Consider the following 121,896-nt stretch of genomic DNA (forward strand, 5'->3'; position numbering starts at 1 on the left):
CTAGAGCAGTGATGTTTTGGGGCTGTCGCTGGGCAACACGGACTTTCAACTCCCTCCAAAGATTTTCTATGGGGTTGAGATCTGGAGACTGGCTAGGCCACTCCAGGATCTTGAAATGCTTCTTACGAAGCCACTCCTTCGTTGCCCGGGCGGTGTGTTTGGGATCATTGTCATGCTGAAAGACCCAGCCACGTTTCATCTTCAATGCCCTTGCTGATGGAAGGAGGTTTTCACTCAAAATCTCACGATACATGGCCCCATTCATTCTTTCCTTTACACGGATCAGTCGTCCTGGTCCCTTTGCAGAAAAACAGCCCCAAAGCATGATGTTTCCACCCCCATGCTTCACAGTAGGTATGGTGTTCTTTGGATGTAACTCAGCATTCTTTGTCCTCCAAACACGACGAGTTGAGTTTTTACCAAAAAGTTATATTATGGTTTCATCTGACCATATGACATTCTCCCAATCCTCTTCTGGATCATCCAAATGCACTCTAGCAAACTTCAGACGGGCCTGGACATGTACTGGCTTAAGCAGGGGGACACGTCTTGCACTGCAGGATTTGAGTCCCTGGCGGCGTAGTGTGTTACTGATGGTAGGCTTTGTTACTTTGGTCCCAGCTCTCTGCAGGTCATTCACTAGGTCCCCCCATGTGGTTCTGGGATTTTTGCTCACCGTTCTTGTGATCATTTTGACCCCACGGGGTGAGATCTTGCGTGGAGCCCCAGATCGAGGGAGATTATCAGTGGTCTTGTATGTCTTCCATTTCCTAATAATTGCTCCCACAGTTGATTTCCTCAAACCAAGCTGCTTACCTATTGCAGATTCAGTCTTCCCAGCCTGGTGCAGGTTTACAATTTTGTTTCTGGTGTCCTTTGACAGCTCTTTGGTCTTGGCCATAGTGGAGTTTGGAGTGTGACTGTTTGAGGTTGTGGACAGGTGTCTTTTTATACTGATAACAAGTTCAAACAGGTGCCATTAATACAGGTAACGAGTGGAGGACAGAGGAGCCTCTTAAAGAAGAAGTTACAGGTCTGTGAGAGCCAGAAATCTTGCTTGTTTGTAGGTGACCAAATACTTATTTTCCACCATAATTTGCAAATAAATTCATAAAAAATCCTACAATGTGATTTTCTGGATCTTTTTTCTCAATTTGTCTGTCATAGTTGACGTGTACCTATGATGAAAATTACAGGCCTCTCTAATTTTTTTAAGTGGGAGAACTTGCACAATTGGTGGCTGACTAAATACTTTTTTCCCCCACTGTAGCTGCTAGGAGGATGTCATGTCATGGAAGAGTGGGTGAGTGACTGACTTTTCCCTCATATATCGTTTTTCGGTGGCTACACAGCTAAAGATGCATGTGTCATTTGGTTAACTAGCAAGAAATGTGAATCGCTGTTATCCAATTAGCATATCTTTGCGTTCGCAAATTCACTGTGGCTATCTACTACGATATCAGAGCACCCTCGTCTGAATGTGCCAGAGCGCAGAATAACTGATGAATTTACGAACATGCAACACCGCTGAATATGACTGGTGTCAGTAAACGTAGGCAAAAAAAAGTATGTTTGTCACAAACACGCTAGATAACATATAAACAGCCTAACCAGTAGCTAGCTAGCCAACTTTAGCCAGTTAGCTTGGGTGCTTGGTTGGGACAAGCATGCATTGGCAGGCAAGCTGCAGAAGGTCAAGCAGGCTACTTACGGCCAACTAGCTGAAAAGGTTTGAGAGGGTTTATCTAATGTTCCTTCGTTAGATTTTAGCTCTGCTTACTCTGGCTAGCATTAGTTGTTGATCTTCTTGATGTGTATATAGGGAAATATAGCCTACCTTTTTATGGTTGTTTGATCAATAGGACTGTAAAGTTCCCAAATGTAAGAGGACTCGACATATTTGTAGAAATCCATTCAGGTGTATTTTTTGGCTTTTGCCAAATGCGTTATAATGATCGAAAGTCGTGCTGGTGCTACTGCCTATAAACACACACAGTCCAGTTCAAAGTGAATGATGGCAGGCCTACTGTAGCTCTGATTGGCTATGGCGCACCGGTCTGTGTAGACTCTGGTCCTGGATGAGACAGATTTTTTTTATTCGTTTTTATTTACTGCAGTGTCTATTAATGGTCAAAACGCACAGCCACTTTTCCACTGTATATTGCTGTAGAATTTTCACAAATGCCTTAGTATACGTAATTCCCAAACATTCAAACAGATTTTAATAAGATTTCATGTTGCTAAAATGCTGTCAATTCCACTTTAAGGACATCTTTCTAATATTAAGTTGAACCCCCCACCCCTTTTGCCGTCAGAACAGCCTCAATTCGTTGAGGTATGGACTCTACAAGGTGTCGAAAGCGTTCCACAGGGATGCTGGCCCATGTTGACTCCAAATGCTTCCCACAGTTGTGTCAAGTTGTCTGGATATCCTTTGGGTGGTGGACCATTCTTGATACACATGGGAAACTGTTGAGTGTGAAAAACCCAGCAGCGTTGCAGTTCTTGACACAAACCTGTGTGCCTCGCACCTACTACCATACCCCGTTCAAAGTCACTTCAATCTTTTGTCTTGGCCATTCACCCTCTGAATGGCACACATACACAATCCATGTCTCAGTTGTCTCAAGGCTTAAAAATCATTATTTAACCTGTCTCCTCCCCTTCATCTACACGGATTGAAGTGGATTTAGCAAGTGACATCAATAAGGCATCATAACTTTCACCTGGATTCACCTGGTCAGTCTATGTCATGGAAAGAGCAGGTGTCCTTAATGTTTTGTACACTCGGTGTATGTTTTTATTTTATTAAAACAATTTTGCTTCCTCTTGGGCCCCCCACGGGCCTGGGCCCAGGGGTTTCAGCCCCGGTAAGCCCCTGCATTAATCCGGCCCTAACCATGGCAAAACACCAGTCACATTTCATGATTATATGACTAAATACCATGGTGCCATACAGATGTTAGTTACATACTGTATGAAAAGCTCAGAATTATGGTCAAGTTGTTGTCAGTTTTGGGGTGTATCAAATCAAATGGAATGGAAAGACTCTTAATGTTTCTCTGTATGAATTGAAAGCTCATTTCAGCTGAAGATGACAGGCCAGGTGGCCGACAGGGACCTGTCCCCTCATCGTCTCTCAGTGAAGACCACTGTGGAGGAGGAGCCAGAGAGGGAGAGAGCTGAGAGTACTCTCAGCAGGTGGGTTATACAGAGAGGCATGCATAGGGTTGTAGTTCTAGAATTATATTTCTTTGCTGCATGCATCCTTTATGCTTATATACAACTCTTCCTGTTATACACAATGTACCACCATGTACAGTATGTGACCCTGCCTCTCTTTTTCCACTGTTAATCAGAGACTCAAATTGTCATTGTTTGTCCATCCAAATGTATACCTAGCCCTGCTCAAGAGTGCATCTTCTCTACGTCTGCCTCTGTCTTCCCTTCTCCTAGAGTGCCATCAGAATGTGATCATGATAATGATGACACATCCTCAGAGCTGGCACGGGTGGCCGCTCTCGATGGGGGAAACATCTCAAGGAACTCTTTTCAAGGACGGGGAGCTCTGTCTAGGTAAATTCTGGCACCTCAGCAATGGTCGTTTCCAAAGCTCACAACTGATAGATAGTGTGATGGCGAAATTGCCTCACCCATATGCTAATCTGTCCCAATTTACTCTGCTTAATACAGTTATTTTATACAAACTCTGCCACACTTTACAGGTATCTCTGAATAGCTCTCTCTCCCTCCCTTCCTCTTTCCCTCTCTCTTTCTCTCTCTCTCTAATTCTCTTTCTTTCTCTCTCTCTCGCTCTCAGATTAGTGAATTTGGTGGTGACTCTGAGGGAGTGGGCACACAGGAGCCTTCTAGAGGAGGAGGAGCGGCCAGACTCTTTCTTGGAACGCTTCCGTGGCCCTGAGCTGAGGACTGCCCCTAGTCGCATCAGCAATACGCAGCCTGATGCCAATGGCAACAATACCAAAGGGAGATTTAGGTATGTCTGCCTCATCATAAAAGCTGATAAATGTGCCTCTGTTCAGTGGTTAGTCTTTCAGACACATGGCCCTTGAAGATCAGACCCACCCATGTCTACCTGCAGAAGCAAAAGAGTCTGTGTAACCTTATTTGACATTAACCATTCTCTTTTTTTTCTCAGGAAAATATGGGGTGTGGTCGTTGTGTCCCCATCAGACGACATGTACTACCGTTGGCTGTTTGTTATCGCTATAGCTGTGCTCTACAACTGGATCCTCATTGTGGCTAGGTAGTTGAGAACACATACTTTTTCTATTTGGTCCACAGTCCACACATAGCACAACATCAGAGGGGATGTTTATTCATCAGTAAAATTAAAGGATATAATGTTGGACTGATAGATGGAAGTTTGATGCTAGAGTTAAGTATTCTCTTTTTCTCTTCTATCTGTAGGGCATGCTTTGACAAACTGCAGACAAGCAATTACATCTGCTGGTTGGTGCTGGACTATCTTTCAGACACTGTGTACATCTTGGACACATGTGTCCGACTCCGCACAGGTACATCACCATCATATACACCCTTAAACCAGGTCCTAGCTTGAGACTATATTATGTATAGCTGTATTTCTTATTTACTGTACCAAACAAAGATATGTGAGACATGATTGATAACCTGGGTATATATTTTCCTGCTAATGGCAACACCTTTTTTATACCACAGGTTTTCTGGAGCAGGGTCTGCTGGTGAAGGACCTCTCCAAGCTGAGAGACAGCTACATCCGCACGTTTCAGTTCAAGCTGGATGTGGTGTCCATCCTACCCACTGATCTGGCCTACATATCCACAGGAATCCACACCCCAGAGCTCAGATTCAACCGCCTGCTGCGCTTCCCGCGCATGTTTGAGTTCTTCGACCGCACTGAGACACGCACAAACTACCCCAACATCTTCCGTATCTGCAACTTGGTGCTCTACATCCTGGTCATCATCCACTGGAACGCCTGCATCTACTTTGCTATTTCCAAATCCCTGGGGTTTGGCTCTGATACCTGGGTGTACCCCAACATCTCCAACCCTGAGTATGGCTCCCTAACCCGGGGCTATGTCTACTGCCTGTACTGGTCCACCCTCACCCTCACAACTATTGGAGAGATGCCCGCCCCTGTACGGGATGAGGAGTATCTTTTTGTGGTCTTTGACTTCCTTGTTGGGGTGCTGATCTTTGCCACGATTGTGGGTAATGTTGGCTCCATGATTTCCAACATGAATGCCACACGTGCAGAGTTTCAGGCCCGTATTGATGCCATCAAACACTACATGCACTTCCGCCGGGTCAGCAAGGAGCTGGAAGCACGCGTCATTAAGTGGTTTGACTACCTCTGGACTAATAAGAAAGCAGTGGATGAGCAGGAGGTGTTGAAGAACTTGCCTAACAAATTGCGGGCTGAGATCGCTATCAATGTGCACCTGGAGACCCTGAAGAAAGTACGTATCTTTCAGGACTGTGAGGCTGGACTGTTGGTGGAGCTGGTGCTGAAACTCCGGCCACAGGTCTATAGCCCAGGGGACTACATCTGCCGCAAAGGGGACATAGGGAAGGAGATGTACATCATCAAAGAGGGGAATCTGGCAGTGGTGGCAGATGACGGGGTCACACAGTACGCCCTCCTCACTGCCGGCAGCTGCTTTGGGGAGATAAGTATCCTCAACATCCAAGGCAGCAAAATGGGAAACCGCAGGACGGCCAATATCCGCAGCATCGGCTATTCTGACCTCTTCTGCCTCTCTAAGGACGACCTGATGGAGGCAGTGACCGAGTACCCTGATGCTAAGAAGGTGCTGGAGGAGAGGGGGAAAGAGATCCTTATTAAGGAGGGCCTCCTGGATGAGAATGCAGAGGCTGGCAGACTGGGTGGAGAGGACACTGAGGAGAAGGTGGAGAGGCTGGAGTCCTCTCTGGACACCCTGCAGACACGTTTCGCCCGCCTGCTCAGCGAGTACACGGCCACACAGCAGCGGCTGAAGCAGCGCATCACCAACCTGGAGCGCCAGCTGTGCCACACGGGCTGCGGGATCCTCTCAGACGGGGACCTCTCTGACGCAGACTCAACTGCTGAGGCTGAGGCGGACACTCTGGCTGCTGCCAATACCGTTGAGCAGGGTAACCATGGAAATGATGAGCCGACTGAACCCACTGTTCAAACTTGAAAGCTGCCTGTGACCGTGGCTCTAGGCATAGCACTTTTTTAGCACTTTCAAACTCATAAGGGTATGCACAAATGTACAATAAACTTCCTTCCTAATAAGAAAATCATTTTCATAATAACATTATGACTGTTGCATTAAGAGTACAGTGCCTTCAGAAAGTATTCACACCCCTTGACTTGTTCCATATTTTGTTGTTACAGCCTGAATTTTAAATGGATTAAATTGAGATTTTGTGTCACTGGCCTACACACAATACCCCATAATGTGGAGTTGTTTTTTGAAAGAAAATGAAAAGCTGAAATGCCTTGAGTCAGTAAGTATTCAACCCCTTTGTTATAGCAAGCCTAAATAAGTTCAGGAGTAAACATTTGCTTAACAAGTCACTTAATAAGTTGCATGGACTCCCTCTGTGTGCAATAATAGTGTTTAAAATTATTTTTGAATGACTACCTCATCTCTGTACCCCACACATGCAATTATCTGTAAGGTCCCTCAGTCGAGCAGTGAATTTCAAACTCAGATTCAACCATAAAGACCAGGGAGGTTTTCCAATGCCTCGAAAAGAAGGGCACCTATTGGTAGATAAATTAAATAAAAAACAGACATTGCATATCGCTTTGAGTATGGTGAAGTTATTAATTACACTTTGGATGGTGTATCAATACACCCAGTCACTACAAAGATACAGGCGTCCTTCCTAACTCAGTTGCCGGAGAGGAAGGAAACCTCTCAGGGATTTCACCATGAGGCTAATGATTACTTTAAAACTGTTACTGAGTTTTTAATGGCTGTGATAGGAGAAAACTGAGGATGGATCAACAACATTGTAGTTACGCCACAATACTAACCTAAATGACAGAGTGAAAAGAAGGAAACCTGTACAGAATAAAACAATTCCAAAACATGCATCCTGTTTGCAATAAGGCACTAATGTAAAACTGCAAAAGATGTGGCAAACAAATTAACTTTATGTCCTGAAAACAAAGCGTTATGTTCGGGACAAATCCAACTCAACACATCACTGAGTACCACTCTTCATATTTTCAAGAATGGTGGTGGCTGCATCATGTTATGCGTAATGCCAGTCATCAGCAAGGACTAGGGAGTTTTTTTAGGATAATGTTCTAAAAACATTTTTGCACTTTGCCATTATGGGGTATTGTGTGCAGATGGTTGAGAGAAAATATCTATTTAATCAATTTTGAATTCATCAGGCTGTAACACAACAAAATGTGAAATAAGTCAAGTGGTATGAATACTTTCTGAAGGCACTGTATGTACGAATACACACAAGTCACATGCAGTCATTTTCCACATCCTTAACCCCAAAGGTAGGCTACATGAGAACAGATAGCAGCACAGAGGGTAAGACTCAGACCCTGGAGAGTGCCCTCAACCAACCGCATAGAACTCTTACACATGATGAACTGTGCCAACAACAGAGCAGTCAGCAGCCCCTAGAACACACCTGTCAGTATCTGGTGGATTTCATGGTCTTGGAGATTTGTTGTATACCATGAAAACGTTAGGTATTTTGACAAAATTTGATTACCATACTGTGGCCTGTAATGTGTTTAGTAATCATGAAAATATTGGCTTGACAGGTAATGGTTGTATGACCTACCAAGTCTTTGACCACAGTTAACTAATACATGGCATACAGTGGGGAAAAAAGTATTTAGTCAGCCACCAATTGTGCAAGTTCTCCCACTTAAAAAGATGAGAGAGGCCTGTAATTTTCATCATAGGTACACGTCAACTATGACAGACAAAATGAGAAAAGAAAATCCAGAAAATCACATTGTAGGATTTTTAATGAATTTATTTGCAAATTATGGTGGAAAATAAGTATTTGGTCAATAACAAAAGTTTCTCAATACTTTGTTATATACCCTTTGTTGGCAATGACACAGGTCAAACGTTTTCTGTAAGTCTTCACAAGGTTTTCACACACTGTTGCTGGTATTTTGGCCCATTCCTCGATGCAGATCTCCTCTAGAGCAGTGATGTTTTGGGGCTGACGCTGGGCAACACGGACTTTCAACTCCCTCCAAAGATTTTCTATGGGGTTGAGATCTGGAGACTGGCTAGGCCACTCCAGGACCTTGAAATGCTTCTTACGAAGCCACTCCTTCGTTGCCCGGGCGGTGTGTTTGGGATCATTGTCATGCTGAAAGACCCAGCCACGTTTCATCTTCAATGCCCTTGCTGATGGAAGGAGGTTTTCACTCAAAATCTCACGATACATGGCCCCATTCATTCTTTCCTTTACACGGATCAGTCGTCCTGGTCCCTTTGCAGAAAAACAGCCCCAAAGCATGATGTTTCCACCCCCATGCTTCACAGTAGGTATGGTGTTCTTTGGATGCAACTCAGCATTCTTTGTCCTCCAAACACGACGAGTTGAGTTTTTACCAGAAAGTTCTATTTTGGTTTCATCTGACCATATGACATTCTCCCAATCCTCTTCTGGATCATCCAAATGCACTCTAGCAAACTTCAGACGGGCCTGGACATGTACTGGCTTAAGCAGGAGGACACGTCTGGCACTGCAGGATTTGAGTCCCTGGCGGCGTAGTGTGTTACTGATGGTAGGCTTTGTTACTTTGGTCCCAGCTCTCTGCAGGTCATTCACTAGGTCCCCCCGTGTGGTTCTGGGATTTTTGCTCACCGTTCTTGTGATCATTTTGACCCCACGGGGTGAGATCTTGCGTGGAGCCCCAGATCGAGGGAGATTATCAGTGGTCTTGTATGTCTTCCATTTCCTAATAATTGCTCCCACAGTTGATTTCCTCAAACCAAGCTGCTTACCTATTGCAGATTCAGTCTTCCCAGCCTGGTGCAGGTCTACAATTTTGTTTCTGGTGTCCTTTGACAGCTCTTTGGTCTTGGCCATAGTGGAGTTTGGAGTGTGACTGTTTGAGGTTGTGGACAGGTGTCTTTTATACTGATAACAAGTTCAAACAGGTGCCATTAATACAGGTAACGAGTGGAGGACAGAGGAGCCTCTTAAAGAAGAAGTTACAGGTCTGTGAGAGCCAGAAATCTTGCTTGTTTGTAGGTGACCAAATACTTATTTTCCACCATAATTTGCAAATAAATTCATTAAAAATCCTACAATGTGATTTTCTGGATTTTTTTCTTCTCAATTTGTCTGTCATAGTTGACGTGTACCTATGATGAAAATTACAGGCCTCTCTCATCTTTTTAAGTGGGAGAACTTGCACAATTGGTGGCTGACTAAATACTTTTTTTCCTCACTGTATGTGTTCTAATGTCAATTAAAATGTTTGTAGCCCAACGGGCTTACTTTAAGGTTACTCATAACCCATTGGGCACAATCTGGTTGAATCAACGTTGTTTCAACATCATTTGTCAACGTCTTGTGACGTTGAATCTATGTTTGAAACATTTGGATTTGCAAAAAGTAATCAACCAGTACTGTTTTCATATCATTTCAACCAGCATTGCAAACATTGAAATTAGGGTAAAACTTCAACTTAAATACAATGACTTAACCTGACTAACAGGTTGTTACATCAATTTAATTTCAATGTAATCATCAAAACTATCTATACTGAAATTGCGTTGAATATTCCATGTAGAATGGTAAAAAATCTGACATAGAATCTACTTGGAACTTGCAACAAAATTAATGTAATGTGGTGTTGTAAATTCATGTGAACATGCAACATCAGATCCACGTCACATTTTCATCATATTTTAGATTTTGACATTTTTGCATATTCTTACTGTTTAATCAACGTCTGTTTTTCATCCTATATTTAATTGGGTGGTTGAAATTATCATGAATTTCATATTTGATTAACTATTTATTTGACCTTGTTTCAATGTTGATAGTGATATGGTATGTTTGAATCAACATCATTGTTTCAATGTCATGCCATCAACCTAAATAAAGAGATGCCTATATTGAAATAAAATCTGAAGCCACAGTCCAACAATTCCTGCCTAAACAGTGACTCCTACTGGTATATGAGGGGTAATGTAATTCAGTGAGAGCGAGTATTGGTCAGAAGTCAGTGATATAGGGAAACTGGTTGACAATTACAGTGCCTTGCAAAAGTGTTTTTTGTTGCATTACAACCTGTAATTTAAATGGATTTTTATTTGGATTTCATGTAATGGACATACACAAAATAGTCCAAATTGGTGAAGTGAAATGAAAAAAATTACTTGTTTCAAAGAATTCTAAAAAATAAATAACGGAAAAGTGGTGCGTGCATATGTATTCACCCCCTTTGCTATGAAGCCCCTAAATAAGATCTGGTGCAACCAATTACCTTCAGAAGTCACATAATTAGTTAAATAAGGTCCACCTGTGTGCAATCTCCTGAGTGGCGCAGTGGTCTAAGGCACTGCATCCCAGTGCTAACTGTGCCACTAGAGATCCTGGTTCGAATCCAGGCTCTGTCGCAGCCGGCCGCGACCTGGAGAATCATTGGCGGCGCACAATTGGCCCAGCGTCGTCCAGGGTAGGGGAGGGAATGGCCGGCAGGGATGTAGCTCAGTTGATAGAGCATGACGTTTGCCCCACGGGGTTCAATTCCCACGGGGGGCCAGTATAAAAAAATATATATATGTATTCACTAACTGTAAGTCGCTCTGGATAAGAGCGTCTGCTAAATGACTTAAATGTGAATGTAAAATCTAAGTGTCACATGATGTCAGTATATATACACCTGTTCTCAAAGGCCCCAGAGTCTGCAACACCACTAAGCAAGGGGCACCACCAAGCAAGCGGCACGATGAAGACCAATGAGCTCTCCAAACAGGTCAGGGACAAGGTTGTGGAGAAGTACAGATCAGGGTTGGGTTATAAACAAATATCAGAAACTTTGAACATCCCACGGAGCACCATTAAATCCATTATTAAAAAATTGAAAGAATATGGCACCACAACAAACATGCCAAGAGAGGGCCGCCCACCAAAACTCACGGATCAGGCAAGGAGGGCATTAATCAGAGAGGCAACAAAGAGACCAAAGATAACCCTGAAGGAGCTGCAAAGCTCCACAGCGGAGATTGGAGTATCTGTCCATAGGACCACTTTAAACCATACACTCCACAGATCTGGGCTTTAAGGAAGAGTGGCCAGAAAAAAGCCATTGCTTAAAGAAAAAAATAAGCAAATACGTTTGGTGTTCACCAAAAGCCATGTGGGAGACTCCCCAAACATATGGAAGAAGGTACTCTGGTTTGATGAGACTAAAATTGAGCTTTTTGTCTATCAAGGAAAACGCTATGTCTGGCGCAAACCCAACACCTCTCATCACCCGAGAACACCATCCCCACAGTGAAGCATGGTGGTGGCAGCATCACGCTGTGGGGATGTTTTTCATCGGCAGGGACTGGGAAACTGGTCAGAATTGAAGGAATGATGGATGGCACTAAATAAAGGGAAATTCTTGAGGGAAACCTGTTTCAATCTTCCAGACATTTGGGACTGGGACAAAGGTTCACCTTCCAGCAGGACAATGACCCTAAGCATACTGCTAAAGCAACACTCGAGTGGTTTAAGGGTAAACATTTAAATGTCTTGGAATGGCCTAGTCAAAGCCCAGACCTCAATCCAATTGAGAATCTGTGGTATGACTTAAAGATTGCTGTACACCAGCGGAACCTATCCAACTTGAAGGAGCTGGAGCAGTTTTGCCTTGAAGAATGGGAAAAAATCCCAGTGGCTAGATGTGCCAAGCTTATAGAGACATACCCCAAGAGACTTGCAGCTGTAATTGCTGCAAATGGTGGCTCTACAAAGTATTGACTTTGGGGGGGTGAATAGTTATGCACGCTCAAGTTTTCAGTTTTTTTGTCTTATTTCTTGTTTGTTTCACAATAAAACATATTTTGAATCTTCAAAGTGGTAGGCATGTTGTGTAAATCAAATGATACAAACCCCCCAAAAATATATTTTAAATCCAGGTTGTAAGGCAACAAAATAGGAAAAATGCCAAGGGGGGTGAATACTTTCGCAAGCCACTTGGTATAAGTTTTTATGCTTTTTTACTGCTTTTCACAGATGGACCCAGATAGTGGGCGAACAGGAGCAGGCGTTTACATTCCTGAATTTGATGTGCAGATATGTAGAAGACTGTCAGTATACTCAGTTGAACTGTTGGCGATTATAGTTGACCTCCAGTGGGTGGAGGACGACCAACCTGTTAGAATTATAGTATGCTCAGATTCTCTGTCTGTATTAAATAGTTTATCATCTGGTACATCTAATAGGGGTGACCTACTATTGGAGGTATTAATGTTATTATGGAGAATTGAGAGAGTGGGTGTAGTAGTGAGATTCTGCTGGGTCCCAGCACATTCGGGTGTGGAAGGGAATGAAATTGTAGACCAGTTAGCCAAAAGAACTTTGAAACGAGATATAATTTATATTAATGTTCCACTGGGTAGAGGTGAGGCCAAATAAATGTAAGATCAGAACCATTTTGACAGATGTGTGGCAGAAGAGATGGGACTCTGAGCACAAGGGCCGGCATTTATATGCCCTCCAAATAAAGGTTGTGGCCAAGATTACGAAGGAAGAGGTGGCGTTTGCGCTTAGGACATTGTACTCGTCATTACATTTTAGTAATTTAGCAGACACTCTTATCCAGAGCGACTTACAGTTAGTGAGTGCATACATTTTTCATACTGGCCCCCCGTGGGAATCAAACCCACAACCCTGGCGTTGCAAGCGCCATGCTCTACCAACTGAGCTACAGAAGGCCGTTGGCAAGCATGTGAATGGTTTGTGTCTGGAGTGTATGGTCGATGGAGCATGTGTTGTTATATTGTTGTAAGTATGTTGAAGAGAGGGAAAGATTGAATTGTAGGGTCATTGAGGTTGGACGGGGTTGGGGGCTTTGGAAGGGATTTGGGGGATGGGGGAGGGTCTATTAGAAGTTAGTATGGCTCTTATTTATTTTCTCAGAAGTACTGAGTTAGGTAGGAGGATTTAGAAATGTTGTAAACTGTGATTGACCACACACTCCAGCACAGTAGGTGGCGCATGCACTTTTAACGTTGGTTTGTGGACCGCCATTATATCATGAAGAAGAAGAGTCTACCATCCATATGGCTACCTCTATGTACCCTTGCTTAGCTTTGGAAACAAGCCGTGTTCGTTTCTGCTGAGCTATCATGTCAACACATGTATTTTGATCCATACTCATTTGCATAGCTATGCTCTCTACCTTAATAACATTGAATAGTTGAAAGTAACTCCTCTAACTTGTTTTACACAAGCTATGCAAAAGAAAATCGGATTGAGGTTGAGTTTATGTAGGCTACATTCATTGTAGTACATTGACATCTGATTTGGCCAAAGGACACCATCATTTCAGCGTGTAGCTAGGTATACTATCAGTGGTACCCAAATGTCATACTTGAGTAAAAGTAAAGATATCTTAATAGAAAGTTACTCAAGTAAAAGTGAAAGTCAGCCAGTACAATACTACTTGAGTAAAACTCTAAAAGTATTTGGTTTTAAATATACTTACGTATCAAAAGTACAATATTTTCTTTAGGAATGTAGTGAAGTAAAGTACAGATACCCCCAAAAACTACTTAAGTAGTACTTTAAAGTATTTTTACTTAAGTACTTTACATCACTGTATACTATAATTCATTCATAATTCATCTTTAGAAGTGATTACCATTAGCCCTATAAATAGGATGCCAAATTCATGATATTAATATACTTTTACCGGAATATTGTATTTTATATATATGTTATTCATAATATATATGGATAGGACAATATCCAAATGTTTATTATATTAATGTCATGAATTTGGCATTCTAACAGTAGGGCTAAGTTGCCATATGATGTTTTGTGATTTAAATTGCATAAAGTGTTGCCATGCTATTGAAAAAGGTTTCTTGTCAACCTGTTTGCAATGTCATCTGACAGCTGCACCTAATTGACCTGATTGCTTTATAGTACGGTAAAGCCACGCGTGCGGTGTGGTCAGCATGTTCGACCGCTGCGCCACTCGGGAGGCCAAATGCCTAAAAAGTTGTCTAAAAAGCACTTTTGTTAATGTATTTTTTTACCCTTTAGTGTGTGTACTGTGAGGTTCTATTTTCTAATAATTGGATTGAAGTGATGAATAGCTTAGAAGGAATGCATTAATGATAAGCATAGGTTTGTACTATACTGATATAAATTGTTTCACATAACAGGCTGTGATTCATGTGAGGAACGTTAGGGGCTAGGATGAGATAAAACTTGTATTTCTTATAGATAAGACTTGTATTTCTCACAGATACGAACACTGCCTCTTTGTTGTCTGTGAACCGTCCTTGAACGTAGTACAGTGGAATGGTGTCTTTTGGGTGCTGACTCCACAGGTTGTTATGATAAACTTATGCCTGGCAACAGTGTGCAACAGGGATGCGCCGAGGGTTTGGGACCAACCCGTGCGCCAATGGATTGGCTGAGTAAGTCTAAACCACGCTCAGTCTACTCTGATTGGCCAACAGAGAGGTGGGAACTCTCTCTCTCTGTCAGAGTATTTGAGGAAGAACCTGTAACAATGGATCAGTTCTCTGTCTGCCCTGCGTGGTATTTCAGTGAGCCCGTATACGAACCATCATACTTATCATACATACATTTTGCATATAATAAATTTAGCTTGGATTGAATATCTATTGATTATGTTTTCTCTTATTCCAATACCAGATTTGAATTACGCAATTTCTAACAGTACTTTACTGTGTTTATAGTTGGGATTTCGCTTTTCAAAAGTAACATTTCAGACATCGCTGGAGGACGTCTTGCATTTGGAGGACGTTGCATTTGCCATTGTAACGAATATAAAGACAATAATTTTTTTAACAATAGTGCTTCACATGCTGACCACACCGCACGCGTTGTGTGCGCGAGCGTTGCAAAATAAAAATACACATACATGTTATTCAATCATTGCACCCACACCGCTCCCCGCGTCAACGAGCGTCTGCGTTGCCAGGCGCTAAAATAGAACTCAGTTCTATTTGTGACGCTCAACGCGCTGCAAATCCTGCCTCTCCCATCTCCTCATTGGTTTTTAGGAGCATCTACCCACGTGGGTGATTGAAAAATGAACTGCTGTCTACACTCCAGTCCAGTTGGTCGTGGTAAGGCACCATAAAGTCGGTTGCCAACTGCCATATAAAGTCCAAAGAAGAAAAAGAAGCCTGATGGAGGAGAGATTACTAGAAAACAAACTTTTACTGTTTTAAAACAACAACCCAATGTTTATACACTAAAAAGTTAAGGTTCCTGGAGGATCCTTTAGGGGATCCTTCTCCACCATCCATCTCTACCTTTCAGTCTCATCAATTTTTTTTGGTAACATACACATATTTAGTTGATGTTATTGTGGGTGTAGCGAAATGCTTGTGTTCCTAGCTTCAACAGTGCAGTAGTATCTAACATTCACAACAATACACACACATCTAAAAGAATGAAAATAAGAAATATATAAATATTAGGATGAGCAATGTCGGAGTGGCATTGACTAAAATACAGTATATACATATGAAATTAGTAAAACTATGTAAACATTATTAAAGTGACCAGTGATTCCATGTCTATGTACATAGGGCAGCAGCCTCTAAGGTGCAGGGTTGAGTAACCGGGTGGTAGCCGGCTCGTGACAGTGACAAAGTTCAGGGCAGGGTATTGGGTGGAGGCTGGCTATTGATGGCTATTTAACAGTCTGATGGCCTTGAGATAGAAGCTGTTTTTCAGTCTCTCGGTCCCAGCTTTGATGCACCTGTACTGACCTCGCCTTCTGCATGATAGCGGGGTGAACAGGCCGTGGCTCGGGTGGTTTTAGTCCTTAATGATCTTTTTGGTCTTCCTGTGACATCGGGTGCTGTAGGTGTCCTGGAGGGCAGCCAGTGTGTGGAGAGCCCTGCGGTTGCGATCGGTACTGCAAAGTTGCTTAGAAGCAGATCTGCCATGTTTGTCGGCTTCATCTTCATCATAAAAGGCAGACTGTTGGAGCTCCCGCCAATGCCCTGTGCCAGGTACAGGGAAAACACTTTGGCTAGGCAGTAGATATTTTCCTGCCACTCAAGGAAAGCCGGTAGGTGAGGGCTGTTTGGTCCTTGTTTCAGCGGCTGGTGGCAGAACCTGTACAGACTGCTCTAGGGATACTGCTCTGAGGATTTTCTCTTTCCTAAGTTCGCTGCTTCCTCACTGCCTCCCTCTGCTTCGAGGCCTCCAGCTCCCATTTGAAAGAAGGCAGCGGCAGCAAAATCCTCAAATGGCATCCTTGAATTTGTGAGGTTTTCTGCTGTGTAAGTGCGGGTGGCAGGGGACATGACTGGGACACTGACTATTTCACTCTCTGCAGTAACATAATGCCACAGATGTGGGTCTCTAGGAGCTTCTCTGGCTGGTGTTAAGAGCAAAGCAGGTCCATCAACTTCAGGAGCTCTTCCTCCCTGTGGTACATTACTGGCAGCTCTAATGGGCTCTGTCCATTGGCTGTGGTCCAAGATTAAGAGGCAACCTCATCTCTTGATGGGCCCAGTGGAGAAGCTGTCGAGGGCAGTGGTGGTGTGGCTGGCAGAGGTGTGCTTGGCAGATCTGAAAGGGGCACAATATTATTTTAAAGACAAAGCCTTTACTATACACTAACCTAAGTCAAGTGTGTGTGTGACAGAATGAGTTAGTGCCTGCACACAAGTATGTGAGTGATATCATTTGGATTACCTGTATCCAGCAGGAACTCTACAGAGGAATCCTCTTGTTGTGGCAGGAGCTGGTGCCAAAGGGGAGCGGAGCAGGACAGCCTGTAGGGAGGACCACTGTTACAGCTGGGCCTGCGCTGCTGGGACAGGATCGGTCTCGGCAGAGAGGAGAGCCAGGTCATGCATGTCGTTCCTCTCCTGAAATAAAGTCCCAATTACCTTAAATGAGAATAATCATAAAGCTAAACTATGTGAGTGTGTGATTGAGAGGCAGAGAGTGAACCGTGTGATCACGTTGCTGTGCCTTTTCATTTTTGTTGCATTCAGTCACTAAATGCACAATATGAGCTTTTCCCGACTGCTCAGTGTACTCACCCTGGCAATCCCTGGCGTGTGTGTTCATATGACACAGAAGTTTGTCAAGCTGACAGTCCATGTAGTAGAACATTCAATGATTAGCTTTGGCATCAACTACTATCAACAGTGTACAGTAGAAATGATCTAAAACATTCAGATCTGTATTGACATAGGCCTAATAATAATAATATAATATGCCATTTAGCAGACGCTTTTATCCAAAGAGACTTACAGTCATGTTTGCATACATTTTTACGTATGGTGGTCCCGGGGATCGAACCACTACCCTGGCGTTACAAGCGCCATGCTCTACCAATTGAGCTACAGAGGACCACATCATGTGAAGTTACAAAACCTCTAGGGCATAGTCATCACTCAAGTTTAACAACGGATGCAGGTTACATTGCAAGTGTGTACAGTCGTGGTCAAAGGTTTTGAGAATGACACAAGTATTGGTCTTCAGATGTTACTATGGTACAGTGGGGAAAAAAAGTATTTAGTCAGCCACCAATTGTGCAAGTTCTCCCACTTAAAAAGATGAGAGAGGCCTGTAATTTTCATCATAGGTACACGTCAACTATGACAGACAAATTGAGAGAAAAAAAATCCAGAAAATCACATTGTAGGATTTTTAATGAATTTATTTGCAAATGATGGTGGAAAATAAGTATTTGGTCACCTACAAACAAGCAAGATTTCTGGCTCTCACAGACCTGTAACTTCTTCTTTAAGAGGCTCCTCTGTCCTCCACTCATTACCAGTATTAATGGCACCTGTTTGAACTTGTTATCAGTATAAAAGACACCTGTCCACAACCTCAAACAGTCACACTCCAAACTCCACTATGGCCAAGACCAAAGAGCTGTCAAAGGACACCAGAAACAAAATTGTAGACCTGCACCAGGCTGGGAAGACTGAATCTGCAATAGGTAAGCAGCTTGGTTTGAAGAAATCAACTGTGGGAGCAATTATTAGGAAATGGAAGACATACAAGACCACTGATAATCTCCCTCGATCTGGGGCTCCACGCAAGATCTCACCCTGTGGGGTCAAAATGATCACAAGAGCGGTGAGCAAAAATCCCAGAACCACACGGGGGGACCTAGTGAATGACCTGCAGAGAGCTGGGACCAAAGTAACAAAGCCTACCATCAGTAACACACTACGCCGCCAGGGACTCAAATCCTGCAGTGCCAGACGTGTCCCCCTGCTTAACCCAGTACATATCCAGGCCCGTCTGAAGTTTGCTAGAGTGCATTTGGATGATCCAGAAGAGGATTGGGAGAATGTCATATGGTCAGATGAAACCAAAATAGAACTTTTTGGTAAAAACTCAACTCGTCGTGTTTGGAGGACAAAGAATGCTGAGATGCATCCAAAGAACACCATACCTACTGTGAAGCATGGGGGTGGAAACATCATGCTTTGGGGCTGTTTTTCTGCAAAGGGACCAGGACGACTGATCCGTGTAAAGGAAAGAATGAATGGGGCCATGTATCGTGAGATTTTGAGTGAAAATCTCCTTCCATCAGCAAGGGCATTGAAGATGAAACGTGGCTGGGTCTTTCAGCATGACAATGATCCCAAACACACCGCCCGGGCAACGAAGGAGTGGCTTCGTAAGAAGCATTTCAAGGTCCTGGAGTGGCCTAGCCAGTCTCCAGATCTCAACCCCATAGAAAATCTTTGGAGGGAGTTGAAAGTCCGTGTTGCCCAGCGACAACCCCAAAACATCACTGCTCTAGAGGAGATCTGCATGGAGGAATGGGCCATAGTACCAGCAACAGTGTGTGAAAACCTTGTGAAGACTTACAGAAAACGTTTGACCTGTGTCATTGCCAACAAAGGGTATATAACAAAGTATTGAGAAACTTTTGTTATTGACCAAATACTTATTTTCCACCATAATTTGCTAATATGTGATTTTCTGGAGAAAAAAATTCTCATTTTGTCTGTCATAGTTGACGTGTACCTATGATGAAAATTACAGGCCTCTCATCTTTTTAAGTGGGAGAACTTGCACAATTGGTGGCTGACTAAATACTTTTTTTCCCCACTGTATACTGAAGTATAATTACAAGCATTCCATAAGTGTCAAAGGCTTTTATTGACAATTACATTAAGTTTATGCAAAGAGTCAATATTTGCAGTGTTGACCCTTCTTTTTCAAGACCTCTGCAATCCGCCCTGGCATGCTGTCAATTAACTTCTGGGCCACATCCTGACTGATGGCAGCCCATTCTTGCATAATCAATGCTTGGAGTTTGTCGGAATTTGACCACAAGTTCTCAATGGGATTAAGGTCTGGGGAGTTTCCTGGCAATGGACCCAAAATGTTGATGTTTTGTTCCCCGAGACACTTAGTTATCACTTTTGCCTTATGGCAAGGTGCTCCATCATGCTGGAAAAGGCATTGTTCGTCACCAAATTGTTATTGGATGGTTGGGAGAAGTTGCTCTCGGAGGATGAGTTGGTACCATTCTTTATTCATGGGTGCGTTCTTAGGCAAAATTGTGAGTGAGCCCACTCCCTTGGCTGAGAAGCAACCCCACACATGAATGGTCTCAGGATGCTTTACTGTTGGCATGACACAGGACTGATGGTAGCTCTCACCTTGTCTTCGCCGGACAAGCTTTTTTCCGGATGCCCCAAACAATCAGAAAGGGGATTCATCAGAGAAAATGACTTTACCCCAGTCCTCAGCAGTCCAATCCCTGTACCTTTTGCAGAATATCAGTCTGTCCCTGATGTTTTTCCTGGAGAGAAGTGGCTTCCTCGCTGACCTTCTTGACACCAGGCCATCCTCCAAAAGTCTTCGCCTCACTGTGCGTGCAGATGTACTCACACCTGCCTGCTGCCATTCCTGAGCAAGCTCTGCACTGGTGGTGCCCCGATCCCGCAGCTGAATCAACTTTAGGAGACGGTCCTGGTGCTTGCTGGACTTTCTTGGGTGCCCTGAAGCCTTCTTCACAACAATTGAACCTCTCTCTTTGAAGTTCTTGATGATCCGATAAATGGTTGATTTAGGTGCAATCTTACTAGCAGCAATATCCTTGCCTGTGAAGCCCTTTTTGTGCAAAGCAATGATGACGGCACGTGTTTCCTTGCAGGTAACCATGGTTAACAGAGGAAGAACAATGATTTCAAGCACCACCCTCCTTTTAAAGCTTCCAGTCTGTTATTCTAACTCAATCAGCATGATAGAGTGATCTCCAGCCTTGTCCTCGTCAACACTCTCACCTGTGTTAACGAGAGAATCACTGACATGATGTCAGCTGGTCCTTTTGTGGCAGGGCTGAAATGCAGTGGAAATGCTTTTTTGGGATGAAGTTCATTTTCATGGTAAAGGGGGACTTTGCAATTAATTGCAATTCATCTGATCACTCTTCATAACATTCTGGAGTATATGCAAATTGCCATCATAAAAACTGAGGCAGCAGACTTTGTGAAAATTAATATTTGTGTCATTCTCAAAACTTTTGACCACGACTGTACACCTCTCAACCGTTGTGATATGCATTAATTGGCACAACCGTTGTTGACAAATGCATTACATATCCGTTGTTCCGAGTGTAGACTATGCCTGTTCATGCTCCAATTCATGTCAGTCACTCTAAATCTAAATATGAACTTGAGTGATCTCAATTTTACTCAATATGAATTCATAGCTTTAGCCAACACTTTTCTCTGGTCCTTCCTGCTAGGGCCAGGCGGCTTCACTTTTGAGAATGGAGAACTTAGGGTAATGGAATATTAACATGAAGTATGCATAACTTAAAGATATCCACACAAATTAAGTGGCCACGTGTCTACATGGCACCCACAATGGTGGAAGCTTTTTGTTTGCTGTGTGTTTAAAAACAACAGCACATAGTTACACCATGAGCAATAATAGATATGGAAATCATTCTCAATCTAAGTAACATCTATAAATTAATGAGACCAGGTGTGTCTCATCTGATTTGAGAACTGCTGATACTATCTTTGTCTATTTTATTTGAGAAAATCAGCCACTGAACAACACACACACACACACACACACTTAAATCTAGTGAGTGCACAGAACATTTGAGCTTTAATTACCTGGTTGTCCCACTGAAGTCAACATCACTTTTTCATGGGATACCTGCTGGTATGAATAAAGGCTTGTTGTATTTTCACTCTTTAAAGCAGGTAAATGGCTAAATAAGTGACACCACCACAGCTGCATGAGTTTGTGATCTCTCCATATGTTCATTTATCAATGTCTAAGGCCAACTATCAAGACAGAAGTGTTCAGGCTACATTGTAGTCATTCAGTAAAGGTGTAGATAGCCACTGTACTGTAACATTACTGTACTAGCCTACTGTAGCATACAATCAAGCTAGATGGCTAGCTACAAAGAAAACAATTAATTTCATCCAGTCTAAATATACATTACCAGTCAAAAGTTTGGACACACCTATCATTCAAGGGTTTTTATTTATTTTAACTATTTTCTACATTGTAGAATAATAGTGAAGACATTAAAACTATGAAATAACACATGGAATCATGTAGTAACCAAAAAAATTGTTAAACAAATCAAAATATATTTGAGATTCTTCAAAGTAGCCACCCTTTGCCTTGACGACAGCTTTGCACACTCTTGGCATTCTCTCAACCAGCTTCACCTGGAATGCTTTTCCAACAGTCTTGAAGGAGTTCCCACATATGCTGAGCACTTGTTTGCTGCTTTTCCTTCACTCTGTGGTCGAACTCATCCCAAACCATCTCAATTGGGTTGAGGTCGGGGGATTGTGGAGGCCAGGACATCTGATGCAGCACTCCATCACTCTCCTTCTTGGTCAAATAGCCCTTACACAGCCTGGAGGTGTGTTGGGTCATTGTCCTGTTGAAAAACAAATGATTGTCCCACTAAGTACAAACCAGATGGGATGGCGTATCGCTGCAGAATGCTGTGGTAGCCATGCTGGTTAAGTGTGCCTTGAATTCTAAATAAATCACAAACAGTGTCACCAGCAGGGGCGGCCTGTTCAATAGGGCGATATGGGCGACGCACTGCCAAACGGGAAAAGGAAGGGATTTTTTTTCTAATCAATTATATCACGGCAACAGTAGTTATCAGTGTTGTAATCTAGACGTCTGATCTGCCACAGTGCCACACTGCCACTAAATGTCCAATTGCTTCAAATGGCCACCCCCCCTTTTGGGGCGATTTCAGTCAGGTTGAAAATCGCCCAGAAGTCTGTCATAGACTCCCATGTAAAATCTATTTTTTTCAAATTTCAGAGCTTTCAATACAATTTCTATTGGTGTCTGAGGGCTTGCACTTACGCGCTTTCGTCATACGTAACGTAACCATGAACGTAACTAAGAAAAGAGCGGATTGTGTCTTTGAAAGAAGTTCCTTTTTGTCGGCGAACAAATGAAGATAAATTGGCAACGAAACAATTAGGACCTCCCAGACCAAATTTAATAATTCAACAGGTTTCTACTAAAGGCGGAAAGTCCTACACCCGAGGATTTTCCAAAAATTGGTACGAACGAAAAAATAACATTGCCACTCAACTGGATGAGGGATACAGGCTAGCTGTCCGCCGCCACAACGATGAGGTTAGTGTTGATAATCACAAGTTTACTGGAGAACTGAGACCAAGTAGAGACTTTGGACAGGGTGGATATGGTATAATAAAGGCAGTTTATTCAGAGGTAAAGATATCTGGAATCGCGTGCACGGACCCGTTCGTCAAACTCTTAGGGAGCTATACATTAAGCCCCATTACTTACCATATCAGATAAGAGAAATTGCTGCAGCTACATATATTTTACATCCTGGCCCTACATAGTTCACTATTTGCATCACTTACCAAAATATTACATGTGGTCATATATGCTTGGAAAGTGGAGATGCCATAGAACGTCAAAAAAGTAAACATTGCTGGAGACACATTGCCGTTTTGGAGAAGACATCGCGTTTGCTAGCGAAGAGATTTGTTGTGGCAAATGAACTTGGGCTGGGAATTGCCAGGAACCTCACGATAAGATATATGCATTGCGAGTCTCATGATTCTATACGTATTGCGATTCGATACTGTGATTTTATTGCGCACCATATGTCTGTTGCAGAGGGATCAGAAAGCCATGAGAACGAGTTTTGATCAGTCATGGAAATAAAAGTGCTGAAAACAAATTGGCTCCCAATGTGAAAAGATTGAGAACAAGCTATGAAGGAACAATAATGGTGTTTTGGTGCAGGTACAGCCAACTAGCGCTAAAATATTGCGATATTGTCAATACAGTATATCGTAAAGTATCACTATGTAACTCGATTTCTTTCACCCCAATCCCTCAAATTAACGGTAAATAACTGAATTGTTTGCCCCACATTTAGCTAAGATGATTAGCTAGCCAGCTAAAATGTTTTATTTAGTTAGCAGTCGCATCTACAATAGTTTACTGTCAATAACATGTCTCCAAAAATGACGTGGTGTCTCCAATTGTGTTGACATTTTACAATTGCGATGCGCATCCATGAGTATCCACTTTCTGTAGCTCAGCTGGTAGAGCACGGCGCTTGTAACGCCAAGGTAGTGGGTTCGATCCCCGGGACCACCCATACACAAAAATGTATGCACGCATGACTGTAAGTCGCTTTGGATAAAAGCGTCTGCTAAATGGCATATTATTATTATTATTATTATTATTATCTGAAGAGAGCCCCGAAACATTGTGTGCACTGTGCAGACATTTTATGCAATAAATGAAGTAGGTTGAATCTAGTAGTTCTGATCTTCTGATTGGTCCTGATGAGTTGGGCGAGGTCCCCTCCAGGCTACTGTCACTGTTGCATTGGCTCTGAGTCGGGTTCTCTGTCTTCAAATGTTCAGCCTAAGAGAGGGGATTTTTGTGTGTGTGTGTGTGTGTGTTTAACAGTGATGATGTGTGTGTGTGTGTGTGTGTGTGTGTGTGTGTGTGTTTAACAGTGATGATGTGTGTGTGTGTGTGTTTGTGTGTGTGTGTGTGTGTGTCCTCAGAGCAAGAACTCGTGAGTTGGAAGAACTGAGAGGCCTATGGCGTGGGTGTTGTCCTTGGCCACCTGCTGACAAGGCTGACAAGATAGGACCCTTTTGTCCATTGTTATTGGATAGGAACAGAACTTATAACCAGCTCCTGACCTAAATAGATCTTAGCACAACATTTTACTCAACATATCATATTCCATATTCACTATAACAAATATATTTACTACGACATTAGCAAGAACCGCCACATCCTCAGCCGGCTAATCCAGTGTGTGAAGTTTTGCGGAGTGTTTGAGTTAGCTTTGCGAGGCAAAGATGAAACTGAGGGCTCCACCAACCCTGGTAAGCCAACACTTTTGAGATCAGTCAATAAATGCTTCTGGTATTGACTTATATGCTGCCCCTGTCTTCATGTTGTTGCTGGACATATCTTTTTTAAAATGTGTGTAGGTCACCTAAATCATCAGAAAAATTGCCCCCCCTGAGAATTTTTTCAGGAGCCGCCACTGGTCACCAGCAAAGCACCATCACACCTCCTCCTCCATGCTTCACGTGGGAACTACACATGCAGAGATCATCCGTTCACCTACACTGCATCTCACAAAGACACAGCAGTTGGAACCAAAAATCTCCAATTTGGACTCCAGACCAAAGGACAGATTTCCACCGGTCTAATGTCCATAGCTCGTGTTTCTTGGCCCAAGAAAGTATCTTCTTCTTATTGGTGTCCTTTAGTAGTGGTTTCTTTGCAGCTATTCGACCATGAAGGCCTGATTCACGCAGTCTCCTCTGAACAGTTGATGTTGAGATGTGTCTGTTACTTGAACTCTGTGAAGCACTTATTTGGGCTGCAATTTCTGAGGCTGGTAACTCTAATGAACTTATCCTCTGCAGCAGAGGTAACTCTGGGTCTTCCTTTCCTATGGCGGTCCTCATGAGAGCCAGTTTCATCATAGCGCTTGATGGTTTTTGCGACTGCACAAATCCACAGTACCAGTCGATTTGGAAATTAAAGGTGCTCCGGAGTAGAATGGACCCCATTTTACTGCGACACAACGTACAGGGAACGACACAGCGTACAGGGAATTGTGTATGCTGCAATATGTATGACCAATATGAAAAAACGTAGTGCATGTAAACTGCTTGGTCACTCTTTACGGGCCGCAAAATGAGCAGCAACGCTCCTCTGGGTGTAAACTCTGGATTTGGAAACTACAAGTGCTCCTGAGTAGTATGGACCCCTTTTACTGCGACACAACGTACATAAAAGGGTGTGTGGTGCAATAAATGATAGGAGTACAAACACAAAAAACATTTGTAGTGTATTAAGATTATGACTTTGTTAATGGTTTTAAGTGGAACCTGAGAGGATGTTTATTTAGTGTCAGAGGGAATTGTTTTAGTGTGACGCCACATAGGACAGAGAAGTCTGTGTGTTGTAGACAGGGGATTGGACAGTAGAGGGAGCCACCCATATTTTGGGGAAGATTATATATACTGGGTAAAAACGAAGAAGAGCAGAGCAGACATTGCAATTTGGGAACCACTGCTCTCCGGATGCTATATACATCTGTACACTTATGCTGAAATCTTGTGATATGAATAAAACTTATGATCAAAGTTCAGTATAAGCGGACTCCTTTGTTTAACAGCAATAATTAGCAACATTGACTCGACACTACACATTGTTGACCATTTAGATAAGAAATAAACATATCACATATCTCATAGAAATACTTTAAATTTTTCTTTGTATGGTAAGTATTGTAAAATATATCGATAATTGTGCAAATTTGCCAACATTTTCGCCCTAATTCATTTACAAAGTATACAGGAAGGGACTCTTATTATGAAGGATTCCAAAAATCCTTTACCCGGAAGTTCTTAGTTACACAGCGATGTTGCCTCCGCAATTAAGAAAACCGCTCATTCATAGTGCGCGCATATAGCGTTCGTTTTTCAATTTCATCTCTTGTCGGAAGAAGAGGGGAGGTATGGTAATTGTACAGTTGTTTAGCTGGTAGTATTACAATATAATATTGCGTTTTGTTCACTACCTTGCTATCGCGTTCGTATTTTGGTAGCGAGCTAGCTAACGTTAGCTTGCTAGCTAGTTAGTCATTGAACGTTAACGTTAGTTAGCTAAGTACGCTAACTTGCTATAGTTTAGCTACAGTTCTCCCAGAATGGCTATTTATAAATATGGTCAGTGTAAAAATAGATTATCATATTGTAGTTAAACAGCTGAACTAGTCTAGTTAGCTTGCTGCCTATCTTAACTAGCTAAGTCAAAGAAGTCCCCTGTAGCTCAGTTGGTAGAGCATGGCGCTTGCAACGCCATCGGTACGATGTAATGACATTGTATTAATCTCTAATTTGTGTCCTCCTTCCTATATAGGACAATGAGTGGGGGATTCAACTTTGGACAAGCGTCCAATACTGGATTCAGCTTTGGAGCTCCCAAAACCACAGCTGCCCCAGTCACAGGCTTTGGGATTGCAAGTGCCGCACCTGCAGCTCCAGGTGGTGGCTTCTCTTTTGGACCCCCCAATCCTGCCCAGGCCCCAGCAGCTGCCCCCCCGAACACTACAAACTCAACTGGAGCATTCAGCTTTGGGAACCCTACACAGAGCAGTACTCCTGCAGGAGGAGGCTTCTCTTTTGGGTGGGTGCATTGGATTATGTAATTTACATGGATGTTTGGATAGTTATAGCACTGTTATATTAATCTTAGGTAGGTTGTTGCCTGTTTAGCTTTTAGTTAGCCTGACAACTCTCTCAATTATTCCGCTGCTCTGTCGTTTGCTACATACTTTAGTCTAAGACTGCAATCTTTGAAGTCGGTTTTGGTGATGAGGGGAACAAGGGGTGTTATACGAAACAGTTATCAGTGATTGGATCGTCGCTAACCAATCAAAGCCAATGATCAATATTCAAACTGCCGCCTTACCCACGTGTTTTCCGGATGTAGCCCAACCAATCAGTTTCTGGACCATTCAGACGGCCCTGAATGTGTTCGCATTCAATGAAGGGTCGGGGAGGTTCTCAGATCCAGACTCATTGCGGAGAAGAAACTAACGTCTGTGGGCGTGGCGTAGCGTTTGGCCTGAACAAGGAGTCTGGATAGCCAGGAAGCTTTTAATAGGATTGTAATGTAGATTTTCTAATGCATTATTTTCTCTTACTTTTATCTCAAGTACTCCCACTGCTAAACTCAATCTGGGCACACCAGCCTCTCAACCAGAACCGACTGGGCTAACTATGGGGATGGCAACCCCCACCTCTGGGGCAGGCTTTGGACATGGTGGGGGTTTTGCCACACAAACCACTGCTGTCCCCACAGGAGGGGGGTTCAGCTTCGGGAACGCAGGGGGGCTTGGAGCCCCTGTTGCGCAAACTCAGGCCCAACCAGCAGCAGCCGGTGGGCTCTCTTTAGGAACTCCTGCTGCATCCACCCAAATGATGGGAGGTGGGTTTAGTATTGGTGCAGCCAAGGTCCAGGCCACCCCAGCCCCTGCTGTAACCCCAGGAGGGGGCTTCTCATTTGGGAACAGCGCCCCTGCAACCCTCTCCCTGGGAAACCAACCCACAGGTGAGTTTTCTGCGCTTCTAGTCAGCTCAGTTGATCAGATCATGGGTAACGTACTGTAAATTACATGATTACTTTACATAAATGTGTTTTGTGCATCCTGAATGATTGTATTTTATTTTCCTCAGGTCTGAACTCTGTGGCCCCGGCCTCAACAGCTGCACCAACCACAACCCAGGGTGGAGGATTTGCGTTTGGCGTCAAACCTTCAGGTAAATGGGGGAGTCAGAGACATTTGGCATGTGTCATTAATCAAATGAATAGCTGACATTGGAGAACAAAAAATGTTTGAAAATGTGCTATCTTTGAATGGGCATATGTGTGCCTGTTTTTCAACTAATATCAAGTTGATCTAGTTTTCTTTCTCTAAAGCTACTCCAGCCCCCGCTGTAACTACCCCGGCTACCCAGACCTCATTAGGTTCTTCGCTCTTTGCTCTACCAGCAGCAGCAGTCACAGGTTTGGGAGTTTTATCCCCTAACTCTTGCCTGAAATATCTAGTGTCAGCAACTAACTCATAATAACTAAGGTGAAATGGTCTTTCTGACATTCTGTGGTGGCATTAATTTCCTTGTCTGTTACCCGTACTCTCTCCTGATCAGTGGGTGCTGCCCCCACCTCAGCCACCCCTACTGCCCCGGCTGCCACATCGACAGCAGGAAGTACCCTGGGCTTTATGCTCAAACCCCTGGGAGCAGTCACTGCCACCACCACCGCCCCAGCTGGCACAGGTACCGTACTGGTTCACTGTTACATCATACAGGGTTATTGGAATAACTAGAGCTTGATATTGTTGCTTGTTTATGCAAAATTCTGTAACTGGGCTTATTTGTCATTGATTAATTCTTGTCGTATTGAGGAATTCTTCACTGTAATGGTTTTAATGTTTTAGCTGCCCCTACCACTGGCACTACAACAGGTTTTTCACTGGGTATGAAACCTGCGGGCGCCACTGGCATCGGTGCAACGGCCCCCATCACTGGAGTAGCCACAACCATCACTACTGTTACAGCAAGGTACTGCAGGGTTCAGCCTAGCCCAGTTCATTACAACAACTCACTGCAATAGCTCACTGCATCTGTATCCTCAACCTTTGCATTTCTCTAAATACATCCTTATCTACTCGTAAACCTAGTCGTTTCAATGTGAAACTGTCCCCTTACTCCCCCTCTACAGTGCTCCTCCAGTGATGTCCTACGCCCAACTAGAGGGTCTCATCAACAAGTGGAGTCTAGAGCTAGAGGACCAGGAGAGGCACTTCTTACAGCAGGCTACCCAGGTCAACGCCTGGGACCGCATGCTGGTGGAGAACGGAGAGAAGGTAAACAGACATGGCACTTCTCGTGATCACTGCACCACTAGAATCTAGGCAATGCTATTTGTTTTAATCATGAAATGGCCTTCAATTGAACTTCGGGGTCTCTTCATGGCAGATTTTAAAAGAGGATGTTCATCTCGTTGTTACAGATCACATCACTGCACAGGGAGATGGAGAAGGTGAAACTGGACCAAAGAAGGTAGGAGTTAACCGGTTTATTTCTAATACAGTATTTGATACACCAGATTCGTCCCTCCTATAGCTCAGTTGGTAGAGCATGGCGCTTGCAATGCCAGGGTTGTGGGTTCGATTCCCATGGGGGGCCAGTATGAAAAATGTATGCACTCACTTAACTGTAAGTCGCTCTGGATAAGAGCGTCTGCTAAATGACAAAAATGTAAATTCCGAATTCTGTCCTTTATCTGTGATAAGTAGTCATTGTGTTACTATTGTGTCAAAGTTATTGGATGAACTTGTGTTTCTGCTCTCTAACCCATCCCAGGCTGGACCAGGAGCTGGACTTCATCCTGTCACAACAGAAGGAGCTGGAGGACCTGCTGTCCCCGCTGGAGGAGTCTGTCAAAGAACAGAGTGGAACAATCTACATGCAGAACGCAGACGAGGAACGCGAGAGAACGTAAGGTTTTACCAAAGGGCTTTGAGTGAGAACCAATGCACAGTGAGAACTGAGTCATGACTATATGGTTGTGATATTTCATCTTTATGCGTTCTCTTTCTGAAGGTACAAGCTTGCAGAGAACGTGGATGCCCAGCTGAAGAGGATGTCCCAAGATCTCAAGGAAATCATTGAACACCTGAACACATCTAGTGGGCCAGCTGATACCAGTGACCCGGTGAGAGAAAATATTTTATATATATTTCTACCGTTATTCTAAATAAAATGTTATGTCACATGCTTTGTAAACAACATGTGTGGAGTACTTACTTATGGGCCCTTCCCAACAATGCAGAGAAAGAAAATAGAGAAATAATAGAAAAGTAAACAAGTAATAATAGATACACAATAAGTAACGGTAACTTGACTATACAAGGGGTACCAGTACAATGTGCTCATTAATACAGAGTCTATGTGCAAGGGTATGAGGTAATTTAAGTGATGTGTACATACTGTATAACTAGGAATATACTTTTTTGAAAATACAGCACATTTCTGTAACTATTTTTACCTGTAATGAATACACCCTTGGTTGGTTAATTTAGCGAGGAGGAATTGAATAATTAGTTATGCTGTCACTTTTCCTCTTTAGCTTCAGCAGATCTGTAAAATTCTCAATGCCCACATGGACTCTCTGCAATGGATTGACCAGAACTCCGGTCAGTATTTAACCTATGGTCTGGAGAAGCTTGAGTAAACAACTTCCACAACTAACTTGACCCTTCAATCCATATTAACTCTGTAATATCTCCCTGTCTTTCCTCAGTGCTTCTACAGAGAAGGGTGGAGGATGTGTCCAAACTCTGCGACAACCGACGCAAAGAGCAGGAGAAGACTTTTCGTATAACATTTGATTGACTTGGAGAATTGTAATGTCTCAGAAAAGGATATTGTGAATATGTGCATTATGCTAGTTTATTTTTGAATGCAATGAAGATTTGAGGAGTTATGATAAAGATGTGCTTAATGCATCAATTGTGATTTTATAGAAAAATACTCCAAGCTAGGGTTTTAGATATGTACTTCCCAAATTTCCACACCGGTGATGGGCAAATAATACATTCTTTGAGTAAAGAATAATGCGTCACATATTGTGCTCTAATATGATTTAGGGGTCGATTCAGTCCAGTACACTAAAGATCAGCGCTGTAGAGCAATTTAAAGGTAATTTCCGATTGAGTCGACATATGCAGCATTTACCGTGAATGCAGGTCTTCAGTGCTATGGATTAAATCGAGCCTCAATTAACCAACACCACATTTATTTGGCCGTTCAAGAAAGTAATGAATGCACAATTCCAGATTTAAAGTCTGCACAACATGTTTTGTTCAGTGTGAGATACTGTATTTGTTGAGCGCACACTCATATCCCTCCCCCACCAGTTCCTATCACCTCAAAGCATTTATAGAATTCAGCATCAAAGCCTTGACTACAATAATTCATCACATCCACATAGGAACATACACTAGCCTCGACAACGGCAGATCATTGTAAAGATAGTCAAGTGACTATGCAAAGCAGAAAATAATTTATTTCCTAATAATACTGTGCATATCATTTTGTGACAAACCAAGCGTTGGTATCCCCTAACAGTAAAATTAGCATTTGATAGATTACTGGCCAATGAGAGGCTTTGAAGCCACCGGTCAGCCATATTGGCAGTCCTCCATAGGAATCAATGGAATTCCACAGTATTTCAATTAGATGTTTCAAAGATTACATGTAAAGTATTTGTTGTAGTGGGGACTACTTTTTTTAATGATACGTTATATTAAGGTATCTGTAATAGAATAAACGTGGCAAAAACAAATATAGCTTCCAAAATATTTTTTTGAAATGGTGGGGGAGTGCAAGATTGAGGAGCGGTGACTTAAAAACAGTGCCCCCTGTCAGTGTCTACACACACTGTGCATTCGGAAAGTATTCAGACTCCTTCCCTTTTTCCAAATTTTGTTACGTTACAGCCTTATTCTAAAATGGATGAAATTATTTTTCCCCCTCAATCTACACACAATACCCCATAATGACGAGCAAAATGTTTTTCCGATTTTTTTTAAAGCAAATGTATAAAAATTAAAAACATACCTTATTTACATAAGTATTCAGACCCTTTGCTATGAGACTCGAAATTGATCTCAGGTGCATCCTGTTTCCATTAATCATCCTTGATGTTTCTACAACTTGATTGGAGTCCACCTGTGGTAAGTTCAATTGATTGGACAAGATTTTGAAAGGAACACACCTGTCTTTATAAGGGCACACAGTTGACAGTGCATGTCAGAGCAAAAACCAATCCACGAGGTAGAATAATTATCCGTAGAGCTCTGAGACAGAATTGTGTCGAGGCACAGATCTGGGGAAGGGTACCAGAAAATGTCTGCAGCTTTGAAGGTCCCTAAGAACACAGTGGCCTTCATCATTCTTAAATAGAATAAGTTTGGAACCACCAAGACTCTTCCTAGAGCTGGCCGCCCAGCCAAACTGAGCAAACGGGAGAGAAAGGCCTTGGTCAGGGAGGTGACCAAGAACCCGATGGTCACTCTGACAGAGCTCCAGAGTTCCTCTGTGGAGATGGGAGAACCTTTCAGAAGGACAGCCATCTCTGCAGCACTCCACCAATCAGGCCTTTATGGTAGAGTGGCCAGACGGAAGCCACTCCTCAGTAAAAGGCACATAGCAGCCCGCTTGGAGTTTGCCAAAAGGCACCTTAAGACTCTCAGACCATGAGAAACAAGATTCTCTGGTCTGATGAAACCAAGATTGAACTCTTTGGCCTGAATGCCAAGCGTCACGTCTGGAGGAAACCTGGCACCATCCCAGCGGTGAAGCATGGTGGTGGCAGCATCACGCTGTGGGGACTGGAACACTAGTCAGGATCGAGGGGAAGATGAAAGGAGCAAAGTACAAAGAGATCCTTGATGAAAACCTGCTCCAGAGCACTCAGGACCTCAGACTGGGGCGAAGGTTCACCTTCCAACAGGACAACTACCCTAAGCAGACAGCCAAGACAACGTAGGAGTGGCTTTGGGACAAGTCTCTGAATGTTCTTGAGTGGCCCGGACTTGAACCCGATCGAACATCTCTGGAGAGACCTGAAAATAGCTGTGCAGCGACACGCCCCATCCAACCTGACAGAGCTTGAGAGGATCTGCAGAGAAAAATGGGAGAAACTCCCCAAATACAGGTGTGCCAATCTTGTAGCGTCATACCCAAGAAGACTCGAGGCTGTAATCGCTGTTGAAGGTGCTTCAACAAAGTACTGAGTAAAGGGTCTGAATACTTATGTAAATGTTATATTTTCATTTTTTCAACAACAAAAATCGGTTTTTGCTTTGTCATTATGTTACAGCCATTTTAGAAAAAGGCTATAACGTAACAAAATGTGGAAAAAGTAAAGGGGTCTGAATACTTTCCGAATGCACTGTATATATAACTAGTCTATATAAATCATTGGGCTGGACCACAGCCTGTAGTTTACTGTCTGTGGACTGATTGGTTCAGCAAGCACCCTCTGGGCCAGATGCAGTTCCTAGCGCATACGCATGTGCAGGCTGTGCTTGGGTCCATCCACACGCTCCAGCTTCTCTAAAGTGTTTCCTGGCGTTGCGGATGTTAATGAGCGTGGCTGGCTGCAGAGGCTATAAGTAGAGAGAGAACATTATACAGAGTGTCATGTATTTTCTCATGTACAAAAACAAGTCCTTGTCAAGGGGAATAATAATGGCTTTACTTACGTATGGAGGGGTCCGACATGATCACCATAACATATGTATTAGAGGTGAAAATGTCGATGAAGTGGAGTTCCTCACCTCCATACTCTGGAAGGAGGCTGCCAATTTACTGCAAACGACACAAAGTACTGCATTATGAAAACACCAAAGAGAGATACCAGGTCTAAACGCAGTAGGGTCGCCACAGAGACATGTTCCTTCTGGAGGATGACCTCACCAACAGTTGAAGTCGGAAGTTTAAATACACTTAGGTTGGAGTCATTAAAACTCATTTTTCAACCACTCCACACATTTCTTGTTAACAAACTATAGTTTTGGCAAGTCGGTTAGGACATCTACTTTGTGCATGACACAAGTAATTTTTCCAACAATTGTTTACAGACAGATTATTTCACTTATAATTCTCTGTATCACAATTCCAGTGGGTCAGAAGTTTACATACACTAAGTTGACTGTGCCTTTAAACAGCTTGGAAAATTCCAGAAAATGATGTCATGGCTTTAGAAGCTTCTGATAGGCTAATTGACATAATTTGAGTCAATTGGAGGTGTACCTGTGGATGTATTTCAAGGCCTACCTTCAACCTCAGTGCCTCTTTGCTTGACATCATGGGAAAATCAAAAGAAATCAGCCAAGACCTCAGACATTTTTTTGTAGACCTCCACAAATCTGGTTCATCCTTGGGAGCAATTTCCAAACGCCTGAAGGTATTACGTTCATCTGTACAAACAATAGTACGCAAGTATAAACACCATGGGACCACGCAGCCGTCATACCGCTCAGGAAAGAGACGCGTTCTGTCTCCTAGAGATGAACGTACTTTGGTGCGAAACGTGCAAATCAATCCCAGAACAACAGCAAAGGACCTTGTGAAGATGCTGGAGGAAACAGGTACAAAAGTATCTATATCCACAATCAAACGAGTCCTATATCAACATAACCTGAAAGGCTGCTCAGCAAGGAAGAAGCCACTGCTCCAAAAAAAACCATAAAAAAGCAAGACTACGGTTTGCAACTGCACATGGGGACAAAGATCATACTTTTTGGAGAAATGTCTTCTGGTCTGATGAAACAAAAATGTAAAGTTTTGGCCATAATGACCATTGTTATGTTTGGAGGAAAAAGGGGGATGCTTGCAAGCCGAAGAACACCACCCCAACTGTGAAGCACGGGGGTGGCAGCATCATGCTGTGGGGGTGCTTTGCTGCAGGAGGGACTGGTGCACTTCACAAAATAGATGGCATCATGAGGAAGGAAAATTATGTGGATATATTGAAGCAACATCTCAAGACATCAGTCAGGAAGTTAAAGCTTGGTCGCAAATGAGTCTTCCAAATGGACAATGACCCCAAGCATACTTCCAAAGTTGTGGCAAAATGGCTTAAGGACAACAAAGTCAAGGTATTGGAGTGGCCGTCACAAAGCTCTGACCTCAATCCTATAGAAAATGTGTGGGTAGAACTGAAAAAGCGTGTGCGAGCAAGGAGGCCTACAAACCTGACTCAGTAACACCAGCTCTGTCTGGAGGAATGGGCCAAAATTCACCCAACTTATTGTGGGAAGCTTGTGGAAGACTACCCGAAACGTTTGACCCAAGTTAAACAATTTAAAGGCAATGCTACCAAATACTAATCGAGTGTATGTGAACTTCTGACCCACTGGGAATGTGATGAAAGAAATAAAAGCTGAAAGAAATAATTCTCTCTACTATTATTCTGACATGTCACATTCTTAAAATAAAGTGGTGATCCTAACTGACCTAAAACAGGGAATTTTTACTAGGATTAAATGTCAGGAATTGTGAAAAACTGAGTTTAAATGTATTTGGCTAAGATCTAAACTTCCGACTTCAACTGTACAACTGAGCTTAAACTGTTTGATGTTGCTGATCTTCTCAAAGCGGTGAGCATCACGCTGCTCTTTGCACTGATAATGAGAGATTACCTGTAACACAAACATTACATGACCACAAGAAATAACACAATTTCCTACATTTCCAACCATCAGCTACTCAGCAAAGCTGTTTCAATAGCTAGTGGCCCTCACCAGAAAAGTGGCTCTCTCAATGAGGAACACATACAGCAAACACACACATCATTATCTGTTATGTGATGTAGTTACTACCCAGCAAACAATTCTAAGGAGAGAGAATGCTTTTATAATGTTATGCGTAATGTTCCCCTAATGTTTGGGTGTCCAGTTTTCTGTTAGATAGGGGAACGTTCTATTTATGTTAGCAAAAACCTTCTGAGAACCTTTTTAGTATGATTTGGCATTAGAGTTAGGAGAACATTTCCATAATGTCAAACAGAACATACCCAGAACGGGGTTACCATGTTCTCAGAATATCCAATATTAATGTTCTAGACACGTTTCATGGGAACGTTGCAAGAACATTAATGTGTCCAGTTTTCTGAGGGTTAGGACAATATTCCAGCAACGTTCCACAAAGAATACACAGAACATGGTTACCATGTTCTCAGAACGTAAGATAAACACGTTTCATGGGAACGTTGCGAGAACATTTCTGGGTATCAGCCAGGACGTCGCCAGATGGTCCCAAAGAAACGAAAGAAACGTTCCTCATTACACATCACGCCTTTCTACTGTTGCCAAGCCAATCGGGGCCCTGGTTGGTGAACCTCTGATCTATTCATAGCTCTTTGTCTGTTGGCAAGTTTAAGGATACTCACACATACAGTGCTTTCAACTTACATATTTCATAGAAATAGTAAAAATAAAGAAAAACCCTTGAATGAGTAGGCGTGTCCAAACTTTTGACTGTTACTGTACCAGTCAAAAGTTTGGACACACCTACTCATTCCAGAGTTTATCTTTATTTTTACTATTTTCTACATTGTAGAATAATAGTGAAGACATCAAAACTATGAAATAACAGATATGGAATCATGTATTAACCAAAAAAGGGTTAAACAAATATAAATGTATTTTATATTTGAGATTCTTCAAAGTAGCCACCCTTTGCATTGATGACAGCTTTGCACACTCTTCAAGGCATTCCTAGTTGATCACCAAACATTTCTGTAGAAAAGCCAAATAAAAAAGGCATAAAGGAGTGCACTCCTTTTTTTATATTTGTGTTGCACTGTTGGCGGTTGGTGCACTTGATTCAGAAGCCCTGCGCACCGGGTAGGCAAAGTGTTCCCATTTTGAACCATTTAATTTGTCTGAAAATACTAACTCTGCATATCCGGCAGACTGGGAGGTCTGTGGCTAAATGGAGTGTGCCTACTGCGCTGACCAATCGGTTAGCTCAAATCACAACCACAGCCACAGCAAAGTTTGATACTAGCCTATGTGAGATTTCATAACTTTCAAAACCATGACCAGAGAGACACTGTCAAAGAAAACAGCAAAGAGCTGCTGTTTTTATGAGTGAATTCACGTCAATGTTTTTATTCAGCACAGTCACTGTTTTTATTCAACACTATTACAAAACATAAAAACGCGCTTCTCCCTACTTCCACTTGCTCTGCAGCTGCAATGAATGAGTAGCCAAGTGTATTGATAGTGCGTTTTTATTATGATTAGCAGCTCGTCGCGTCTATTTAAATATCGAGGAATATTTCACTTTCTCTGGTCATAGGAGCAACATGAATATGTGCACGAGGCAGATGTGGTGCGACTCGAGTTTCGCCATCAGGTGGAAGACGTGTCGCCTCTCTCTGGTCAGTCTTACCGTAGGAAAATAAGGAAAGAGCCAATCCACAAAAGTTGAGACTAATTTGACCCCAAAAACTACCGTGGGATATGAGTCAACAGCGACTTTGGGAAAATCCTCTGCATTATAATTAACGGCAGACTCGTACATTTCCTCAGTGAAAACAATGTACTGAGCAAATGTCAAATTGGCTTTTTATGAAATTACCGTACGACATACCACATATTCACCCTGCACACCCTAGTTGACAGACAAAACAAAGGCAAAGTCTTCATGCTTTATTGATTTTAAAAAAGCTTTTTTTTCAATTTGGCATGAGGGTCTGCTATACAAATTGATGGAAAGCGGTGTTGAGGGAAAAACATACGACATTATAAAATCCATGTACACAAACAACAAGTGTGCGGTTAAAATTGGCAACAACAAAAAAAATATTTCCACAGGGCCGTGGGGTGGGACAGGGATGCAGCTTGAGCCCCACCCTCTTCAACATATATATATGTATATCAACGAATTGGCGAGGGCACTAGAACAGTCTGCAGCAGCCGGCCTCACCCTATTAGAGTCTGAAGTCAAACATCTACGGTTTGCTGATGATCTGGTGTGTCTGTCTCCAACCAAGGGCAGCACCTAGATCTTCTGCACAGATTCTGTCAGACCTGGGCCCTGACAGTGAATCTCAGTAAGACAAAAATAATGGTGTTCCAAAAAAGGTCCAGTTGCCAGGACCACAAATACAAATTCCATTTAGACACCATTGCCCTAGAGCACACAACAAAACTATACGTACCTCGGTCTAAACATCAGCGCCACAGGTAACTTCCACAAAGCTGTGAACAATCTGAGAGACAAGGCAAGAAGGGCCTTCTACGCCATCAAAAGGAACATAATATTCAACATACCAATTAGGATCTGGCTAAAAATACATTAATCAGTTATAGAACCCATTGCCCTTTATGGTTGTGAGGTCTGGGGTCCGCTCACCAACCAAGAATTCACAAAATGGGACATACACCAAATTGAGAATCTGCATGCAGAATTCTGCACACAAAAAAATCTGTGTACAACGTAAAACACCAAATAATGCATGCAGAGCAGAATTAGGCCGATACACGCTAATGATCAAAATCCAGAAAAGAGCTGTTAAATTCTACATCCACTTAAAAGGAAGCGATTCCCAAACCTTCCATAGCAAAGCCATCACCTACAGAGAGATTAACCTGGAGAAGAGTCCCCTAAGCAAGCTGGTCCTGGGGCTCTGTTCACTAACACAAACAGAGCCCCAGGACAGCAACACAATTAGACCCAACCAAATCATGAGAAAACAAAAAGATAATTACTTGACACATGGGAAAGAATTAACAAGAAAACAGAGCAAACTAGAATGCTATTTGGCCCTAAACAGAGAGTACACAGTGGCAGAATACCTGACCACTGTGACTGACCCAAAATTAAGGAAAGCTTTGACTATGTACAGACTCAGTGAACATAGCCTTGCTATTGAGAAAGGCCGCCGTAGGCAGACCTCACTATCAAGAGAAGACAGGCTATGTGCACACTGCCGACAAAATGAGGTGGAAACTGAGCTGCACTTCCTAACCTCCTGCCAAATGTATGACCATATTAGAGACACATATTTCCCTCGGATTACACAGACCCACAAAGAATATGAAAACAATTCCCATATCTATTGGGTGAAATACTACAGTGTGCCATCACAGCAGCAAGATTTGTGACCTGTTGCCACAAGAAAAGGGCAACCAGTGAAGAACACACACCATTGTAAATACAACCCATATTTATTTTCCCTTTTGTACTTTAACTACTTGCACACCATTACAACTCTGTACAGTATATAGAAATAATATGACATTTGAAATGTCTCTATTCCTTTGGAACTTTTGAGAGTGTAATGTTTACTGTACATTTGTTATTGTTTATTTCACTTTTGTTTATTATCTATTTCACTTGCTATGGCAATGTCAACATATGTTTCCCATGCCAATAAAGCCCTTTGAATTGAATTGAGAGCAGGGACCCTGAGAGGCAACTCGGAAATCTCTGACTAGCACAACTAGGACCTCGGAAAAAAACGAAAATTGGGAAAAATTATTTTGAACAGTCATCCAACTCGTAATTCCAAGTCGGAAACTCTGGCATCATTCTAGAGCGCCAACCTGAAGATCACGGATGTTTCTTCGTTTTTCCCCTTAGTTCCCAGTTGTCTTGAAAGCACCATGACCATCAGATGCAGGTGCCATCAGTCCAGTAAAATAAAAAAGCAAATTATTTGCAAATTATGCTCAGCTGTGCTTTGCAAGTGCTACATCAACTGACCTATTTCGTTATCAAAGCTCGAGTTTTGAAAAATAATATGGTCTGAGAAGAACAGTATTGGCAGTCCAGGCATACAGTGCATTCGGAAAGTATTCAGATCCCTTGACTTTTTCCACATTTTGTTAAGTTACAGCCTTATTCTAAAATGGATGAAATAGTTTTTTCCACCCTCATCAATAGATCCCGGCTTGCTTTTTGACTGCGAAAGTGATCTTGACTCAGAAAAGGTTGGTGACTAGGGTTGGGCGATTTTACGATATAATCGGAAATCAACGATGTTTGACAGACATCGTCGATGGCAACAACATCGTGATGTGACAGGCGATAGTTTTAATTTTTGACAGACGATAGTTTAACCTATTTGAACATGACTGGCACCGTCGGAGTCCGGCAGCGCACAACAGTGCTGCTCACAGCCGGGCGACACGCCAAATGATTATTCCTATTTGCCATAGCCTTTTTCAATAAATATGTAGGTAGACTTAGCCTACTAACTTAATGCAAGAGTAGGCCTACAATGAATGTAGACTGTAGACGGAGCAGAGAGTGCCAAAAGCTGCGCAAAATGTCAGACAATATCTCTCTCGCTCACCTCTCCAATGTCAGATGATAAATGGGCCTTTTGCTGTGGACACTCCATTGTCTGGTTTGTTTTCAAAGCTTAATTTCCCTTTTTGTCCCAATCCTCATTTTATTTGAATGTGACTTGTTGTTCTAAGCATATCTTTCATGATCAACTTTCAAATTAATATAGGAGGCCAGTAACAGAGCTCCATCTCAGAAAGTTAGGTTTGTGAATAGCCTAAATAAAATCATGATATTGTAATAATGAGAGAGAGAGAAAGAGAGAGAACCAACAATTGCAAGATAGAATAATTATCTATCTTGCAAGTTTAAACAAATCTTAAGTTTCTGGCCTCCACCTGACCAAAGCTTTAGGAAAAACAAAGTGTGCTCCCGGAAAATCCTTGCAAACCAAACAACCAATAATATAGGCCTACACTAAATAAAAATGTTACTTGTACAAGTTACACTTCTAAACACATATTTATATTATTGTGGAAGTGTTTATTCATATCCTTGAATTGCGCAACGGGCATTACATAAGCTCCCACAGTGGGAACAAAAAATAAATGTTGCATATAAAAAGAATGACCCACATTTGGATAGCCTACAAATTACAAAATAAATAAAGTAAACAAATAAGTACGAAATTAACCAAATAAACAACTGCAAAGAAATTTAAGTCACACAACAGAATATTCTAGCCTAGGCTACATTTATTTCGAATAAGACGGATCTGTGAATACAGGCTTTGAAAATTTAACAAATAAAAAGTGCAATGAAGAACCATTCTGACTATTTTTTTCCCATTATATATTAACCTACCTAATAGGTTTCTGTCAAGGAACACAAGCAAGTTCACCTTTTCTGGCTTTAATAGACTGCGGAGTGGGGTAACAATGTTGCCTGCTGTAGGCCTACTGAAAACACGTTCAGATGGAATGCTTTTTGCGCAGATGCAGAGGTACAGTGAGAGAAAAAAGTATTTGATCCCCTGCTGAAGTTATCGGTACCACATATCACCATATGATTGGTTTATATGTATTTATTTGCACACAAGAGAATACAATATTGGTAAGATGATTTCCACATTGTACTCTAATGATTAGACTTTAAATTGGTGGTTTGTGCATGACCAGTGGCAATTTTAGTATGTCAATCTTGGTGGGGCAAACTCAAAAAAAATGTGGGGGATGCATGCTAGCAAAGCCACTACACTACACAACACAACACTAAACAATACATTAATTGCACTATAACGGTGACCACAAACGGCCTACATAAAGCTGTCCCAACAGCAGAGCTATTCTTTTCAGCACCATGGAGTGAATCCTTACCACTGCCACTCCTGGCTATCAGCGGAGCCTTGTCTGGCAGCGAAACAGTTCATTCAGCGAAACAGACATTAATGAGCGAGCTAGGATGGACATAGTCAATATAACTATTTGTTCAGCACTTTTGAAATGTAGACTGACAGAATTCAGAACGTGGGCCGTTCTTACAGTATTCTCCCTGTACACCAAGTCAGAACCATAAGATAAATAAAGGGGGCATATAAGCATTTACATTTTAGTCATTTAGCAGACGCTCTTATCCAGAGCGACTTACAGTTAGTGAGTGCATAAATTATTTCATACTGGCCCCTTGTGGGAATCGAACCCACAACCCTGGCGTTGCAAGCGCCATGCTCTACCAATTGAGCTACACAGGACCGCAGACAATGAAAGCTCTAAAACAGGCTATAGGCTACATGTGCACCACCAACAGCTTACTACAGAACATACACTTAGTATTACTTTCTTAGCTACAGTATACATATCTCCCTGGCATACTACATCATTTATGCAGCAGCATACAATACATTTTTGGACTCACCTTGTTGTGGTGTGCTCACTTGAACAGGAAGGTGGCGCGGCGGTCCTTTGTGCACAAACTTTGTCGTCAAATTCTGGTATTCTCTGGATTTATAGTATTTTCAAGACAACAAGGTTGAATCATGACGTCAGTGATCTTCAGGTCGGAGCTCTAGAAAGAGGCCAGAGTTCCTGACTTGGAATTCCGAGTTGGATGACCGTTCAAAATGTTTTATCCCCTGTCGGAGCTCCCAGTTGTCTTGAACTCAGTGAAGTCTGAGATTTCCCAGTTCCGAGTTTCAAGTTGTTTTGAACATGGCAGAAGTCATGCTGGATTGACAGCATGGCCAATGTTGAATGTTTATCCTTTTAAGCTTGGAAAAGAGACCCTTACATCCAGACTTGGACCACACACCCACTTCACTGAATAGCAGGCTAGTGATTCTTTGTAACTCTGCCTAGGTCAGCATCCCGGAGTCGCCTCTTCACTGTTGACGTTTAGAATGGTGTTTTGAAGGTACTATTTAATGAAGCTGCCAGTTGAGGACCTGTGAGGCATCTGTTTCTCAAACTAGACACTCTAATGTAGATGTCCTCTTGCTCAGTTGTGCACCGGGGCCTCCCACTCCTCTTTCTGTTCTGGTTAGAGCCAGTTTGCGCTGTTCTGTGAAGGGAGTAGTACACAGCGTTGTACGAGATCTTCAGTTTCTTGGCAATTTCTCTCATGGAATAGCCTTCATTTCTCAGAACAAGAATAGACTGACGAGTTTCAGAAGAAAGTTATTTGTTTCTGGCCATTTTGATCCTGTAATCGAACCCACAATTGCTGATGCTCCAGATACTCAACTAGTCTCAAGAAGGCCAGTTGTATTGCTTCTTTAATCAGCACAACAGTTTTCAGCTGTGCTAACATAATTGCAAAAGGGTTTTCTAATGATCAATTAGCCTTTTAAAATTATAAACTTGGATTAGCAAACACAGGACTGATGGTTGCTGATAATGGGCCTCTGTACGCCTATGTAGATTTTCCATTAGAAATCAGCCATTTCCAGCTACAATAGCCATTTACAACATTAACAATGTCTACACTGTATTTCTGATCAATTTGATGTTATTTTAATGGACAAAAAAATTGCTTTTCTTTAGAAAACAAGGACATTTCTAAGTGACCCCAAACTTTTGAACGGTAGTGTATATATATATATATTTTGCTGAACGGGTGGGGCTGAAATGGGTCCCTGAATGACGGGTGGCCACTGTGCATGACATAGGCTACATTACAGATCGTTTACTTCTTGCTACGCACTCCCCCTGCCCCGGGTAAAAAAAAAAAGATGATACAATCGTATATCAACTATGTTTGGACAGGTCGATGGGACGGTGTGTCATTCCAGACATCGCCCAACCCTATTGGTGGCCACTGTTCTAGAACATTAATATCTTATATTCTGAGAACATGGCAACCATGTTATGTGTATGTTTAGTGTGACATTGATGGAATATTCTCCTAACCCACAGAAAACTGGACAAGAATGTTATTGCAACGTTCCCATGAAAGTGTCTAGGACATCAGTATCTTAAATTCTGAGAACATGGTAGTCACGGTCTGGGTAAGTTCTTTTTGACGTTAAGGGGATGATCTCTTAAAATATTCCTTGCACGTCACATGAACATTCCTAGGAAAACGTTAGTTAATGACCTAATGAGACTCTTAAAGGAACGTTCTCTAAAGTTGTGGGAGCGTTTGTTGTTAGCTGGGTAGCTAATAAGTATCAACCAAACAAAACATTAAGGTAGAAAACATATGATATTAGCTATATGATACCAGTCAGTTATCTACACTGAACAAAAATATAAATGCAACATGTAATGTTTTGGTCCCATGTTTCATGAGCTGAAATAAAAGATTCCAGAAATGTTCCATATGCACAAAAAGCTTATTTCTCTCACAGTTTGTGCACAAATTGGTTTACATCCCTGTTAGTGAGCATTTTATCCTTTGCAGTTTTGTCACACAACATAATGCCACAGATGTCTCAAGTTGAGGGAGCGTGCAAATGGCATGCTGACTGCAGGAATGTCCACCAGAGCTGTTACCAGATAATGAAATGTTAATTTCTCTACCATAAGGCCCCCATGGTGGCGGTGGGGTTATGTTATGGGCAGGCATAAGCTACGGACAACTTACACAATTGCATTTTATTGATGGCAATTTGAATGCACAGAGATACCGTGACGAAATCATGAGGCCCATTGTCGTGCCATTCATCTGCCGCTTTCACCTCATGTTTCAGCATGATAATGCATGGCCCAATGTCGCAAGGATCTGTACACAATTCCTGGAAGCTGAAAATGTCCCAGTTCTTCCATGGCCTGCACCCTCACCAGACATGTCACCCATTGAGCATGTTTGGGATGCTCTGAATCGACGTGTACGACAGCGTGTTCCCGTTTCCCGCCAATATCCAGCATAATTGCACAGCCATTGAAGAGGAGTGGGACAACATTCCACAGGCCACAAGCAACAGCCTGATCAACTCTATGTGAAGGAGATGTGTCGCGCTGCATGAGGAAACTGGTGGTCACACCAGATACTATAGATCATTTTCTAATACAAATGTTGTGAAATTAAAAAGGTAAAACATAGTAAACATGATTGATACTTTGTAATCCAGATGCATGCTTGAATAGTGAATATAGTCAATGCAGTTTGTAACTGTTCTGTAATGTGTGTATGAATATTATTTTTAAAGAAAGTGTCTGAGTCACGCCACCAATATAATAGGATAAAAGACAGAGGCCCCACCTAGAGAAGTGCACGTAGCCCTTGTAAGGAAACTATGTGTGGTACTTGGACTTTGGAAGATGGTGGTGGCGTGACACCGAAATATGTTAATCATGTACATATAAGGGAGTAACTGTGTAGGTTGTATAAACATGACTATGCATTGATTCTGTGTAAAAGGAGAGCTCAGAGTCAGGGAAGACAGTTGCTCCATGGACCAGCTTGGCTTTGTTGCGCTATAATAAAGTATATTTTTGAATTCACAATGGCCGTTTTTTTGACAGATAATTTTCAGTTAAATATTTCTACCACATAAATGGCGAGCTTGCCAGGAGTGACAAACAGGGATCAGAGACGGTGAACACCTGCGACTGTGGACGGCTTGGACGGACTACACAAACAAGTGGCCACTGAAAAAAGGTAAGCAAAGTTCTTACTTAATAGTATAACGTTTGTGTGGTTCGCTCCGGGGCCAGACCTCAGCTGCAGTACACCAAGTAGGTCTCTCCAAATTTAAGAACTAGAAAACCAGAAACTGGGAGCTTTTGAAAATCGAAATGCATGCTAAATGAAAAAGGGATAAAAAGCCTTGAGGGTTGCAATACATAGAAAATAGTTTAAGTAAGAGTAGATCTGCTCAGTCCGGGCAGGTGGGTGGTTTGCTTGGGTCATTGTGGTTCATTCAGTTGTGGTCGGGTTGGGTGTCTTATCTGTCTCGTTCGGGTTGCCCATCTGGTCGGTTTGATCAATCCGCTTGATTCGATTGTTTTGTCTGACTCGTTTTGTACTCATCGAGGTCACTCGGTTGTTCGTCTGAACCGTTTGTTCAAATCGTTTGATTCATTTGTTCATCCTGCTGGTCATTCTGTCTGATTCATTATGAATCATTCAGTTGTGATCGAGTTGGATGGTTCATCTGTCTCATTCAGGTTGCTCATCTGGACAGTCTGATCAATCTGTTTGATTCGATTATTCAATTTGTGCATTCAATCATCGAGGTCGCTCGGTTGTTCATCTGAGGCATTTGTTCAATTCGATCGATTCATTTGATTCATCCTGCTGATCATTCTATCTGGGTCGCTTCAGCGCGAGCGGCTGTCCATCGGTTTGGGCGATCAGAAAATAAATAAGAAGTCCCCAGAATACCGCTCTAAGTGGAAAGTGTATCACTAAGAGGACTGCATAGGTAGGCATCAGAAGTCCTGCGAATACCGATCTAGGCGTGTCGAGGAAGTGAATCGCTTAGAGGGCTGCATAGGTGGGCAAAAACCCTGTATAATACTGATTTTCTTGTGTTGAGGAAGTGAATCAGAAAAGGGGCTGAATTTACAGGTCGCTTTGGAAAGCGTATGGTATATCACTAGAATAACTACATAGGTAGGCAGAAGTCCTGCGAATACCGCTCTAAATGTGTTGAGGAAGTGAATCATTTAGAGGGCTGCATAGGTAGGCAAAAATCCTGTATAATACCGCTTTTCTTGTGTCGAGGAAGTGAATCAGGAAAGGGGCTGAATTTACAGGTCGCTTTGGAAAGCGTATGGAAGGGTGAGAGTGCAAGTGAGTGTGAAAATAATTCTGCTCTGGTGGGGAAAGGTTGGCGCACCTCTTCTGGGCCGTTGCTTAAGTGTAACCTGGTAGAGAGGATGCACCCGGTCTGCACCAGGGGGAAAAGTGTGAATGCATGTGTGATTGAAATACCCCAACAACAAAAAAATAGGAATGTTTCTGTCTTTGGTGGGGAAAGGTTGGCGCACCTCTTCTGGATCGTTGCTTAAGTGTAACCTGGTAGATAGGACACACCCGGTCTCATACTGAGAGAGGAAGAGTGATCGGTGTGTGAAAGCCCATTAAAGTACTAGGGGTAGAAACACACATACAGTTAAGTGGTTTGAAGTTAAGAAAAACACGCAAAGGAAAGATTCATGAGGTGTTCCACACAAAAGAAAGGTGGACATCAGGAAAGATAAGAGAAAAACTGAACATATATTTATGATAACTAGATATTCAGTGGTTGGGAAATAGGAGAAATATGCAAGGGGAAGATTCATGAGGTGTTCCACACAAGAGAAAAGTGGACATCAGGAGATATAAGAAATAACCAAACACACATTTATGATAAATAAGTTCTGGCTAAAATAATCAAAGGCATGAACAGATTAACAATAAGAGAAAAGCAAGTACCAATATAAAAAGGAATTAGGGAACAAAGAATAGGACGAATATTAAAATAGATTTTTTTTTAAAGGGTTGAACTTGGGACTGGCATTGGGGAATTAAAAAATACAGGCCAAAAATATGAATAAACGGCGGTAGAAATCCTGAGTGCTAGGTATCCCCTAAACAAGTTAGGAATAATAAAAACATCTAAAAAATGGGAACAACGCACCAGGAAGATGGGCACCAAATGGCCAGAAGCAGGAACGTTTGACGTCTCAGTGTGTGAGGAAATGGAAACACTAATAAAAAACTATAAAACAAAAGACACAGGAAAGAAGAGGAAGGCCAAAAGAGAAAGAGAAAAAGAAGTACTCAACATGTTTAAAATAAAGGGAGAAGGACTGCTAAAAAACCTACAAGAAACCAGAAACATGTTGAGAAAGGATGATGAGAAAACAAACAGAAAGAAAGTGGACTGGTCCACGGGACCTCCGCCATACACTGGTGGACAATATCCACAGGTGTCCGGAGTAGTATCAATAAAAGGAGAAATAGAAATGGAAGAAGAACTCCTTTTACATCTTCCCGAAGGAGAGAAAAGGACCCGAAAGAAGCAGGAAGAATCAAACAAAGGGCAGAAACAAAGCCAAACAGATTGGACTGCTATGGAGGGTTAAGGGAGGCTTTAGAAAAAATGAAGATGACAAAAGAAGATGATGGGGAATCTCCGGATGAAGACATGACAACTATCGAAGCAACAAACGAACTAATAGGAAGAGACATAGACAAAATAACGAGAGAATTGATGAAAAAGGAAGAAAGGGAGAGAGAACAGAGCTGGGTTAGACAACAGACTGACAGGGAACTAGAGGAGGAGGAAGAAAGCGCAACGGCTGAAATATGGGGGGGAGTCTGCAACCAAGAAGTAAGGGAGGAAAGAGTGCGGAATAGGAGAACACTGAAAAAACCTGAAAAATATGAGGGGCAATATCCAATCTTAATAAAAGGTACCCAGGCACATTATGTTCCATGGGGATCGCAGGACCTGGAAGGATTGGTTGCCCACCTGCCATATTTGCATGATGGGGCAGGAAAATGGATAAGAACCTTTGAGGAGCAAACCATGGGGAAACTGCTGGCTGTGGGGGATCTGAAGGCACTGTTGGCAAGGGTGGTAGGAAAGACAAAAATGGAGGATGTACTGAGGAACAGTGACCTGGGGAGAGAAGTGAGTGACCCGCAAGGAGACGGGATGGACTTTGACTCACATCGCCCTGAAGTCTGGCGAGCACTGAGACTGGAATATCCGGCGAGAATTGATCCCAAGTCACTAAAAGGGGGAACACTGGGGGAAACGGAGAATCCAGCTGCCTACCTACACGAACAGATGAAACGATGGAGACTGGAAACAGAACGAGATCCAGAAGGGGACCCACTAATGACAACTCTGTTCCGAAACTCAGTATAGAGGCCATGCCCCAGCCAGTGAAAAGCAGGCTGGAGGATGTAGTAGGACTAACCTCAAAGTCACACAAAGTATTCTGTGACCATGTGATACATGCAGTAGAAAAACACAGAAAGGATGAACAGAGACTTACAGAACAGGGGAGAGACATTCAGAGAAAGCTGACTCAACTCCAACTGGAAGAACTGACAAGCAGAGAGAAGAAGAAAATCCAGGCTCCAGTAACAGCACCTATGACTGAGACAGGAATGGTGGCTGCAGTCTCCTCCGGAGGGCCACAACTGCTTCCCGCGCCACAGGCCCAAGTGCAATCCACACCACCAGTAGTGAATGTGTATGCACAACAACCCCAGCAATGGAATAATAACAATAGACAACAAAAACCTCTGCAAAACAATCAAAAAGGAGGAAACCGGGGCCTACAAGGGCCACCTGGAACCTGTTGGGGATGCCAACAGCCAGGGCATACCAGATGAAACTGCCCCACAAACCCCTGGCAACAACAGGGGAACAGAAACCAAAGTAATTGGAAACAAACTGGCGACTGGCAACACAATCAGAAACAATTCCAAGGTCCTGTGAACCCATGGGCAGGGCCTAATCAGGGGTACTAAGGGTGCCCAGAGAATCCTACAGGGGAGGGTCAGTTTCCAGTGTTAACTACGCGAGCTGATCAAGAACCTATGCTGCAGGTTCAAATAGAAAATAGAGGCACACCCATGATGATAGATACTGGAGCCACTTACACTTGTGTAAGTCCAAATTATGCCTCTCACCTCCCCATGTCTGGCAAATACGCCAAAACTATAGGATTCTCGGGACAAACACAGTTAATTCCAATGACAGCGGATGACAAATCCGCAACCCTCCCTATACTCGTATCAGAACACACCCCTGTCAACTTATTAGGAAGAGATGGCCTATGCAAAATGGATATACAAATTCGGTGTTCCCCTGAAGCGGTAGTTATAGATAAAGCAGGGTTAAACTTACAAATGGTAATGACACAGGGCACAGCAAATGTATATTGGTTAGGGGGCATTGAGACAGAAGTAGATAAGACAGTCAAGAAGTGGGGTAGGTTTATTTAGGCTCAGATACCAGAAGCAGATAGAGGAAAATCAGAATATCATTGCACAATGCAATACGATCCCTATCGTGATGATCTTTTAGAACAGCTGTGGTTGTTAAACACAAATGGGAAATCAGTACCAATTATGTCTCAGTACATAGTCATAGGAAAACAGGGAGCAGCAATGGAGGTAACAGACAGGGACGGCTCAGACTTTGTGGCAAAATTGTATAATGTTTCTGGTGCTGCCCCACACATTACTTTACTAGTAAACAAGGGAATGGAGGCCAAGGATTTGGGCCCCATGATGAAGCGAGCAAAAACAAGGCAATGGAACAAAACAGAAAACCCGCTGATTTATCAATCAAAAGATGAAGCTCTCATTAAGATATTAACTACCACAGTAATGACTGGAGACCCAAGGGAGGTGGAAGTTACAGCCCAACAGCTAATACAGCTAGGGGAAGTAACAGAACCAGAGAACCAGCAAAAACAGGAAATGGAGAGAAACATACCACATGAGGTATGGTCACAACATGATAAAAGCAGGAGTGCTGATAGAAACACAAAGTTGTTGTAACACACCTCTGTTGCCGGTTCTTAATGCAGATGGGAAGAAGTGGAGGCTAGTCCATGATTTAAGGGCCATAAATGACATAGTACAAGACTGGCCTGCTGAAATTCCAAACCATCACACGTTCCCCCAGAAGCCAAGTGCTTTACAGTAATTGTCACGCCCTGGCTCTAGGGACTCTTATATGTTGAGCCAGGGTGTTAGTTTCGATGTGTAGTTCTATGTTTCGTTTTCTATGTTCTTGTTCTAGTTTATGTGTTTCTATGTTGGCCGGGGTGGTTCCCAATTAGAGACAGCTGTGTCTCGTTGTCTCTGATTGGGAACCATACTTAGGCAGCCTTTTGTGCACTTGTCATTTGTGGGATCTTGTTCCGGAGAGGTTTGTGTTTTGTTAACCTTAGGACTTCACGTATCGTTTTGTTGTTTTGTTGTAGTGTATAAGTACTCATTAAAAGATGTACGCATATCACGCTGCGCCTTGGTCCGGTTCTTACGACGATCTTGACAGAAGATCCCACCAAATAAGGACCAAGCAGCGTGTCCAGGAGCAAACGCCGGAGGTAACGCTAGTGGATGTCCTCCTCGGTTGGGGGAAGATCACCGAGGAGGAGGCCGTCCGCTACCGGAAGGCGATGAGGGAGGATGCCCAGGCAGGAGAGGAGAAGCGGCGCCAACCGGGCCGTCGTCGGACATGCGAGAGGCAACCCCAATAATTTTTTTTGGGGGGGGCACACGGCATGGACGACAGGGCTACTGGAGGCAGCTACAGGGCGAGTTTGTGGATTAGGAGAGGAGGCCACCAGGTTTGGGGGGCTGGAAGGGAGGTTGGCGGAGCCTAGAGGTAGAGCAGAGCCAACTCCCCGTACTCAGGCTAGGCAGCGTGAGACTGGGCAGGTTCCGAGGTATGCGGAGCTGCATACTGTGCCGCGAGTGGTCCGGCACAGTCCTGTACGTCCTGTGCTAGCACCACGCACGTGTCGTGCTAAGGTGGGCATGCAGCCAGGACGGAGTGTGCCGGCTCAACGCTCGTGGCCTCCAGTACCCCTCCTCGGTCCCGGATATCCTGCGCCAGTGCCACGTGCTGTAGTGCCAGTACGAGTGCACAGCCCTGTACGTCCTGTGCTGATGCCTCACACAGAGTGTGTAAAAATAGGCATTCAGCCAGGACGGGTTGTGTCAGCTCTTCGCTCCAGACCTCCAGTCCGTCTCCACAGCCCGGTCCGGCCTGTTCCTGCTCCCCGCACCAAGCCTGTGGTGCGCGTTGCCAGCCCGGTCCGGCCCGTTCCTGCTCCCCCCACCAAGCCTGTGGTGCGCGTCGCCAGCCCGGCCCGGCCTGTTCCTGCCCCTCGCACCAAGCCTGTGGTGCGCGTCGCCAGCCCGGCCCGGCCTGTTCCTGCCCCTCGCACCAAGCCTGTGGTGCGGGTCGCCAGCCCGGCCCGGCCTGTTCCTGCCCCTCGCACCAAGCCTGTGGTGCGCGTCGCCAGCCCGGCCCGGCCTGTTCCTGCCCCTCGCACCAAGCCTGTGGTGCGCGTCGCCAGCCCGGCCCGGCCTGTTCCTGCCCCTCGCACCAAGCCAGTGGTGCGCGTCGCCAGCCCGGTCCGGCCTGTTCCTGCTCCCCGCACCAAGCCAGTGGTGCGCGTCGCCAGCCCGGTCCGGCCTGTTCCTGCTCCCCGCACCAAGCCAGTGGTGCGCGTCGCCAGCCCGGTCCGGCCTGTTCCTGCTCCCCGCACCAAGCCAGTGGTGCGCGTCGTCAGCCCGGTCCGGCCCGTTCCTGCTCCCCGCACCAAGCCAGTGGTGCGCGTCGTCAGTCCGGCACAGCCCGTGCCTGTTCCACCGGTCAGCTGCTCCACACCGCAATCCGCTCCACCGATGTCCAGTCCAGCTCCAGCCAGCGGGACCAGACCAGGGGCGCTACGGGGGGGTAGCTAGAGAGTGGTGGTCACGCCCGGAGCCAGATCCGCCTCCGAGGCGGAATGCCCACCCGGCCCCTCCCCTGTTGGGTTTAGTTGGCGCGGTCACAGTCCGCGCCTTTGGGGGGGGGGGGGTACTGTCACGCCCTGGCTCTGGGGACTCTTATATGTTGAGCCAGGGTGTTAGATTCTATGTTTTGTGTTTCTATGTTGGCCGGGGTGGTTCCCAATCAGAGGCAGCTGTGGCTTGTTGTCTCTGATTGGGAACCATACTTAGGCAGCCTGTTGGCACTTTTGTTTTGTGGGATCTTGTTCCGGAGAGGTTTGTGTTTTGTTAACCTTAGGACTTCACGTATCGTTTTGTTGTTTTGTATTTTGTGTATAGTACTCATTAAAAGATGTACGCATATCACGCTGCGCCTTGGTCCGTTGCTTACGACGATCGTGACAGTAATTGATCTATGTGCATTTTTTTGTGTTCCCCTGGCGGAAGAATGCAGACATTTGTTTGCATTTACGTACAAAGGTAAACAGTAGACATATACCTGAACTCCACAGGGATTTAAGCATTCTCCTCATGTGTTCAATCAGGTGCTGAGAGCAGAACTGGAAGATCTGATACTTGAAGGAACATTGATTCAGTGTGTGGATGATCTGTTGATCTGTGCCCCCTCCTTGGAACAATGCCATGCTGATTCTATTAAGGTTTTAAAGCGATTGGCAGAAGGAGGACACAAGGTGTCAAAAACAAAACTTCAGTACTGCCAATCCCAAGTTGAATACCTAGGACGAACAATTGCTCATGGAACAAAGGCAATAGCGCCAGGACAACTAGAAGGAATTAGAAAAGCGCTGCTTCCTCAAACAGTTGCTCAGATGATGACGTTCTTAGGGATGACTGGATTCAGCTCAGACTGGATAGTGGAGTATGCTGTTAAAACAGCTCCTCTGCGAGAAATCATGAAAGAAGCAGGACAGCTAGACCTTAGAGCAAGTCTTGAATGGAACAGTGATGCCCTAACTGCATTTGAAACAATGAAAAAAGAGATGCAGTCTGCTCCGGCTCTAGCAGCCCCAGATTATACAAAACCATTCTTGTTGTATGTGGCAAACAGATGGGATAGGTATGCGACGGCGGTACTTATGCAAGAAACATGCAGTGGAAGATGAAAACAGCCCATTGCGTATTATAGTACTAAATTGGACTCTGTTGCCCAGGGATACCCACCCTGCTATCAAGGCTTAGCTGCGTTACAATATGCATATGAGAAGGCATCCACCATTACCATGGGATATCCAGTAACAATACACACACACCATAAAATAGTGGAGCTGATAGAGAAAGGAAAGTTTGTTCCTACCAATGCCAGAACTTTAGAATACATGACTCTGCTGACCTATCCAGATGTTTCCATTAAACGGTGCAGTACAGTAAATCCAGCTGAGAGAATTCCTTTGGAATTTGAGGGACAGGCACATGACTGTGTAGCAGACTCCTTGACGTTTACCAGACTTAGACCAGACCTAGAGTCAACCCCGTTGCTTAATATGGGGGATGGGTCCTGTTATAAAGATCATATGGGAAATCATGCAGGCTATGCAGTAGTACAAAAACAAGGAAAGGAGTTTAAAGAAGTGACAGCAGAATACTGTCCGCAGCCATGCTCAGCCCAGTTAGCCGAACTAAAAGCACTCACCGCGGCCTGCATCCTAGGAAACAGAAAGACATTTAACATTTATACTGATTCGGCATATGCACATGGGGTATGTCATTTATTTGGGGCAGTCTGGAAACAACAAGGGTTTAGGAAAAGTGATGGTACACCCATACAACACCACGAGCAGATTGTAAGATTAATGACGGCGTTAATGTACCCCACAAACCTGCCGATAATAAAGAGTCAGGCGCATAAGAAAGGAAATGGGCAGGTAATCAAAGGAAACAATGCGGCTGATGAAGCTGCCAAAAAGGCATCTAAATACACCATCCCAGTGTTAACGGCACCAATGGTCATTATTGAATCTATACCACAACCAGACGACATAATTAGGATGCAGGAAAGGGCAGGACCTTATGAACAAACAATGTGGCACCAAAGAGGGGCCACCAAAGATGTGACAGGACTATTGAGGTCTCATGAAGGAACCATAGTAGCACCCATTATGTTGCTCAATCTACTGATAACTGATGCGCATGGTTTTGACCATTGCACAAGGGAGGAAGTGATAAGGAAAATAAATAAAAAAGGGATACTGGTCACCATATCTACAGGCAACGGTAGATGAGGCATTAACAAAATGTGAGGTGTGTGCACAAAACAATATACGAAAAGGAATAACTACGCCTATAGGTCACATATCAGTCCCAGAGGGACCATTTCGACATCTAGTAATGGACTATGTAGATATGATAAAAAAGGTGAATGGCAAAAGATACATGCTAGTGATCATAGATAGATTTAGCAGATGGGTAGAGGCGGTACCATCAGCAGATCTAGGATCAGGGACAGTAATCAAATTTCTAACCAGAGAAGTAATACCCAGATTTGGAATACCGACAGAAATCAGTTCAGACAATGGATCAGCATTTATTCCGAAAACGGTGAAGCAAGTACTACAGCAGTTAAAGATTAAGCAGAGACTGGGGTGTGTATATCAACCGCAGTCGCAAGGAATGGTTGAGAGAATAAATGGAACCCTCAAGGCTAAACTGAATAAAATCTGCACCAGTGCAAAGCTCAATTGGTTGGATGCACTACCACTAGCTTTGATGAGCTATCGCATGCAAACTAACAGAAATACGCACCTAACCCCGCATGAAATGCTTACGGGTCGACCCATGCCAGTGCCAGTTCTGAGAGGGCCCTACAAATGACCCTCATTGGAACAATTAGAGATTGCGTTTAAAGCATATGTAAGACAACTAACTGCTATACATAAAGTGATCTATCTCCAGGAAAAAAGGAGAGAACCGGAACCCAGACCAGAGGAGCCAGGACCGGTGATCCCAGGAGACCAAGTCTACATCCGAGTGTTCCGCAGAAAGTGGAACGAGCCCAGGAGAGAAGGACCATACACGGTGATCCGAGCGACGCCCACAGCGATACAGGTGGAAGGAAGTACAACGTGGTACCATCTGAATCACTGCACAAGGGTTTCGAAGGGAACCGGCCTGCCACGAGGAAGCTGAGGATGTCGAGGCACCAGGCGGAGTCCAAGAAGAAGAAGAAGCACGAGCCTCAGCACCAACATCGAAGGCCAGCAGGCACTCCTTCCTGAAAATCCGGAGAGTCAGGAGATGGTGCCTGATGATGTGGGGATTAAAGCAGGATTTGAATCAATATTCATCTGGATATCACCCAACAAAAACCTAGAATGGATCAATTATATTTACTATAATCAACAAAGGTTTATTAATTACACAGACTCTGCGTTAACAGCTATGGGAGAGCAAGTACAGGCTCCAAGTAGAATGACATGGCAGAATAGGCAGGCTTTAAACTGGCTGTTGGCAGAAAAAGGTGGAGTTTGTGTTATGTTTGGGGATGAATGTTGTACCTTCATTCCCAATAATACTGCCCCGGATGGTTCATTCACTGAAGCAATGACTAAGCTCAAAGGATTACGAATAGAAATGAAGGACAATGCTGGGTATGACGCTCACACTTGGGATTGGATGGACTTAACTTTGGGAAAGTGGGGAGCAATGTTTACAAAAATGGCGATCATGATAGGCATAGCACTTGTAGTAATGGGAATGGTCTTTTGTTGTGTACTGCCTTTGTTGAAATCACTTTTGATCCAAACCACAGTAAAGCAAATTACTGTACAGACAATTGTTAATAATTCAACCAAAGAAATACACCCTGTTCAGGGAGCTCCAGGACAGTATGTTAATGAATATGGAAAGCCCTGTAATATTAAAGGAGGACCAATGGACTGCCCATTTGGGAATGTCTGTATGGTGTTGTCCCTGGGGGTGGATGGGCCTGTCATGGTTACAAAGCTCAACAGCAACAATTGGAGGTTAGCTTAGAGGGAAACCTTCCGGATTTGTACCCAGTACCTGACTGGGCTCCTCGTCCTCATAGTGATGGGTCAGACAATGAGGAAGATACATTGGTCTGAATATATATTCTTATAAAATGTAACCACAGATGGCAAGGCTAAGAATAAGTACAGTGGGGAGAACAAGTATTTGATACACTGCCGATTTTGCAGGTTTTCCTACTTACAAAGCATGTAGAGGTCTGTCATTTTTATCATAGGTACACTTCAACTGTGAGAGACGGAATCTAAAACAAAAATCCAGAAAATCACATTGTATGATTTTTAAGTAATTAATTTGCATGTTATTGCATGACATAAGTATTTGATCACCTACCAACCAGTAAGAATTCCAGCTCTCACAGACCTGTTAGTTTTTCTTTAAGAAGCCCTCCTGTTCTCCACTCATTACCTGTATTAACTGCACCTGTTTGAACTCGTTACCTCTATAAAAGACACCTGTCCACACACTCAATCAAACAGACTCCAACCTCTCCACAATGGCCAAGACCAGAGAGCTGTGTAAGGATATCAGGGATAAAATTGTAGACCTGCACAAGGCTGGGATGGGCTACAGGACAATAGGCAAGCAGCTTGGTGAGAAGGCAACAACTGTTGGTGCAATTATTAGAAAATGGAAGAAGTTCAAGATGACGGTCAATCACCCTCGGTCTGGGGCTCCATGCAAGATCTCACCTCGTGGGATCAGCCCAGAACTACACGGCAGGACCTGGTCAATGACCTGAAGAGAGCTGGGACCACAGTCTCAAAGAAAACCATCAGTAACACACTACCCCTTCATGGATTAAAATCCTTGAATCCTTGATCCAGAGGAGGAATGGGAGAAGGTCATGTGGTCTGATGAGACAAAAATAGAGCTTTTTGGTCTAAACTCCACTCGCCGTGTTTGGAGGAAGAAGAAGGATGAGTACAACCCCAAGAACACCATCCCAACCGTGAAGCATGGAGGTGGAAACATCATTCTTTGGGGATGCTTTTCTGCAAAGGGGACAGGACGACTGCACCGTATTGAGGGGAGGATGGATGGGGCCATGTATCGCGAGATCTTGGCCAACAACCTCCTTCCCTCAGTAAGAGCATTGAAGATGGGTCGTGGCTGGGTCTTCCAGCATGACAACGACCCGAAACACACAGCCAGGGCAACTGAGGAGTGGCTCCATAAGAAGCATCTCAAGGTCCTGGAGTGGCCTAGCCAGTCTCCAGACCTGAACCCAATAGAAAATCTTTGGAGGGAGCTGAAAGTCCGTATTGCCCAGCGACAGCCCCGAAACCTGAAGGATCTGGAGAAGGTCTGTATGGAGGAGTGGGCCAAAATCCCTGCTGCAGTGTGTGCAAACCTGGTCAAGACCTACAGTAAACGTATGATCTCTGTAATTGCAAACAAAGGTTTCTGTACCAAATATTAAGTTCTGCTTTTCTAATGTATCAAATACTTATGTCATGCAATAAAATGCAAATTAACTACTTAAAAATCATACAATGTGATTTTCTGGATTTTTGTTTTAGATTCCGTCTCTCACAGTTGAAGTGTACCTATGATAAAAATTACAGACCTCTACATGCTTTGTAAGTAGGAAAACCTGCAAAATCGGCAATGTATCAAATACTTGTTCTCCCCACTGTATATACACATGTTAACTTTAGTTTTATTGATTGGGACTTTGAAAGTCCCAAAGGGGGGAATATATAGATACTTTTATAATACAAATGTTGTGAAATGATAAAGGTAAAACATACAGTCGTGGTCAAAAGTTTTGAGAATGACACAAATATTAATTTTCACAAAGTTTGCTGCCTAAATTTTTATGATGGCAATTTGCATATACTCCAGAATGTTATGAAGTGTCAGTGGGTGCTGTAGGTGGGTGTGGTGCAGGAATCAGATGCAGGACGCAGAAAGATAAGTCCAATAGACTTTAGTGAACAGCACACTCAAATTCACGAGTCAAACGCCCGGAGGCGAGAAAGTCCGCACACAGGCGAAAACCAAAAGGCGCACAAAACAGTGCGTAAATAACCTCCTAACACAGAGGAGGAAAATACGAAATGCACAAGGCAAACAGTAGCGCACAAAACATGACAGCGAAACAATAACACACAAACACAGACACACACAACGAGAACTAAATAGAACACTAACGAGGACTAACTAGACACAGGTGTACAACATCAAGACCAAACCAAACGAACATGAAACATAGATCGGTGGCAGCTAGTACTCCGGAGACGACGACCGCCGAAGCCTGCCCGAACCAGGAGGAGGAGCAGCCTCGGCCGAAACCGTGACAGTACCCCCCCCCTTGACGCGCGGATCCAGCCGTGCGCCGACCCCGGCCTCGGGGACGACCAGGAGGACGCGGAGCAGGGCGCGCGGGATGGTCCCGGTGGAACTCCGACAGGAGAGATGGGTCTAGGATGTCCCTCCGCGGCACCCAGCACCGCTCCTCCGGGCCGTACCCCTCCCACTCCACGAGATACTGGAGACCCCCCATCCGGCGTCTGGAGTCCAAGATGGACCGAACAGTGTACGCCGGAGCCCCCTCGATGTCCAATGGGGGCGGAGGAGTCTCTCATATCTCATTGTCCTGGAGTGGACCAGCTACCACCGGCCTGAGAAGAGACACATGGAACGAGGGGTTAATATTCTTATATTCAACAGGTAGATGTAACCTATAACACACCTCGTTCAATCTTCTCAGGACTTTAAAGGGCCCCACAAACCGCCGACCCAGCTTCCGGCAGGGCAGGCGGAGGGGCAGGTTTCTGGTAGAGAGCCAGACTCGATCTCCGGGTGCGTACACCGGCCCCTCACTGCGGTGGAGATCGGCGCTCGCCTTGTGACGAAGGACGGCCCGCTGCAGGTGGACGTGGACAGCGTTCCACGTCTCTTCCGAGCGCCTCATCCAATCATCCACCGCAGGGGCCTCGATCTGGCTCTGCTGCCACGGTGCCAGAACCGGCTGGTAACCTAATACACATTGAAAAGGGGTTAGGTTAGTAGAGGAGTGGCGGAGAGAGTTCTGGGCCATCTCGGCCCAGGGAATGTAACGCGCCCACTCCTCAGGCCGGTCCTGGCAATACGACCTCAGAAACCTACCCACATCCTGGTTGACACGTTCCACCTGCCCGTTACTCTCCGGGTGGTACCCCGAGGTAAGGCTAACCGAGACCCCCAAACGCTCCATAAACGCTCTCCACACACGGGAGGTAAACTGGGGGCCTCGATCAGACACTATATCCTCGGGGACCCCGTAATGCCGGAAGACGTGGGTAAATAGGGCCTCAGCGGTCTGTAGGGCAGTAGGAAGACCCGACATAGGGAGAAGACGACAGGCCTTAGAGAACCGGTCCACAACGACCAGGATGGTGGTATTCCCCTGAGAGAGGGGAAGGTCTGTTACAAAATCCACCGAGAGGTGGGACCATGGTCGTTGTGGAACGGGTAGGGGCTGTAACTTACCCCTGGGCAGATGTCGGGGCGCCTTACACTGGGCGCACACCGAGCAGGAGGAGACGTAAACCCTCACATCCCTAGCCAAAGTAGGCCACCAGTATTTAGTGCTAAGGCAATGCACTGTCCGGCCAATACCCGGATGTCCTGAGGAGGGTGACGTGTGAGCCCAGTAGATGAGTCGATCCCGAATCTCGAGCGGAACGTACCTCCGACCCTCAGGACATTGTGGAGGGCTGGGGTCAGTACGCAACGCTCGCTCGATCTCGGCATCGACCTCCCACACCACCGGTGCCACAAGGCAAGACTCCGGTAGTATGGGAGTAGGCTCAACGGACCTCTCCTCCGTGTCATACCGCCGGGACAGTGCATCTGCCTTGCCATTCTGGGACCCAGGGATGTACGTGATTTTAAATACGAACCTGGTGAGAAACATACTCCATCGAGCCTGGCGAGGGTTCAGTCTCCTCGCTGCCCGGATGTACTCCAGGTTCCGATGGTCAGTCAAAATGAGGAAAGGGTGTTGAGCCCCCTCAAGCCAATGCCTCCACACCTTAAGGGCCTGAACTACAGCTAACAGCTCCCTGTCCCCAACGTCATAGTTACGCTCCGCCGGGCTGAGCTTTTTGGAGTAAAAAGCACAGGGGCGGAGTTTAGGTGGCGAGCCGGACCGTTGAGAGAGCACGGCCCCTATACCAGCCTCAGACGCGTCCACCTCAACCTGAAAGGGAATTGTGGGATCCGGATGCGCCAGCACCGGAGCCGACGTAAACAGGTCCTTCAGTCTCCCAAAGGCCCTGTCCGCATCAGCTGACCACTGCAGGCGCACCGGACCCCCTTTCAGAAGGGACGTGATGGGAGCTGCCACCTGTCCAAAACCCCGGATAAACCTCCGGTAGTAATTCGCAAATCCCAAGAACTGCTGCACCTCTTTTACAGTGGTTGGAGTTTGCCAATTACGCACAGCGGACACACGATCCACCTCCATACTCACGCCTGACGCGGACAACCGATAACCCAAAAAGGAGACCGATTCCTGGAAAAACAGACATTTCTCTGCCTTGACATATAGGTCGTGCTCCAACAGCCTCCTCAATACACGTCGCACCAGGGTTACATGCTCGGCTCGGGTAGACGAGTACACCAGAATATCATCAATGTACACGACCACCCCTTGTCCCTGCATATCCCGGAAAATGTCATCTACGAAGGATTGAAAGACTGATGGAGCATTCATCAACCCATATGGCATGACAAGATATTCGAAATGACCTGACGTGGTACTAAACGCTGTTTTCCATTCATCGCCCTCCCTAATGCACACCAAGTTATACGCGCTCCTGAGATCCAATTTTGTGAAAAACCGCGCCCCATGCAATGACTCCGTCATGGTCGCAATCAGAGGGAGTGGATAACTGTATTTCACAGTAATCTGATTGAGACCACGGTAATCAATGCACGGGCGCAACCCTCCATCTTTCTTTTTCACAAAAAAGAAACTCGAAGAGGCGGGGGAAGTGGAAGGCCGAATGTATCCCTGTCTCAAAGATTCGGCTATGTAGGTCTCCATAGCTTTTCTCTCCTCTTGAGACAAAGGATACACATGGCTCCGTGGGAGCGCTGCTCCTGCCTGGAGATCAATCGCACAATCCCCCTGTCTATGGGGAGGCAACTGCGTCGCCCTAGTTTTGCTAAACACAAGAGCTAAATCCCCATATTCAGGCGGAATGTGCAATGCGGGCACTTGGTTTGGACTTCCCACCGAAGTCGCCCCCACGGAAACACCCAGACATCGCCCCTCACACTGAGCAGACCACCCATCGAGAGCCCTCTGTTGCCACGAAATAGCAGGGTTATGGGTGCTTAACCAGGGAATCCCCAGCACCACTGGGTACGCAGGAGAGTCGATCAGATACAGCTGTATAGTCTCTTCATGACCCCCCTGCGCACACATCCTAAGTGGCGCTGTGACTTCCCTGATCAACCCCGACCCCAACGGACGGCTATCTAAGGCATGAACGGGAAAAGGTTTGTCAACGGGTAGGAGAGGGATCCCTAACTCTAAACAAAACTTTCGATCAACAAAATTCCCAGCTGCGCCTGAATCTACTAGCGCCTTATGCTGGGAATGAGGTGCAACCTGTGGAAAACCAACAGGTATACAAAAGTGCGCAACAGAAAGCTCTGGGTAGGTGGGGCGTCTACTCACCTGGGAGGCCCCCCCAGTGCGTGGCCTGTTGTCTTCTCCCCCGGAGAACCCTCCCCAGCACCTGGCCGCAGTGTGCCCTCCACGACCGCACTTGGTGCAGGAGACAGGCCCCCTCGGGCTCCTCCTACTCCGTTCTCTAGCGCCGGCACCCCCGAGCTCCATAGGGCTCGGCTCGGAGGTGCCGGAGGGCGGAATGGACGGACCCCCCTCGGGACGTCCACGGGTGGCCAGCAGGGTGTCTAAACGGATGGACATATCAACCAACTGGTCGAAAGTCAGATGGGTATCCCTGCAGGCCAACTCTCGTTGAACGTCCTCCCGGAGGCTACACCGAAAATGGTCAATGAGAGCCCGTTCATTCCACCCTGCATCCGCCGCTAGAGTCCGGTACTCTAAAGCAAACGCCTGTGCGCTCCTCCTCCCCTGTCTCAAGTGGACTAGCCGCTCCCCCGCTGCTTTGCCCTCAGGTGGATGGTCAAATACGGCCTTGAAGCGGCGGGAGAACTCGGCGTAGGAGATGGTGTTGGCGTCCATCTTCCTCCACTCAGCGTTAGCCCACTCCAACGCCTTTCCCGAGAGACAGGAGATGAGGGCGGAAACGCTCTCGTGTCCCGAGGGCACCGGGTGTACAGTGGCCAGGTAGAGCTCCACCTGCAGGAGGAACCCCTGACACCCGGCAGCTGTTCCGTCATACGCCCTCGGGAGCGAGAGCCGAATCCTCCTGGGTTCCGGACCTGGGGCTGGTGGACCGGCCGATGGGGTGGACAGGGTAGGTGGAGGTGTGGGTACCCCATCGGTGCAGGGTGTTGATCACGTCCTGTAGAGCGGTCTCCAGTTGTCTTATCTGGCCCTCCTGCCAATGGATATGCTCCTCGAGCGACACAGGTGTCACAGCCGATCCTGCTGATTCCATAATGGTGTGTTATTCTGTCAGTGGGTGCTGTAGGTGGGTGTGGTGCAGGAATCAGATGCAGGACGCAGAAAGATAAGTCCAATAGACTTTAGTGAACAGCACACTCAAATTCACGAGTCAAACGCCCGGAGGCGAGAAAGTCCGCACACAGGCAAAAACCAAAAGGCGCACAAAACAGTGCGTAAATAACCTCCTAACACAGAGGAGGAAAATACGAAATGCACAAGGCAAACAGTAGCGCACAAAACACGACAGCGAAACAATAACACACAAACACAGACACACACAACGAGAACTAAATAGAACACTAACGAGGACTAACTAGACACAGGTGTACAACATCAAGACCAAACCAAACGAACATGAAACATAGATCGGTGGCAGCTAGTACTCCGGAGACGACGACCGCCGAAGCCTGCCCGAACCAGGAGGAGGAGCAGCCTCGGCCGAAACCGTGACATGAAGAGTGATCAGATGAATTGCAATTAATTGCAAAGTCCCTCTTTGCCATGAAAATGAACTTAATCCCCCAAAAACATTTCCACTGCATTTCAGCACTGCCACAAAAGGACCAGCTGACATCATGTCAGTGATTCTCTCGTTAACACAGGTGAGAGTGTTGACGAGGACAAGGCTGGAGATCACTCTGTCATGCTGATTGAGTTAGAATAACAGACCGGAATCTTTAAAAGGAGGGTGGTGCTTGAATTCACTGTTCTTCCTCTGTTAACCATGGTTACCTGCAAGGAAACACGTGCCGTCATCATTGCACAAAAAGGGCTTCACAGGCAAGGATATTGCTGCTAGTAAGTTTGCACCTAAATCAACCATTTATCGGATCATCAAGAACTTCAAGGAGAGAGATTCAATTGTTGTGAAGAAGGCTTCAGGACGCCCAAGAAAGTTCAGCAAGCACCAGGACCGTCTCCTAAAGTTGATTCAGCTGCGGGATCAGGGCACCACAAGCTTGCTCAGGAATGGCAGCAGGCAGGTGTGAGTGCATCTGCACACACAGTGAGGCGAATACTTTTGGAGGATGGCCTGGTGTCAAGAAGGGCAGCGAGGAAGCCACTTCTCTCCAGGAAAAACATCAGGGACAGACTGATATTGTGCAAAAGGTACAGGGATTGGACTGCTGAGGACTGGGGTAAAGTCATTTTCTCTGATGAATCCCCTTTCCGATTGTTTGGGGCATCCGGAAAAAAGCTTGTCCGGAGAAGACAAGGTGAGCGCTACCATCAGTCCTGTGTCATGTCAACAGTAAAGCATCCTGAGACCATTCATGTGTGGGGTTGCTTCTCAGCCAAGGGAGTGGGCTCACTCACAATTTTGCCTAAGAACACAGCCATGAATAAAGAATGGTACCAACACATCCTCCGAGAGCAACTTCTCCCAACCATCCAAGAACAGTTTGGTGACGAACAATGCCTTTTCCAACATGATGGAGCACCTTGCCATAAGGCAAAAGTGATAACTAAGTGGCTCGGGGAACAAAACATCGAAATGTTGTGTCCATGGCCAGGAAACTTCCCAGACCTTAATCCCATTGAGAACTTGTGGTCAATCCTCAAGAGGCGGGTGGACAAACAAAAACCCACAAATTCTGACAAACTCCAAGCATTGATTATGCAAGAATGGGCTGCCATCAGTCAGGATGTGGCCCAGAAGTTAATTGACAGCATGCCAGTGCATATTGCAAAGGTCTTGAAAAAGAAGGGTCAACACTGCAAATATTGACTCTTTGCATAAACTTAATGTAATTGTCAATAAAAGCCTTTGACACTTATAGAATGCTTGTAATTATACTTCAGTATACCATAGTAACATCTGACAAAAATATCTAAAAACACTGAAGCAGCAAACTTTGTGAAGACCAATACTTGTGTCATTCCTAAAACGTTTGACCACGACTGTAGTAAACATGATTGATACTTTGTAATCCAGATGCATGCTTGAATAGTGAATATAGTCAATGCAGTATGTAACTGTTCTGTAATGTGTGTAAAAATATTATTTTTTAAGAAAGTGTCTGAGTCACGCCACCAATATAATAGGATAAAAGACAGAGGCCCCACCTAGAGAAGCGCACGTAGCCCTTGTAAGGAAACTATGTGTGGTACTTGGACTTTGGAAGATGGTGGTGGCGTGACACCGAAATATGTTAATCATGTACATATAAGGGAGTAACTGTGTAGGTTGTATAAACATGACTATGCATTGATTCTGTGTAAAAGGAGAGCTCAGAGTCAGGGAAAACAGTTGCTCCATGGACCAGCTCGGCTTTGTTGCACTATAATAAAGTATATTTTTGAATTCACAAGCGCCGTTTTTTTTAGATACTTTTGAGTTAAATATTTCTACCACAATACTGACTGGTTTTCTGATCCAGGCCCCTCCTTTTTTTTTTAACAGATGCATATCTGTATTCCCAGTCATGTGAAATCCATAGATTTGGGCCTAATTAATATATTTCAATTGACTGATTTCCTATATGAACTGTAGCTCAATAAAATATTTGAAATTGTTGCATGTTGCCTTTATATTTTTGTTCAGTATAGATAGACAGATTATATGACAAGCGGGCCAGATATATCTGGGCTATGTGAAAAATGTAAATGAAAGCATTTGCACCACCAGTGCTAGATTGCACCAATTAGCTTGCTAGCTAGCTAGTACTATAAGAGGGGATACCAGAGATACAGTGGCTTGCGAAAGTATTCACCCCCCTTGGCATTTTTCCTATTTTGTTGCCTTACAACCTGGAATTAAAATGGATTTTTGGGGGGTTTGAATCATTTGATTTACACAACATGCCTACCACTTTGAAGATGCAAAATATTTTTTTGTGTGAAACAAATATTTGAGCGTGCATAACTATTCACCCCCCCCCCCCCCCCACACACACACACACTTTGTAGCACCACCTTTAGCAGCAATTACAGCTGCAAGTCTCTTGGGGTATGTCTCTATAAGCTTGGCACATCTAGCCACTGGGATTTTTGTCCATTCTTCAAGGCAAAACTGCTCCAGCTCCTTCAAGTTGGATGGGTTCCGCTGGTGTACAGCAATCTTTAAGTCATACAGATTCTCAATTGGATTGAGGTCTGGGCTTTGCCTAGGCCATTCCAAGACATTTAAATGTTTCCCCATAAACCACTCGACTGTTGCTTTAGCAGTATGCTTAGGGTCATTGTCCTGCTGGAAGGTGAACCTCCGTCCCAGTCTCAAATCTCTGGAAGACTGAAACAGGTTTCCCTCAAGAATTTCTCTGTATTTAGTGCCATCCATCATTCCTTCAATTCTGACCAGTTTCCCAGTCCCTGCCGATGAAAAACATCCCCACAGCATGATGCTGCCACCACCATGCTTCCCTGTGGGGATGGTGTTCTCGGGGTGATGAGAGGTGTTGGGTTTGTGCCAGACATAGCGTTTTCCTTGATGGCCAAAAAGCTCAATTGTAGTCTCATCTGACCAGAGTACCTTCTTCCATATGTTTGGGGAGTCTCCCACATGCCTTTTGTCACACACAAAACGTGTTTGCTAATTTTTTTCTTTAAGCAATGGCTTTTTTCTGGCCACTGTTCTGTAAAGCCCAGCTCTGTGGAGTGTACGGCTTAAAGTGGTCATATGGACAGATACTCCAATCTCTGCTGTGGAGCTTGCAGCTCCTTCAGGGTTATCTTTGGTCTCTTTGTTGCCTCTCTGATTAATGCCCTCCTTGCCTGGTCCGTGAGTTTTGGTGGGCTACCCTCTCTTGGCAGGTTTGTTGTGGTGCCATATTCTTTCAATTTTTTAAATAATGGATTTAATGGTGTTCCGTGTGATGTTCAAAGTTTCTGATATTTTTTTATAACCCAACCCTGATCTGTACTTCTCCACAACTTTGTCCCTGACCTGTTTGGAGAGCTCCTTGGTCTTCATGGTGCCGCTTGCTTGGTGGTGCCCCTTGCTTAGTGGTGTTGCAGACTCTGGGGCCTTTCAGAACAGGTGTATATATACTGAGATCATGTGAAAGATCATGTGACACTTAGATTGCACACAGGTGGACTTTATTAACTAATTATGTGACTTCTGAAGGTAATTGGTTGCACCAGATCTTATTTAGGGGCTTCATAGCAAAGGGGGTGAATACATATGCACGCACCACTTTTCCGTTATTAATTTTGTAGAACTATTTTTAACAAGTAATTATTTTCATTTCACTTCACCAATTTGGACTATTTTGTGTATGTCCATTACATAAAATCCAAATAAATATCCATTGAAATTACAGGTTGTAATGCAACAAAATAGGAAAAACGCCAAGGGGGAGGAATACTTTTGCAAGGCACTGTATACAGTAGAGTACCACAGTATGAGTCATAATACCCATAAAACCTTGCGGTAAAACAAGGAAATGGTTCCAATTGTTTTTCCATCAATCATTTTCCCCATAAGGGATTTTAGAAACACTTAAAATAAGGTCTGTGTTTCATGTAGGCTTACCCTGGCGTGACGTTTCGATAACCATGTAAATCTCTCTAGGACAATGTGACTTATCAATATATTTGCCTGTATTTACCCTCCCACCCCCAACACAAATTAAATCCTAATTAGCTGCTAATGTAACTATCATAAAGAACTACAAATGCCATTATCTGGACGAGACAGCCGTATTGAGGCAAAGGTAAGAATCTCTGGATTAACTATCTAATGTTAGCTAAATTTAGTCAGCTACATTTCTTTAAATTGACAATTCTGTGAACTGTCTGGTGAAAAGTTTTAAATTGACACAATACCTGTTAGCAAAGGTGTCAGCTAGATATGACGTGCAGGAGCTGACTGGGATTTGTAGTCTTGCATGATGTCTACTTTGATGCTAATTAGCATTTTTGAATCTGAGAGTAAATAGAGCCAAATATATTGATAAGTCACCTTGTCCAAAAGAGATTTACATGGTTATCAAAACGTCACATCAGGGTAAGCCTACATGAAACACAGCCCTTATTTCAAGGGTTTCTAAAATCCCCTATGGGAAAAATGAATGGTGGAAAAACTATCGGAACCATTTCCCTGTTTAACCGCTAGCGCAGCTCCCCTCTGACTGCTGTGCAGAATAAATATCAAGCCGCACAGAGAAGCAGGAGATTGAACTTCACTCAACTTTCTAGAATTTTCCCCTTTAGTTAACACTATCAACATTTCACTCTACTGGGGGAATTGTGCTCGAATCAATGCAATATTAGTTATTTTCAATGTAACATACCGAAACAAAAGGAACTATGCAAGACTTTAGTAAGCAAAACTAACTGTGCAAGAGATGTTCTTGTAGGCAGAGCACATTGGAGTAGGATTCTATTGCATTGACAGGCACGACACAGGCCCGTACTCTACACAGACCGGGGTGCTATAACCAATCAAACTGCAGTAGGCCTATATGCAAATAGCCATATACGGATCTGTGCCATTCACTTTGAACTGGACTTTGTTTACAGCATGAGTGGTCATGAGTAGATGCGCTTGTTTTGAGATCAAAGCGAGAGCTGCATGTAGGCACCTGTGCACATTTGTTCATATTCTTTGCTAGTTAGTGAGTTATTATCACAGTTATAGCTCATTTCTAGCCAACAATGGGGGAGTGGTTGCTTCCTACAAGATCAAAAAATTTGTGCATTTCTGGCCATCTTTGAAAAGCGAGTCAGGTAATGAGCTTTTTTTATGTCTTAAAGGGGCAATGTTGTATTTTGAGACAGTCTTGAATAAGCTAAGCAGACAATAGGCAGAGGGTAGCATAATTTGTCAGATTCTCTGTAATAATGGTATGGGAATAATAATGAATTTGATTTTGTAAAGTGGTTTCTTGCATCAAACAACACAAAATGTTCAGTCACCTTGTCTGAAGGACAAGTGGATAAACAAGTTAATGTCAAGCGCTGCATGTTTTTTTTCAAAAGTCTATAGGCCTACATTGAACATCACACGTGCTGCTACTGTAGGCTGAATGATAGAACAGCTATTTCCATGTTAAAATGTTATGGGATGCATTTTTGTCCGTTGTTTTTGACGGTAGGCCACTCTGGTAGGCCTACATTATGATCAAATAGCCACAGTAGCCTACTTGGCCACTTAAAACTGTAACTTAGGGCAAGTACAGCCTCAGTGTTCACAGCAAACACACGCCAGAAGTTGCACAGAATTTTCACAACGTTCAAGTTCACACTCAGCAGACCTGAAATTTCCTCAGTGCCAAAAAATTGTTTTGGGAACATTGCTAAAAGGTATTGTGTCAATTCAAACTTGGAATTCCAACTCCGGCCTCTTTCTAGAGCTCTGACTTTCCCACCTGAAGATCACCGACGTCATGATTTGACCTCATATTTTTCAGAAAAATCATGATGTCAGTGTCCTTCAGGTCGGAAAGTCGGAGCTCTATAAAGATGCCAGAGTTTCCGACTTGGAATTCCGAGTTGGATGACCGTTGAAACGATTTTTCCCAGTCAGAGCTAGTTTCCAGTTGTCTCGACTCTTGAACGCACTGAAGTCTGAGATTTCCCAGTTGTTTTAAAAGTGGTATGTGTCAAGAAACCTGCCTATTTTCCTCAAAAGTACGTAATGTCACGATTCCAAAGCTATACCATATTTCAGAGAACAAGTTAATTATCTCACAGCTCTTGTTGTTGTTGTTGTACTTCTTGTTGACGAAATTCATGCTAATGTTTTTGTTGTTGTTCACGCCCAATTGACTCCCATTCCCTCCTTGAAGTAGAGGTCTCTATTTGTCCCGCAATCACCCAGAATGCACCGCGTGGCCCATTGCCATCGCATGGGCAACGTACACAATGGGTGTTAATACGAGTTTCCCAAACTGCGGTATAATAAGGTTTCCCATCTCCTCAAAAGTATCTCTCGGGATACTAGCCTCGTACGAACCATTCTGTTTCACTACAGAATAAAAGTTTAAATGAATAAAGGGGATATGAACTTTAGCTTACGTAATTTAAGTGTAGCCACTAGCCAGAGATGCTTTATAATGTGTCGCTAGTTAGCTACGTTTTAACAGCTATCAAATGAACTAGCTAGCTAATTACTTAATAACTAGGTACAACCAAACAAAGCCATGTAAATGTAGATAAACACATGCCATGGCTCTGAATGAGTACAACAAGTGAGCTAGCTGAACAACATTCAGCAGGGGTTTAGGTAAGTCGCAAGCTCGAAAAATGACTATATTCTTGAAAACATTCAGTTGGCTAACTACTACAGTTATGTCAGTATTTTTTAACTTAAATTACCTTATACATTACTTGATTTTGATAGCTAGCCGAGCAGACAGGTCAATTGTTTGCCATGTTTATGCCTTCACAAACATGCTGATGCTACCTAGCTATGTTAGCTGGCAGGCCCAATATCATTTGATTAGGATTATACAACCGACAGGTCATCTGATGCTTTATCACCTGAAAGGACTGGTCGAGGCCCGTAAAATAAAACTGATAAATAAAATGGTAAATATTTGGTTAGTTGAGTAGCTAGGTACAGAAACGAACTAGCTAGCTACAGCAACAGTTTGTAAACATCGCAAAACTTCCGGGATCGCTTGCGAAGCAGGCCAGGGGTTTGAGAAGTCAAAGAGAGAAGGAACCCATTTTTTAAAGGCACAACCTAGATTCGCGCCAATGTCTTAAGTAGTTGAACATGTTATTACTCCAACCTCGTGAGTGACAAATTGACACTTTCATTTCGTCAAAAACAACTTTATATCGAAGGAGTGCCTTTGTTTTAACGGCCTGCACGTGTTCAGTTTGGCACGAGACACCCGTTAGACCCAATGACGTTTATGCACATGCATTTAGCTAGCCAACGTCACCTACAAGCGTAATCTGGGATTTCTATTGGAGAAGCAGTTTATGCCTATCTTCATACTGTACTGTCTTTGCTAAAGCTTCTTCGACATATTTCACGTGACTACCCGCGGGGAGGGGCCACTTCACGTGACCCAAGAATAGCTGCGGTAAAGAGGTCAATGGAATTCAACCCAAACAATGGAAATGCGTGGGTGAAAGATGCCATGGGGGAAAAGTGGGTGTGTTCCAGACGGTTCCAGAGTATAAAATATAAGGGATGGTTTTTGTAATGTGGCAAATGACATCAGACTTTGTATGCAATGTTGACATGTCAGACATGCATTCAATATTTTCATCTTTAACCCCTATTATTTTCAACATTGGTTGCACACACACATAGGGTGAGACACATGGAAATTAGGCTAAAAAAGATAAATGGTACAAGAGGTTAAAAGTGTTATAAAATTGTATTATTATCTAATAACCTAATCAGTGTGGACAAAAAAAATTACACCCCAAGACTCAGAATTATCAATCAAATGTAAGAATCAACCAAACTCTCCATAAAACAATGCTGGTTTGATACATACACATGTGAATAAAATATTGTATGAGAAAATGTCTAAAAGGAGGGACACCAGAAAGAAACTAATATAACATTGCAGTTGCATCTTAAGAGGTCTGCCAAACTACAACACAAGAAGAAATGGACATACAAAAAGCATCAGTTGCAGATGCAACCATCCCAGTTATAATATATATTATTTCAAATATGGCATTCATTTTCCATTACCAAATAGTCTTTATTTTAGTGTTTGTAGGTGGGTGGCTTATATTCCTGTAACTTGATACTCTCTATTTACAATGGTAAATTAAGAACACCAATAAGGACCCAAGGGCAAGCCTCTCAAACAGGATACAGTAGGATCTTCAAAGAGAAAAACTAAAGGAGTGAGACAAAGACATTATGAAAAGAACAGAGCAGGTCTTGGATTCTTATCCAGTTCAGGCCATGTAACCTGAAGCTCTGCACTTGAGGTCTCAGACGGAGTTCTTCCTTTACATTTGGTCTCGGAGTTTGGCAAGCCTTGAAGACAGTTCATCCTGAGAAGAAAAGATAACAGGCATTAAATGTTGCAGATGCAGTAAGTAAGTAATCTCTAAAAACTAAACCTTTTCAATCTTGTGTGAGAAGGGGCAGGGGGTGGGCCTAAGGACATTTTTATGCAAGCCTGAGACACAGCTACTATAATCATATCAGCATTGTTATCATTGCTCTATTATCCCAATCATTTACTTTAAAGATCCTGTTTAGTAGACAATTGAAAGTGTGGTAGGGTATATAATAGCTCTTGTTCGGGGCCTGTTCCTGTACCTGCTCTGCTGACGCAACACTGGTGCCCACTGATCCAGTCTGACCCTGTGGGAGCTCCATGTTCAGGTCCAACCTAAACACAAAGAAACCGACATACAAATTGATATGCATTAATTTTCTCTCTTTTACAGACAACATTTTTTCAAGAATAGAGAATGACAAAATGAGGAATTCTTACCCTGCTTCATCAGCCAATTCGTGCATCAGTGAATCCACTTGATTCTGAAACACACGTCGCTGACTGTTAATCTCCATTGATTGTGAACACAGCAGAATAAATGAATCACAATAAATGTATCTCGTCATGATCTGCACTTGTATGTATTTACTGTTACATACTTGAAGAGACCAGAGGTCTGTCTAGCAGGAACCCAGAAAAGCATGATTACCTGTGGGGTGGTTAGTGTGGTTGTGCTACTCATGGTGTCCTCCATTTGAGCGGTCTGTACATCCAACGTCTCAAATTGATGCTCAAACTTGTCCATAAGGCCGGAGATCTAGAGAGATGAGACATTCATTACCAAATTTGCCTCTCAGATGGTAAAGAACATAACATATATATACCGTCATAAGAGGGACAACTATCAAATTGCTGTATTTGACTAGGAGCATGCACACACACGTTACCTTCTCCAGGTTCATACTCTTCAATGTGGCATCCATGCCTTTCACCACTCCAGCCATAGATTTTGTGACCTGTAGAATGAACCAATATTACTAAAATAGAAAGGTACCTTGCTGTGTGGTTGGACACAGCAATTGTTGCCGTAGTAACCTAGCACTCTTTTACAGATATTGCACCAAATTTTCCCTCCAAAGTAAAAGTGGGCCCGTCTTAAGCAGAATCAGTGTCTCAAACCAAGAATGTCGTTGCGTGAAGTCTCGTAGGGCGTAGGTATGTAAAACAACTGCACCTTGTTCATTGTGACTGCTGTTTGGACCCTGGCGGCCACTGCATCAATCCTAGCACTCATCCTAAGGAAGTTGACCGACTGGTTCTTCTGTCTGATGGCGTTTTCCGCATGGATCCGTGCCACTTCCACATTTCCTTTTTGGATAGCCTACGATGAGGATAAAGGTTCAGTATCACTACATTCTCTGTTGATACGTTCATAGTTATGGTGAGGTGATTGGAGGATTGCCTAATGAGGTAAAAGGCCTACTTACTTTTTTGACTTTGGCCTTCTCTGCCTTTTCCTCTTTGTCACATTTTTTAGAGCTTCGTTGCAGTTCTTTGGCTGCAAACTTGAGATTGAAGAGATGCTCTGGGATGGGAAGTTAAAGGGCCAATCAGCAGTTCAAAGATAACAAAGCATTGTCTCCGCCACTGTTTCGGTAAAAAGCTGAGGGATGGGGCTGGAGAAATGTAACCACACTAAAATGTATAGACATAGCTTTGGATGCTAGGACTGACCATCCATATCAAAACCATAGTTTTAATCATGTTTTGAGGCTTTACAGTGTTTGTTTACATTTAATTTGTTTACAATCATTGGAGTAAAACAAGGGTATATTTTGGGTTCTGATGGGGTACAAAAGTTGAACTAAGCTCATGAGGCATTTATAAGTTATATTCTTCAAGAATCAATGGGTACATATCATTAATTTATAAGTCCACAAATGGATGTAGCAACTGCTGATTGCCCATTTAAAGACCGTTTTTAAAATGTCATAGCTACATAACTGAAGCTTCCAGTATTTGTGCCCCTTTGTTGGCACCCTCTTTACAAACCTTAATCGATGGTGTGCTCCCATTACAGAACTAAACTAAATTACCTGTGATGTAATCATGTGAATAAAATGGAAACGCCAGCCACGCTCCCAGGAAATGGGTGTCTTCAGACTGAAGTAAAATAGTTTACTAAACTTGTTGTACTGACTGTTATGCCCATGGCAGATGTACAATACCAATAACAGCAAACAAGCGTTTATCTTTGTCACCAAGCCATCCAAGTATAGACTATACGCTTAAATACGAATCGAAACCTGATAAATGGCTTTTGAAGATCATATTCAGACGAGGCACGGACTAAACAACAGGCCTTCCACTTTGTCTAAATTTCCTGGTGGCAATGTAATGCCTCTCGTAGCAAGCTAACATTTTCGAAAGGATACTCTCCATATTCGACATGCTGGTAGGGTCCTTGATGGTCCGAGGATGAATATCTTCTTATTGTTGTTTTTCTTCTCGATTTAGACGTAATGCAAAAGCTTTACTTCCGGCTACACTACCCAAATAGAATACGTCACCATCACATGTACAAGGGTGCGTTCGGTGCGTTCCAATTGACGTCACTGACAACCTAAAAAAAATCGAGTTTATTTTTGTCAGTGAATGAGTGAATGGACGTGTAAAGTTCTGGCATTGAATACTAAGGTGGATTGTTACATTTTCTACAATATTGCGATCTATTACGTGTACAGCCTACATAGGAATATTCCTCCCTCTATCCCTTATCACTGGTGGTATGTCAGTGCAGAGACAATCCAATCAGGTTAGGGGCTGGGGGCTCTCCTCAGACGGGGGGGGGGGGGGGGGGGGAGCTTGCGGTGGCGTAACTTTGGAGTGGGCGGTGAGCGAGCTTGATTGATGTTTAGGTTTGCGTCTATGATGTAGAGGATGACTCACCCTCTGTCTGATATGATATTCACCCTCTTTGCAGCAGCTCAGCCAGTGCATACCTCCCAAGCTCCTCCTGCTCTATAAAGGTCTGCTCAATCAGCCCATAAATTATAATGATGCTGCTTTCAAAACAACTGGGACCTCGGAAATCTCAGACTTCAGTGCGTTCAAGACAACTGGGAACTCGGGGGAAAAACGAACTCCGACTGGGAAAAATAGTTTTGAACGGTCATCCAACTCGGAATTCCAAGTCGGGAACTCGGGCAACTTTCTAGAGCTCCGACTTTACGACCTGAAGATCACTAAAGTCATGATTTGACCGCACTAAAACATTCACCAATCCTGGAGGAATGCATTTTCCGAATAACAGACACAAACTCTCTTATAACACTATCTTAGACTCCTACAATAATTTTTTGAATTGTCATCTGAGTGAAGTTGTAGACTACTTGCACATCGTTTCAGCCCTTCACATTAGATAGATAGATAGATAGATAGATAGATAGATAGATAGATAGATAGATAGATAGATAGATAGATAGATAGATAGATAGATAGATAGATAGATAGATAGATAGATAGATAGACTACATGACCAAAAGTATGTGGACACCTGCACGAACATCACATTCCAAAATCATGGGCATTAATATGGAGTTGGTACCCTCTTTGCTGCTATAACAGCACAGCCTCCACTCTTCTGGGAAGGCTTTCACTAGATGTTGGAACATTGCTGTGGGGACTTGCTTCCATTCAGCCACAAGATCATTAGTGAGGTCGGACACTGATGTTGGGCGATTAGTAGTGGCTCGCAGTCGGTGTTCCAATTCATCCCAAAGGTGTTCAATGGGGTTGAGGTCAGGGCTCTGTGCAGGTCAGTCAAGTTCTTCCACACCGATCTCGACAAACCATTTCTGTATGGACCTCCCTTTGTGCACAGGGGCATTGTCATGCTGAAACAGGAAATGGCCTTCCCCAAACTGTTGCCACAAAGTTGGAAGCACAGAATTGTCTAGAATGTCATTGTATGCTGTGGCGTTAAGATTTCCCTTCACTGGAACTAAGGGGCCTAGACCGAACCATGAAAAACAGCCCCAGACCATTATTCCTCCTCCACCAAACTTTACAGTTGCCACTATGCATTGGGGCAGGTAGTGTTCTCCTGGCATCCGCCAAACCCAGATTTGTCCGTCGGACTGCCAGATGGTGACTCGTGATTCATCACTCCAGAGAACGCGTTTCCACTGCTCCAGAGTCCAATGGCGGCGAGCTTTACACCACTCCAGCCAACACTTGGCATTGCAAATGGTGATCTTAGGCTTGTGTGCGGCTGCTCGGCCATGGAAAACAATTTCATGAAACTCCCAATGAACAGTTATTGTGCTGACATTGCTTCCAGAGGCAGTTTGGAACTCGGTAGTGAGTGTTGCAACCGAGGACAGACCATTTTTACATGCTACGCACTTCAGCCCCCTTTGTTGCTCCTAGACATATCCACTTCACAATAATGTAACTTACAGTTGACCGGGGCAGCTCTAGCAGGGCAGAAATTTGACCTATGACGGTGCCACGTTGGAAGTCACTGAGCTCTTCAGTAAGGCCATTCTACTGCCAGTGTTTGTCTATGGAGATTGCATGGCTGTGTGCTCGATTTGATATACCTGTGACAACAGGTGTGGCTGAAATAGCCAAATCCACTAATTTGAAGCTGTGTCTACATACTTTTGTATAAATTGTGTAGATAGATAGATAGATAGATAGATAGATAGATAGATATATAGATAGATAGATAGATAGATAGATAGATAGATAGATAGATAGATAGATAGATAGATAGATAGATAATATCATAATGAACAGACAGAACATCGTGAGTTACCGTAAAATCGTGACGCCAGATTGCCATGGAAACAAGATTACGCTCGCAGAACTTCAGTTTGTTTCTTTAAGCACAACTGTCGTGTTGGGTTGGACAGCGATCACGCACGAACCTACATCTTCGCAAGATAATAGCGCACTGTGCGCTGTGTCTACGGGTCGGAGATCCCAATTAAACCTGTTGGATATCACTTATTGTTGTTTTGCTTACTATACTTTGGCTAAGTTCTACCCTTTCCTCAGCAGTCAGGTGAGTAGGCTAAAGTATATTATTTAATTGTATGATCATTGTCATGTTACATTTGGTACATGAATCATTTCGAAATACATAAGGTTTGTGTTTTATTAATGTTGAATGTCAATATCAATCAAATGCACATTTGATAGGCTAATGAAATGCATTGTCAATGGATGGATTAAACAATAGCAAACAATGTTGGCCAGTGTGTAAATTATACCTTACAATATTGCATCAGGTGAATACGTGGGAGAATAGGTGTAGGCTAAACTCACCATGTTTTATTTTTTATTTTAAATAGGCTATTTTATTAGTTTCTGTTCAATAAAATATTTAGCTGTTGTTAGTCATTTTTATGTAGCCTACGTGGTCTGTGAGTGTTTACTAGACTAATAACGGGTTTGTAAATATTATTTTGGTAAATTGCATAGACTGTACACATGCAGCATCATGTCGATGAGTATAGGCTAATAATGACTGTAAAATAAAATAAAAACTCAAGAGAACTGATTGATAGCCTAGCCTACACAATATTTTACTAGATCGAATCTGATTATCAAGAACAACACTCCCCGCTTTAGCCTTTATACAATATTTGTATAGGAAAAGTCTCAAATATACAACAATGACAAATTGTGAATATGTGAGAAGTGGCGATGATGGTTTTTACACGCATGCAGAAAATCCAGGAGAAGACGCAGCGAGGGGTGCTTTATTCAGTGACTGTATGACTCATACGGTCTTATCTAAAGAGTGGGAGCAGGCGGGCGGGCGAGAAGGGGTTTGCACATGAGACCAAAATTCTGCAGCATGCGACTATTATTCTAGTACATGATGGATTCCATAAGAACTGTCCGTGTAAACTTTTGGAGCATGTGGGAAAGTAGCCTATACATACCCCAGGTGTTGACCTCCAACCACTGTTCAAGTTAAATCTGTAAAAGTAAGCTAACCTGATTTGTGGGATATCGTCTTAAAATGTTTACATAGCCTTATTGATTTGTATTAGTATTATTCAATGAGTTCATTGATCAATTACCAAGTTGAAAATAAAAAAATTCTACAGTTGAAAATAAAACCATTATAACCTCAGATCACAGGATCAAGTGCAAACAAGGTCAAGGTTTGCTCAGTCATGTTACTTATCCTCTGAGAGAAAGTTCCAAGCTGGTCACCTTCCTGTTGAATTTTTTATTTTATATCTTCCACCCCCCTGTGTGCATGTGGTGTGTGTATGTGTGTGTGTGTGTGGGTACCACTCTTATGCTTAGTAGTACCAACACATCTGTTTTAGTTTTTAATTGTGCAATATGTGCCTTTGGTGTCTCTTGTGTTTCAGACATCCCCTGAACTCAATGTGAATTAATGATAGTATGAATTACTTAGTAGTATTTCTTCACTTGTCATAAAATGCATTAGAATGTTCCCCATTGAACACACATTTTGTGGCATGAAATTACCCAGCTTCTTCCAAATACAATATTGTGTCCTTTTGCAGGTAAACCCAAGATAATGGAGCTCCAAATGGATAGAAGATTCCACAACTTGACTCTGGAGCAAGTCCAGACTTTGGACCAGGTGTTGACAGAGGTGATCACAATCCACGGCAGAGGGAACTTCCCCACCCTGGAGGTGAGACCCAAGGACATCATCCATGTAGTGAAGGACCGGCTGGTGGAGAGGGAAATCAGGGTCAGGGACATTCGCCTCAACGGCTCCACCGCCAGCCATGTGATGGTCAGGGACAACGGCACGGGCTACAGAGACCTGGACATCATCTTTGGAGTGGAGCTGCCCAGACAGGAGGACTTCCAGGTCATCAAGGAGGTGGTGCTGGGCAGCCTGCGTGACCTCCTTCCCCGTGGGGTTAACAGACGCAAGATCACCTGCCTCACCATGAAGGAGGCCTACGTGCAGAAGATGGTCAAGGTCTTCAATGAGCACGACCGCTGGAGCCTTATCTCACTGTCCAATAACAGGGGTAAAACTGTGGGGCTCAGGTTTGTAAGTTCCCTGCGACGCCAGTTTGAGTTCAGTGTGGACTCCTTCCAGATTATATTGGACCGTATGCTGGAGTCATACTGGGAGACTGAGAGGAGGCAAGGAGGTCAGTGTGAGGGATTGGAGTCACACAATGGCATTGTGTTACATCCGGATAGAGGGGCAGAGAAAACCAAAATGGAACCCCAGTATTCTTCCACCTCTGAGAATCTAAAAGAGGATAAAGACAAAGACTCAATGATGACACACTTCGCTGACAGTGCGTGCCACAGTGAACAGGTTGTTGTTCAAGAGGAAGAATCATTGCATCCGATGGATGTGCATGTAACTGGAAAACAAGAGCCACTGGAAGTGTTAGAGATAGAGAGAGCAGAGCTAGACCTGGGATCTCTGGAGAATGAGGAAGAGGTAGAAGAGGAGGAGGTGGTAAAGGTTGATACAGTACTTGAGATAAGAGTAGAGGAAAAAATGCCATTTGTTCAGAATACAGATTATCCCTCAATTATATCCTCCTCCAAAGCATTGACAGATGTGATGGAACCTCTGGTGTCAAATGTATCTGTAAACCTTCAAAGTAACATAGAGGAGTCACTGATCTCTGAGTCAAAAGACATCAAGCCATCCCTGATGAAGCTCACAGAGAACTCAGTGCAAGAGCAACTTCAAGTGATGCCTCAATCCACATCCCAAGCCTGCACTGCTGTCACACAAAACGTACACCTTGAACATTTATTCCCTCCCCCAGCCAAGAAAACCTGTAACACATCCCAGGAAATTGTCCCTGACTATTGCCCCTCACCTAAACCACCAAGGAAGATGTCACGGAAGATGAACAGCATCTCATCACTCCCTGAAAAATGGTCTTTGTTAAAAGATTTGTCCGATCTTACAACCCAGCTGTTTGAGCCTATAGAAATACTCCCAACACCTCAACCAAATCCCTCTCTATTAGACACGGATCAAGGCCATTATTCATCCTCCTCAGGGTCCAGACGAAGGAACTCAGAGGGCACGAAAACATTCACAGACCACCTTACTCCAGCCATTTCATCCCAGGATAAAAACATCTCACCCCACACCGTAGAACAAATAGTCAGAGGGAAATATTCAAAAAAGCCTCCAGACTCAGAAGCTTCTCAGGAATCATTGTTCCTTCAAACCACAGGGAGCCGAGTCCCAGAGACTGAACCTGCTGCTACTCAGGAACTAGGGCCACCAGACACAACCACGGTCTGTCCACGGGCAGGGCCAAGTTCGGCCCCAAGGGACAAGGCCAGCATCACTGTGGTAGCAGAGTGCATGTATGGGGACTTTGAACAAGCCATGGATCACCTGCGCTTCCGACTCATTGCCACCCATAACCCAGAGGAGATCAGAGGAGGTGGGCTTCTGAAGTATAGTGACCTGCTGGTGAGGAACTTCAGGCCAGCCAGTGAGACAGAGATCAAGTCCCTAGAGCGCTACATGTGCTCCCGCTTCTTTATTGACTTTCCTGACCTCAGCGAGCAGCAGCGCAAGATCGAGGCCTACCTGCGCTGCCACTTTGTTGGCGACGAGGAGACGAGCAAGTATGACTATCTGATGACCCTGCGTCGGGTGATAGATGAGAGTACAGTGTGTCTGATGGGACATGAGAGGAGGCAGACTCTCAATATGATCACTGTCCTGGCCCTGAGGGTGCTGGGGGAACAGAACGCCATCCCCAACACTGCCAACATCACCTGCTTCTACCAGCCTGCGCCATACATGGCTGACCCCATATTCAGCAGCTACTACATTCCCCAGGCAGCACAACCACCCCTCCTTTACCACCCCTACCCTTTACATGTCCACATGCAGACCGGCCTGGTGTAGCCCCAGCATGTGAGTGGGGGAGAGCATGCGGGCTGCGTTCTATATGGTTCTACTCTGTAACCAGAGGCACAAAATTGATTTTAAAAAGAAAAGAGGCATGAGCGCAATTTGTTCAATGCTTTGAAAAGACGTGAGACAGTGGACACAAAATGGAGAGAGTTGGAGCTTTATCTTTGGATGAAGGCCACCACGTCACTGTTTTCAAATGAAAAATGTTTTGAATGGGAGAGAGAATAGCTGATTACTCACTGAGAGCAAGCTGCAAGGGAAAATGTCACAGAGGGAAATGACAGTTTACTTGGCTGTTTCAGCTGCAGCAGCAGGGTAGGCAGGCTTTGTCTTTGTTACCTTCCTGTGACACGGGGATCCTATACTGTCAATTAATGACAAAGTTGTTTAACAGGACAGAAATACTGTATGAAGAGTAGACAGAACGTTTCTTATCATATACTATAGTGAGGTAGAGGACAGGCAAGTATGCTGCAGTGGATGAAGGTATAAACGTTTCAAAATAATTAGACATACCATAGTTGATATAGACCAAAATCACAACACACTATGTACAAATTAGACAGTATCTGATCAAGCCAAACTACTGTCCTGTGTTTTAGAGAATGATGAGTTGTTGTTCTTCGCGAATTTAAGCGAATTAACTTTCTTGAAGTGATCATAATTGTGTTTAAAGGTAGACTCAGCGAAATGATGTTGCCACGAGCAGCAACACAGATATTAAGATGAGCGAGATGCAAGACTTCACTCTCACACACAGTATTTGCACATGTGCACAGGTTCGCTTTAAGCTGTTCACAGTGTTGTAGCCAGGGCACCAAAACAGCAGAGAAGTTGAGCCTCACGCTTCAACGCTCTTAGTTGTTGCGGAAATTGACCCACTATGCTGTTTATTTTCTGCGTCTACATCATATCGCTGAGTCTACCTTTAATATTGTATTGTAACGTCACAAATCTTGATATGATATCAGCTGTGCTTAGGTCTTGGGAAAATGTGGCGTAGAGTACATATTGATTTGTTTTCTGGGTGTTAATGTCTGATTGCATCCTTGGTAAATGTTTGAGTGTCTAATGAGTGACTACAGTAATTTATCAGGGCGAAATCAGGGTTGTTAAGATAAAAGACAGATTCCAAAGTGTTTTAAACTATCACCCCTCAGTTTCGTTATGTGGTAGTATTTAGAAGTAATAGTTATAGACACTCACAGCAAATGTATATTCACTGTCACTTGTTATTTGTTAGTGTGCCATTTCATTGTATACGATACACAAGAGGTAATTTGTAAAAGACCCACAAAATGTATGTTCAGCACAGGCATGGCAGTATGTGAGTTACCCTAATGGGCAATTGAATCTGAAGCACAATGTAAACGTACGCAACCTTATTGTTAATTAGTGAACTATAGACGTATCGGATGTATTTGTGATTCACCAATTCAATATACAGTGGGGGGAAAAAAGTATTTAGTCAGCCACCAATTGTGCAAGTTCTCCCACTTAAAAAGATGAGAGAGGCCTGTAATTTTCATCATAGGTACATGTCAAATATGACAGACAAAATGAGGAAAACATTTCCAGAAAATCACATTGTAGGATTTTTCATGAATTTATTAGCAAATTATGGTGGAAAATAAGTATTTGGTCAATAACAAAAGTTTCTCAATACTTTGTTATATACCCTTTGTTGGCAATGACACAGGTCAAACGTTTTAGTGTAAGTCTTCACAAGGTTTTCACACACTGTTGCTGGTATTTTGGCCCATTCCTCCATGCAGATCTCCTCTAGAGCAGTGATGTTTTGGGGCTGTCGCTGGTCAACACAGACTTTCAACTCCCTCCAAAGATTTTCTATGGGGTTGAGATCTGGAGACTGGCTAGGCCACTCCAGGACCTTGAAATGCTTCTTACGAAGCCACTCCTTCGTTGCCCGGGCGGTGTGTTTGGGATCATTGTCATGCTGAAAGACCCAGCCACGTTTCATCTTCAATGCCCTTGCTGATGGAAGGAAGTTTTCACTCAAATTCTCACGATACATGGCCCCATTCATTCTTTCCTTTACATGGATCAGTCGTCCTGGTCCCTTTGCAGAAAAACAGCCCCAAAGCATGATGTTTCCACCCCCATGCTTCACAGTAGGTATGGTGTTCTTTGGATGCAACTCAGCATTCTTTGTCCTCCAAACACAACGAGTTGAGTTTTTACCAAAAAGTTATATTTTGGTTTCATCTGACCATATGACATTCTCCCAATCCTCTTCTGGATCATCCAAATGCACTCTAGCAAACTTCAGACGGGCCTGGACATGTACTGGCTTAAGCAGGGGGACACGTCTGGCACTGCAGGATTTGAGTCCCTGGCGGCGTAGTGTGTTATTGATGGTAGGCTTTGTTACTTTGGTCCCAGCTCTCTGCAGGTCATTCACTAGGTCCCCCCGTGTGGTTCTGGGATTTTTGCTCACCGTTCTTGTGATCATTTTGACCCCACGGGGTGAGATCTTGCGTGGAGCCCCAGATCGAGGGAGATTATCAGTGGTCTTGTATGTCTTCCATTTCCTAATAATTGCTCCCACAGTTGATTTCTTCAAACCAAGCTGCTTACCTATTGCAGATTCAGTCTTCCCAGCCTGGTGCAGGTCTACAATTTTGTTTCTGGTGTCCTTTGACAGCTCTTTGGTCTTGGCCATAGTGGAGTTTGGAGTGTGACTGTTTGAGGTTGTGGACAGGTGTCTTTTATACTGATAACAAGTTCAAACAGGTGCCATTAATACAGGTAACGAGTGGAGGACAGAGGAGCCTCTTAAAGAAGAAGTTACAGGTCTGTGAGAGCCAGAAATCTTGCTTGTTTGTAGGTGACCAAATACTTATTTTCCACCATAATTTGCAAATAAATTCATTAAAAATCCTACAATGTGATTTTCTGGATTTGTTTTCCTCAATTTGTCTGTCATAGTTGACGTGTACCTATGATGAAAATTACAGGCCTCTCTCATCTTTTTAAGTGGGAGAACTTGCACAATTGGTGGCTGACTAAATACTTTTTTCCCCCACTGTAGATGAAAGTCTAATGTAAATGTAACTGTGCAGTAATCTGGTACTTTTCATATACCATAGCGTTGATTGTAAATTGTAATACAGTAATCTATGTTGGGATTCTTTAGGTATAATTATTTTGTCTCATTATCTGAGCTTCATCTGGAGCTACTGTCATGTATCGGTAGAGAAATATAATGCATTTTCATGATCTCTGTATCCCCATTCATATTCAAATATTTGCTCAATTTGTATGGTCATTTTGTTAATAAACCTCATACATTTAAACATCCTCTGATTACTTGCATTCAGCCTCTAGACAGTGATGCTGATTGCCCTGGAGTGAAAAGTGTCTGGTTGGTGCTGAATGTAATTATCATGGCTTTCTGACAGGAGGTGACTTCAGCATTCCAGGGGAAGTAACAATTTTTTTTTTTTACTGTTTAATAACAGCCCAAATTGATACATTTGCCTGCTTCCATCCAGAGACCCTCAACATCATCGCAGTCTTTCTGGGAGTGCTGAAGCGCCATGCGTCAGAGGAGTGCTAAGTATTGTTGCTAGCTGAGTGTCTGACTCACCTCTCCAGTCTTCAGTGCATTAGCTAGCGGAGGTACCTCCATCACAAGGCTAACTGGCTGATAACCAACCAACCATACCACTAGACTTGTCCACTCTCCTCCTACTTTCCATACCCTATCCAATGCCTAGGCTACTACTACTCCTCACTCTCTCTGAGACAGAGCAGGTAACTGTGGGGACAGTGGTGTGGGGTGGTCAGGGGCAGAGGCGGGTGGGACTGACATCACCGCAGAGATATGGCCCATGGTGCATCTTTATGACTCATCATCATGGCTCTTTGAGGGGGCAGCCAGAGATGACTCACCAAGCCAGGGATGGGTTTTAAACAGCCAGACAAGAGTGGCTATTGTGGAATACACAGGGCCTGGTGAAGAGTGGCAGCTCAGCTTGTGCCAAGTGTGTTGACTGGCAGGATGTGCAAATCCTGCCGTGATTACTCAAATGTTAACACGTCAACAGCATGGGGTCTGGGAAAACAAATGAGGTACAGGAGAAAATGGCTGGAACACGTAGAGGAAGTGTGAATTCACAGTCCCATTTTGCCATGAGAAGTGACGGAACATGTAAATCATTCTATGGTGATTAAAGTGGGCATGTTTGTATTGTGTTTAGAGAATGTGATGGAATGAGACAAATACCAGGGGCACCAAGTTAGGAGAAAATCTATTTTGCTCCTTTATTTAAAAAACAAACACACAATCAAAAATATTGTGTAGAAAAGAAGTCACAGATTTATCATTACACCTAGAATGTCATCATTGTTGGATTTAGAAACGACTTATCTGCTGCTTAAAGGCAAGTCCATTTACCATCTATTATATGAAGAGAACATGTCCCCAATATATTGAGTAGGGATTTATCCAAGTAGTCTTTTCAAACTATACCCACACAGTTTGCAGACGACAGTTACTGCAGTCTATTGACTAAACAAAACCTTGATTGATTTAGCAGAGTCCCATCTCCTTCCCTAGTGTGGCGACTTGACTAGCAGTAGCATGGCCCATCAGATGACACCTAATGGGGATTTCAGAGACCCTAAACCAGAGTATAGTAGGGGAATCATGGGTTAGAGGAGCTGGGTGGATCCTGGGGGCATCGGGAGCAGAGGGCTGAGTCCTGGAACAATTAGTGTATGACACACACACACACACACACAGAACACCTTATGTTAGGAAGTGGAAGGAGAGAAGAGAGCCTGGCTGTCTGTAGCCTTGGTTTCTGTTCCTTAGGCAACGTTGCCTAGTGGCTCAGCTGTGTCGGACCCTCCGACCTTTGACCCAGCAAACACAACCCTCTGTTCAATAATGCTCACAACAACAAAAATCTATCACAAAATAGCCCAGAACAGGTGTATTTGTACGTAAAGCTGTTGAATATTATTGGCACAATTTATCTGCACTTTGTACACACAAATAAAAAGTCCTTTGTTGTTTAAAACTGCATGGAGAAAAATATGTCCTTTGCTCTTTGTGGCTTGTCTGGTCATTCAATATTGTGATTAGAGTAAAATCAGAGGGCAGGATAGGATACTCAGCCCAACAAAAGCAATCTCAAATTCAGCTGCCACAATAGATACATGTGCAAACATTTCACCATCATTAATATAAGCTAAGGAATAATTGTAAAGTGTATGATACAGTGAAAAAATATAAATATTTATGTAGTAAAAAAGTCATTTTCAGTATGAGGTGGAAGTGAGTGGTGGCTACGGGCGAGCCTCTCCCCAAAGTACCATGATGCACTTTGGTTTGTGTTTGAACCAATGACTGGTTTGAACATGCTGGGTTGAAGGACAGTGCCCTGGAAGTTATACATTAATGTGTGCATTTGATTTAGATTTGATCAAGGAAAGTATGTTCCGACCAACAGAAATAGAACTCAATGGTTGACCCTTATACAATCGCTTTACATTTCTCCTTTCCAATTACCCACACTCTTTCACTGCACTAGCTACCACACTAGACATCAATCAACCCTAACAACCACATGCTACAGGAGGAGGATACGGCAAAGCCTCTATAAACCTATTGTATGTGCAAATATACAAACTCTACAGAATTGATAAGGATTACGGTCATTTAGGGCGAGATGTACTGTACTGTTCAGACAGAACACAAACAGAGAGAAGTAAAGGGAGAATCACTGTCTGTCATCCAGATGTAGAGGACAGCAGAGCTTACGGTCTCCTTGAGCTACAACATATGAGCACCAGTTTTTGGCATCTCTTGAACCTTTGTTGTTGTATGACCAGGAAGAAGGAAGGTGAGAAGGAGGGTAAGAAGAGAAAGATGGGGGAGGAAAAGTGAGGATGAGAGGAGTTATGACTTGATAGAAGAGGAGGAGTAAGAAGAGTCTTTAAGGCCCAGGAGAGCAGTAACTAAGGCAGAGGTGAGTGAGTTGACTTGTGGGTTCATGAGTAGCTTTGAAGACCAGGGAGGGAGGTTCCTTGGCAAGATAAGGAGCACCGCTGCCAGTAGAGTCGTAAACAGTCTCCTACACAAAGCAAAATTATAAAAAATCATTTAAAAAAATTAAAGCAAAATCCCTGAAGTATTCATTTAGTCAATTGTACAGTCTCCAGTCTCAATTTCATGCCTGGTGGGTAAGGTAGATAGGTGGTTGGTATGGGTTAGAAGGCCCAGTTTAAGGTGGTTTGAGGGGGCTGTGTGTGTCAGTGGTTCCAGCCCATGATGTGGCTGACCCGGGCCTTTTCGGTCATGCGGCGTACCCGTCCTGAGCGGGACATGCCTAGGTTGAGTGGGTCCTCTGTGGTCCCTGACTCGTCGTCTGACTCGTCGTTGTACAACACTGTTCTGCGGCCCTGGTTCCGAGTGTTCACCTGACCAGATTTACTGCGGCTGCATTTCTGACTGCCCTCCACCCCCCCCTCACCCTGCTCTGAGTCCTCCTCCTCTTCTGATTTCTCCTTTTCCTCAGGCGCCTCTTCATCCTCAGGCTCCTCCTCTTCGTCCTCAGGCTCCTCCCCTCCCTCTCGATGCAGCGGCTGTGGCCGCTCCTCCTCTTCCTCCTCATTGTCTTCATCTTGTTCGTCATCATCTTCCTCTTCCTCCTCCTCCACTGCCTGGACTCGTGCTCTCTTGGCTCTTTCTGGAGCCTCCTCTTCTTCCCGCATCCTCTTCCCAGAGACGGCCATCTTGGCCTTGACTTTGTGGCCCGTTTTTAAACGGGGATCTTTGCTGTAGTCATGATCTCCCCCGTCCACAAACTTTCCAACCTCCGAATCACTGTCCGACTCACTGTCTGATGATGAGGAAGAGGAGGAGGAGGAGGAGGATGATGATGAGGAAGACGAGGAAGACGAGGATAAAGATGAGCTGTTGGATCCTCCAGATCCCTCTCCCTCATCCTGCTGCAGCACTCTTCGCATGTGGCTCTGCCTGGTGCCGTTAGTGAGAGGTCTGTTACCCTCTGGAGAGAGAGAGAGAGAGAGAGAGAGAGAGAGAGAGAGAGAGAATGGCACACAAGGCCTCCCTGTTAAACAAAGCACAGCAACACCTACTAAAGTAGCCTCCAGTAACTGCTGCCAAGTAGGCTTACATGATAACCCTTTCTAATTGTGTGATTTTGGCAGCAGTGAAAACATAGTAATGATGTCATTAACTGCCGCGATTTAACCAGGCTGACCTCAAACATTCAAGCAGTTGGCAAAAACATTTGTCTAGATAGCTTGGTGAAACAGCTCTATGAAGGACTATTTAGCCACTGCCTGTTAGTGTTGGTTACCCTGTGTAGTAATACCTGAGTTCTTGACGGGTGTGGTTCGGCTGCGGGTGACACGGTCGGCCCCTGGGCCCCCACTGTGGCTGCCTGTCCCTGAGTTAGATGACGACGAGGGCTGGCTGTCCTCATCCACCACCACGCTGCTCGCCTCTGACACTGCAATAACAGCAGCACGTCACGTAACCACCCACCACCTCAAGTATTTCACACTTCTCTAACAGATACCTCCACACAGCGGCACAAACACACACGACAAGACTTACCTTGAGACCGCCTCTTGGATGAGGTCCGGAATTCTTTTGGTGTCGGTTTCTTCCTTGACTTGTGCTTCCCTTTAGGACTAGAGATAAATAGACACCAAGACAGAGTTTTTTAGGTGGAATCTGAATAGATCCTACAAGGAGTGGTACATAAAAGTTGGGGTTATTAGTGGTAAGGGTTAATTTAAGAGATGTAGAGAGGGGATCCAGCCAGGCTAGTACCTGGAGGGTCGGCTGGTGGGAGGGGAGCTGCCTCCACTGTGCAGTCTCTTCCTGTAGCTGATACTCTGGCGACTCCTCCTCCGCTGGTTCTGGACTGCAGACTTGTAATCCGAGATGATGGAGATTATTTGTTTTTCAAAGAAGGCTGATAGGCTCAGGGTCATAGTGTAGATCTGGAGATTAAACAATGAAGATCAAAAATAACATTCTCTCACAGGACACACAGTGTGCCTTCAGAAAGTATTCACTTATTCCACATTTTGTTGTGTTACAGCCTGAATTCAAAATTGATTACATTTATTTTTCCTCACCCATCTACACACAATACCCCATAATGACAAAGTGAATACATGTTTTTAGAAATATTAGCACATTTATTGAAAATGAAATATTTAATTTACATAAGTATTCACATCCCTGAGTCAATACATGTTAGAATCACATTTGGCAGTGATTACAGCTGTGAGTCTTCCTGGGTAAGTATCTAAGAGCTTGCACACCTGGATAGTACAATATTTGCACATTATTCTTAAAACAATTCAAGCTCTGTCAAATTGGTTGTTGATCATTGCTAGACAGCCATTTTCATGCCTTGCCATAGATCTTCAAGACGATTTAAGTCAAAACTAACTAGGCCACTGAGGAACTCCAGTGTATACTTGGCCTTGTGTTTTAGGTTGTCCTGCTGAAAGGTGAATTTGTCTCCCAGTGTCTGTTGGAAAGCGGACTGAACCAGGTTTTACTCTAGGATTTTGCCTGTGCTTAGCTCTATTCCGTTAATTTTTATCCAAAAAATAAAGTCATTTTCTTTTCAACTGTGTCATTTAGCTTATTATTGTGGAGTAACTACAATGTTGTTGAGCCAGCCTCAGTTTTCACCTATCACAGCCATTACACGCTAACTGTTTTAAAGTCACCATTGGCCTCATGGTGAAATCCCTGAGCGGTTTCCTTCCTCTCCGGTAACTGAGTTAGGAAGGACGCCTGTATCTTTGTAGTGACTGGGTGTATTGATACGCCATCCAAAGTGTAATAACTTCACCATGCTCAAAGGGAAATTCAATGTCTGCTTTTTTTTTTACCCATCTACTAATAGGTGCCATTCTTTGCGAGGCATTGGAAAACCTCCCTTGTCTTTGTGGTTGAATCTGTGTTTGAAATTCACTGCTCGCCTAAGGGACCTTACTGGTAATTGTATGTGTGGGGTACAGAGATGAGGTAGTCATTCAAAAATCATGTTAAACACTTTGCACACAGAGTGAGTCCATGCAACCTATTAAGCACAGTTTTACTCCTGAACTTATTTAGGCTTGCCATAACAAAGGGGTTGAATACTTATTTTTAATTAATTTGTAATAATGGATAAAACCTAATTCTACTTTGACATTATGTGGTATTGTGTGTAGGCCAGTGACATCTACATTTTCTCCATTTTAAATTCAGGCTGTAACAAGAAAATGTGGAAAATGTGTGTGAATACTTTGTGAAGGCACTTTATAAGGGTCAGGGTTATAAATCGTTGAGATACAGTTGACCCACCGCATTTCTTCCCCCCTTGAATCTAGGAAAGAACTGCAGGGCACTCAACCAATCAACTTTAGTTGAGGTGCAACCCAAAAAATGTATCCTCATTGAAAATCTTGTCAGAACCAGTACACTAACCTGTGACTTCTTGTTGGGCGTGTAGGCCTTGGAGTTGCTGAAAATGAGGCGGACATCTTTGGCAAACTCCATGGGGTTCTCGTAGTTCCCGACGATCAGTGTCTCTGTTACAGTCCCCAGGTCCATGGGAGTGTCTATGATGTCTCGATAGTCCTGGGAGAGGAGGGAGAGAGTGCAGTGTTTAGGACATCTGAAACCACAAAGTAACTGTCCAGTGTTTCCAGATTTCTATGAAATATGACCTATAATCAATGTTCCCTCAAGTTATTTTCAGCTAGCTGTTCTATCATTCAGCCTACAGTAGCAGCCAATGTGTGGTGTTCAATATAGGCCTACATTCCATGAGACTTTTGAAAAGAAATATGCAGGGCTTGACATTAACCTGTTTATCCACTTATCCTTCAGACAAGGTGACTGAAAATGTTGTGTTGTTTGATGCAAGACACTACTTTACAAAATAAAATGCATTACTATTCCCATACCATTATTACAGCGAAAAAGACAAGTTATGTTATCCTCTGCCTATTGGCTACTTAACTTATTCAAGCCGATCTCAAAATACAACACTGCCCCTTTAAGACAAGAAAAAGCTCTTTACCCAACTCGCTTTTCAAAGGTCTAGAAATGTACACATTTTGTGCTCTTGTAGGAAGCAATCACTCCCCCATTGCTGACTACAAATGATCTATAACTGGGCTAATAACGCACTAACTAGCAAAGGATATGAACAAATGTGCACACATGGCTACATGCAGCCCTCACTTTGATCTCAAAACAAGCCATATCCATATATGGCAATGGTCTATTTGCATATAGCTAGAGGACTCCTGATATCTCCAGGAGTGATTAGTATAATAGTTATCCTAGGCAATCAGCAATTAGTACAGGGAGGTGTGCCCTCCACCTCTGCTAGGCAATTAGCGGTAGTTCTTCAGTCTCCCCTGGTTTCTCAGTGGCAGCTGTAAGTGGCAGTCGTGTCAGTGGCGGTTTTGTTGCAAAACTAAGACCGTCGCCGAAACAAAGAAGGTGCTGTAGAGTTGTTCTGCTAAGTTATTCGAGGAAGGAAAGAGAGGAAGGCTCCACACCACACTCGAGTATCTTACCTAGTTATTTTCAGATTCTCATTTTGCTCTTTTGTAGCTTTGTCAACTATGTGTGTGTTTTCTATACCTGTTTGTTCCTCTCACTGTGGGCTTTACAGACGCTCTCCACCCCTTGGCTGCAACCCTTCTAATTTAGTGTACCCTGCGTGCACAACCCATGTGGAATTCCGGGTCTCTGGCAGCTTTTGGAACTGCAGATCTGCGGTCAAGAACGCAGAGCTCATCTCAGCCTATGCTGCCTTTCAATCCCTTGACTTTTTGGCCCTGACGTTGACATGGACCACCCCAGAGAACACTAATACTCCAGCTGCTCTTTCTTCATCTGACTATGTTTTCTCTCATAGTCCGAGAGCATCTGGTCGTCACGGTGGTGGCACAGGTCTACTCATTTCTCATAAGTGGAGATTTTCTCTTTTCTCACCTGTCCATCTCCTCATTTGAATTCTGTGCTGTCACTGTCACTTGTCCACTCGAGCTTAACATTGTCATCTATCGCCCACCAGGTGCCCTTGGAGAGTTCCTCAATGAGCTTGACACCTTGCTAAGCTCATTTCCAGACTCACCGCTCTTTGTACTTGGCGACTTCAACCTCCTGACGTCTGCCTTTGATTCATTTCTTTCCAACTCTCTCTTTCCCCTCCTTGGCTCTTTTGACCTCAACCTTTCCCAATCCCCTCCAACTCACAAGGCAGGCAATACACTTGACCTCATCTTTACTAGAGGCTGCTCTCCTACTAATATCACTGCAACCCCCCTCCAGGTCTCTGATCACTGCTTTGCTTCCTTTTCGGTCTCCCTCCTCCAACACTACCCATTCAGCCTCTACCCAGATGGTTATGTGCCGTCGCAATCTTAGCTCTCTCTCACTACTCTCTCCTATATCCTATCATCTCTCCCTTCTGCTAAATCCTTCTCACTCCTAAGTCTGCTTCTTCAACCCTACTCTCCTCCCTTTCCCCATCCTATGACTCGCACTGTCCCCTTTCCTCCCAGCTGGCTCGGCCCTCCCGCTCTGTGGCTGAGTGACTCATTGCGAGCTTTCAGAACAGGGCTGTTTGCAGCTGAGCAAAAATGAGGGAAAACTAAACTTCCGGAGGACCTATCATCCTTTCACTCCCTCCGCTCTACCTTCTATTCCTCTGTATCTGCTGCTAAAGCCAGTTTCTACCACTCTAAATTTCAAGCTTCTGCCTCTAACCCTTGGAAACTTTTCCCCACCTTCTCCTCCCTCCTTAATCCCCCTCTCCCTGCAGATGAAAAAAAGGTTGCCGACATCCGCTACTCATTCACTCAGCCTATTGAGTCCACTAGTCTCGCTCACACAGAGCTACCCTACGCCTTGACCTCTTTCTCCCCTCGCTCTTCAGATGACATCCTGCGACTAGTGAGGTCTGGCCGTCCAACAACCTGCCCGCTCGACCCCATCCCCTCCTCCAGACCATCTCTGGAGACCTTCTCCCATTCCTCACTTCCCTCAACAACTCATCCCTGACCACTGGCTGCGTCCCCTCTGACTTTAAAATGGCCAGAGCAGCTTCCCTCCTCAAGATACCAACACTCAACTCATCTGAGGTGAAAAACTATAGACCTGTATCCCTTTATTTTCTTTCCAAAACACTTGAGCGTACTGTCTCTGATCAACTTTCTCATTATCTCTCTCAGAACGATCTTCTTGACCCTAACCAGTCAGGCTTCAAGACGGATCACTCAACTGAGACTGCTCTTCTCTGTGTCATGGAGGCTCTCCGCACTGCCAAAGCTGACTCTCTCTCCTCATCCTCCTAGATGCCTTCGACACCGGGAACCATCAGATCCTCCTCTCCACCCTCTCAGGGCTCGGCGTCTCAGGCTCTGCACACTCTTGGCTTGCAGTAATCCAGATTGGGTCTGGACTACTGCAACTCGCTGTTGGATGGGCTCCCCGCTTGTGCCATCAAACCCCTAAAACGTATCCAGAATGCTGCAGCCCACCTGGTTTTCAACCTTCCCAAGTTCTCTCATGTCACCCTGCTCCTCTGCACACTCCACTGGCTTCCCGTCGAAGCTCGCATCCACTACAAGACCATGGTGCTTACAACAATATGCCATTTAGCAGACGCTTTTATCCAAAGCGACTTACAGTCATGCGTGCATAAATTTTTGTGTATGGGTGGTCCCGGGGATCGAACCCATACACAATAGCACGGCGCTTGTCCCTGGCGTTACAAGCGCCGTGCTATACCAGCTGAGCTACAGAGGACCACGGAATACCTACGGAATAGCAAGAGGAACTGCCCCTCCCTACCTTCAGGCTATGCTCAAACCCTACACCCCAACCCGAGCACTGTTCTGCCACCTCTGGTCTCTTGGCCCTCCCAACCCTACGGGAGGGCAGCTCCCGCTCAGCCCAGTCCAAGCCATTCTCTGTCCTGGCACCCCAATTGTGGAACCAGCTTCCCCCTAAAGCTAGGACAGCAGAGTCCCTGCATATCTTCAGAAAACATCTGAAACCCTACCTCTTCAAATAGTAGCTTCAATAATCCTCCTCCTTTAAAAATAAATAAAAAATAACTTAACCAGCACTTGCACAGCTCTGGCTCTACTGATAGCTACGTTATTGAGGAAAAATGTACTTTCTATGCCTGTGATATGTGGTTGTCCCACCTAGCTATCTTAAGATGAATGCACTAACTATAAGTCGCTCTGGATAAGAGTGTCTGCTAAATTACTAAAATGTAAAAATAGGCCTACTGCAGCTCTGATTGGTTATGGCGCACCGGTCTGTGTAGAGTACAGGCTAAGTCATGCGTGTCAATGCAATAGAATCCTACTCCGATGCGTTCTGCCTACTACAAAATATCTTCTATAGTTTGTTTTGTTTCGGTATGTTGCATTGAAAGTGGCTAATATTGCATTGATTCGATCACAATTCCCACAGTAAAGGGAAATGTTGATAGTGTTAACTAAAGGGAAAAACTCTAGAAAGTTGAGTGAAGTTCAATCTCGTGCTTCTCTGCGGGGGCTGATATTTCTTCTGCGTGGCAGTCCCAGGGGAGCTGCGCGCCGGCACACGTGCAGCGAATAGAGAATATTGCCTAGAATTAATTACAATAAGAGTTTAAAAGTTTTGCTTCCAAAAATTTTAATTAAGTATGATAGAAATCCGCTTTTCTGTGTTGGAATGGTGTGGGCGCACTCCAACAACAGAATGGTGTGGGCGTCTACCGGTTATTCATGTGAGTAGACCGCTGATTGGCCAGTTCAGCCAATGAGCCAACATGACATGTTCTATGAGGAAATAGCAAGCATTTTTTTTGAAACTGTCTGTTTGAGATATAAGTTGTAGGTGGGTTTTTTTAAGTGTTTTTTCTCAAATTTTTGCTTTGGCCACATACGAGTATAGGACGAGTCAACAACATTATTTGGGTATCAGTTAACAGGATATGCACTTTTAAAAGTGACATTTTCACTGGACAGTTACTTTAACTCAGAATTGAGGACAGGTAGTTTGTAATATTTCTGAACCACTACAGTCAGACTGATGAGACTATCAGCTTCTCTGATGGGAATGAAACATAGTGGGCTGGTTTCCCAGACACAGATGAAGCCTATTCCTGGAATAAAAAGTATCTTCAGAGGAGAAGCGCCATTGCTTATTAGTCTAGGAGCAGGTTTTGAAAATGTATGCACTCACTAACTAAATCGCTCTGGATTAGAGCGTCTGCTAAATGACTAAAATGTTTTAAAAAATATTTTGTTCCGCGAAAACGGGCATTAAAAGGAAACTCCACCCAAAAACTATTTTGGTATTTGTTTCATTAGTCCATTGTCGATATAGTCCCAAAATATTATGCATGTCAGCAATGAAGTTTTCAAGCCTGGAATAAAAAGTATCTTCAGAGGAGAAGCGCCATTGCTTTTAAAAAATCTGTGTATAGCTGTATTTTGAAAACTTGCATCATATGACGTAAAATGCATCACACCGGCTGTATTTCTGTATTTTGAAAGTTATACATCTTGAAAACGTGACTGCTGACATGCAAAATATTTTTGAGACTATCAACAATGGACTAATGAAACAAATATCAAAATATTAGTTTTGGGGTGGAATTTTCCTTTAATGTTGGAATCCGCATTAGAGGAAATAGCGCCACTGTTCATCCCCAGCACATGTTATTATATATATATATATATATATATATATATATATATATATATATATATATATATATATATATATTAGGGGGTAGATCAGCTTTAATCTTGCAGATAGAATTTAACTTCCATCAATGTAATTGTCTGCATCACTTCCAATCCCCCATATATTTTTTCCTCCGCAAAAAAACAAACAAAACTATAACATATATATAAACTCAGCAAAACAAGAAACGTCCACTCACTGTCAACTGCGTTTATTTTCAGCAAACTTAACATGTGTAAATATTTGTATGAACATAACAAGATTCAACAACAGACATAAACTGAACAAGTTCAACAGACATGTGACTAACAGAAATTGAATAATGTGTCCCTGAACAAAGGGGGGGGTCAAAATCAAAAGTAACAGTGTGGCCACCAGCTGCATTAAGTACTGCAGTGCATCTCCTCCTCATGGACTGCACCAGATTTGCCAGTTCTTGCTGCGAGATGTTACCCCACTCTTCCACCAAGGCACCTGCAAGTTCCCTGACATTTCTGGGGGGGGAATGGCCCCAGCCCTCACCCTCCGATCCAACAGGTCCCAGACGTGCTCAATGGGATTGAGATCCGGGCTCTTCGCTGGCCATGGCAGAACACTGACATTCCTGTCTTGCAGGAAATCACGCACAGAACGAGCAGTATGGCTGGTGGCATTGTCATGCTGGCGGGTCATGTCAGGATGAGCCTGTAGGAAGGGTACCACGAGGGAGGAGGATGTCTTCCCTGCAACGCACAGCGTTGAGATTGCCTGCAATGACAACAAGCTCAGTCCGATGATGCTGTGACTCACCACCCCAGACCATGACAGACCCTCCACCTCCAAATCGATCCCGCTCCAGAGTAAAGGCCTCGGTGTAACGCTCATTGTAGGTTGGGAGCTTTTGTGAAGGAGCACAGTTATGGCATATAGAAGAAAACCGGATGGACATCATGAAAATGATCGGAGAGGTTGAGAGTAGAAGTAGTTCAGGAGAAAGAACAAACAAAATGTAATTACTGTAAAATTGACTGTGTCCATAAAATGTAGATAGTGGGTATGGGCTGGAAGTAGAGGCCTAGGCGTTGTTGTTCACTAGTTTACTCCAAGTGGGGAAAGGGTGGCGGGGTTGGAAAGTAATAAAGGGGAATATTAATATTTTTTAAAAGGATATGTATGTATGTATGTATGTATGTATGTATGTATGTATGTATGTATGTATGTATGTATGTATGTATGTATGTATGTATGTATGTATGTATGTATGTATGTATGTATGTATGTATGTATATACAGTGGGGGAAAAAAGTATTTAGTCAGCCACCAATTGTGCAAGTTCTCCCACTTAAAAAGATGAGAGAGGCCTGTAATTTTCATCATAGGTACATGTCAACTATGACAGACAAAATGAGAATGTATTTTTCCAGAAAATCACATTGTAGGATTTTTAATGAATTTATTTGCAAATTATGGTGGAAAATAAGTATTTGGTCAATAACAAAAGTTTCTCAATACTTTGTTATATACCCTTTGTTGGCAATGACACAGGTCAAACGTTTTCTGTAAGTCTTCACAAGGTTTTCACACACTTGCTGGTATTTTGGCCCATTCCTCCATGCAGATCTCCTCTAGAGCAGTGATGTTTTGGGGCTGTCGCTGGGCAACACGGACTTTCAACTCCCTCCAAAGATTTTCTATGGGGTTGAGATCTGGAGACTGGCTAGGCCACTCCAGGACCTTGAAATGCTTCTTACGAAGCCACTCCTTCGTTGCCCGGGCGGTGTGTTTGGGATCATTGTCATGCTGAAAAGACCCAGCCACGTTTCGTCTTCAATGCCCTTGCTGATGGAAGGAGGTTTTCACTCAAAATCTCACGATACATGGCCCCATTCATTCTTTCCTTTACACGGATCAGTCGTCCTGGTCCCTTTGCAGAAAAACAGCCCCAAAGCATGATGTTTCCACCCCCATGCTTCACAGTAGGTATGGTGTTCTTTGGATGCAACTCAGAATTCTTTGTCCTCCAAACACGACGAGTTGAGTTTTTACCAAAAAGTTATATTTTGGTTTCATCTGACCATATGACATTCTCCCAATCCTCTTCTGGATCATCCAAATGCACTCTAGCAAACTTCAGACGGGCCTGGACATGTACTGGCTTAAGCAGGGGGACACGTCTGGCACTGCAGGATTTGAGTCCCTGGCGGCGTAGTGTGTTACTGATGGTAGGCTTTGTTACTTTGGTCCCAGCTCTCTGCAGGTCATTCACTAGGTCCCCCCGTGTGGTTCTGGGATTTTTGCTCACCGTTCTTGTGATCGTTTTGACCCCACGGGGTGAGATCTTGCGTGGAGCCCCAGATCGAGGGAGATTATCAGTGGTCTTGTATGTCTTCCATTTCCTAATAATTGCTCCCACAGTTGATTTCTTCAAACCAAGCTGCTTACCTATTGCAGATTCAATCTTCCCAGCCTGGTGCAGGTCTACAATGTTGTTTCTGGTGTCCTTTGACAGCTCTTTGGTCTTGGCCATAGTGGAGTTTGGAGTGTGACTGTTTGAGGTTGTGGACAGGTGTCTTTTATACTGATAACAAGTTCAAAACAGGTGCCATTAATACAGGTAACGAGTGGAGGACAGAGGAGCCTCTTAAAGAAGAAGTTACAGGTCTGTGAGAGCCAGAAATCCTGCTTGTTTGTAGGTGACCAAATACTTATTTTCCACCATAATTTGCAAATAAATTCATAAAAAATCCTACAATGTGATTTTCTGGATTTTTTTCTCAATTTGTCTGTCATAGTTGACGTGTACCTATGATGAAAATTACAGGCCTCTCTCATCTTTTTAAGTGGGAGAACTTGCACAATTGGTGGCTGACTAAATACTTTTTCCCCCCCCACTGTATATATATATATATATATATATATATATATATATATATATATATAAAAACATGGGGGATTGGAAGTGATGCAGACAATTACATTGATGGAAGTTACAATCTATCTGCAATATTAAGCTGATCTACCCCAAAAAAATCTAATTCCTTCGACGATCAACGCGAATCCGACCATCACCCCTGGTGAGACAAAACCGTGACTCGTCAGGGAAGAGCACTTTTTGCCAGTCCTGTCTGGTCCAGCGACGGTGGGTTTGTGCCCATAGGCGACGTTGTTGCCTGTGATGTCTGGTGAGGACCTGCCTTACAACAGGCCTACAAGCCCTCAGTCCAGCCTCTCTCAGCCTATTGCGGACAGTCTGAGCACTGATGGAGGGATTGTGCGTTCCTGGTGTAACTCGGGCAGTTATTGTTGCCATCCTGTACCTGTCCCGCAGGTGTGATGTTCGGATGTACCGATCCTGTGCAGGTGTTGTTACACGTGGTCTGCCACTGCGAGGACGATCAGCTGTCCGTCCTGTCTCCCTGTAGCGCTGTCTTAGGCATCTCACAGTACAGACATGGCAATGTATTGCCCTGGCCACATCTGCAGTCCTGATGCCTCCTTGCAGCATGCCTAAGGCACGTCCACGCAGATGAGCAGGGACCCTGGGCATCTTTCTTTGGTGTTTTTCAGAGTCAGTAGAAAGGCCTCTTTAGTGTCCTAAGTTTTTATAACTGTGACCTTAATTGCCTACCGTCTAAGCTGTTAGTGTCTTAACGACCTTTCCACAGGTGCATGTTCATTAATTGTTTATGTTTCATTGAACAAGCATGGGAAACAGTGTTTAAACCCTTTACAATGAAGAAGATATTTGGATTTTTACAAATTATCATTGAAAGACAGGGTCCTGAAAAAGGTTTATGGTCCAATAACATATTTAAAATCATCCATCTACCTTGCGGATCTGTTTGGACAATTTGCACATTCGGATCAAAATTACTGTTAATTAATATCATCACCCCTTTTGAGTTTCTTTGCCCATGGGAGAAGTATATTTCGCCCCCCCCCCCAGTCCTTTTTCCACACAACTTCATCTAAAATAGTTGAATGAGTTTCCTGTAAACAATAGATGTGTTCTTCTCTTTGAGCCATGTAAATATTCTTCTTCTTTTCTTATTATCTGCTAAGCCATTACAATTATAACTGACTATACTTATTTAACCATAATGAGATACAAGTTTCAAATCTATTTATCATAATATATGTTTGTAAATGTACCATTAAAAAGTACCATAGTGATTAAGTGTCCATATAGCTGTACCATGATATTTGCATTGCTACTAAGTAACCCTGTAATCGTTCTCCACTATTCCCCCCGCTAAAGCCCCTCCCAAGTTGGGTTGTCATCCCAGTGATCGGCAGACCACCCTCGTCCCCCCGGATCCCTAGGCCCCCCGAGAGGCCAGGACCCATCCTTCGAAAACAGCACACAGTGCCACCCACAAAACAGAAGCAGGTCAACCACCAAAAGCACTTCCAATGCTCTCACCTCAATATAGCTATTTAAAAAATATATATCTATTCAAATATCTTGCATATCTTAATTTCCATCATTATCAATTAATATGCGTAATAATGTTGGCAGTTCATGCAAAGGATTGTTACCTATAACCCGGATTGCCATTGCATTACATTTCTGTCAAGCAATTATTATTTTAGCAAACAATTATTGTGGTTCATCCTACAGTGAGGGGAAAAAAAGTATTTGATCCCCTGCTGATTTTGTACGTTTGCCCACTGACAAAAGACATGATCAGTCTATAATTTTAATGGTAGGTTTATTTAAACAATGAGAGACAGAATAACAAAAAAATCCAGAAAAACGCATGTCAAAAATGTTAGAAATTGATTTGCATTTTAATGAGGGAAATAAGTATTTGACCCCTCTGCAAAACATGACTTAGTACTTGGTGGCAAAACCCTTGTTGGCAATCACAGAGGTCAGACGTTTCTTGTAGTTGGCCACCAGGTTTGCACACATCTCAGGAGGGATTTTGTCCCACTCCTCTTTGCAGATCTTCTCCAAGTCATTAAGGTTTCAAGGCTGACGTTTGGCAACTCGAACATTCAGCTCCCTCCACAGATTTTCTATGGGATTAAGGTCTGGAGACTGGCTAGGCCACTCCAGGACCTTAATGTGCTTCTTCTTGAGCCACTCCTTTGTTGCCTTGGCCGTGTGTTTTGGGTCATTGTCATGCTGGAATACCCATCCACGACCCATTTTCAATGCCCTGGCTGAGGGAAGGAGGTTCTCACCCAAGATTTGACGGTACATGGCCCCGTCCATCGTCCCTTTGATGCGGTGAAGTTGTCCTGTCCCCTTGACATGCATTTTTCTGGATTTTTTTGTTGTTATTATGTCTCTCACTGTTCAAATAAACCTACCATTAAAATTATAGACTGATCATTTCTTTGTCAGTGGGCAAACGTACAAAATCAGCAGGGGATCAAATACTTTTTCCCCCTCACTGTATATTCTCCCTAACATCCTTACCCCCTTGCAACAGATGTGGGATACATACACACTCTTACACACTCAACCTCTTTCCTCCACAATCAACCATAATCTCAGATGCTCAACGGTTGTTACATCCCAGAGCCCAACTCAAGAAAGGACCGGATTTACGAATGCATTTACAGCTACAGCTGTTTGAGAAAGCATGCAAGATTTAGCGAAAAATTTAAAAAAAAAAAAGAGATTTGATTAACCTATGTCAAGTCCTAGGTGATGGTTATTGTTTTTGTTTATGAAATGGTGAAGCCTCCAGCGTCGTGCAAAAAAAGTGTAATACTCTGATGTTCTATCGCACGTACAATGATGTGCAATGATTTCAGAGGGGGGAAAAAAACATTGTTCATTGTTTGAAGTAATATCTTTGTTGTAATGTCACAAACCTGTCAGTTTCACCATTACTGATTCCATCTTTAACATGTCACTGTGGAGGAACATGTCAGATTGTAAAGCACTCAGATCCTAAGGCACATCCTGTAGCAGGCTGTTATCCTCTCTGTGTGTGAGGGGTTATATAATTGGTAGGGATTATGATAACAAGGAGAGGAGGAGAGCCTTACTGGGTAGGTGAAGAGGTCCACAGGCTGTCTGAAGGGTTCAGAGTCAGGGCCGTCCATCATACGCCGCAGCAGCTCCCGACACTGGCCCCGCCACGCACGCACGTCTAACACCACCCCACGCTTCTTAGGACTGGGATTGGCCCGCTGATAGTGGGAGAGCGTGAAGGTGTCCAGTTAGGTTGATACAGAAAAACACAGGAAAAGCGAGATCATGGGGAACAGGAAATACAGTCATAGCAACAGCAATGGATATTCCATGTTTGAGATGCATCCCTCCCTTACCCGTTGTCCGGTGGAGGTCCCTGGAGTGTCAGAGTCCATGTTCACCTCAGCAGTCTGCACACCAACACACAGACACATGTACTCTTAGTACTGAGTAATACACCACCAAGACAATTCAAACATCACGATGAACTCCTTTGAGGTGTACACACACACACATCTTCATGTCTCACCTCATCCTCTCCACTGCTCATCTCTGTCTTCACCTTGTGGTACAGATCTAAGATGTCTGTGCAGCTCTGGTCCCTGACAAAACCACACAACAACAAAACAGCTGGTCATATTCACAGTCAAAACTAAGTTCTTAATGAGTCAACGTTTCACACAGGGGAAATCTACACCATTCATTAAGCGCGATTTCAGGGGCACCTTACCCGATGTAGCAGAGGAGCACGTCAGTCATCACCTTAGCTGCTGCCACGATGGGGCTCTGGGGCTCGTTGAAAGTGCGGGCGTTGTGCTCGATGTAGCGCACCTCCCACATCAGAGCCGAGATCCGCCTAGGAGAGATGAACATCCCGAGGGGATAAGCTGAGTGAAAGTCATTGATCTCCTCAAACTGGCACATACCAAAGTCCAATTACAGCTGAGATACAATGGGGCTGACTGGAAGATTAGCAACAATTACAATTGGTTTGAAGGATTATTCCAGTGTGAGTGGTTGATCTGAGAGGGTGCTGTAATACTGCATGGTTTCAGGGTGCAGGCTGAGAGGCCAGTACTGACCTGTAGAAGCGGTTCTCCAGCCGTCTGCGGATGGTGCTGAGGTCAGTGGGGTAGGCCACCACAGTGCAGTAGAGAGGGTAGTCCCGCAGGTCCACTGGTGACGCAAACGCCTTGGCCAGGTCTACACAAACACAACACACTGATTAATCAATACCAAGCCATATCCAAGACCACTTCCAGTTACAATCAACTGCGAATTAAAATCAGGGTCACCCTTGGCTCAATTCATCCAATATGACAAGCAGGACTTCCTGTGTGGTAGCTGTGACCTACCCAGTGTGAGCAGCTCGTCGATGCCAAAGATGATCCTCTGGCAGTCCTCGTCCCGTGTGTGAGCCCCCCACTCCCCCTCCTGGGGGCTGTAGAGGCGAGCCTTCACCTCGTCCTCCGTCACTGCCACCCCGTCACCAACCTCCTCTGGCAACTCCGCTGGGGGAAGGAACACAATATGCCAGTCAGAGAGACCACATTGCGTCATTGGCTGGCTGCTCAGTTTCACTATCAATAACCTGATCTTACGTATCATACTAAATACAGAGACTGCATGTGTTATGTTAAGTGATTTTGAGTGTGCTAGCTAGGGGGATATTTCAATGTGTAAACTCTGGCTGCAAACTCAAATTGCATTATTACAGTAGATGATCTGAGATGGGTGAGGAGCCACTGATAGAAGCAGTGATACTAACCTTCATCAGGAATGGGCTCCATGTCCCAAGGGCTCATTTTCTCACTCTCACTATTATCCCACCTAGTCAAGAGAAATCACAACTTAACATTCAGTATCTTAAGACATATTTTCCACCTACTGGGTGTAAGCTATAGTATGAGCTATTGAGGCACACACTGCTGTACCACTTCAGACTGTGTAAGCTGAGGTCTAGAGTAGCAGGGTACACATTGACTCACTTGACAGTGTAGCACTGGAACAGACTGTCTGGGTACTCTGGCTGGAGTGGCTGTTGGTCCTCCACTGAGCCAAACCACCAGGCGTCATCGATGATGCTCCGGAAGCGCATACCTAGCAGGAACAAATCATGCTTGTTTCAGTACATGCTGGTCCGTGAATCACCAAACTTACAGAACACAGATTTATGGGAGCATGAACTGTAACGCTACATCCCACAGAACACAAACATGTGGGAGAGTGCACCACATTGCTCACATGGCACTCAAACAAAAAGGAGTGTAGGAGATAAACATGTAGGTGAGTGAACTGGGCACATCCTCTAACAGGCGTATGTTCTGCATGCTGGAGAGAGGCTAGCAGAGTGAAGCAACACTAACCTGTCTGCCAGTTGTGCTCTTTAGCTTCGTCATAGAACTGCTGGAGCACCAGGAAATCAATGACATCCGGCATGTCATGGTACCTGAGAGAACAAGGACATGTCATTCATTGCCATATTCTTTTCACACAAGAGAATAAAGATGGATGACTCACTTTAGGGAGAATGACTCATTTGTCATTTTGCCTGAGATGGGGTGCAGGAAGGCCAGTTTTAGGCAACAAAGGGTGGGGGGGCCCACCTCATACTTGATGCCAACCACCTTCACAGACTCCTGGTCCTGAACGATGAAAAAACAGACAAAGACTTTAAAATAAGAGAGAGGGGGGTGACAAGAGGAATAAAACACTAGGCCACATTAAGGATATGGGATCCATGAAGGACATACAAAATACATAAAATAACATATAGTAGACAAAGGAAGCAGTGTGAGTAAGTGTTGAGGGTTGGGCTTACCCTGAGGTTGAGCTTGTTCCAGGACTGTTTCTGAGGGTTGATGCTATAGGCCTTGGCCCTGCGCACTGCCCTGACATAGGCCTGGTGGCCCTGCCTGAAGTACATCAGCTGGTGAGCAATAGGAAGAGGAGGGTCATCACACAGGCCACAGTGTCTATCAACTATGACACAAACCTTGCACTATCAATATTAAACGAGGTACAGATTAAGCTCAAATGTCAAAATGTGAATATATTTTCTGGGGTACTCTGCTGGACCTCCTATGGCCCATCAGGCAGTAAGGTTCCTTACCTCATCACCCATCTGTGGCACAAAAGGAGAGCGGCGGGGGATGGTCTCCATGATCCAGGACGGGGGAAGCCATTCCTCCGCGTCACGGCCAGCCAGAGACAGAGACGAACTGGGTTTCTGAGCACAGATACGGGGTTAAACGGTCCGCATTATCACACATGCTAAGGCAATGGTACTTGCCCTCAGTCATTGGACCTCAGCACATAAACTAGCTAGAAGCACCATACTCTGTATAGCCAGTAACTGAGATACATCATTTCCAAGCAGCACGTTGGCTGCACCATTCCCTGCCCAATGCCCATGTCTCTACTGTACGTTCTGTGAGCTCACCTTCTGTTTGGTCTGCTTGGGCTTCTTTTTCTTCTCCTCTGCCTGCTTCCTCCTGGCCTCCTCTCCCTGGCCCTGGCCCTCCGCCTCCCCTTCCTCAGAGCTGCTGGAGCCACCGGGTGGCCGCACCTGCCTTCTGCTGGTCCGCTTGGGGGGTTGGAGGTTGATCCCTGCATCAGCTGTCCAATCAGAGTAATCACTGGAGGAGACACTGAGGGGGAGAAAAGTGATAAGGAAATGTGTATTTTGTTTTTGTTGGTTACATCGCAATTGTTTAGAAATTGTTCAAATTTGACCCTAATTAAAGATGTTTCATTTGAAAACCCATTCCATTGGGTTGTAGGTAGGGCTGTTGCGGTGACCGTATTACCGCCACACCGGCAGTCATGAGTCATGACCGCAGTAAAATTCTACATGACCGTTGAGTCACGGTAATCAACTCTTATGCACTCTGGACATACGTTAGTAGTACCCAACTCGATAACAATCATCAGGTCGCTAACGACCTGGTACTCAGGATTCTATTGTCCCTCTAACCACTGACATCCATGCAATAGAAAATCACATCAAACACATCATCAAAACAGTATGTGCTTTTAAAACACCTCACTGTGAATGATCAATTTGAAGAAAGAAGTTCAAACAACAGGTTGAAACTGAGTGGAAAACATGGTCGCTGTGGACGTTGTTTCAAAGCCTAACACAATGAAATGGGCAGGCTTTCTAAGGTAATGATTAATTCAGAACACACATATGCATATTAGAGATTATGCATATGCATAGTGCCCAAGCCTGAAAAAATTACTTAATTTAAATAATGATTGTGCAATTATACAATATATAGCTTATCGCATATCACATTGCAGAAAAACAAACAAATACATTTACATTTACATTTTAGTCATTTAGCAGACGCTCTTATCCAGAGCGACTTACAATACTGATTTAAGATATATTTGGTACAAAATGGGTCTAGCCTACATAAAATAAAAATCAGTTATAGTGAATTTGTATTTGACTTTGTATTGCCTAGTAATAACATTACTTTTAGCTACAGAATATCTTACCACCGTGCGTTTCCATCTCCTCCCCTCTCTCCTTCATTCATTTCTCCAGCACGCAGAGAGAGGGGCTGTCAATAGTTTAATGAAATTTGTTACGTTGTGATTTTTTTTTACTATCGATGTTCCGAACAGATTTCACTTGGTTTCCCAAATTAAGCACTAGGTAGCTGCAGGAAGAGTGTTGAAGAGCCCATGGCATAAAGTTTGGGTGGAATATCACCTGTCCCGCAGCAAAATAACAGGAGTAGCCTACCTGACATGAGTGAAAAATATACCGGAGGGAAAGTGGCCTCCATTCACTATTTGAGTGCATACGAATGGCATGTATTTTTGTCTTGCCCCTGTTCCTGCCCATTTGATGAATGGACCAATCTACATATTCTACATATGTACATATTAGTAAAGACAAGATTAAATTGAGAAAAGTCTGATAGGTGAAAATATGATCACTTAATGAGAGAACAGTGTATGCAGCCTGAAGCAAGGACTTTCTCAAATCATCAATAGTCTAGTCGCATCATGCATCCCATATATCTTTTGATTTCTAAGGCATTCTAAGGTTTCTATCATTTACAACTAAAGTTGCCAAATAACTAGAAATCGAGCATATAGGACCTGTTTCAAATCATCACTTTTACGCTCAACATAGCCTTCATATGCACACACTCGCTTTGGAATGGGAAAAATATCCTTTATTTTATTCAGCTAAGTTCAATTATATTCTTACTATAAAATCATATAATATAAAATAATGGCACGGGACTTATAAGCATATTTTGTCAGCTAAATGAACAAGCCTACAGCCTATGGCATGGAGCATAGCCAGATAACATACAGTAGGCCTACTCATATTCTGTTCTTCTGAAATACATTTTCTTCATATCATAATGTTTCTTTAGACCTACCTACAACAAATAATGGATTTATTGTGATGTGTATATTCAATTGATTTATTATACTTTTTTTAAATGTAGATGTTCCAAAGGCTCACATCAGCAGCTTGTATGCATGGAGGCCTGGAGATGCTAAACGCGTTTATGTTAATTAACAGACAATTACCGTGAGACCTGCAGCATGACAATAACCGGCTGACAGAATGTCATGACCGCCACTGCCCTAGCTGGAGGTAGAATATGTTTTAATTAGAGGGGAAGAAAACACAAAATAAATAACATCTCAGCCAGGTCGGATATAAAAGTTTATGTAAAATATCATACAGCTATTAGATCTAGCCTACTTCTTATCCATGTTCAACATGAACTAGTCACAAGCTGCTACTGTACTAGAATTGGGATAATTTGCTTTAATCTTTTGACCTGAGAACTACAACAAAAACAGTAGCTAATTGGAATGGAAGTTCTGATTAAAATAATTGTGTTGAATGTAGAGTAGAGGCATTCAGCCATGGAATTCTACACATTCTCGTTTGGTTAGCTAGCTAGCTAACGTTAGCATAACTGGCTAGTTTTGCTGTTATCTAAAGAAACGCCTGGGAAAGTGTTTATGGTTGAACTTTGACTGTTTAGGAGATGGTAGACATTTACCTGGAACTGCTGTCACTCTGCCACTGTGCTTCCCCATCAGAGGAAGCATCACTGGCTTCTGCCTGCTCCTCTGCCTGTAGACACATTGGAACATGATTAGACCTCCTCTAACATGACAACACCAAGGCCTCTGCTACTTCAAGAACAACAGACTACAACCACCCCCACCTCTCCATTGCTGTCTGAGTCCATCTGGCTGTCAGAGTTCCTCCCCCTATCCACAGGGCGGCGATCTCTTGCTGAGCGGGTCTGGTACGCTGGTGCAGGCCTGGTCTGCTTCTTCTTCCTCTGGGTCTGCCGCAGGGAGCGCTTGCATGGAGCCTGCTCCTCAGTCTACAGGGGGGAAGGGGTGAGAAGTCGTTAAATGATAGAAAAGAAAGTAAAGCTATTGGTATAAATCAACAAAGGGAAGGGGGACATTTGTTCTGAAAGAGATAGAGAGCTGTGGGACAGTAGTGTAGAGACTCACCTTAGGAGCACTGGGTACAGGTTTCCTCCTCCTCTCTGTGTTGTAGAGGGAACATTCCACCTCACCTTTGGCCCGCCTGGTCTCCTCCATCACCCTACACAACACAAACACACAGCTTCAGTCAGCCACTGGGTGATATCTACCAAGGCAATCTTACAAACAGTCCTAGGCACATCATTAAGAGGATGGAAATAATGGTTAGAACATAAGGTTCAAGGCCATCTCAGGTAGGCTCTCTGGTTAGTTAGCCAGTTAGTCAGTCTCACCGGAGGACCCCTTGCTGGACCTCGTTGACAACCACTCTCCTGCTCCAGGCCAGCAGGTCCCTCTCCGTGGCCATCTGACTGCGAGGGGCATTGTGGTGCATCTGACGCACACCCTCCACCTGACCACTCCTCCTCAGGCCCACATTAGGGGGTGATCCCACTACCTCGAATCCCTCAACAGCTGCAAATGAGGGAAAACAGAGTATACATACAACTTTCATTTAGTTTAGTTTATTAATTCGACCATTTAAAAAAACAAGCACACATAAAACTTGAAAAAGCCATACATGCACATTAGCAAAATCATTGAGGATAACACACAATAAAGTCTGGGACTTATTTCCATTGTGGTCTTCTTGAAACAAGATGGCTAGACAAGATCGAACACGGTTGAAAACATCTGAAATCCAATAAGAAGATTCAAGGGGCATCCCTGTATGTACACTGAACACAAATATAAAATGCAACATGTAAAGCGCTGGTCCCATGTTTGAGGAGCTAAAATAAAAGATTGAAATGTTCCATATGCACAAAAAGCTTATCTCTCTCAAATTGTGTGCACAAACGTGTTTACATCCCTGTTAGTGAGTATTTCTCCTGACAGGTGTGGCATATCAAGAAGCTGATTTAAACAGCATGATCATTACACAGGTGCACCTTCTGCTGGGGACAGTAAAAGGCCACTAAAATGTGCAGTTTTGTCACACAACACAATGCCACAGATGCCTCAAGTTGAGGGAGCGTGCAAATGGCATGCTGACTCCAGGAATGTACACCAGAACTGTTTGAATGTTCATTTCTCTACCATAAGCCGCCTGTCATTTTAGAGAATTTGGCAATACATCCAACCGACCTCCATATCCGGCTTCTTCACCTGCAGGATCGTCTGAGACCAACCACCCGGACAGCTGATGAAACTAAGGAGTATTTCTGTCTGTAATAAAGCCCTTTTGTGGGGAAAAATTCATTCTGATTGGCAGGGCCTGGCTCCCCAGTGGATGGGCCTATGCCATCCCAGGCCCACCAATAGCTGCGCTCCTGCCCAGTCATGTGAAATCCATAGATTAGGGCCCAATTAATTTATTTCAATTGACTGATTTCCTTATATAAACTGTAACTCAGTAAAATCTTTGAAATTGTTGCATGTTGCGTTTATATTTTTGTTCAGTATAAATTCATTAGGCCCTAACCTATAGATTGCACATTACTGGAAATACAGATAGGCATAGGTTGGTCACAGATACCTTTACAAAAAAAAGTAGGGGTGTGGATCAGATAACCAGTCCGTATCTGGTGTGACCACTATTTGCCTCATGCAGCGCGACACATCTCCTTCACATAGGCTGTTGATTGTGGCCTGTGGAATGTTGTCCCACTCCTCTTCAATGGCTGTGCGAAGTTGCTGGATATTGGCGGGAACTGGAACACGAGGTCGATAAAGAGCATCCCAAACATTCTCAATGGGTGACGTCTGGTGAGTATGCAGGCCATGGAAGAACTGGGACATTTCAGCTTCCAAAAATTGTTGTGTACAGATCCTTGCGACTGGGCCGTGCATTATCATGCTGAAACATGAGGTGATGGCGGCGAATTAATGGCACAACAATGGGCCTCAGGATCTCGTTGTCACGGTATCTCTCTGCACATTCAAATTGCCATCGATAAAATGCAATTGTGTTCGTTGTCCGTAGCTTATGCCTGCCCTTACCATAACCCCACCTCCACCATGGGGCACTCTGTTCACAACATTTACATAATCAAACAGCTGTCCGGGTGGCTGGTCTCAGACTATCCTGCATTTAAAGAAGCCGGATGTGGAGGTCCTGGGCTGGCGTGGTTACATGTGGTCTGCGGTTGTGAGGCCAGTTGGACGTACTGCCAAATTCTCTAAAACGACGATGGATGCGGCTTATGGTAGAGACATGAACATTACATTTTTTGGGAACAACTCTGGTGGGCATTCCTGCAGTCATCATGCCATTTGCACGTTCCCTCAAAACTTGAGACATCTGTGTTGCATTGTGTTGTGACAAACCTGCACATTTTAGAGTGGCCTTTTATTATCCCCAGCACAAGGTGCACCTGTGTAATGATCATTCTGTTTAATCAGCTTCTTGATATGCCACACCTGTCAGGTGGATAGATTATCTTGGCAAAGGAGAAATGCTCACTAACAGGGATGTAAACAAATTTGCGCACCAAATTTGAGAGAAATAAGCTTTTTGTGCGTATGGACAATTTCTGGGATATTTTATTTCAGCTCATGAAACATGGGACCAACACTTTACATGTTGCGTTTATATTTCTGTTCAGTATAAATATGGTTATATGAGACTGACACGTACCCCCCTCTCCTTCTGGCACTCCATTTTGGTCCTGCCTCTCATCCGGCTGGTTCTGCAACTGTCTGATCAGGACATCCAATGGGCTTTCTCCGTGACCCTCCTCCGCCGTTTGCTGGCCGATCACCTGCTCCACCACCTCACCATCACCTAAGCAACAGAGAAGTAGGTTAGAAATCCCAACTTTATTCACATTTTAATTCCAAAGCCAGGTAAATAATTATTGTTGAAACCACTAAGAAGCGTTGGTAAGGATGTTTACCGTTGGCCATGTAGCCAAGCTGGGGCACCAGATGCTCATCCTTGCAGCTCTCCCTGCCGGGCACCAGGCGCTGGTAGTGGGTGGGGTGGGGGTTCCCGTCCACATCCACCAGGAAGGGAGGGGGCATAAGGTGGGGCGCCTGCTGGGTCTGCTCATCCAGGACAAAGTTATTGGCGTCTCGGATCAGCGGCCGGAAGTCAGTGTGGAAGAACATTTGGTCAGGAATCTGGAGGAGGGAAATGGAGGAAGAAGAGATTTGTTATTCTGTGTAACATTTTCTCTTTACAAACATTACGATAACATGTAACTTACACATCTTTATCCAAACAAGCAACGTGTAGCGGTCTGAGACTTACCTTCTCATAGGGTCTGCTGCAGCCGAAGCCAAAGATGAGCAGGTGGCCATGGGAGTCAGTGCAGGCAAAATGCTGTCCATCAGCTGAGAACTTACAGTCAAACACAGCTCCGTGGCCTTGGCCCTCAATCTGAGACAGAAAGGCATGTATGAATGTCTGCCAGGGTGAAACAAGTATGCCACCAACACAGTCACCATGTAATCCATATCCAGTAGTCAGTCTCTCACCATGTTGAAGAAGTTGCGGATCTTGGATCCCTTGGAGAGGTCCCACATGTAGATGTTGCCATCGTGGCCGGCAGAGAGCATGATGCGGTGGTCAAAGGGGTGGGCCTCCAGGACAAACACCTCATCATCATGACCCTGGAGGAGGAACAACACATTCAGTCCTAACAGGTCTTACTTGAAGAGACCAGAAACACTACAAAGATATACAGGTAACTGCCAAAACAAAAGAAACACTTGAGTAAATGAGGGATACGAAGTATATTGAAAGCAGGTGCTTCCTCACGTGTGGTTCCTGAGTTAATTAAGCAATGAACATCCAATCATGCTTATGGTCATGTGTAAAAATTCCCAGTTGCCCATTATTTTGGCTACCATGGCTAGAAGAGATGTCAGTGACTGAAAGAGATTCTGGAGTGGCGCCTGAGACAGCGTTTTCCACCACCATCAACAAAACATCAAATAATGGCATTTCTCGTGGAAGAAGGGTGTCACATCCCTCCAATAGAGTTCCAGATACTTGTAGAATCTATGCCCAGGCGCATTGAAGGTGTTCTGGCAGCTCATGGTGGCCCAATGCCCTATTAAGACACTATGTTGGTGTTTCCTATATTTTGGCAGTTACCTGTATCTAGTGTTTGAATTATATTTATTGTATGTATATGAACACAAGACAGCTTTATGCCTTTCTACAGAGCCAAAGGTCTTTAGCCGTTTGTGGAGAAGACCAACAGGAGATAGACATCTACTCACAGACAGCACATGCAGCAGCTGACCCGTGGTGGAGCTCCACACTTTGAGCAGGTAGTTAGAGACCGCTGTGACGACAGTGCGGTCACCACGGTCCCAGGCCACCATTGTCGGCACCAGCTTGGTCTTGTCCTCACCATTCACAACAGCAGTCCTGTGACAATTTCATACGTTAAATACATGCTAACCACTTACTAATGAGACATAAACCCATTTACTGCTGCACATACGGCAATGCTGCTGCACAGACGTCAATTCTGGACACCATTGCAGCTGGACAGCATTGTCTTACCCTGGCAGTCTAGTGGCTATGTCCAGAGTAATGCTCTTCCACTCCTGCTGCTGGTAATGCCATATCCTGGCTGTGCCGTCACGACTACCACTCACAAACCTTAGGCTGGGAACAGACACAGCAGTTAGAGGCCACACAGCAACAAATCAAAATAGTTTTATCTAAGTAAAGAGACAATTGCACACACTAACCTGTAACTGTTGTTACAAAACTGGACCACCACAACTTTGTCCTGGAAGAAGAGAGGTAGGAGTTAACAAAAGGAGCAGTGAGAAACAAACTATGAACAGTGCAAGTGCTCTGTGATCGATTCTTCCGTCTCTCTCTCTCGCGCCCTCTCTTGCTCTTTTCTCCTCTTATCTCGCTCGCGCTCCATCTCTGTTCTTCTCTGCTCCGTGTCTTACCATGTGAGCATCCAACTCAGAGAGCTTCATGGGTGTTTCAGAGCCGAGGTAATACACCCTGATTACATGATCCGTGCTGCCTGTAGCCAGGAACATCCCACCTGATTCAAAGAGCAACGGAACAACAGCTAAGTTCATTAAACTAACAAACAGATCTAGTTATGTGGCTTTGTGAAAACTTGCCTTGTTCAAATAGTCAAATAGTAAATAATCCCATAATTCTGTGAAAAGGTGAAGTGGAATAAATGTAATGTAAAGCATGTTGTTTATTAGTGGCCACCTACCACAGCTGAAGGAGGAAGTGGAGATCTGGACCCCAGGCCTTGACCGCTCAATGAACTTGACTGGCCGGTCACTGAGGAGGAATCAGAATGCAACACAGGTTAGGTTCACCTAGACCACAAAACAACTGATCTGTTGAAAATAAAGAAACCATCGCATTCTCATCCCACCGTTTTGCCTCAGACAAACTCTGCTGTCCAACACTTACACAAACTTCATGCTGAGCGAGTGCCATTGCCAGAAACACACCATGCCGTCTGCTCCGGTGGAGGCCAGGTACCGCATTGGTCCTTTAACCGCTGGACAAAACTGAGGAGGACAGGGGGTGTCACACACACTAACATTTCTCAAGCAGAAAGTGTCACAAAATGGCACTCAAAAACCAACAGGTTTCATGCAAGATATTTTACATGGCAGAAGGTAAATGTAATGAATATTGAAGGGTATAACTAGGTTCTTATTGCTTAGTCCTGAGGGTTGTTCTGACCTGTATGGAGGTGATTGAAGCTGCATGGCCCTGCAGCACAGTGATTGGGGCGCAGGTGCGCAGGCACCACACTCTGATGATCTTGTCACAGCTGGCCGAGGCGATTAGCGTGTTGTCGTAGTTCACCGCCATGTCGGAGATCTCGGCCGCGTGGCCACGCAGGGTGGACAGCAGCCGGCCATCATCTGTGGACCAGATCTTTACCAGACAGTCATCAGAACCCTGGAAGGAGAGGGGTCACGATGAGACACCAGCTGCATTGAGACTGACACACTTCAGAGGGAACTGACAACAACTGTCTTTGGTATTCCTTCTCTCCTCTTTTGTCAGACTCTTACCGTAAATATCCGTCTGCCACTGCGGTCGAAGGCCACACAGTACACAGAGGACAGGTGGCCCAGGATGCGCCTGTGCATCTTCACATGCTGGTAGGTGTAGGATGGCAGAGCATGGCCGAAGCGGGCAGTGCCAGTAGTCTGGCGAGCACCCATGATGGACACTAGACGGCGAGAGTACAGGTCAGTTGAGCAGAGGTAAAATAATTGACACACACTTAAATATGTATTGTTTTGTAGTGTTACCAATATTTTACGGGTTTCAGGAATATGTTTATTAAAGGGATACTGCGAGATTCAATTAATTTACTTACCCAGAGTCAGATGAACTCGTGGACACTAATTTTATGTCTCTGCGTGCAGTATGAAGGAAGTTAGAACGTACCTTTGCTAGCGTACCTGTAGACTTCCAGTGATTGTAGCTAATGCTAGTTAGCATTGGCTCGCGAAACTACCTCTAACTTCCTTCATACTGCACGCAGAGACATAAAAATGGTATCCACGAGTTCATCTGACTCAGGCTTAATTGCCAGAATTTCACAATTTTCCTTTTAAAAGCGCATCTTACGAATGCTGGGGGGCTTCCCAAAGCTGACTGGTGGTTCTGGGGGGCGACCCCGGTGGAGCGCAGCAACAGCAGTTCCACTCCATTCTGTGTGGCAACAACCTGACAGACAGAAAAGAAGGCATGGTTCTAAAGCATTACAGACTGTATGACCTGGGAGTCTGACATTAATACTGCATCTGTGTAACCAAATACCTATGTAGGGATTATGACATCAGTTAGTCTTTGATGCCGAGAGAAAGAAAGAGAGAGAGAAACAGTGAAGAGACGAGGGCTCACTTTTAGCTGTGCGAAGCAAAGACTGCCTTCCCAAGCCCAGGAGGGTCTGGACCCCAGGAACACTAGGTGGGGCCTCCTTGTCTATGAGAGGACCTATCTGCTGGCATACTCTCAGCAGGTAGTCTGCAGGGATGTGCTGGTTCAAGATCACCTGTGGACACATCAGGGAAAACAGTCATCATATAGACCTGTGTGAGTGGAATCGGTAGTGAAACGTCATCAAAGCAACATCAATATACGGAATATGTGACCATATCCCTAGCCACTTAGATATCTTACATTTACAACCTACATGTCAATACAGTGAAGACTGTAGATGTCTGTAGACATCAGTTAGATGTTATGTTCTGTCCGTAAAACAGACACTGGGTAGGTCAGAAAGTGGAGTGTGAGCACAAAATATGCTACACCAATTTAAGGCCTCTTTACACCAGAGCTGGGGTCAATTCGAATGGAAGGCAGTCAATTCAGGAAGTAAACTTAAATAATTCAAAATGTGAAAAAACAGCATCCATTTTAAATTACTTCAATAAACTGAGGAGTAGATGCTATTTATTTCAAAAGGTTTTCAATTTTGGAATTTTAAATAAAAATCAGTTCCTGAATTGACTGCCTTCAACTCGAATAGACCCCAGCCCTGCATTACACTTCACTACTTTGATGACAAATACTACTTCCAGGAAAGATACTTTTGTAGTGTAAAGAGACGGAGCTAGATTCAAATCTCTCTTTGAGAGATGTCTCCCACACTACCTCCGGACATCTACACCCCCCCACCGAGTTGTATAGTGTAAAGACAATGGCTCTCCCTCACCATGTCCCGTATCCTTATTTTGTTTGTCTATATACTGTGGTATTTACGGTATGCTAATAGGTGCACACACGAAGCAGAGGTGCATTTATACTCAACAAAAATATAAGTGTTGGTCCCATGTTTCATGAGCTGAAATAAAAGATCCCAGAAATGTTTCATTCGCACAAAAAGCTTATTTCTATAAATTGTTGTGCACATATTTGTTTACATCCCTGTTAGTGAGCATTTCTCCTTTGCCAAGATAATCAATCCACCTGACAGGTGTGGCATATCAAGAAGCTGATTAAACAGCATGATCATTACACAAGTGCACCTTGTGCTCAGGACAATAAAAGGCCACTCTAAAATGTGCAGTTTTGTCACACAACACCACAGATGTCTCAAGCTTTGAGGGAGTGTGCAATTGGCATGCTGACTGCACGAATGTCCACCAGAGCTATTGCGGGATCGTCTGAGACCAGCCACCCAGACAGCTGATGAGACTAAGGAGTATTTATGTCTGTAATAAAGCCCTGTTGTGGGGAAAAACTCATTCTGATTGGCTGGGCCCTGGCTCCCCAATGGGTGGGCCAGGCTCCCAAGTGGGTAGGCCTATGCCCTCTCAGCCCCACCCATGGCTGCACCCATGCCCAGTCGTGAAATCCATAGATTAGGGCCTAATTTATTTATTTCAATTGACTGATTTCCTTCTATGAACTGTAACTCAGTAAAATCGTTGAAATTGTTGCGTTTATATTTTTGTTCAGTATAGTTCAATTCAACATTCGCTACGTTGCGTGTCAGTTTGTATTGAACAACATGTTTCCCCAAGACGGTGCGCACCATTCTTCAACAGCCTTTGAGGTACATTTGCTTCCGTTTGGTGGGTGTGGCAAGGTGTGGCCTGATCAATATGGGTGTGACCATTTGAAATCGCAAAACACCATACAATCAATCTCCCTCTGGGCCACCATAATTACGCTGTTCTTCAACTGGTCGTTCAGTACAGTACCGTTTCCATTTAATTAAAACGCTGAACCTCGTTCTGAACGCATCCCAGGAATGTGGCTTTGGTCACACCACATCCAAGGCTAACATAAGGATAGTGTAAACAGAAAAGTTGCACATCTGATTTTGAAGAGAGATAGATTTGCTGAACAATTAATCAAAATGGCCACCCGGACTACTTACATTGACACCCCTCCCTTTGTTTTTACACTGCTGCTACTTGCTGTTTAGTATCTATGCATAGTGACTTTACCCCTACCTACATGTACAAATTACCTCGACTAACCTGTACCAAGGCACATTGACTCGGTACTGGTACCCCCTGTCTATAGCCTCGTTATTGTTATTTTATTGTGTTACTTTTTATTTTTAAAAATGTACTTTAGTTTATTTAGTAAATATTTATTGAACTGCATTGTTGGTTAAGGGCTTGTAAGTAAGCATTTCACGGTAAGGTCTACACCGGTTGTATTTGGCGCATGTGACAAATACAATTTGATTTGATCTGGACTTCAAAAGTGCAGTAGTTCTCAGATTAGATTCAGGGTTCTCCCCAAAGAATGCAAAAAATCCTGGGGTGAAACATGAGATTAAATATGCCCTCTAAAAGGTCATACACTGTTAAACAGGTTGTTGCCTGTATGAATTTAGCTAGTACACACAGTCAGACAAAGTGAGTTATCTCGACAGCCAAGGCCAATCAGAATCACCCTCCTTCTCTTCTCCCCGGCTGGCTCAAATAGTAACTGCGATTTGATTGGCTGTATGTGAAGATTGACGTTTCCCAAGCCTTTGTCCAGCCTCGTTCTGTTTGCCCTCGTTTAACCCCTCCTCTTTGCGCACACAAAACGGCTATAATTTGTGACCAAATATATCAAATTTAAGTAATCAAATGCCGGCTATTACTACAACACACGGTTAGAGAGTTATTTTCACACCATCATCCATCAACTAAATCAAAAGATTTGAAAGCCGGAAAATATGTATATAAAAACCTACCTATGTTCTCGAAAACAGTTATTGGATTGATTGGATAGCCGGTTAAGAATTTATTATAACACTCACCCAGTCTTGGAAGTTTCGTCTGTATTGTTTGCCGTCCCAACTCCATCGTTTCGGGATCAACTAGAAGGGAGACACGCGGTTAGATAATTGCATCAAACCACAAATACAATAATGTATTTGTTATACTGTTAATGCCTCTATCAATAACAAAGTATACCATGCCAATAAAAATAGAAAGCAGTCAATATCGCGGAAACGAGACGTGAGAACAAGCTAATATAGACGAGAGCAGCGCAGCTTACCTCATACTCTTCCAGTTCCTCAACCAGGATCTATGGAGAGACAGTTGCTAGTCTTTAGCACACATTCAACCTATTTAGCAATTGTAGCTATCAAAGTTCTTGATATAACTTGTCATTCGTACCTGTGCCGATTTTTTACACGGTCCCGACTGGAGAAATCTGGCAATGAGGTAATACAATTCTGAAAATACAGAGGCGCATTAAATAGCCATTCAATAGCTAAGCTATCCAGGTAGATAACTAGGCAGCTAACATCAGCTAACTAGTTAGCTAGGCTAACTGATACAAGCCTTAAACTGTGTTTGCGTTCATATTGACACTCAACACCCACCAGCTTCGATTTCTGAACACTGTTCTTCTGCCATCACTTGATAAGAACACCGACATTTGATTAATTAATGTTTAGGTGTATTAGGAGAATAGCCACTTGAATTATTTCTACAGCAGGCAGCGTTCGGCCTTTTCCTTTCTCAAGCAAGCAAGCTAGCTAGCTAGCTATCTATCTCACCGCTTTGTTAGCGCCCTCCCGCGACCAATGACAGCAAATCTGCTATTCCAGCACGAACCACTTGGTGGCCATACCACCTGGTTTTGGAGGGCAGGTCGTACAGTATTTATCCCTTGATCATGATTACTCTGTTCCATTACATTACATATAAGATTAAGAGTCATTGGATGAAGGCCTCTTCTGTATGGGGGAGTTTTGTTAAGAGCCCCGACGCTCATTCTGAACATTAACACGCATCACTTGTGGTAAGCAACAATTTCTAAGATTTTACTGAGTTACATATAGTTTATAAAAGGAAATCAGTCAATTGAAATAAATAAATGAATCTCTAATCTATGGATTTCACCAGACTGGGAATACAGATATGCATCTGTTGAAAAACAGGTAGGGGCGTGGATCAGAAAACCAGTCAGTACCTGGTGTGACCACCATTTGCCTCATGCGGCATGACACATCTCCTTCGCATAGAGTTGATCAGGCTGTTGATTGTGACCTATGGAATGTTGTCCCACTCTTCAGTGGATGTGCGAAGTTGCTGGATACAGTTGAAGTCAGAAGTTTACATACACTTAGGTTGGAGTCATTAAAACTCGTTTTTCAACCACTCCACAAATTTCTTGTTAACAAACTATAGTTTTGGCAAATCGGTTAGGACATCTACTTTGTGCATGACACAAGTAATTTTTCCAACAATTGTTTACAGATAGATAATTTCACTTATCACAATTCCAGTGGGTCAGAAGTTTACATACACTAAGTTGACTGTGCCTTTAAACAGCTTGGAAAATTCCAGAAAATGATGTCATGGCTTTAGAAGCTTCTGAAAGGCTAATGGACATCATTTGAGTCAATTGGAGGTGTACCTGTGGATGTATTTCAAGGCCTACCTTCAAACTCAGTGTCTCTTTGCTTGACATCATGGGAAAATCAAAAGAAATCAGCCAAGACCTCAGATTTTTTTTTTTGTAGACCTCCTCAAGTTTGGTTCATCCTTGGGAGCAATTTCCAAACGCCTGAAGGTACCACGTGAGGAAGGAAAATTATGTGGATATATTGAAGCAACATCTCAAGACATCAGTCAGGAAGTTAAAGCTTGGTCGCAAATGAGTCTTCCAAATGGACAATGACCCCAAGCATACTTCCAAAGTTGTGGCAAAATGGCTTAAGGACAACAAAGTCAAGGTATTGGAGTGGCCATCACAAATCCCTGACCTTAATCCTATAGAAAATGTGTGGGCAGAACTGAAAAAGCATGTGCGAGCAAGGAGGCCTACAAACCTGACTCAGTTACACCAGCTCTGTCAGGAGGAATGGGCCAAAATCCACCCAACTTATTGTGGGAAGCTTGTGGAAGGCTACCCGAAACGTTTGACCCAAGTTAAACAATTTAAAGGCAATGCTACCAAATACTAATTGAGTGTACGTAAACTTCTGACCCACTGGGAATGTGATGAAAGAAATAAAATATGAAATAAATCATTCTCTCTACTATTATTCTGACATTTCACATTAAAATAAAGTGGTGATCCTAACTGACCTAAGACAGGGAATTTTTACTAGGATTAAATGTCAGGAATTGTGAAAACAGAGTTTAAATGTATTTTGCTAAGGTGTATGTAAACTTCCGACTTCAACTGTATATAGTGGGTACTGGAACACGCTGTCTTACACGTCGATCCAGAGCATCCCAAACCTGCTCAATGGGTGACATGTCTGGTGAGTATTCAGGCCATGCGACATGGGGCTGTGCAATATCATGCTGAAACACAAGGTGATGGCGGCAGGTGAATAGCACGACAATGGGCCTCACGATCTCGTCACGGTACGTCTGTGCATTCTAATTGCCATTGATAAAATGCAATTGTGTTCGTTGTCCGTAGCTTATGCCTGCCCATACCATAACCCCACCACCATCATGGGCCACTCTGTTCACAATGTTGATGTCAGTGGAAACCGGGATTCATCCGTGAAGAGCACACTTCTCCAGCATGCACAGTGGCCATTGAAGGTGAGCATTTGCCCACTGAAGTCGGTTTCGACGCCGAACTGCAGTCAGGTCAAGACGCTGGTGAGGATGACAAGCACGCAGATAATCTTCCCTGAGATGGTTTCTGACAGTTTGTGCAGAAATTCTTTGGTTGTGCAAACCCACAGTTTCATCAGCGGTCCGGATGGCTGGTCTCAGATGATCCCGCAGGTGAAGAAGCCGGAAGTGGAGGTCCTGGGCTGGAGTGGTTACATGTGGTCTGCCGTTGAGGACGGTTGTACGTACTGCCAAATTCTCTAAAATGATGTTGGAGGCGGCTTATGGTAGAGAAATTAACAATAAATTATCTGGCAACAGCTCTGGTGGAGATTCCTGCACTCAGCATGCCAATTGCACGCTCCCTCAACTTGACACATCTGTGGCATTGTGTTGTGACAAATTGCACATTTTAGTGGCCTTTTATTGTCCCCAGCACAAGGTGCACCTGTGTAATGATCATGCTGTTTAATCAGCTTCTTGATATGCCACACCTGTCAGGTGGATGGATTATCTTGGCAAAGGAGAAATGTTCACTAACAGGGATATAAACAAATGTGTGCACATCATTTGAGAGAATCATCAATCTACACACAATACCTCATAATGACAAAGCAAAAACAGGGGTTTAGACTTTTGCAAATGTATTAAAAATAAAGAACTGAAATATCACATTTACATAAGTATTCAGACCCTTTACTCAGTACTTTGTTGAAGCACCTTCGGCAGCGATTACAGCCTCGAGTCTTCTTGGGTATGACGCTACAAGCTTGACACACTTGTATTCTCCCATTCTTCTCTGCAGATCCTCTCAAGCTTCAGGTTGGATGGGGAGCATCGCTGCACAGCTATTTTCAGGTCTCTCCAGAGATGTTCGATGGGGTTCAACTCCGGGCTCTGGCTGGAGAGACTTGTCCCGAAGCCACTCCTGCGTTGTCTTGGCTGTGTGCTTAGGGTCGTTGTCCTGTTGGAAGGTGAACCTTAGCCCCAGTCTAAGGTCCTGAGCAGGTTTTCGTCAAGGATCTCTCTGTACTTTGCTCCGTCCATCTTTCCCTCAAACCTGACTAGTCTCCCAGTCCCTGCTGCTGAAAAACATCCCCACAGCATGATGCTGCCACCACCATGCTTCACCGTAGGGATGGTGCCAGGTTTCCTCCAGACGTGACGCTTGGCTTTCAGGCCAAAGAGTTCAATCATGGTTTCATCAGACCAGAGAATCTTGTTTCTCATGGTCTGAGAGTCCTTTAGGTGCCTTTTGGCAAACTCCAAGCGGGCTGTCATGTGCCTTTTACTGAGGAGTGGCTTCCGTCTAGCCACTCTACCATAAAGGTCTGATTGGCGGAGTGCTGCAGAGATGGTTGTCCTTCTGGAAGGTTCTCGCATCTCCACAGAGGAACTCTGGAGCGCTGTCAGAGTGACCATCAGGTTATTGACCAAGGCCCTTCTCCCCGATTGCTCAGTGTGGCCGGGCGATGGAGGCCACTGTGTTCTTGGGGACCTTCAATGCTTCAGAAATGTGTTTGTACCCTTCCCCAGATCTGTGCCTCGACACAATCCTGTCTCTGAGCTCTACGGACAATTCCTTCGACCTCATGGGTTGGTTTTTGCTCTGACATGCACTGTCAACTGTGGGACCTTATATAGACAGGTGTGTGCCTTTCGAAATCATGTCCACTCAATTGAATTTACCACAGGTGGACTCCAATCAAGTTGTAGAAACATCTCAAGGTTGATCAATGGAAACAGGATGCACCGGAGCTAAATTTTGAGTCTAATAGCAAAAGGGTCTGAATACTTA

General features: G+C 44.0%; 5 protein-coding genes across 6 annotated transcripts; 3 read left to right on the top strand and 2 right to left on the bottom strand.

Moving 5' to 3' along the window:
- Positions 1–3,094: 3,094 nt before the first annotated feature.
- LOC311142125 (cyclic nucleotide-gated cation channel-like) lies at positions 3,095–6,449 on the top strand (the record flags this gene model as incomplete). Its single annotated transcript, XM_084177714.1, has 6 exons — positions 3,095–3,201; positions 3,457–3,576; positions 3,821–3,997; positions 4,160–4,267; positions 4,432–4,538; positions 4,702–6,449. The coding sequence occupies 6 exons, from the start codon at positions 3,095–3,097 to the stop codon at positions 6,186–6,188; spliced, it is 2,106 nt and encodes a 701-aa protein (XP_084033840.1). The 3' UTR covers positions 6,189–6,449.
- Positions 6,450–26,133: 19,684 nt separating this feature from the next.
- Positions 26,134–31,935, top strand: LOC311142921 (nuclear pore glycoprotein p62-like). 2 transcript variants are annotated; one of them, XM_084178666.1, is made up of 13 exons: positions 26,134–26,246; positions 26,653–26,919; positions 27,452–27,846; positions 27,972–28,055; positions 28,216–28,302; positions 28,446–28,574; positions 28,736–28,859; positions 29,020–29,164; positions 29,311–29,360; positions 29,664–29,798; positions 29,904–30,015; positions 30,430–30,496; positions 30,604–31,935. In XM_084178666.1, the coding sequence occupies exons 2-13, from the start codon at positions 26,657–26,659 to the stop codon at positions 30,693–30,695; spliced, it is 1,683 nt and encodes a 560-aa protein (XP_084034792.1). In that variant the 5' UTR covers positions 26,134–26,246; positions 26,653–26,656; the 3' UTR covers positions 30,696–31,935. The 2 variants fall into 2 exon arrangements, with proteins under 2 accessions (XP_084034792.1, XP_084034793.1); XM_084178667.1 differs by having other exon boundaries at positions 28,763–28,859.
- A 38,944-nt stretch (positions 31,936–70,879) lies between these two features.
- Positions 70,880–74,103, bottom strand: LOC311142922 (charged multivesicular body protein 1b). Its single transcript, XM_084178668.1, has 8 exons — positions 73,922–74,103; positions 72,974–73,071; positions 72,721–72,867; positions 72,434–72,502; positions 72,196–72,303; positions 71,985–72,028; positions 71,807–71,879; positions 70,880–71,535 (listed from the first exon to the last, which is right to left on the bottom strand). Exons 1-8 carry the CDS (start codon positions 73,935–73,937, stop codon positions 71,491–71,493), a joined length of 600 nt encoding a protein of 199 aa, XP_084034794.1. The 5' UTR covers positions 73,938–74,103; the 3' UTR covers positions 70,880–71,490.
- A 3,954-nt stretch (positions 74,104–78,057) lies between these two features.
- LOC311143114 (terminal nucleotidyltransferase 5C-like) lies at positions 78,058–80,400 on the top strand (the record flags this gene model as incomplete). The annotated part of the gene is made up of 2 exons (XM_084178914.1): positions 78,058–78,656; positions 79,824–80,400. 2 exons carry the CDS (start codon positions 78,058–78,060, stop codon positions 80,398–80,400), a joined length of 1,176 nt encoding a protein of 391 aa, XP_084035040.1.
- Positions 80,401–84,679: 4,279 nt separating this feature from the next.
- Positions 84,680–118,044, bottom strand: LOC311142466 (bromodomain and WD repeat-containing protein 3-like). Its single transcript, XM_084178114.1, has 40 exons — positions 117,899–118,044; positions 117,690–117,748; positions 117,568–117,597; positions 117,326–117,385; positions 114,460–114,610; positions 114,184–114,282; positions 113,619–113,779; positions 113,281–113,502; positions 113,002–113,102; positions 112,796–112,866; positions 112,512–112,612; positions 112,299–112,339; positions 112,108–112,212; positions 111,819–111,969; positions 111,069–111,203; positions 110,842–110,970; positions 110,486–110,711; positions 110,227–110,373; positions 107,882–108,062; positions 107,616–107,709; positions 107,315–107,479; positions 107,147–107,220; positions 104,542–104,749; positions 104,212–104,328; positions 103,921–104,028; positions 103,620–103,744; positions 103,466–103,548; positions 103,088–103,199; positions 102,868–102,929; positions 102,455–102,610; positions 102,182–102,302; positions 101,830–101,955; positions 101,629–101,701; positions 101,456–101,509; positions 101,174–101,317; positions 89,906–90,058; positions 88,244–88,416; positions 88,025–88,101; positions 87,780–87,917; positions 84,680–87,449 (listed from the first exon to the last, which is right to left on the bottom strand). The coding sequence occupies exons 1-40, from the start codon at positions 117,930–117,932 to the stop codon at positions 86,692–86,694; spliced, it is 5,325 nt and encodes a 1,774-aa protein (XP_084034240.1). The 5' UTR covers positions 117,933–118,044; the 3' UTR covers positions 84,680–86,691.
- Between the last annotated feature and the right edge of the window lie 3,852 nt (positions 118,045–121,896).

This window comes from Coregonus lavaretus (genome assembly GCF_964263955.1).
Source record: "Coregonus lavaretus genome assembly, chromosome: 15".
Lineage (NCBI taxonomy): Eukaryota > Metazoa > Chordata > Actinopteri > Salmoniformes > Salmonidae > Coregonus > Coregonus lavaretus.

Excerpts from the sequence above, each read along its gene's own strand:
- LOC311142466 (XM_084178114.1), bottom strand. The coding sequence starts at position 117,932 with ATGGCAGAAGAACAGTGTTCAGAAATCGAAGCTG. Across the intron at positions 113,503-113,618 it reads GTGGCAGACGGATATTTACG|GGTTCTGATGACTGTCTGGT; the intron begins GTAAGAGTCTGA and ends CTCTCCTTCCAG. Across the intron at positions 101,510-101,628 it reads TGAGCAGTGGAGAGGATGAG|ACTGCTGAGGTGAACATGGA; the intron begins GTGAGACATGAA and ends GTTGGTGTGCAG.
- LOC311142921 (XM_084178666.1), top strand. The coding sequence starts at position 26,657 with ATGAGTGGGGGATTCAACTTTGGACAAGCGTCCAATACTGGATTCAGC. Across the intron at positions 26,920-27,451 it reads GGAGGAGGCTTCTCTTTTGG|TACTCCCACTGCTAAACTCA; the intron begins GTGGGTGCATTG and ends TTTTATCTCAAG. Across the intron at positions 30,016-30,429 it reads CAGCTGATACCAGTGACCCG|CTTCAGCAGATCTGTAAAAT; the intron begins GTGAGAGAAAAT and ends TTTCCTCTTTAG.
- LOC311142922 (XM_084178668.1), bottom strand. Across the intron at positions 72,503-72,720 it reads CAGCAGTCACAATGAACAAG|GTCACAAAATCTATGGCTGG; the intron begins GTGCAGTTGTTT and ends TTCATTCTACAG. Across the intron at positions 72,304-72,433 it reads AGAGTATGAACCTGGAGAAG|ATCTCCGGCCTTATGGACAA; the intron begins GTAACGTGTGTG and ends TCATCTCTCTAG.